This window comes from Taurulus bubalis, assembly GCF_910589615.1.
Source record: "Taurulus bubalis genome assembly, chromosome: 15".
NCBI lineage: Eukaryota > Metazoa > Chordata > Actinopteri > Perciformes > Cottidae > Taurulus > Taurulus bubalis.
Window position 1 is genome coordinate 14502376 of NC_136603.1, and position 119145 is coordinate 14621520.

Genomic DNA, 119145 nt, shown 5'->3' on the forward strand with positions numbered 1-119145 from the left:
ACAAGCTGCATTATATGACAATAGATGTGTGCAATTATGAATAATACAAATAATACTTAATGCTACTGTATAACATTTAGGTTAAGGTCTAATTCTGTGGTTTATATAGGATTTAGGTTTGGCTCTGTTAAGGGTGACAGTTGGCAGGCAGCTAGTGATAGAGTTTGGATTACGATTGAAGCTTAATTTTTAAGCTCTTCATGGATGATAAAAACACATGGCATTTCCAAATGCATCATACAGGGATCAGATTAATATTTCAGATACTGCAATTTGGTTGTGTACTGAAAGGTTGTAAATAATGCCATCAAGATAAAACTCTGATGTTTTTATTTTAGCTGTTGGAAACACATTAAAATATGTTTGAACTCTCCTGTTATGACCACAAATATGAAATATATAAAACACCACAGGTGAATTTCACCCGAACAAAACTCTGTATTTTGAATGTTTTCCACGAGAGCCTTGCTCATTGAGGCAGCCTTAACCAGCACGGCAACCTATTGAAGTCCAGCTGTTCAGCATTGATCCCTCTGTGTTTTCTGATGCACTGGCCCGGAATGTGATGTTATTTCATTACTGAGGCAGAGGCGACAAGCTCGGTCTCCTCCCCCAGGGCATCGGCCACTCACTTGGACAGGGCCACTGTATGTAATCATAACTGAATGACTTAGTCAGACAAGCTCAGTTGCCTATGGAAAGTCCAAATCAAGCAGGGAGAAACTTCCGAGTCAGGAGGGAGGACGGGAACACGCATCAGTAAGAGAGGCTTGAAAGGCCTGGACAGGAAAAACAGAAACAAGTATACTGCATTAAAGACCTGTCATCAGCAATGGACCCAGACGACAATGAACTCGGCATCTTCACTGTCATTCAGTGAGTAGTGTGCTGCGGATTGATTTTCTTTGCTTACTTTATAATTCAGTCAGAGCTGATTATATCTCTCAAGATGAGCGTACTGATGGTACAGTTGTTGCACAAAAAGTTGTGATTGCTATGAGTGTCTATGTATTAGATCATAACAAAGACAGTCAAGTTTTTCACTTTGTTTGCCCTTTTTTAAGAATTGATAATTGACTCAATTAAGGCTATTGAAAAACCACGACTTGATTCTGTGTTTGTTGTTGTGACTGACTGCCGTGGGTCACCCAGAAGAAGGAGAGCGTTCTAGAGGTGCAACAAATAGTTAAGTTACTTCATCGACAGGTTTTCAAGCAGAAATAGCTGGGTAGTTGTTTTCAGCCTCTCGAATATAAACAACATCTTGTTTTTCTCTGTTTAAATCAAATATTGGACTGTTGGTCGACTGTTCGGGGCGACTAGAGCTCAGTGGTAGAGCAGGGTCATCCTTCAATCAGAGGGATCGGCGGTTCGATCCTCGGCTCTGCTAGTTCATGTTGATTTGTCCTTGGGCAAGACACTGAACCCCGAACGTCTCCCGTAGCTGTGCCTCAGGTGTGTGAATGTTCGTTAGTCCTAAAGGGCAGGTGGCACCTTGCATGGGAGCCCTTACCATCAGTATGTGAGTGGGTGACAGGTATTGGTAGAGCGTTTTGAGCGGTCGGAAGACTAGAAAAGCGTGATACAAGTACAGTCCATTTACCATTTTACAAAGTCTATGCATTGTTTATAATAGTCTGACATGGTTGTGTAAGTGATTTACTGATTAAATGACAGATTAATTTATAATTAAAGAAATTGTTCGTTGCAGCCAAATAACAAAAATTTGAAACATATATAGTGCTATGATTGAACTGGCTAATGTCCACGGTGTACACGGCCCTCTACCAAGTGCATGCTGGGAGAGAATTCAGCCCAGTGCAACCCTGAACAGGATAAGTGAATGGTTTAGGATGAATGCAGGATGAATGTACAGTACCAAACGTGACCTGCCAATGACTCCCATAACATTGTTCGATATCCTTGACTCGTGCACCAGGCATACAGCACCTATAGCTGTCGAATATCAGGGCAGTATCCTCATTATGTTGTTTCACTCACTCTCAGAATAGACATAATAGGCTTCTGCCTCCTATAGTATTTATTTGAAATATATCAGCAGGTGTAGGGAACCTGGCAAATCAAATCCAAAATCTTTTCTAGGCATAGCAGAACTCAGCCAGGTAACACTTCACTTCTTCTCCCAATTAGTCACACCACTGAATATTTATGGGAAAAAAACACATTCAGATCTTTAAACTTCCCACTAAAGGCTGTTTAATTCAAAGAATAAATCAACCGCGGCAGAAGCATAATTAGTGTCGCACTAACAGATCGGGAAAGTTCAGGTACTGAGGTGGCTCATCACGTTGACAAACACACACAAACAAATGAAATGCGGAGAGACATTAAGAGTGGTTTCTGAGGGCAGTTTGCTGTTGTGGCTCTGACACAACTCTGATAGAGGTCCAGGGGCCACTAATGCTGGGTTAGGATCAGAGAGCAGTAAAAGCTACAAAGACACATAATCTCTTACTGCACTGACATCTATAATGCAGCCCAATGTTGCAGTGTTACACTTTACATGACAACATGATCTCACAGTCTTATTTCTGTTCACTGTTTTGTTTTCATGGTTTAGTTTGGAGCACTGACTGCATTGTATGCCCTTGCTATCCAGCATGGTTAGCAATTTATGCAAAGTGGTTATGCTCTGCTTATTTTTGCTTTAAAAGGCAAGCAACGTGATCCAAAAGCAGGACTTGCAAAATTTGAGCACTGCTGGGCTTTAAGTGGCCAAGTGTGCCAGAATGACTGAAATCAGCTGTTTTTAAAGGGGACTCGGAGAGAGAGCAGAGTTAGGGATCAGCAGGACAGCTGGGTTTTATCGGTCAAAGCTTCAGCCATAGTCTCCTTAGATCACGCTTCTTTCTGACCCTAATATCCCCTGCCAGCCTCTGGGCCACAAGCCCAAATGGACAAACATAACTGTCCAGAATACGCTGAGTCTCTCTATCCTCCGCCACAGGACACCACGATTGCGTTTCAAGCAAATTGTCAGACATGTTCCTCGCTCATCAGCGCATCATTGATGTCTTGTGTGTACTCCGCAAAAAAGATTGCTTGTTCCTTCAAGAGATGTATCATCAGCTAAACTGATCCGGAATGTGATTAACATAATGATTCGCCCCCTTTCCCTTTTAGCAGGTTCAGAGATTTTAAGTACTATAAACCTGTCAGAGACAATCGTGAGCTTCACCTTTTCACCCATCTAGTTGCATATTTTATATGGCAGAAAACAAATCTGAGCCTGAGTGGAAGTGACAACATTCTTTATTGCATGTATCACTCTCAGCAAAGGCACATTGACTCTACCATGTTGTGATAATGAACAAGAAGAGTACTGTGTGTTTCCACAGTTTATCGACATTTTGAGCTATATTTATTGATGACTGTATATCTGTATTCAACCAGCGTTGTTTCATGTACGCACATCACAGAGCAGGATAACAAGATAAATTGTCTGTATGAAGTTCTTTTTTTATCTAAGCTGTCTGATCCACCTGAAGAAGTAGCAAGCCTCCTTGGATCAGAGACCGCAGGCTAATTGGCTCTTGGTGGATTTTGACAGAGGTGCCTCACATGTGGTGTTTGATTTATGAAGGGTGATTCTTCCTCTTTGAGATAATAGACAGTTGGGGATTCTTCATCTGGAGATGGGTCTGGAATTGGAAGTTACCCTTTGCCGAACTATGTCTGGTTTTAGATTTGCAGGTTCGTCTTGCTCATTTATCAGTTTACCATCAACGCTGACATGAAACGCAAACTCTCAAACACATTGAAATTGCCCTGCATCTTAAACTAGATGGAGAAAGATATGTATTTCGATCTAAAAACGAATATCACCAATTAGATTAGATTGAAGCATCCATTAACATGCAGCCGACTACTTGAAGTCCCAATCGTCTCCCCTCTGGACTTTGATTAATCACACACATCTTATTATCTACTTTGGAATTCCATAATGCATGTAGCGATCTAACAACCCCAATCTTCTTTTGGCACTGTTGCATCAGCTCTGTGTTTGTTTGTGTTGGGCGGATTGCTAAAATGTTTGGAGGCCTCTCACGAGTGCCCTCATTGAGGGAAAGCATTTAGCAGCTGAACTGTTTGGAAAGGTCAAAACAAATGCAGTGTACAGTATGGGCATCCTAATGTGCAGCTGTAAGGCAGAGACCTCCGCTGGGGAGGGGGACACATTAGGTCCTCCTGTCTCTCCTGCTGCTTTCACTGACCCCCTGTTGCTTTCACACTTTATGAGCACATCACGCAGCGTGTCTCGGTCATGTCCTCTCTCTCATCCTGTTCAGCCTTTTTCCCGCTTGCTGCAAACACACCACATGGTTGGGGATTGATGAGGCTAGCCTTTGGGGAATTCTTGGGAGCTGGCTGCCTCCTTTAGTAGTAATCTGTGTGGCCCTTGCTGCCATACACGTACTCGAAACCCTCTCACATTCCTCTTTCCTCTCTCTTCCACTCTCATCTCCCACTACCATCGCCACCCCTGTCCCTCCCTCCCTCTCTCTGCTCCTGGCGCTTTCTGCCTCTCTCCAAAGCTGTTGTTACTGTGCGGCTCCCGCACATCATTCCACCGCGATGGAAATTAAATGAAGGTGGCTTAACGCAGCTAACAGAGGCATGCTTTGAAGGATGTAACCGGGGGAAGCTGCTCTGCCAGATCCTTTTCCATGGGCTGTGGATTTGCGCTGCTGAGGCGAGGACACAGCAATCACTCAGCCATGCAGAAGCCCAGACAACAGGACTAATCTCTCCACCTGACTTGTGGAAGCTCCACTTTTTTTCCTGAATTATTTATTCCTCGCTGCCAAAGACAGTGTTGTACAATGGAGCCGGAGTGAAGTAGATGATAAATGTGTAGCTTGGACTGCAGTCTGCAGCATACATGGATGTGTTCAGCTTTGTGAAGATGCCAAAGCTGTCAGGGTGAGTCCGATGGATGCTGCTATGTATGTATGTGCCCATCTGTGTATGTGCCTGTCCGTTCTCTGGTGGTGTTTTGTGACGTACAATTTAGAGGGTGACACAGGAATCACATGTGGAGCGGGGTGAATAAAATGCTGAGTTATTGATTGCTCAAGGGAGCAAGTTATGCAGTCATGTATGATGTGAAAGGAATGAGCAAGTGAGGGAGATGGCAGTGGGGGTGGATGCAGAAGCGAATGCGGTTCATGCATCTAAACTGTCTCTATCTAAGTTCATGAATTTATTATACTGCAGACAGTAGTCATGGTTTCTTGCTTTATGTGGTGTCATGAAACCACACATGTTCTGAATCACTACAAAGATGAACTGCAGTTGTTTTAGATTTTAAATCACTTCAGGCAAAGGGCCACAGGTAATGATTAACAATTCACAGTAGTGGTGCGAGTCATTTTCCAACATCCTATTTTGGTTGTGTAATGACAAGATATCAAGCTTGGTCATTTAATATAAACGGTCAAGTTCACAATCCTATGGCCAGAACAGGAGGATGAACATTTTTTTTAAATTGCAGTGACAGTTTGACAATGAAATAGAACAAAAAAAACTATACATTGAAGTTGACATTCTTATTCTTATGGCAACTTTGAGTGTAAGAAAGAACTGAAAATGTGATGTGTGTGTTTTTTGTTTCTCTTTACAACAGTGACAAGTATTTGGTATTTGAAGTATACATTCAATTAACAATGAGGAATTAATTTATTGCCTGGGCAGACGCCTCACCTTATGCACCCATGGGTCTGCTAGATTGAGTTGATATGCCCCAGTGGACAGTAATCCTTCGAGAGGATTTGGCTCCATCAGAAACACTCCAGACAACTGGTGGTGGGAACAGCTGAGCATGGGAATGATTAAATAATATACTGTGTGTCACAAGAGAGCACATTCAGTGCATTTCATTTCCATTGTGAGTCATCAACGGACTGCACTGGCATATTCTTCATTAGTTTTTTGTTTTTATTAGATGGAAAGAAAGACCAACAATGACCGCAATTTACTGTAGAATGGCAGATCAGTATTTAGTTTCTTTCTTGCTTCCCTTTTCTAACATTCTTGCAGTAAATCAGGCATGTAACAGGACTGTTGTTTTCCAGTTAGTATCCCTTCACGGCAGCATTTATGATGCGGCTCTCAGTGGACCACCAACGTCACTGACTCTTGTCACTGTTAATAAATGCCCCACAACGCTGTCCCTGATTATGGGTTACCATTGCCACACTGGCTTTTTTATGTTGCTTTCTCCCTCGAAGCTGCCAGCATGAATTCAAGTCATCCTGATGCTGTTTTGCTAAAGCTCCAGAGAAACCCACTATTTAGAGATGTACAAGAAAGGGAACGTTTACCCTCATTGTCTCTTCCTCCTGCCTCCCAGACGTGTCTGCTGTCAGAGACAAAAGCATACTCTTGATTTCATTTTCTTCATTGTTTGTTGTTTTTAACTCTAGCAAAAAAAGATAGAACGATAACAAACTCTCCCCCTCTGTCTTCATGTGTCTAAAAAAACAGGTTTGAATCATTTGACCAAAGTTACAGGGCTCTATTTTGATCTTTACGTGTATAACTTTTAGTTAACTTAGCTGGAAGTGCTGTTACACTTTTAATACTTATGAGCATTTATGAAAGAAGTGTCAATTACCACATAATCATAGTGGTTGTCTGACTCAGTAGGGTTGCTATACTGTCTGTATGTGGAGGTGATTACTTAGCATGGCATAAAGGTTTGGATTATTTGTTATTGTGTGATGATGACCGCATTATGTAAAAGATAGCTGTGTTTATTAAACGTGTTACTGGAAGCGTTTTCTTCTGGATGTCTTTGGCGAGATTTTGTCTCAACATGAATATGGTGAACAGTTCAAGCTAATTTAATTGAACTGCGTGACTTCCTTCCTGGCTGTGTTTTTCTTAAAAAATCTATTATGCACGCCTTTGTTCGACATGTTTTTACTGCAAACTTTTTGCACAGGAAATCACTGGTCTGAACACAAATTGATTAGCCTAAATGTTCATCAGAGTACACAAAGACCAAAAGATCTGACATTCTTAGCCGTTCAAATCAGAAACTCTCAGGGATGAGTAGATCAGAAATGGCTCAGGGTCTGAAATGGGAGCCAGCTGGCTGGTGGACGAGGTCTCAGGCAACCATTTATTTTGTTCTGTCCTTTAGAGCTTTTAGCATAAAAGCAGCGAGTAACACAATGAGGTGAAGGAGAATCTAAGTCTAGTTCAGTGCCCACAGGGTGAATTCATCACTATATTTAGTTGATATTTTACACAGAGTACTGCAGAGCAAAGGAGGCCTGGGGAAAATGCAGAGTACTAATGAAATAATCACAAAAACACTGATGTCTTGCATACGTTTTTATGAGAAATGTAGTGTGTGTGTGTGTGTGTGTGTGTGTGTGTGTGTGTGTGTGTGTGTGTGTGTGTGTGTGTGTGTGTGTGTGTGTGTGTGTGTGCAATCACACACAACTAATTTCTGCACTCAGTGCTGCAGCAGGCTATACGGTGCTTTTTCCGCTTTACAGGTAAACTAGATTCAGGTTGAATGTGAGGTTAACTTACACATGCACGGTAAAGTAGCAGGAGGATCATAGCGGGTGGCCAGCTTCCCAGATGCTGTTTATTCCCACCCCGAGGAGATTAACTAACCAAAACCCTTTCTATATAGAGGCACCAGAGAGCCGCTCAGGATAGTGCAGTTGCCCATGGCAACAATATCAGTGCTTCCAAAGACAAATACAGAAATACAATATTCTGACAAAATAATGGGGAAAATAGACACTCTTATTCTCAAGAGTGTTACTACTAATTATAATCACCCAGGCTGATTTGATAGTTGAAGGGCTTTCCTGCAAATCAGGAAAACACAGTGTTTCCTTCTCTGATGTCAAATGTAAAGTGGACAAAACATTGTGATATGTTAGTCACACAATGGGCAAGAACAGCATGAAATTGAGCAATTTAGTGTTACTACATGGTCAGCAATATTTTCGAAATCACCGACAAAATCATGTGCTATTGTGCCGCCTGGTGACTGAAGCATCCGAGCCAAAGTGGTGGCTGAAGAAGTCAAGCAGAGGGCAGATGTTTTCTAAAACAAAAGGCAATGTTTTGTTTTTTTTCCATCCTCAGGATGGAGGCGGTGTAAAGAGGTGTGGAGGAATAAGGCCTTTAATCAGAGAGGTTCCTCTGTGTCTGAGCACTTCTCTGCTCTGCTCCTCCCTGGAGATGGTCATCTCATCGGGTGTCTATTCTCCACAGCTTTCATATCAAACAGAATCACATTAGCGACCTATCTCTGCATGGACGTGTCTGTTTAACTCAAGAGCACCGTGAGGCATGTATTTAAAGTCACACTGGAAAACCCTTCACTGCCTGTCACACAAGGAGAGTTGAAAAAATATGCTTTATTTGTATTCAACTTGGTGATAAGTTGGGTGTGTGTTCAGTGGTAATAACGTAGACAGTGGAGTGGAGAGCACGCGATTATTACTGATTTCACGTCCACAACATGCAGTGGAATCAAGAAATTCACAACGATTTAAATTATTCTTTCTTTAAAGTTCTGTGTTGTGACAATGTGATTGTATTCAGTGTTTATTTATGTTTGTATTTATGCAGAAGAAACATGAAAATAGCCTGTTAATACATTCAATCATATGAGACTGGGTGTCTCGATCACACACATGATTGATGATGGCATATGTAAAGTAAAAATGTATATTAATATGGCTCTCTGACCCTGTCCGGGATCATGTTTCCCCATCTCTCGCCAAGTGCATTCTGGGAAGAAAATGCTGAGCCTGGTACTCGAGCAATGAGCATGTAGATGTAGGTAAAAATGTTGCAAATGAGAGTCATTGACGCCATCTCTTCTGAAAACCTCTTGAAAAATTACACTTGTTTAATTCTCAATACGCGTAATGGCAGGCATGTGGCACCGGAGTGGGGTTTCATATAGCCAACCCTCATGGAGGTTGTCAATTTAAATTATTCAAACTAGTGTCTGTGTTGGAATGTGCTCTTCGTTGCTGCGGCTTGTCTATAATGCATAGTTACTCCCTGCTTTAACAGGATTTCAGCCTTCATAACACACCAGAATGCTTCTCATGACTACCGTGTATTCAGAGAGATGAAAGCGAAAGTGAACTCCTGTGATAAACCAGGGATCACATTGTTCATGCAATTTTTATGAAGGACTGAGAAGTGATCGTTTCCCCATCTTGCAGATACAATTAGACGTATATCGTACTTATTATTGATGAAGTTGTATGACATAATCTACCACTGCACTGCTCAAAATGAAGCCTTTGAATTAAATTGTGTGTACTCTTCCAAATCAGATGGTCAAACCTTGATGTTAGTTGCTGTGGTAACAAAGGCTTATACTTTACTATGGTTTCACTTTACTTTTTTTTTGTTGGGAGTCATGATGCATTTTGTAGTTTTAGTACGATGTATCCTGAAATAAATTACATTTGATTCCAACTTGTCATTCTAATTGTCCTCCCTCTGACTCTTGGGTAACTGATAATGCATTGTGTAACATGGCTTGCCCACTTGGCGCTCGATTACTTAGTCCGATGCGACTGTGCAGGCATGATTTATTAATGCTAGCTAAGGATCAGTTTCGATGTCCACCAGTGCAAACCTTTTCAGCCACTCTGTACGTTGGAGTGCTGCGACTCAGTGGCATAATGCACCTCCCGGCTGCAGACAAAATAAATCAAAGATCACAGTATTTATGACTGTGCCATTAGGACACATTGTTGCTGAATGACAGAAAATGGATTTTGTGGAAATTTTCAGTTCAGAAAGATATTTCGAAGGCACAGCATCTGGAACTGTAAGTACATATGCATTATTACGTATAGACCTTTGGAGAAATGTCATTGCCAAAGGTGTAATACTGCAGACATACTCTCATTAAATAATAATATGCATATGCTACAATACTTTGACCTTTTTAATACATGCAACTCTTTGACTTTAATGTGTAAATCTGCAACATCCAACACTGCTCATGTTAACATGGCTGTTAGCTTTACCCCAAGGGTTGAAATGGAGGGCACCATAGGACTCATCAATGAGGTGAACTTGGCTCCAAAAATGTCAGACAGTATCCAGCTGTGTCCACACACATCTTTTGAGCTACAGGAAATGTGTTCTAAATATACCCCAGTGAGGCCTGCTCCAAGCTAATGTACTGTAGGTCAGATAAATCCATATCCATGTGGAAACACTAATATCCACCAAACACACCACTGTGTTGGGAGAGAAAGAAAGATTACTTCCTGTGTTCAAAGCCCAACTTCAAATGTAGTTCACAAAAGAAAAACACAATTTTCAGCAACAGCATAATGCTCTTTGAGGAATTTGTTATGATTTAATGCATCCAGTAGCACTTACGTGTGTTTTGTTGAACCCAGAATACACTTCGGCTTAGGTTGCATTATTTTTTAACCAAGTGCCTCACGCTTGCACTGAATAGCTTCAGAATAGTTTGTAACCCTTCTCTCAGCTCATACATTGTGTCGATGAGTTGGCAATATTGTATTAATATTAATACAAATATTTTAATATTATTAATATTTTATGAATACCTTGTGAAATTGGCCCATACAGAGCGATGTGTTCCTGGGTACACCCACGCTAACACAGCCTCATGCAGATACAAGCGCCCTGCACTCAATTTATTATCATCGTACAGTAACTGGGGAAATGTTTAGAGCGAAATAAAGAGGAGCTTTGAATAATGAATGTGAAGAGCCCTGTTACACGGCAGACAAGCCTTTGAAGTGACATAACTTACTGCCACCGCTTTCATAGCATCACCAGTGTGCAGACAGAAAGACCGAGATAAAGGGAAGACGAGAAGGAGGGTGCAGACAAAAAGACACAGAAAACATTTAACCAATTACAATTCCTCTAAATACTAATGATAATAATGCCAACTTGTAGCACAGGGAAAAGGCTACAAAGAATTGTGGTATGTTGGTAGAATCGGAAAATCTTTTTTTATTAATCAAAGCTCGGCCTTTCATACAATAGAGTACAATGATTGTTATAGCTGGTTTATATTCTCTGGTAAACTTCATCAGATTATCTCGGCATTGAGCAAATCAAATGACCAGAACATTCCTTGGGGCTTCTTTTATAAATAATATGCTGACATCTAGAAATAAAACAATTTTCATGCCTCATAAAGCACAAGATTGAGGCATGACAACTCTGCCTGTGTGTAGAGCTTACGTAATTAATTAGATTTGTATTCACTGAGTGAGCTGCAGCTATGGAACATTGATTATCACGCTGGAATCAGACTGTCTGTTATCGCTTGGGTTGAATCACTTCATATCAGCCCACGACTCTTTTATTTCCACTATGATCTAAATAACTTTATGACAAAAATATAATTTGGGGTTTATCTTAGAGTGAGATTAACTAATTCATCATATAAACTCTGGGCTTGATAAGATAGGTGTTATGCATGGTTTGATATAAAGTTGATCAATACTACATTTCTCATCCCTTTCTTCCTCTGCAGCCACAGGACCAAATCCTCAGGCTGGCCGCCCCCTTCAGGGACCTGGAGTGCATCACAGGGACCCCCCAATGGATGGGACATGGGTACCAATAGAGAGGGGCGTGACTGCTACATCAAGTAAGTGCCCTGTGTTTAAAGAAACAGAGGGGGAGCTTTCTCTGTCCCAGATGTTTCAGACGCGTTGCCAACCTGTGATTATTCCAGCCACGTCACTGCCTCCACTGTCTCTATCTGTGCCTTCAGAATACTGATTCTCTGTTCCCTCCGCTGCTGCGCACACTCTGCCCCTGCCTACTCTCCCTCTCTCTCTCTCTCTCACACACCCACAACACTCCTCATGCAGCCTCCCAAATGCAGAAGAGGGCTTTTGAGAGTGTGTGCACGCTGCCGCCGAGGAAGAGATTCACCTGTGCAGGGACTTGTTTTGATCTGAGCGTCTGCACGTCCCCCAGAGGATGCTGGGTTGTAGTGTGTCATCGGCCTAATTGATCCTTTGTAATTGGCACTTCTGGATATCTGTACAGGCAGGTAAAAAGAAGCTCTGCACTGGTTGTCTATATAGTTTTGTGCACATATTCTAATGTGACACGTGAGTGTTTTTGCTAGTTTTGTCTGTTCTGTTGATTCAGCTGGGCTTTCCTCTATTTTTCTTGAGATGTAATATGCATTTATACTAAAACTAAAAATATTGCTGCACTCACGAACCACTGAGCATACTAGATTATGTCTGTTTGCTAAAGGTTTGCTCCTTTCATTTGTAAACATATAATTAATTATAACATGCATTATAATGCAATAACGTGCACGGTATTTTTATGTCATAGATGCATCTCTCTAATCTGTGTAGTTAGAAGGTGAGTACTTGTCACACATGGGTTATAGCATGAGAAGCGTGATGTCAGAGGAGTTACATAAGAAGCAAGGAGCGGTGAAAGTGCTGGATGCAGAGAATGTGTCTGGATGAGGCAGATCACGGAGGCTGTTTTGGCTTCATAGCTTTCTAAATTTGAGGAAGACTCATAAATAATCAAATGCTTCTGTGACTGTCCATGGTCATCTGAGTTTGTCAAGGCTCCAGGGTGCTGATACTAAATTGTTATATTTCTCGTAACACATGTCTAGTCTGCGTGACAGGAGCACATGAATAAAGCAGTAACTATTTAATATTTACACTGACACAAGACATTTAACATAGATGTAGTTTAGTTTAGAGACTTAGAGAGATTGTTCAACAGAGTAGATAAATATTGGGAAAATGACAGATTGAATAGAGACTTCTTCTTTGTTATGACTGAGAATGAGATGGCAGGATGGCAATTTCTTTTCACAGTACACAAAGATGTCAAAGTGAAATGTGCCACCAGTACTTAAAATTGACGACATTAAGCCCACATGTATTAGAAAAAACTACATCTCTATTTGGGAGGTTTAGAAAATTCACAGCAGCCAGTCGCCTGCAAGGAGGAGTGACACAGCAAATAAATATGCCAATACAAACTGACTGTGATTGCGTTATTTTAAATAAAGATTGCGTTCCATGCAGGACAAATATAACCGCCTCAGCACTAACAAGTTGTGAGCTGTGTTAGAGCAGGCTTTCAGAACAAGAGAAGCAGGATATTGCTTTTGGTAATGAGCTTACTCCACTTTGTCCAAAATATGCTTTTAGGAAACAACAGTGAAAACAGTCGTTTTAGTTTATACAGCCATAGTCAAGCCAGCATGTCTTGCTCTTCATTTTTGTTCATCTTGTTAACTACATAGCTCACAGTGCAGCTCGTGATTGCTGTATAGAGTGTTGTGCAGCTACGCTAGTAGCTAATGAGCATGATTAGGGACCATTAGATGCATGGCTGTCTGCACAATGGGAATCCAGCCATGTTTAGCAGGTGGCGTGTAGGGGAGGGGATAGGACTCTTCCTGAATGCGCAGGTCCATATGGTTTTGATTTGTGCACATCTGTCATTTGTCGTTTGTCATTTGAGAGATAAAACTGACACATAAATCCAAACTAAATGTGTCTTCGAAGGACCTTCAGAAATGTAAAGTGATAGCGTTCACTGTGCGCTAATGAGTTGTCGTTTAAATACTGAAGCAAATGCCGTGTTTTAATGTTGGGGGGGACAAAGGTGAAGACAAAATGTCATTTTAAGAAGCATTGCAATTAATTATATAAGTCATTGGGGGTGGAGCTCTCTGTCTCTTTGTGTGGAGGCTTGAGTGTCCACTGAACTCATTTTGGGCTTGAATCTTCAATTATAGAATTAAATAGTTAACTGATACGTTTAGAAAACTATTTGGTACATTCAAATACCTGTTAATGGTGCAATTACAACGCAATTTGTAAAAATTGTCAATTTTGTAAATTGCACCAATTAAAAATCATTTAATTTTCTGGCCGTCTCGCTTCAACTGACAGTAAGTGCCGGTGCCATGCCGGTGTGTTGTTCTGTTTGTGCCACATTGCCAGACTGGGCGTGCAAATATTTAAGTGGGTGTGTTATGAATATTTGGCTACTCCAGTATTATCTAGAAAGCCTCTGGATACCTATAATAGTATGCTGACATGATATGAGAAAGATATCATATTGCATAATCAAAGACAGTAATATGGGAACATTCCTGTGCACAGGGCCTGAAATAATGAAGTTGGTAAGCTTGTGCTTAGCTTTTATATATGTATTGAGTCTGTATGAGTCTGTACAGCATTTCCTACCCTTTGCATTTGTCTGCAGTTGTGTACAAGACAACACATATCCTGCCGCTTTCATGTCAGATAAATATAATTTCAGGACAATTTTTCTTTTTTTATAGGTATTTGTTAATAAAGCTGCCAAATTAAACCAAGCCTATTTTAACTTATTAACACGTTTTCCTATTTTCAGGATGATGAAATGAAAGGGTGCGTTCCAATACCAATATTTCAATACTATTTAGGAAGCCAGAAAAAATATTGTTTGTCTCAATACAAAGTATGCCAAATGTAGTATGCCAAAAATACCAGGATTTGTACTGCATTGGGGTGTATTTGGCAGTATGCAAGACAACATGCTTTTCTGGCTTTTCCGACCCACAATCCTCTGTGCAGAGGAAGATACGTCACATTGACTGAGACACAGAGAAATGACTTATTTCTTTAGTGAATGTCTTTTTTTTATTTTTCCAATTTATCACAAAAGACGAATACAACTTGAACATACAGTTGAGTAGAGTTCCTGTCCATCTCCTCCAACCCCGTCTTCCAAGACATCCACAGACATCCATACACAAATACACCAATATAAATACGTTGATAAAGATATGTTGACAGCACAGCTCGTTGACCGACTGTGATGGATGTATGATCAAGAGGGCTACATTTCATGGCGCTTTATTATGACAAAACAGCATGTCCCAATTGTACATATAATGCATGCAACAGTGCATACTTTTTTAAGGGCAGCTACAGTAAGTACTAAAAGTGAAAAGAAAAATATGCGATTTGAAACGCAGTCAGTGTTTTCTCCTAAATGACCTCAGGGACAACCCACTCAGCTCATTATTTTCAATTAGCTCCACCTTTTTAGTCTTGTTACCGCAGGCTTTGCACATACTGCTTTCAGTCGCTCTGCTCACATTACTTACCACACTGCCGTGAAATTAGAGGCTTCTGTGTTTATTTGACCATTTGTTAAACTCATCTTTTAATGGATGTTCCAAATTATTGTTAAATTAATTTCAATTTAACTCTTTGTTACTCCATTTGACTAATATGCCTCTCTTTCAAAACTGATAGTTATTATAGTCATTATCGTTTAAATTGAATCAGAAGCACATTAATTTTGAGGCATTTGCTTAATGAACAGAATTGCCAGCATCCGTGTGTCATTGGGATTCACACCAAGATGAATTTGTTACTGTAAAAACAGACAAGCTTTCCCATGAAGATTTGTTTTATTACTTTTTAAGTAATGCACAGTATAACTTACCATTTGTCCCACTCATTGGTCCGTCTTTTCACATGACAAGAGCATACGAAGTAAAACAAAGAAATGAGAAGAAAGATACAAAACATTTCCTTTTGACGGGATGCGATCGGATTTATGTCAAATGTCTTCATTATGAGAAATCTTCAATAGGTGGTACAGTAGCCGCTCTTCAAATTAAAGACAATGCCAAGCATCAATATGCATCTTCAATAATGGCCAGTTGTTGTATTACCTTCTATAGATCAGTGTAGCTCCTTTTATATCAGACTACATGTTCAGCTGGAACGAAAAGAGGAAACTATTTGGTTAATTTAGAGCATCTTTGTACAGTTTGACATACATTGTAGAATAAGATTTAGGTGCATCATTTCAAGCCTGTTCCCACTGTAGCGATGTACTGTAGACCTTTTAACCACACGGCAAACAATAAAGGCCCCGTTTTACTAGAACTGGCTAGTAAAGTCAATGTTTACAGACTGTGGTAATATTGATCTATCTCTCTATAAGTCTTAGTACGTTGTAAAAGATGTTTGTGGAACCCTCACAGAGATCAGGTTCACTTTTAGTTCAGCACTGATGTGACCACAAAAAAAGCTTGTCATCAGTCGTTATCTATTCAGCAGCTGCATTTGGTTGTTGGTGATTTTTTTTTTTTTTTTTTGTGTGGTTTATAGCTCTGGGAGAGAATTGTTGAATCCTCCTCCAAAATCTCAGTTGACAATCACTTAGCTTTGACCATCTTGTGGAACATGTTTTATTTTTTTGTAGTATCGAGATTGCGATTGACAGATCACGCTGTGTCTTTGTGCCACAGAAGATTAATTGTTAGTATTTAGTGGTGAATAGTACATGTGTCAAGAACAACTGTGAATTACACACTGTCTGCCCACGGCTTTAATTAACCAACATTGTTGGCACCATATGGAGCTGCTACTGCCTTTGCAGCCAGAGAAAAATGAGAAACGCTGTAAAACTTTGATCACAGAACATGTGAAAGCACACACAGTGTCTGCATCGTCTTTTGAGGTCAAGAAGAGAATAATAACTGGATTGGAAGGGCAGAGGAAAAATGCATTTATCAGGTTAACTGAAATGGTTAAATAAGGTAGAAAGCCTGCTGTCTTGGTTTACAGTCATCAAGATAGCAAATTTGCAAATCTCAACAGCACACTGCACACCATACCTGTCCTGCATCATTAGTGTGGCAATGGCAAAGCAAAAGCCTATTCTGTAACGCATAACAATATGAATACCACAGAAAATTGCAATTGCTCTTTGTAAAGCACACAGTGGATATCTGCAATGTGAGAATACAAACATTGCAGCCTGATTACCAGCGCCCACATGTTCTATTTTTGCAGCATTGCACTTGGTCCTTATTTTAAAACAATATCTTGCATCTTGTCTAAACATTTTTAGGGATTTAGGTAAACAACCATGTTCTGTACAGTTAGTGGTGACCTCTATTGCTGTCACCTTTGTTTACATCTTTAAACATCTGTTTCATTGCTGCGCTGCAGTTGTCATTGGCTCTTTAAGATGATGCTTTTTTCGTGGTTATATTTGATAAGCATTGCTATTTTTAATATTTTAGATCATGACAAGTTCCCAGAGTCTAGGGTTGTGTCTTCAAATGTCGCGATTGTCTGACTGTCAAATGTATTGCTTGGTGGTGTAAGTACCTAATTCATTTTCAAAACAACATTACCAATGCCATTTTTAAAGTATTACAATGTTTAAGTGTATCATAGTGAAATGCAAATTTGACATTTCTGTTTCCTTGATACACCAACAGTGGCAACACAGCACTGCATTAAAAAAAGCATTGCTTTAAATTGAAACAAAAACCACCAGCATGAAGCTGATGAAGGGAAATGTGCTTTTTATTCTTCCCACAGCCACGTCTCCCAGAGCAGCTCTTTGGATGAGGTTCGTCTGGACGGGGACAGGTTTGTGCCACCAGCGCCCCGGAAGGTGGAGATGAGACGAGACCCAGTGCTTGGCTTTGGATTTGTAGCAGGCAGTGAGAAACCTGTGGTGGTCCGCTCAGTCACACCAGGTAAAGTGCCCCAGCTGTACAGTGAGCTCTAATACAACAGTGACTCATCCGATCCATGGCCATTATCAACATATTCCCCCGAAGCAAATGAAATCCTCCTAAAAAGCAGCCAGAAAGGACAGAGGACAACCCTCTCTGGCTGTTATTTGTGGATGATTCATTGATTTGAACAAATATCAATGAGTAAGCATTCATTATAGAATTGAGCCAGGAAACCAAGACAATCAAGAATGATGGCATGACTGTGCACAGCTTGTACCACTTAACTCTTGTTTGGTTTGTGTTGACAGGGGGTCCGTCAGAAGGCCGGCTGATCCCAGGAGACGAGATCATGATGATTAATGATGAGCCAGTCAGTTCAGCACCCAGGGAGAGGGTCATTGACCTTGTCAGGTATGACAACACACGAAGGTGAGATGTCGTTTGCCTGCTGTTGAACCTGTTGTTGATAAGTGTATAGTGCCCATTAAATAACTTGGTTGAGGTTTTCATAATTGACTGTCTTACAACAGTGTAAAAAGTAGATGTAATGTGTTTTTACACTGATCAACAGTAAAAAAAAAATACTTCCTCAACTCCCTACCCAGAATAATTTGTTTTATTGATTAGCTAAAACCAAATATTTCAGCAGGACAGATATGACATTATCGTAGCAACCTGTTTCATTCACCATGACTTAGCTGTATGTTGGTGTTGATGGTTTTTTTTTTTTAGGTGTCTCATTAAAGAAATAACACTAATACAGCTGAGTGGCTGTTTGTGAGTATTTGGCATGACCTGCGCACCATTAGTGTGGCCTCTCCTTCCCAGCTCTTTTGGCCTTGAGTGGGGTTGACCTCTGCAGTAAAAGTCTGCAATACAGAGCTGCCAGGAGCATCACCGGGACACAATGTTCCTCATGCTACCATACACCATGATATCCTAAGAATAACAATAACTAGAAGAAAACTGCTACATTTCCAGATGTCCCTTAACCACATAATCCTTTTTGTTTCTTGTTGTTTTGGCAGGAGTTGCAAGGAATCCATAGTGTTGAGCGTCGTTCAGCCATACCCAGTAAGTTTCTCAATCCACTGTGAGTGAAATAGAGTACAATACAATTGGCCATTTCAGTGTTTGAAACTGATTATTTTGTTGACTCCATGAAAGCAAGTCATTAATCACGCCATATGCTTTTGTTGGCACAGTATTCATAATGCGCTAGCTGAGTGTTACAGTCCCACTAACTCAAAGGGTCCAATTGCTGCAGTCATTTCAAGTCTTCTCATGTGGTAGCGTCAGATCCTCGCAAGACCTCAGCTGAACCTTCCACATCAACATTTACTGGAGTCAAGGAGCACCAGATGGTTGTGAACAAACAGCGCCAGCAGCATAAATCCGACTTTTGTTTACAGTTCACAAAATAAGTCAGTAGAAATGTGAATTCTACTTGTATTCCTTCTAAAGATAGATCAAATCATAAGAGTGTGCTCATAGAAAACAACATAGATTATGAAGTGGTTTGGATAAATCTCTGTTCACCATGACAATAACTTTGGTGTTATACAATGCAACATTTTCATTTCTCAATACCCCATTCATTGTGCATTTAAATAAATCACTTTGTTCAGTATCATAGTGTTTAAAGGCTCATCGTGATGAAACACTTAACATATGGCTTAACTTGGAAAAAAGGATTTAATTTGCAGAAAAACATAGGAGTAGTATTCCCAAGCAGCTCTTTTAATCCAGCCTGTAATTGCTTCCGTTTACCAGGCGTTTCTTTGCCTCAATGACACACTGGCAGTGAGTGCGTCGTCCCTTCATGCCCTTACACAGAGCCTCTAATTGCATCAGCACTGAGTGGAGAAATGGGAGGTTGTCATATTTCAAGAAGGGAACATGTCCTTGAATTGTGTGGAGCTGGAAAAATACATGACTCATCTATAAAAGACCTGATTGTCCTTTGAATCTGCTTTTTCTTCTTTTTTTCCCTCCAAAAGTCACCCAAATCGGCATTCATCAGCGCAGCCAAAAAGGCCAAGTTAAAGACTAATCCTGTTAAAGTCCGCTTCGCTGAAGAGGTTATCATCAATGGCCAGGTCCCCGTAAGTCACACTGTACACATCTAGGTTTGAACAGCGGCATACTTGAACTCTAAAATGTTACGTAGAGCAGAGTAAAAATATCGGATATCCCTAATGGTAAAATAAAGACTAGCATGAGCAAAAAAATCCACATCCTCCACTTATTTCTTTTTATCTCTGGGAAGAAATGGAGCATGTGGCTATGATTGACATAAAAAGGGGGACACTCACAGAGTGTCACACAAAGAAGAGGATTTTTAGAGAGCAACTACTAAGTAAGAAGACTTTTATCCTCTGAGCAAAAAGGACAGCATTGTACAATACCAGAAAGTGATTATTAAAGAAGATTCATCAGTGATGTCAGTTACTTTGTATTACTTACATTACAATTTTAGCGCAATGAAAAATGTGGAAATAGTTTGACATATGCTAATTTGCTTTCTTGCTGAGAGTTGGATGAGAAAATCAATACCACTCACATACATTATCTGATTATATGAGCTTAGCTTAGCATTACAAACTGGAAGCAGGGGGAAACAGTTGGCCTGGATATGTCCAATGGTAACACAACAATTTGCCAAACAGCACATTTGAAAGCTCACATACTGAGATAAATATTATTAAGCTAAGGGGCGCTAAGCTAACCATCTTCTGGTTGTAGTTTCATAGTTACCATACAGATATGAAAGTGTATCAATCCTCTCATTTCAGCAAGAAAGCAAAGTGTAGAACTACTTCTTTCATTTCCCTTTAATCATCAGAGTTACTTCAATATGGAGTTCTTGAATGTGCAATCATTTTCTCCCAAGGGTCTTCTAATTGCAGCATTTTCCTCTCATGCACATTAAAGCTGGTGTAGAGAGTTTGTGTTTGGCGTCATAGGGCAAGAATTCCATTTACAGGCTCACAAGTTTGCAAAGAAAACAGGATGGTTATTCTTATTGAATTACCGCTCTTTAATAGCATCAGGATCACAACCATGATCGTGATAATGTTTGATATGAATGACTAGAACTCGTACAGGTTACTGTGTGGGAGGGGAGAGCTACAGGATGAGGGCTATATTTCCAAATACTCACGTTTTTTTGCCATGGGGTAATACTTGAATCCCAATATGCTGAAAGGTTGTTGTGAAATGTTTGCTAACCTCAGATTTAACGACAGTACACAAACATCTATCAATTTGAAAAAAGTGAGATTAGTTGATCAAATGATTCTTATCCTCAGGAAACGGTGAAGGACAACTCTCTTCTCTTTATGCCAAATGTTCTGAAGGTGTACCTGGAGAACGGGCAGACTAAATCATTTAAATTTGACAGCAGCACATCCATTAAGGTAGGTGTCATGCAGAGATTGCTTCGCTATGAAATTCAGTTGCGTAATCCAAAGTGATATTCGGTTTAAATGTTGAATGTTATTCACAGTTGCACTGCACATTATAAAGTGCAAACTCCTCCCTTCACTACGGCCTTCAGAACCTTACCTGCACAGAAAACATGATTCAACCAAAAAGCATTTTGAACTGAATTGTCTGTGCATCAGGGAGAGCTTGGTCAGCAGTTTACATTGTCTTCCTTTTGAATATTCCAGTTAAAATTCTGATGGTGTGTTCAGTTAATGTTTTTGCACGTGTTCAGCCGTGAAAATTATTCATGGTTTGGGCATTGAGCTGAACACAAACAGGCTTCTGCATCTGCACGGTTCTCATATTGTATTAACTATGATTTTGCATTTGTGAAAGGATGTCATTTTGACCCTGCAAGAAAAGCTATCCATTAAGAGTATCGAGCACTTCTCTCTGATGCTGGAGCAAAGAGCTGAGGGGTCTGCCAGCAAACTCATGCTCCTGCATGAGCAGGAGATGCTAACTCAGGTGAGACAGCTCTCCTCTGTGCCACTAAACAAGAGAGATGCAGTTCAATGAGAGACTTGACAAAACAGATGGAGCATACCACCCTTGTCCCCAGTATAAGTATTTGTGTACTTGTGCTGTCGGACAAAACGGGAAGAACTGCAGGGTCTATGTCAGTGTGACTGCTTTTACATGAAAATGTTAAATAGTTCAACATTGTGGGAAAAATGCTAACTCACTTTCTTGCCGAGTGTTTTTTAAAAGCGATAAAACATGTTAATTCAGATGTGCTGGTAGGTGGATTGCTTCCCCTTTGGACAGAGCAAGGCAAGCTGCTCCCCACTCTTTCCAGTCTTCAAGCGTCTCCTGGGTCCAGCTACATATTAATCGGACAGTTTTGGGAGTGGCATAGATCTTCTCATAAAACTCTTGGGCGGAAAGCGATGAGCTCATTTCCCAAAATGTCAAACTATTCATTGAATCACTGAATTATTATTCCTGATAGACTACGTGATTTTAGTTATGCCTAATATCAAATGTTGCATGTAATGCTCATTGTTTGCACATGCAAAAACTTGACCAATAAGACCCTCCTTATCTTGTGACTTGTGCTCTAGGTGACACAGAGGCCAGGGTCACACAAGATGAAGTGCTTTTTTCGCATCACTTTTGTCCCAAAGGATCCCGTGGACCTGCTGAGGAGAGACGCAGTAGCATTTGAGTACCTCTATGTTCAGGTGAATATTACCAGATTCAGATAGCACTTAAACATACAGTGTGGTTAATGGTGAAAGTTTTAAAAGAATCAGAGTATGTCAATCTAAAAACACCTCAGACCTCAAACCTTATTGAGACGTAAGTCTATGACAACTGCCTTAGCGAACACATGATTGCTGTAGGAGTGTTGTCGTCTTAGGTTGAAGTGTAACCTGCTCCTTTCCTCTCCCTCTCCGACTCCTCCAGAGCTGTAATGATGTGGTACTGGAGAGATTTGGGTCAGAGCTGAAATACGACACGGCCCTCCATCTGGCTGCGCTGCAAATGTATATTCTAACCATCAATACCAAGCAGTCCCAGAAAGTTTCCTTAAAGTATATTGAGTGAGTAGATTGTATTTAACACGGCACCGTGCATATTATGTAACTATAGAGTAATTTGTTGTTTGATTACTTAGTCCAGAATGCTCACATACATTAAAACAATAAGGATCTCACTAGTGTTGGGCAACTGCACTGCCAGAAGATACATCCCTGCTTAGTTAATTATTCTGGTTGTACCCTATCAGTTAATCAATGTACCACCTCAAGGTGAAGTGACTCTGTCAGCAGTCAAGAGTGATGACTTGACTGTTTGTCACACTGACTAAGTGACCCCTCTAATCGTGATGAATTGTGGGTCTGCAGGAAGGAGTGGGGCCTGGCATTGTTCCTGCCTCCAGCGGTGCTGTCCAGCATGAAAGAGAAGAACATCAAAAAAGCTCTCACTCACATCCTCAAAACCAACCAGAACCTAGTGCCGCCTGGTAAAAAGGTAGAGTGTGTTCCATTAATATCTCTGACTCTCTCTGTAGCTGTAAGTTTCCACATATTTCTCCTCCACCACATCTGCAAAAACTCTTTACTACCACCTAGTGGAGTATTCAGTGGTTGGTGGCTTGAACATATAATGTTGCACCTTTTTTATAGAACATTACACTCTGCCTTTAACACCTCATGTAAAATAGTCAGCTTGCATTTCATCCTATGTGTCATGTTTCCTCCCCCATTCCAGCTGACTGCCTTGCAGGCAAAGGTCCATTATCTGAAGTATCTCAGCGATTTGAGGCTGTATGGCGGACGGGTTTTTAAATCCACGTTAATAGTGAGTGAAACCATCTCCTCACGTTATGTGGTGCCAGTGTGTGACACCCAAAAAATGCCAGGTCAGTTATACGTGTGCTGACACTCCCTTTCCTTTCACAGCAAGGCGAGAAGCACACCGAAGTGACGTTGCTGGTGGGGCCCAAGTATGGCATCAGCCATGTGATTAACACCAAAACAAACCTGGTGGCGCTCCTGGCTGATTTTAGTCATGTCAACCGCATTGAGATGTATACAGAAGATGAGAACCGGGTGAGAGTGGAGCTACATGTTCTGGACGTAAAGGTTAGAAAACCTTCTTCTTTCACCCTCACAGCACCAAGTCTGTTTAGAATAACATCATTCTACAGTTCTATGATCCCTTTTATTTTGCGCCTATTGTCATCTGCTTATCTGCCTCTTTCACAGCCCATCACTCTCTTAATGGAGTCTGTTGATGCCATGAATCTGGCCTGTTTGACTGCTGGCTACTACAGATTACTGGTGGACTCTCGGCGCTCCATCTTCAATGTGGCCAAAAACACAGAAACAAGTATGTCTGAAATGATCGCAAGATGACTCATCAGAATTTGCTGTGTTTAAATAGTTAAATGTGTTGGATTCTGTTTGCAGGCCATGCAGCAAGAGTAAAGCAGACCTACCAGGCCATTGAGTGCACATACAGCACACCCCATAAAGGATTTGAAGACCGAAACAACCAGAGATGCAGCCAAGATTATTCTGACCGGGAGTTCGAATACCTTGAGCACGGGAAAGTTGAAGGCCAACCAGTTTACATAACTGAGATCCACCAGGCCCAGCACTCAATTCACATGGCAGAGAGAGCAGAGTGCTGCAGAATCCCTTGCACCCAAACGTACCTCAATGTGCCCAGGCCCAAACCCCAAGACTCTTCCAGGAGTGCAAAGGTCTCCTTCATATTTGGAGATCCTCCCTTTGACAGTGTAAACCCCCAAAATATGGGCTACCAGAGACTGATGGATGAGAGCCCAGAGATTCTAGACAATCACAGCCACATGTATCGACGTCTTGAGGAGGACTATAAGATGATGGATGCCATAGAAGACGGGGACGGTTATCAGTACTCCACCAAAATCTTTGGTCCGACTGAATGCATCGAGGAGCCGCTGCTGCACGATATCTGTTACGCAGAGACAACCGATGAAGCAGAGGACGAGGATGACATCAGCTGTGAGGAGGACATGGTGATGAGTGACATTGACAAGCCTATGTTACTCTCGCTCTCAGGGTCCAGCGATGACATCATTGACTTGACTTCCCTCCCTCCGCCACCGGAGGGTAACGACGAGGAGGACAATGACGTGCTTCTGCACTCTCTTAACCTGGCCATCGCTGCTCCTCCTCCAGGCTTCAGGGACAGCTCTGACGAGGAGGAACAGCAGCAGGGGCCCGGGACTCGGGCACAGGGGGCCTGCAATGACATCCCAGTGTCTCTCATAGATTCAGTGCCCAACCTCGGAGCAGAGGCCGACGGGGAGCCTCTAAACGATGCAGTGGTGTCAACCTTACAGGCACTCGAGGCCCTCGCCGCTTCTGAGGAACAGAGTCCGGCACAGTCAGAGAGTAGCACAGGTTCTCCTTACACTATTGTAACATTCATCCATTGACATCACACATGTTCCAGCCATTCACTTTTGATTTGTTGTTGTTTTTTCAATAAAGCCCATTTTGTTCTATGTTTCCATTTGTGTGAGTATTTCTTCATTCATTTGATCATACAAACAGTTGTGTTCACTCCTTATCGTTCATTTTGGCATGATTTGTTGTTTTGTTGATCATTTTATTTGTTTTATTTGATTGTATTCTCATATAGTAAAATGTAAACAAAACATAATAGCACAAATAGCAATCCATGCAATGATCATTTTTAGTATTGACTGTTCTCTATCAATATTTTGAGATGCTGTAATTTGATTGTAATTTGTTTTGCTTTATATGTATTATTTCTAATATATTTATATTTATCAAAGTAATCATTCACACCTTTTCCCCCCTACATGCTGAATTACATGTCACTACCACTCTGTTTCACTCATTCTTTAATCTGTGATGTTTCTCGTGTGTCATGAACTTGTTAATGAAGTGTTTTGTCTTTCTGTGGTACACAGGTGTAGAAATATCTCGAGCATTTAGTCCCGAGTCCTCAGATTCTGGCAACGAGACAAACTCCTCTGAGATGACAGAGAGCTCCGAGCTGGCCACTGCTCAGAGACACTCAGAAAACCACCTGAGGATGCATGTGGCCATGACAGAAGGATACCACGCCGTGAACGAGGAAAAGACAGAAGCCGCTGCACCTAGCGATGGTGGTGCGGGAGCCATGCAGTACAACGCCCAGGAGCATCAGGATGACGAGGCAAAATCATCTGCAGTCGCCTCCTCCCAGATTTGTCACTCTGATGGCGGTGAAATGGAGCCAGAGACAATGGAAATAAAGTCAGTCAGTGAATACTTCACTAAGATGCACCTTGGCTCAGTAATGAGCAGGCAGAGAGGAAAACAGAGGGAGGCAGATGGCAGAATCCAAGGAGATACCTGCGAATCCTCTGACAGATCTCACGTGACTTCCCACGACTCAGCAAGAGAAGAGCCGCCTCATCTTGTTGGGAAGTATAACGCTTTCACTGTGAGAGATTCCTACTACATGAATCAACTTGATCTTGGGCGAACTCACTTTAAAGAGGGGCATCAAACATGGCAGCAGAGAGCGCCCGGAAACAAAATGGCAGAAAATCTCTCTCCAGAATGTGTGAATGACTCACAGGCTTCCCACGCAGACAGATTGACAGTCAAGGGAGAGAAACGGGACTCGAGTGAAAGAAGTAAACAGTTAAGTGAGCGTCTCCATTCTCCGTCCAAAGGGCCTGTCCTCGCAGGAGGAGAAGCCACTTCACAGGACAATGGGCAGCAGCAAGTTAAGATTCCACCGTCGGAGCACGACATCACACAGTCATACGAGTACCACGTGAGCAAGCGCATGTCATCGCTACAGAGTGAAGGCGTTCATTCTCTCCAGAGCTCACAATGTTCCTCTATAGACGCTGGTTGTAGCACAGGCAGCAGCAGCTGTGTCACTCCCATGGATTCTCCTCTTTGTGCCACAGACAATATGCATGTACTTTCAGAGTCCTCACTCAAGGGGCTGACTTATGTAACGGCTGAGGAGAAAGCTTTTGGGCCCCCAGGTCAGGGGAGGGCTGGCCATTCCATGGACCCCACTCTCCTGAGGAAGATCCATGCAGCGACCAGTGCTGAGCCTGGCTTCGGGAATACACGAGACGGCAGTCACCGGATGCCCAAGATTAAAGAAACCACAGGTAAAACTAAACCGGAGGGCCCTCCCTCGTATCTGTCTCTGTGACACAGACACACACGTACGTGCATGACAGGAACAGAAGGGACATTTAAAGTCAATGCAGGCAGGTGTATATTTTAGATGGTCAGTTTACACAAATAATTCAAACATTTTCTCATCTGCCTCGTTATATTCATCCATTAATAGGTTTCACTAAAGAAGAAGAGTCTACAAACATGCTAGCATCTCTGTGAGGCTGGACTTAAACTCACATGCGTTGGCGTGCTAATTGCTAGCATACTTAAACTAGCAAGAGTAAACTAGACTTTAAATACTGAAAAACCTCGCTCATTGGTGCCAACTCTTCCAATCAAAGTAGCGAGCAGCACTAGGCCAAAAAGTCGCTAAATTCCTTTCACACCTCCCACCAAAGCCACTCCCCCGAAATTATCATTATTAACGTAAACGCATCATAATGAGTGTAAACAACTAACATTGGCTATTGTTAGTACCCACAGTTGTCAAGCTAGCACCCAGTGGAAGACGTCAGTGATGTTGAATGAGTGCACGTGTGCATCAGTGTGCGTGCAGACAGGCAGTTAGGCCAATCACTTCATCTGGACCAAAAGCAGAGACTGGAAGGGTTTAGACAGTTCTGTGACCGCCTTTTTTACTTCTTTTTTCCAGAGCATTTGATGTTTGCATTTGATGGACATTTCAACAAATAATAATAATATTTTTAGAAGATTACCAAACTCTAGCTTTAAGCAGGAATATTTTTTACCATGTTCACCATTTTAGTTTAGCATGTTTAGAACACATTTAAACATGAAATATCTGTTGTTTTATGATTTTTACTTTATTTTATCTTGAAAATATAAAAATACCTTGACTTCTAAATGTCTTTAAAATTAAACTGACAAGGGGGTTGGAAGCCAAAACAATTATAATTGAGCACCACTACTAAATATATCCCTGCCATTATTTGTGGAGCTTGTGGAGAAGTGTCACTTTCCATCTAGTTGTACATTTAGGAATGGAATTAAGATATATTTTTTAACAAGTATGCAAATTCAGGAGAATATGCAAATCATCATCTCTGTCTACAAATTACGTATAAAGTATATTTGTGATTATTTACACGTGTGAGATGCTTAACAGTTCTCTCTGTTCTCCTACTACCCCTAGTGTAGCTTGCACACAGCTGAAGAAGGTTGGGGAAGCGTCATCTTTAGCTCTCTGTAATGAGACCAGTACCACCACCACAGCCACGTCACCATCATTATTAAGAAGTAGCACAGAGCCCAGTGGGCCATCACAGGCCAGCCCAGAGCCTGACCCACACGCCCTGGCCTTCCCCTCAAGCGGATCTTCATGTGACCCTAAAACAAGCAGCCTCAGGAAGCAACGCAGGGATTTGATGCTCAGGCGGAGGTGGAGCACCATAATGCCAAGCTCCGGGAGCTTAGAAGTGCTGTTAGAAAAGACCAGAGCCACTCTTACAAGGAAAAGTGGTGGTCAGAATTTCCAGTCTCAAGATCCCCACGTACAGAGGATATTCTCTGCCAACACCTTGCCTAAGTCCCAAGGTTCAGTCGCCTGTAATTCATCTAGTAAAAGGCCACTCAGAGGAGCCTCCCCGTTGCTGCCAGAGTCAACAGCTCCCAGGCTGGATGCACGCCGGCCTACGTGGAGGCGGCGTGTGCCCTTCAGTCACTGCTTCCTGCGAAGAAAGAAAAACACTGGTTGTGATGATAAAGGCAGAAAGATGCCCTCACATGGTCTGTCGGTTTCTTTCAATCGTAAAGAAAACACAGTCATGAAAGCTGACTGTAAAGCAGAGCAGAGTAACGTGGTCTCAGCTGCGAAGGATATGAGCCTCCAAGCAAGGCTCGCTTGTGTAAATTCAATGAAGGGAAAAACCTACAGCCTTCAGACGGGGTTCGCACTTGCACGTAAGGATGCCTTAGAGATGGGCGGCGTGTTGCGTTCCAGCCTCGGCCGCTCGTCCAGAGGTGAGAAACGCGAGGTCAACGGGGCGGACATGGACACGTTCTCCCAGCTGCTCTTCATGCAGGCCAAAGTACTGAGCAGTGCCTGCAGTCGGATGGCCGTGGAGTACAGCAGCCCAGAGGAGTTACTGCTCACTCTGACGCACAGCTTCCACACACTCTGCTGCCTAACGCAGGCCTGCATGTCACTCATGGAAGGTCTGAGCACCGAGAGCGAGCGGCGTGAGGTGGTCGCCAAGGTGGATGAGGTCGTCATGAACTACGTGTGTCTGCTGAAAGCTGCTGAGGCAGCTTCGGGAAGCTCCCCCAGTGACCAAAGTGTAAATGCATTGACACATCACTCTGCCACCACGTGTGCTATTATAAACGCACTAACTCCCTCACTGAAAACACTGCTCTAAAAATAAACTGTTTTGTCCTAATTATTGATTTTAAAGCCATACATAAGAGACATGGGTGTAACAACCAATGTGAATTGCTGTGAAAAAAAAACTTGCCTTGTATATACAATATTTTATTATGGAAAGTAAAAAATTAAATGATATGAATCATTAAAGTTTTAAATAGATTACATTAAGGCCTCTATGAAGAAACATATGACCCTCCTCTCAAGTATACTATCTTATATTATATAATAGGGATTATTTTCAATTATTTATTGGTTATATTAGGGGCTTAACATGTAGATTATTACAACCTTATTGGTACCTTGTTTATACATTGTATATATGTTGGAGAAATGCATAAACTACAGTATATACAGCTCTAGACAAATCATTGCACAGGACAAGACATGTTCAATTAAGTAATGCATAAGACTTGTTTTTGCTGGATTCACCTTAATTTATTAATTACTTTACACATGAGCACTGAGTCCTTTCCTGTTCTTTTTTGTCAACATCATTAAAAAGATTAAAACTTTAAAGGATTTGTGTCTGTTTGTGTGTGCAAAGAGAGGTTGTGTTAATTACCAACCTCTCACACAGTGCCACATTTTCTATCTAATGTTGCAGTAGTGGATGCAAATTCATGATCATTAATACACTTTTTCAGTTTATCTCTGAAGCGTTACAACTGTTCTAGATTATACAAGTTTGCTCCTAAAATTGCATTATTCATACAGAAAAGTTACTTGACACGTGTTTAGTTTTATAACTATGTTTAATAATTAAGGATTTGACCATATTCTCAAGCCTTAGTGGTGGTAATGCTTTTTGCATTAATGATGATGATGGCCCAATTGCAAGGGGCGGGAGAGAGAGAGTTTGCACACTGTTATGTATGAGAGGAGCACATGTTGGTCGTGCATCTATAAGTCTACACCATGCTAAATACTAGCATGCTCTTGTGTGGCAGGATATGCAGCTAGCCATGCTGAACAAGCCACCTTGTAATCATGCATTTTACTGAAAGAAGTTAATCAGGGGGATGTTTTTTCTAAAACTACAGTATCTATTCCTGCATTGGGTTTTTCAAATAAAGGGCCAAACATTCACACATTCTGTCTGGGCAGATCACGCATTAGAGTAAATGGTATTCAGCCGTAGCCACAAAGTAGCCAAAGGTAAAGGAAAAAGATTCTGCCTGCTTCCAGAATAGCATGTTTACCATGTAAGCTGCTAAACCTAAACCCAAGCTCGGGTTTCACTTTCTCCTGCAGGCGAACCAGAAATGAAACCGCTCTTTCCACAACTGAATAACCCACAACTCATTCAGCTGTGCTGTTATACTGTGCTAAGAGCAAGACACTATCAGGAAACCTCTGCATAGTATTCTTTGTATGAAGCACTTTTATTTAACAAAACGCGATCAGTCGACCGTTATCGAACACACATTGTAAAAGATGGAAGATTTGGATGTGTGTGATTTGTGAAAATAGGGAAGTGACGCTGGCTAATTATGCACACAATGGGCTAGCCCAGCCACCTGTTACTTTCAGCTCATCCCCTTAGAGCTGATCATCAATGTTGAACTTCTTTCAGTACTCCATCAAACTTGACAACTTGACTCGTAGCAGGACCTCTTTTAAATCTCTCGTGAACAATGTTCTTCCATCTTGTGAGTATCATTTATCTTTGTCTATGTACTGTATTGTATTAGTATTATGATTGCATTTTGCATAAGTTGTGAAATGGCAGGTTGACTTTGATCAGAATGGCTGTAAACTTCATGGAAAGGTTGACAATGAGGAACTAGCTTGTACCCGTTGCTATAGGTGTGTTATGAAGTAGCATATTTGTTATCATCTTGTGTTATTAATTAATGTTGATTGTAGCATGCTTTGTATGTGCATTGTGTGTGTTTTCTTAGTTATATAACTGCATTTTTAGCTTACCACCTGCATGTACTTCCCAGTGAACCACCTGTGTTTCTATACAGATGTGTGTGGCACTGCTGGGCCTGTGGTGTGGCCTTTCCATGTCAACAGCTCGCGTTTCTTATCCAAAAACTCTGCCATGTGATGTTGTCGAGGACAAAAACGGCAGCGTGACGGTTGACTGCACTGAGAGAGGCCTCAAAGATATCCCGCGAGGCATCCCAAGTGACACAACCAATCTGACGCTCACCATCAACCATATTCCTCAGTTAAACTCAACCTCCTTTATCGGTCTGGAGAACCTGAAGGAAATTGACATGAGGTGCAACTGTGTGCCCATCAAAATTGGGCCCAAGGACCGCATGTGCACTGAGAGTGTGATAATAAAGGAAAACACCTTTACCAGTTTGAGGAACCTGCGAGCATTGTATCTAGATGGCAATCAGCTCTACACTATACCGAAAGGCCTCCCTCAAAACCTGATCCTGCTGAGTTTGGAAGTGAATCACATTTATAGTATTTCTAAAGTAAACCTCTCTGAGATTAGAAATATTGAGATGCTGTATCTCAGTCAAAACTGTTATTACCGTAACCCATGTAATGCTTCCTATGCTATAGAGGACGGTGCATTTTTACAGCTAAACAATTTAACATTGCTGTGTCTTAAGTCAAATAACTTATCCTTTATTCCACATCAACTACCCACAAGTATGAAGGAGTTGTACCTCTACAACAACAACATTAAAGTAGTCACTGATGAGGATTTCAAAAACTTAACTAACCTTGAGATTCTAGATATTAGCGGAAACTGTCCACGATGCTACAACGCTCCTTTCCCATGCATTCCGTGCCCAAATAATTCCCCACTTAATATCAGCAAGACGGCTTTTAAAATGTTGACCAAACTAAAGACGCTGCGCCTGCACAGTAACTCGCTGACATGTGTGCAGTCTGAGTGGTTTGCCAGCACAACAGAGCTCAGAGAGCTTGACCTCTCGTCAAACTTTTTAGCGAGGGCGATAGCAGTCACGGACTTCCCACAATTCCTGGGGAAACTGGAAGAATTGGACCTTTCATTTAACTATGAGCTTCAGAAGTACCCTCAAACGCTGAAGCTGAGCTGCAGTTTCTCCTCCCTCAAATCCCTTCGAATTCTCAGACTGAAGGGCTTTGTGTTTCAGCAGCTCCAGCCAGAGAGCATTGCTCCTTTAAAACCTCTCACAAACTTGGAGGTTTTAGATCTAGGTACAAACTTTATCAAAATGACAAACCTAAGTATTCTGATGGAACTAAAAAGCTTTAAAATAATCAGTCTGTCTGACAACAAGATATCTTCCCCCTCTGACGGCCAAGATGGAGTCGGTTTTACTGGCGGGGAGCCCTTGAACTGGTCTCCCATGTCGGCTACAGCGCCGTACCAAAGTGAGGAAGTGAGAGAGATTCATTACTTCAGATATGATGAATATGCACGCAGCTGCAAATACAAAGATAAAGAACTTGGAACGATTGCATCCTTTGTCAACAATAATTGTAGTCAGTTTGGCAAAACCCTGGATGTGAGCAGAAACAACATTTTCTTCTTGCATTCAAGATTTCTAAATCTCGGAGAGCTGCGATGCCTCAATCTGTCTGGTAATGCAATGAGCCAAAGTCTGAATGGCTCTGAATTTACATATCTGATTAATTTACAATATCTAGACTTCTCCTCTAATCGCCTGGATCTGCTCTACTCCACTGCGTTTCAAGAGCTGAAAAGTCTGGTCATCTTGGATATAAGTTACAACAACCATTACTTTGAGTCAGAGGGCTTGACTCACATGCTCAATTTTACTAGGAATTTGAAAAATCTCAAGATATTGCTCATGAACCACAACAAGATCTCTACTTCCACTAACACAGAGCTGGAGAGTGAATCCCTAGAGAGGTTAGAGTTCAGAGATAACCGGTTAGATATGTTGTGGAGAGACGGGGACACCAGATACGTCAATTATTTCAAGAACTTACTTAATCTGACCGTCCTCGACATCTCTTCTAATAACCTCAATTTCATTCCCCCAGAAGTGTTCAGCGGTTTGCCAGACAAACTATCTGAGCTCTACATCAAAAACAACAGACTAAAAGATGAATCCTTAAATTGGGAGAAACTACAGCTTCTAAAATCTTTGGAAGTCTTAGATCTCAGTGGAAACAGTCTGACCACTGTTCCACCAATGCTGTCAATCTGTACCAAATCTCTGAAGAAGCTCCTTTTACATAAAAATCAAATCCTAAAACTCACACCAGATTTCCTCAAGGATGCCTACAACTTAAAATACCTGGATCTTAGTTATAATCACATACAGCACATAGAGAAATCCAGCTTTCCAGATGATGTCGTTGAGAAGATGGACATGCTGCTTCTGCACAAAAACAGATTCCTGTGCACTTGCAATGCTACTTGGTTTGTCACATGGCTCAACAGGACCACAGTGACCATCCCCAGACTGGCCACGGATGTTACATGCGCCAGCCCCGGGGCACAGAGAGGTCATCCTGTGATCTCAGTGGACCTGCTGGCCTGCCAGCACAGCTACCTGTCAATCATCCTCTTCACCCTGATGACTTCCCTCGTCCTCAGCTTCCTCACCCTGTCAATCTCCAGTCATCTCTTCCTGTGGGACGTCTGGTACATCTACCACTTCTGCAGGGCAAAGCTCAAAGGTTACAGCCGCCTGTACTCCCAAAGCTCTGCCTATGATGCCTTTGTGATATATGACAAGGAGGACTCGGCGGTGACAGAGTGGGTGATGAAGGAAATGTGCGCTCATCTGGAGGAACACGGAGATCGTCGCCTGACGCTGTGTCTGGAGGAACGGGACTGGATGCCTGGATGCCCCCTGATCGACAACCTCTCCCAGAGCATCCACAACAGCAAGAGGACGGTGTTCATTCTCACCAGCAAATACATCAAGAGTGGCAACTTCAAGACAGCTTTTTACATGGCCCACCAAAGGCTAATGGATGAAAGAAATGACGTTATTGTACTGATCTTCTTGGAGAAAGTACCTTCCAATTCGAGGTACCTGAGATTAAGGAAGAGACTGTATAAGCGGTCTGTGCTGGAGTGGCCAACGAACCCTCAAGCCCAGCTGTACTTCTGGTTCAGCCTGAGAAGTGTTTTAGCAACTGAAAGTCACAAGCAATACAACAATCTATTTAAAGAGACACTGTAAAAAAACAATATACTGTGATACTTAGTTCCTCCTTTAATTTAAGATTGGTCTGAATGTAATTCTGTTGTGAATTTCAATGTTTTAACAACCCTCTTTAACCCTCATCCTACCACGGGTCCCTTTTTTGTCATATCTCACATTCTATCGTTCCAATTTTGTCAATCAATGACTTTATATCATTACTTTGTTTTCCTGTTTAATTTTGTGCTTTTGAAATGACGATGTTAAATACCAATGTACTTTTTTGGAGTCACATCACACAGTAGAGTCTCTTTTCCATCTCCACAGAGAATAATAATTTTCACTTTGAGAGAGCAACAAAACTGCAAACATGAAAAAGGGAACAGGAAATGACTCACTTCTTCAATTCACATGCTACTTTCAGAGAGCCTTGTTGTGAGCACCAGCCACTTTGTTGCTTTTGTTTGACTTCAGCAACAAAGTTTTATATATATATATATATATATATATATATATATATATTTGTAATCCTTTACTGAGTAGGATTTTTTTACTTTTCGGTGACTTCATGACACACAAGACAGGCATAGTTTTTTAACAAATAGTTCATTTTCAATTTTACATGAAAGATTGCAAACTTTTTTCAGGGTTTTTCCAGTTTGTCATAAGGAGTCAAAAGAGTACATGCACAATGGTGAGTTTTATTGATACGTTTCTCTGAACTTTATTTGTACTATTTGCTCGTAGATATATATATATATATATATCTCTACTGAAATACTAAACGTTTTACAGAGACTTCTTCTTCATCAGGGTGTATTATGGATTTCATGGTTGCCTGCCTGTGCTTTTTAATTGGATGTGTAATGTAATCTGTAATGACTTTGTGATTCTGTCATTCACTTTATGACATTAGATTATATTGGAGTAACTGTGTATACTTTGACTCATTGAAAACTGTTCAATGGCATTTTGGATAATGATGTGTTCTACAGTAAATAATACATTAAAGTTTTAAAAACTATATCCTATTATCTTTATTCTATTAGTACAGAATATATACGTGATACTGTCTTTCAGTGTGAAGCACTCTTAACAACCTACAGCAGCTGATGGGGAATAAAAGGAAAACCAGACATTACAGTGACAATATGTAGTTTTTGGAGGAAGACATGACTTCCTTAGTTACATCGTTGGGCTGTAAAGGGGTTAACAGAATTCATAATTCAAACTGCCAAGAGCAGTTATTCCACTGAGGTGATATTTAACCTGCAGAGTGCTGCCACCTGCTGGGTACAAGTGGAACCATTCTGAAAAGTAATTTCCAATACTTTAAGGATAGATTCACAGTGTGTTAAGTCTGTTCTCATTCAGGAGTCGGGTGCCCATATAAACATTGAACAAGATTGTCTCAGCTGTAATCATACCTTCTAACTATTGTTTTAAGGTATTGCAAAACCTATCCTTAATCCTTTCTATTGTTCATCTACAGACCGTCACTCACTGGATGCACTTGCTGCTGTTCTGTCTGAGTTGCCAGTATGAGATCCAGCCTGCTGCATGTAAACCTGTGTGGATGACATCGCAGTTCCCTTGTGATGTCACAGCCTACAATACCTCTAAGGTCCTATTTGACTGTAAAGGGCGTCATCTGCATAAGGTACCTTCTGGGATAACCACTAATGCAACTGAACTCATCTTATCAGAGAACTCCATTAAGAATATTTCGGTTGATTCGTTTTCCAACCTGCAGAATCTGACTCAACTCAGTCTCAACTGGGCAAACAAGAACAAAGCGGTGATCATTGCTGCGAATGCTTTCAAAAATCTGACAAAACTGCAAGAACTGAGACTGACTGGCAACTGTCTGAAAGAAATTCCTGGCAATCTCCCTCTCAGCGTGGAACTCCTCGACCTGAGCAATAACCAGATAATGTTGTTGGACAACAGGAGCCTCGTCGGCTTAACAAACGTGACTCATTTATGGTTATCCAGAAACTGCTACACCTGGAACCCTTGTGGGAGATCTGTAACAATTATGGAAGACAGTTTTGCAGTAATGAGCAAACTGCAGGTTCTGGACTTGTCTTCTAACAACCTAACAGAAGTTCCCAGAGGATTACCCCAATCATTAAGCACGTTAAAGCTGGGTTCTAACGGAATCCAGCACATATCTGAGTATGATTTTCTGCGGCTACCAAATTTAAAAGTCCTAAAAATAGAAGGGAACTGTCCAAGATGTCAAAATGCTCCATTTCCTTGTGTTCCTTGCCAAAACATGTCTCTTAGTATCCATCCTAATGCATTCCAGAATCTAACAAAGCTTAAAATACTGAACCTGGGAGGAAACTCCCTGGACCACCTGAATCCCTCATGGTTTGAGAGTCTAGGCCAGCTTAAAGAACTGTTCCTGTCGTTCAACTTCTTATTAAAAGCAATTACTGTGGAGGCAACATTTCTAAAATATCTCCCAAAGTTAGAAATAATTGATCTCTCTTTCAACTTTGCTCTCAAGTTTTACCCTGCGACATTAAATCTGTCAAACGACTTTTCAAATCTGGTGTCTCTCAGAACTTTGCATTTGGAGGGTTTGGTCTTCCAGAATATTGGACCGGACACGCTCAGACCTCTGTACAACCTTAAAAACATGTCTGCACTCAACTTGGGGACTAACTTCATTATTCACTTGGATTCCAGCATATTCCAACAATTTATCTACCTGAAAATGATATACCTCGCAGAAAACAGGTTGTATCCCATCACAGTGAGTGCCCCAAATCCAAGTAACGGATACAATCAGGGGTCGGACCTCTCTGTTTCACCGCTCAATAAACCCCATCCGAAAGATTTTGATTATGAACTATCACACGGCCTAATCAAACAAGAGTGCTTTGACGCTGGACGCGTGCTAATCCTCAGCTCAAACAATCTATTTTTCATTAGTCCGACGCAATTTGATGGCTATAGACATATTGCATGCCTCAACCTCTCCGGTAATGGATTTTCATCAGCGCTTAATGGAACAGAGTTCTCCTCACTGCCTAATCTGGCATACCTGGACCTGTCATTCAATAGGATTGATCTGGCCTATGACAACGCCTTCAAAGAACTTGAGGAACTACAAGTGCTAGACCTCAGTCACAATGACCACTACTTTAAAGCATATGGTGTAACGCACAATTTAAATTTCACAAAAAATCTGCCTGCTCTGAGGGTGCTGAATATGAGTCATAATTCCATTTCCACATTGACAACGAAAAGAATGCACAGCAAATCATTAACAGAACTTCAGTTTACAAACAATTTTCTCGGGACTCTTTGGAAAGAAAGGGATGGCTCATATAAGATGCTTTTTACTAATCTTACTAATTTGACAATTTTAGATATATCCCACAACAGGATTGTAAAGATTCCCGACAATGTTTATGAAAATTTGCCGCCTAACCTCACCACACTACGCATAAATCACAATCTGCTTACTGATTTTACATGGGACAAACTCAAGTGTTTCCATCAACTTCAAATTTTAGACCTAAGCTTCAATTCTTTAATCAATGTGACAGTTATAAACTCAAACGTCTCTTTGACTTTCCTTGACCTGAGTCATAATCACATCTTCCACCTGGACAATGGGTTTCTGAAGGGTGCCAAAAGCCTCACGACTCTCAGCCTCAACAACAACAAACTGACTATAATCAATCAATCCACCTTCCAACCCAGACCCGAATCTCAGATTCAGACGTTGTTCATGCAGAGAAACCCGTTCCAGTGTACCTGTGATTCATTAGATTTCATCGTGTGGATTGAAAACAGTGATGTAAAGATCCCTAGACTGACCTCCGAGGTGACATGCGACACACCAGCGAACCAGAAGGGCCAAGCTCTGATCTACTTTAAGATCAACCAGTGTGTAAATGACAGTGAGGCGTTCTTGATCTACACTCTCACAAATTCCTTCATTATTATTTTCATGATTGTGGCAACAGTTGCTCACTTGTTTTACTGGGATGCTTCCTACGTGCTTCACTATATGAAAGCTAAGCTGAAAGGATACAGATCTTTGAACTCACCAGACTGTGTTTATGACGTCTTTGTGACGTACGATACCAGAGATCCGTATGTCTCTGAGTGGGTGATGACGAATCTGCGAGTGGAACTAGAGGAGGAAGGCGATAAGCATCTTCCTCTGTGTCTGGAGGAGAGGGACTGGCCCCCTGGAGCCCCACTGGTGGAGAACCTCGCTCAGAGCATCCGGTACAGTCGCAAGACCTTGTTCGTCTTGACCGAGGACTACGTCAGGACCGGGGCTTTCAAGCTGGCAATGTGTCTGGCCCACCAAAGACTGCTGGATGAAAACATGGACGTGATCGTGCTGCTGATGCTGGAACCCGTCCTGCAGCATTCTCACTTTCTGCGCCTGAGGAGGAGAATGTGTGGGAAAAGTGTCTTGGAGTGGCCAAGAACAGCTGCTGCAAAGCCCTGGTTTTGGCAAACCTTGAGGAATGTGGTCAGAGTGGACAACCAGGCGATATGCAACAAGACTTATTCAAAGTACTTTGGCGTCAAGTGAACTGACGACAATTGCCTGGGAGTGATTTAGCCCTAACTTTAAAATATTGACAGTAATATCTGGAGCCTGTTTAAAATGAGTGTGTTATGTCAACTCTGATGTGGTCCTGCATAACTTGGAATTATCTGCTTGGGGCTTAATTGAAGCCAAATAAACACATTTATATTTTGTTTTTGTTTACAGTGATAATGAATGTCTTGTGTGTAAAAGAGTTTATTGAATGAATCAGTTTGTTTAAAATCTGCCTTTTTGAGATGTTATCTGGTCTCACAAGTTTGTTGAAAATGTGCTGCCTTATCCTTTATTTTAAGTAATATGCCTAAATTTAATTTGTCAAGACTCAATATGAGAGTCAAAAGAAAACTTGCGCGACCAAAACGCTTAACAATTTAAGAATTGAAGAGCAATACATTCTGAATGTCCAATCTGCAGTTCTAATGAAATCCCCATCGATCTACACTTCCTGGTGATACCTGTGTTTGTCCACAAGGGGTCGCCCCCTGATACATGTTTAATTGGACGTTTTGTGCAGGTTAAACCCAAACCAGTCAACTCATAATCTCAATCTTAAATCCACCTACAGCCCACATTTGTACTCGCTTTGTGGCACGAATAACGAACGGCTGTGGTGATAAAGACACCTTTATTAATGGCGACTGACGGAGTGATTTCACTCACACATATGAACTGATTAATGTGGCTGCAGTTGTGTTCCCTTCATATAAATTCACTGGCGTGCCTTATTTTAAAATATGGCTACAATATACTCAGTGTCGGATAATTTTAGTAATTTAAAGCAAACTAAATATTTGTACAAAAGCAGGTTTTCAAAACCGTGGACGTGACGTGACGTCAGATGGCTATTTGCATACTGCGCAGTATTTATACCGCGATCGCAGCTCCAGTCATCACTCCGCTCCTAAGCAGCAGCACGTGCATCCCGTCAGATCTACGATAGTACAACCAGGTGAGTGCGAGTCCGTCATGTGCACGTTTAATTTTAAGTGTGCTTATATTGTTTCTTTATTAATCATTGATTCAGTGTAGTGAGTACGTTTCTCGTAGTCTTACAATGTCTGATGATTAGCTATCAGTCAGCTGCTCATGATGCGTTAAAAGCCGCTGGAATTAATCGGAAAATGCCTGCTGGTGCGACCTACTCAAAGAAATGCTACAGGAGGGCAACGCTTGTCTTTGTTTTGTGTATGAAGACAAACAAATGTCGCACGCGTTGTTAGTTTGTCAACTCGTTAAACCGAACATTAATTATGACTACACATGCTCTGCCCTTTTCTTTTTTTATTATTTGTATCTGGTGTATTGTTCCGAGGGGTGGGGGTTTCTACTGAAGGCAGTCTGCACGTCTAGATTGCATTGAAGGGCGGTGTCCCCTCCGCTGCTGCACACGTCCACTAACTGACTCAAGCGTGTCTTAAGTCATGCGCTGATACGCACACGCGGCGTGTTTTACACAGCCCTCGTAGTTTTTCTCGGCATTAGTTGATGGTTTTGACAAAACAGATCGTGTAAATGGCCCTTCAAGCTGTTGTGCTCCCTAACTAGCTGCCCAGGTGTGTTCTGATTGGACTCTTGAACGACCACTAATTTATGTTTCCATGTCTGTTTAGACCCTCTGCAGAAATGGGTGACAAACCTAACATCGAGGAAGTCACACAGTTCGACAAGAGCAAGCTGAAGAAGACTGCAACCGAAGAGAAAAACACCCTGCCAACCAAAGAAAGTATGTGATGTACATGCTGACCTTAATCCAGGAAATGTATTTTCTATGACTACAACCTTTGCTCTAATGTGAACTTTTTTTTTTCTTCCAGCCATCGAGCAGGAGAAGTCTGGATAATGGATCGCCGTGCATTGTACATTTCACAAGCCTTACTACTCTTTCTGTTCAATGTGTATTCCACTTGAGGTACTTTAAAAACATGACTTAAGCCACCACGCCACTAACTCGGCTGATGTCGTTCTGTACAGTAGGAAGTGTAGCTTGTCAGCATGGGTTCCTTGTCTTCTGTTGCTGTGGATGATCTATTGTGTGGTGGTTGGAGACGACGTGTCATGAAACGACTGAGGGCCCTACACTTCCCTATGATTTGCCACTTGTGAATGCTCACATGGCAAGCAGTCTTTTGTAAGAAAATCTGGAATGCACAAGCTTGTTAAATATGCAAAATAAAAAAATGTAAACTGACTTTGGCTCCTTGTGGTTTTACACTGACAGTTTCAAACCATCCACCTGCAGCTTTAATTAAGAACCAGCTTTGGCTGTGACTTTAGCTTTACACTCTACAAACTTCTATGTGAGAACTTTGTAGGCGTTGGCTGTCTTTAGCGCCAGTGAAGTTCAGCTGACTTAAAAGTCACTGCATGCTTTAATAAAAAAGTTAAACTATGCTCCAAAGGTTTTGTAATGGCAAAAATGTGACATTTCTCATACACCTGGAATCTGCTGCTTGTGCACCAAAGAGGAACCACACTTGAAGCCAGTTTCCATGGCCTAGGAAATTGTTTTTAATATAAAAGAGCCACTAAAAGGCAGAATAGTCTGGAATTGCTCCTACAATGAATGGCAGCCTTGTAGTGTTGACCCTAGACAGTTTACATGTAATACCAAACCAGCTTTATTCTAATGTCTTCGGAGACAAAGTGCCCACATGCTCAAAACATTAACCCTGGAGGCACTGATATTTCATTGTCTACAGATGAGAGAATTGGCAATTTGAGAGATGTACAACTAGTAATTACTGATGGAAAGGGAAACTTGGAATCCTTAAACTGACGTTTAAAACTAATTTGCCCACTCAGTGTTACTCCTATTTAGGGTTGGGTACCTACCGGACCGAAAAGCAACGCAGATTTCGGTGCTTTCTTCCGGTGCCTGAGCCGATTTAAATTTTTTTTTTACCCTACTCTGTAATGTTGCTCGGTATATAAATACTAAAAAGATGGCGCGGTACCCGTACGTTAAAAACTATAGGATTTTGATCGATACTATTAAAATAGCGCGGATCAGAGCACAGTCCTCCACTCTCTGTTGTCCGCCTGCATGCAGAGCGGGGCTCGAGGGGGCGGGGCTTCCAGCGCTCACACAACACTCACAACGCGCGCACATAGAGATCGCTGCCGACACGAGCACGAGCTTTTGAACGTCTGTCCTCAAATCTCTCAAGTTGATATTAATGATGACGTGTAGTCCAGTAAAGCAGCAGTTTGTAGAATCCAACAGTGGCTGAGTTCTGTTGCACACGGTCCCATCAGGCCACCTGATGCTTGTGTCTCTTCTTTTTTTAAATATATATTGTTTATAGTTTGAAGTTAAAAGGTTTGAAGCTGTAGTTTGAAGACAAGTTTGTTGCGTGAATTTATTTATTTATTTATTTATATGTAAAGTATACTTTAAACAGTTAATATATTGTTAAATTTTAAGAAAAGGAATTTCCTTGGCAATAAAAAAGTATCGGTTCAGGCACCGTTTAGGCACCGATATCGTTTTAAAAGTATCGGTTTAGCACCGGTATCGGAAAAAACCCAAACGATACCCATCCCTACTGTATGCAATGATAGTCCTGAGTGCTTTGAGTAAATTAAAGCCTTGGCCTTAGTGACCTCATTGAATGTGGAAACTAAAGCACTGACGAGGCTGCAGTTTAGGGTTACCAAGGTAAAAGTAAAAGGAACAATATTTACAGAAAGGGAACCTATCCTACCTCACTCCGCGGCACACAACTATTTAATTTGGGGAGAAGGATTACATAACTGTAATGTCTATAGACAATAACGGCTGTGCTGTAATAACAGGCTCTACTGAGGGATTGGAACAAGTTCACATTTATCCTCTTCATCAGGGTGCATTTGATCTAGGGTCATTCGTAGTGTGGGAAATTGGACATGTTAGCTTATTTTTCCATAACCCTTTCAGGGAGCACCAAAAGGCCATATTTATAATCACATCTGTGATGATCCCCCCGCCCCCTCCCCAGTCTTCTATCATCCTTATGTGTAGTCTTGCCACACAACAGCTCCTCAGTGTCCTATAACAATGTGTGCTTTGGGGAAAGCACTAGCTAATATAACACATTACAAGACACTGACTTCTCCTGTTACACGCTGTCCACACTGCTAAACTGATAAGTGACGTATGTATACAGCCACAGACAGACATCTCCTGACAACCCTACTACATGAATGCAGCATTATGCTCATGGACACTTTGAGACACGAGATGTCGGAACGATCAAAATGTTTACTGTACCATAGTACTGGGTTACCCTGTTTTTGCTGCTGCTGCTCCACATGTGGGTCAGCCCCAGTCAAGACATGATAACTGTCTGTGAAATGGGATGCAAATTACACTAAGGGCTGATTGTGGTGAACTTGGCTTGAGGCCCCAAGAGGCCATCTGCCAGTGTTGTGACGGGCACCCTCTGGAGCGGCTGTGGTGCGGACTGACTGCAGCCCAATACAAAAAACACAGATGTGTCTTAGACTGCCTCTGGATACACGTAATGTACTTTCAGAATGAAACCACACTAGATTTTTAGCATACTGTATCCCAACAACCATACGATAGTGTTACTCTGCCTAAGTGGCTTAGACATGAAGCGCTGGCGTAAATTCAGTCAGGAACTGTATGAAATGTAGTTTATTTATCATACATACATCTGACAGCATGATATTCTGCTTCACTAATGCAAATGAATGAAAATACAATAAACAACATGCATGAAATAATAAACCCCTCTTGATAGTAGCAGCAAATCCCCTGACATGTTTTTTTTTCTTTAAAAGGAAATTCTACAGGGGCAAAAACAATGCTTCTTCCCACAGGTGGTTGTTTTTACATGCAGGCGGACATGACAGGATCTCACAGCTGCTGCAGCAGCAGCACGGTAAAACCCATCTCTGCTGCTTCCTCATGTTCAGACTAAAACCTGAATGCCCTGTGCATATTTCTTGCGCAGTGTTTCCATGGTAGCAGACGGGAGATTTTAGCTTCACGAACATGTTCACATGATCAAAGAGACTGCAGTGTTGTTCAGAGCACTAGATCAATTCAATTAAGCTGGCAATTTGATGAGGATCACTAAATTGGTGCAAGTACAGTAGTAATGATTTCAGAAATTCTCTGTTGACACTGCTGAATAGCTGCTGGGTGAAGTGAAACAAGTGAAACTCCCAGTCAACTATCTTCTGCTGGTTTGGTTCACACTGCAAGTCAACAGAATGCTTGAAACACTTGAAACCACGATGGACATGTTCTACCTGCCCAAACGTTTCTCCTGGTTCGGCACAAGCTTTGCATTTAGGGGTTGAGCAATGTTTACGTTAGCCAACATGTTTGTGCTCTACTGGAACACCTAATGCATTATTGTAAATAAATCACGGCTCCAGCATGCTCATTACAGCTAGCCAGTGTACTGTTGCGTAAACCACCAGTTTAAATGCCCAAAGGACTTTCTGAATTATTCAAGAGATTATTTAAGTAAAAGCTTACATTGAGCAAAAAGGTTCAGAGGACACAGTATAAATGTATAGCCTAAATAGTATAAATCTTTATTTAGGAATCTATTTATCACAAATCCTAATGGTACCAAATGACTGTTATCTGTTTTGTCACTGACATAGAATAACAGAACAGAATAATAAGAGGAACAGAATAATCACAAATATTCATCAGGAAGAGGAACATAATGGAATGTTACCGTCAGTAAACTAATACTGTCACACGTCAGTCATATGACGGATGCAGATTGTTTTAGATGAGAAAGGTTTACTCAATTCAAACTATTAACCGCAGGTGTAATACAAAGCTGAAGCTGGGACAAAAATGTGCATTCATCTGTGAAGGGAGGTTCAGCGTCTTTATGTTCCTGATTCAGAGTGAACCAAGAAAAAGGACAATTCATCTTTGTCTTCATTATCATACCAACGGTGGGAAAAAGCAGTGCTGCTATTGTGTGATAGGTAGACACAAAAGCCGAGGGTGTGAGCCGGCCAATCCAGTGACACACCATAATGGTTGCTATGTGTGACAAAGAAACTTCCAGAAACGTGCTTAAGATCTGTGGCAGATGGGAGGTTATCCATATATCTGGCTAACAAACTGACCACTTAGCAGGGAAATACAACTATTTATCTGTGTGCAGGTTTTGATAGGAATCTAGAAAAAAAGTATCTTACAGCTATTAGAAGCCGGGTTAACAAAGCACATATAAAGAGTGGCCTGACCTGTTTCGTATTCTCTGAGGGCTCTTAACCTTTAGTTAGTGTAATGAGCACCAGGAAGGCACCTGGAATGCACCATTCATCATATTAGCCTGAAGAATTACTGAGCAAAGGTGGCTGCCAAAAAGCCTTGTGGGTTATTTTGTGAAACCGAATGAAAATACTCCCTACTAAAGCAGAAGAAGCGGATTCTTAAAGTAAAGTGATGACTTTAAAAAGAAAAAAGAAGATAGCAAGCACAATAAACAGAAGGCAGACAAAATAATGTAAGTTATCCACGGAGAAACATTTTAACACATAGGTATCCCCATTACAATCACACACAGGCCGATTCTGCCAGATGTGTATTGGTTGCAAAACATTTTAGTCTTAAGACTTCAAAGAAAACATAACGACCTATGCAAAACACAAACAAACTGCACTGAAATAGAGGAACAGGCAGGCATTAAACCTGGATTTTAGAAATACTGAGGTGAGTCCAAATTTCTAAAATAGGAATCCTCATCTACCAAGGACATTTTTTAACTCTTTTTTTTTTTACTATTATTTCCATCTCCCTAAATGTTATCTCAAAGCTTTCATTACTCAAAAACTCCTGAAATAAATGTGAAACATCATGTCTAAATTATCAACACAAATGTCTTATTTCAGAACATTTCAAGACCTAGTTCCTGCGAAAAAAACATAATGGCATGGCATCGAGCTCAACAACCAAACAAGGATGTGAAGACGGTTACAGAAGAAAGACCTCTTTGGCTTGCTCGACTACATTTTGTGCAATGTGACGAGCTAGGCAGATGTGTCCCGAGTGCACTGACGGAGGAGATGCAGTGTAGAGTGATTCAATGTGACATGTGCATGCAACCTTTCAGCTGCGAGAGTCACCCTGGTGAGCTCAGTGGCTCACCAGCTGTGAGCCTGGCATCCTAAATGCCCCCTTAAGCACCAACGTCCTCATGTACTCACAGTATATGTGGACACGCAGGAAGAATTCACAGTGTTACATTCTATGACTTTAGTCCTACAACACCAAGGTGAGGGTCTAAACCAGCATGATGACAGAGATCAGGTCTGACACAGAGACAAGGAAGTGAGAGGAATGAGTGAGAATGGTGATCAGTACTGTGATGAATCTGCATAGTGAATAAGGGAAATTGTATGTGTTTAAAAGTGGAAGTGGCAAAATGCAAACACTGAGCTGCATATGCAGAAATGTTGACATAAGTAAACTAAGGGTTTGTCCTTCTGGCTCAGATGCTGAGTAAGTCGTTCTTTTATTGGCAATCTGGGCCGTTCAGCTTCGTATAAATTAATGAACACAACCTCTACAAGGACACACAGTTATTATGGCAATATAGTGATGATGACTTCAGGGCCCGAACCAGGGTTTTTTCTAATATACTGCTTTTGTCTAGGTGTCCATTCTGTGGTGTCTTTTTTGACCCAGCTTTTGTACACCACATTAGTTTATGTAGTTTATACCATGTCACCGTCAACCATTTTGTCTGAAACGACGAACTAAAAGAAAGACAAAAGAAAAGAAGGAAAGAAAGAAAATGATAAACAAAAGAAAACATCAATCCAGTTTTTGTCAGATATTGTCTTAGTAATCACATCAAGGACTTCTGGCAACATTTCCCATGAATAATAGGACAGGGCATTGACACACATGGGCATTATTGCTGTCACTGGACACAGAGAACCAAAGCTCCACTAATGATGTTGCCCTTGTATGCATCATGCCAGGGCAAAATAATGCTCCTAACAAATCCTCACAATGTGTCAACTTCTCCTCCCACTTATGCAATCACTCTGGTGTATCTCTGTTACAGTATGGCTGTCCTGGCTGCTTATTACAGTGTCTGCACATGAGAGGCATTCCTCTGATAACATATACCACTTTTTAAGCATTTATCATGTGTCTTTTTTTTAAAGCTTGTGTTCGTATTTTTTATTGGTCTTGCAAAAAACTGATTATCTTCACTCTTAGTACACCGTGTTATAAGTATTATTGTGTCCTGGCTGTTAAATCTCTTTCCCACCTCACCATTAACTACTTGTCTGCTGTGTGTTACAGGAGCTTGTTTGTGAATGTGTCTGAAGCGAGCCCCAGAAGGCGTGTAGCAGGATGTGGTGGAAGAGTCACAGTGACATTAACTTTTACATTTCAGAATTTCTAATACTTGTTTGCAAGCAAGTCAGCAAGAGAAGAACCTGTTCATAACTTTACACACAAGTAAACTGATGATTTATGAAGTATCATAATTTTTTTTTTTTTAAACGCTTGTATGTGAGTTTCACATATGCTCGACGGGACTGTGAAGACTCTGATATTCTGTTAACAGAAAACATAGGAAATAAGGAGCTGCAAGTCGAGACTTCAAACCGCTTGCAATTATGCCATCAGAATGTTATTGTATGTGCCAAGATACATACATTTACACTGCTTCGAAGGAACATGTTGTGCAAATTGCACAGACAGCTTGATTTATGATGATGAATGATACCAAGAGCTGCAGAAAATACACTTGTGAGATTTTAAACTTTGGTGCAGCAGTCTGTTTGTATATTTTGAGAATTGATGATGCTTATACATTTAGTTTGATGTAACTTGCATGCAACTATGATTGTGTTTAGTTTTTGTGTGTTGCCTTGTCCAAACATGCGCAGTTCCTGCATGACTTATTTTAATGATTGTTTGCTTTTTAACCTTGCCTACCAGGCACCACGGGCCACACTAAGACCAGCAGCTTGTTGGCAGCTTGTTGAGAACTGTCTGAAGAATGTGCTTTGCTATCAGTTTTCCAATAACTGGTAAGCATGTCCTAACTGGATGTGTAGAATGTTGGCCCAACTCAGGGCCAACAGTTGTGATAGTGCCATAGAAACCCACAAACCATGTTTGCAGCAGTGCGCGGAAGTTGTTGTGAAACAAGGCGCCTAAAGCTACGGCATTCAGATTGGTCTGAGAACGGTTTGATCTCCCTGTAATTAGGCCTAGCATGGATAAGCACTGAGATGCGTGTGTGTGTGTGTGTGTGTGTGTGTGTGTGTGTGTGTGTGTGTGTGTAGGTGTGTGTGTGTGTGTGTGCGTGTGTGTGTGTGTGTGTGTGTGTGTGTGTGTGTGTGTGTGTGTGTGTGTGTGTGTGTGTGCATGTTTGTTTGTACAGCTCGGAGTGGGTCTGTGGAAGCCATCAAGACAAAGCATGGTTAAAAGTTTAAAAACTGTTACTTCCGACTTCTGCTATGTGACTTTCTCTCTCTTCCTTTTGTGGCCGACTGTTTTCACTTGGTGATGTCCACCGCGAGAGAGGAACTTAGATTTAACAAACAAGTCTCATACCGATCTGCACAGGTCTGAATTTGTATCAACGTAATTATTAAGGAATAAGTCATAGTACCTACACACAGTGTGTATGCATATACACACCAACACATTCATACAGTGCAAGCTTATCTTGCACTTTAATAATATATTGAATCCAACCCCAAACCGTTCATTACTGCAGTTTAACAGGTTATGCCTGTAGCGTCCTGTTTGTCTCCCTGTATATTGTGTTCCTGCAGCAACAGATACAAAGCTCATTCTAACTAGAAACAGGAAATGAAACCTGGTTGTTCTCATCATGCTGATACACCACACAAATATGTAATAACAGCACAGTCATTTTTAAATGTACTATCAGGAGCCTATAATCTCTACAATAGTCCAGGCACATTAAAACTCTTGTGCACACACATGGTATGAGTTAAAAGTGATACTGAAGCATGTCTTATCCTGTTAGGCATGCAGTTTATGTGATCGCTGCACTAAGGTGAGATAGGTTCTCTTCTTCGGGTACATAGTTGTATAATTAAACCCAGCATGAACAGCCCCAGTTAAGAAGAATAAAGGACACTTTTAAACTCTGACCTTTGAGGTTCTGCCACTTTAAAGGGTTAAATAGCAGAATGAGGCCCTGCAGACATCAAAGAACATTGCAACTAGTAGCTACAGTAAAGCTCTGTATTACTGTGATAAGAGGTTTCATTATCAGTAACATGTTCCTTGAATTGTAGCTTTGATAATAGCAGCATGGAAAAGTATGTTTTGTTCCCAGAACTAGTTCAGCAAATCATGGCTTTGGCTACAAAACAAGAAAACAGTTAACATAACTGTTAAAGCAGGACAGAGCAGTTCTGACAGAAAGGAAAGAACAGATTAGAACCATGTAAAGTTGGGTCATCTGTTTAGGAATAGTTTAAAGATCAACGTCTTCTCAGAGGAGGTTAATAAAAGAGACTGTGTGAAAGAGACGTGGATTTAGTTATAGTCATCTGACAGGAAGTGCACAGGGGAAGTCCTGCAGAAGCTAACCACAGATTTGAAGAAATGGAAGTAAAAGAATCTACTGCAACAACTGTAGATGTATACAGTATATCATATGATGTTGTTTCAGTGGTGTGTGAAGTCTAGTCAGGATCCTCTGAGAAGAATTAACCTTAAGAAAACATTGTGTTAATTCCTCACTTGGATTAATGCAAAGTCTGCATCAATGAAGCAGACAAAGGCTAGTCTCTTCATCTAATACTTTGCTGTGGTACAACTCCAGCAAAGCAACTGATGCAACGTTACTTCTGTGAGCCTATCTATATGATCAGATCTGCAGCAGAGTGGTCATAGCATACAGTAAGAGCTTTGTTTGGGACTGTGACATTAAATCGGCCACTGTAACGTCTCTGACCAGGCAAGCCCATTAATAAATAATGGTGAGCCATACATCTAGCCTCTTGAGATGTCTGGTGCTTCCCCATCAAGCCACCCTCACAGCATGGTACAGCTGCTGCATTATTAATGAGAGGAGAGCGGGAGGTGTCCAGCTGGGGCCGGAGCCTGCGCTTAGCACACCCACACCCTTTACACCCGTCATGTCGAGGGACTGAAGTGTCTCTGTGATCTCGCACACAGCTTGAATCCCCCAAGGTCTGTCTTTCTGGTTGCACTGGGTTCAACCTCACTTAGCAGCATGCCTGTCATTGTGTAATCTGTGGACAGCAGATGTTCAAATGAGGAGCACCTGGATTTATAAGGCTACTACTTTTGGGGACTTATACAAGGTTTTCTGTTGGGTCACGTAAAGGACAAAAAAAACGTACAACTAGAAGTACAAAAATGAAACTTGAAGTATCTGAGGGTCTTTTGGACACTGAATGTTTCCAGTATAAAGTTTTTTTTTATCTTCGCTTTAGCTACAATGTGGCCCTCAAACACAGGATTTGATGTGTTTCCTTTACACTTGTATACATGGAAGCACCTGCACACAAAGTTACAAACTTTCAAATGTAACGCAAGAGGGATGGGCATGCACAATACTCCAGTCAGAGTTGGACACACCCAGTCACATGAAGACACACATCCCTCCCTGCACTGTTGCAGAGATCTTCATGGAGTAATACACAATTGATCAGGTTTTAGAAAGATCACACTGCAATGTGATAGAAAATGTCTAATTTTGGAGATAAAAGCTTTGCAGGGAGTTGCCTTTTTATGTTCTGATAGTTAACTACATTGAAATAATAACGCTCCAATAATTGTTGCGCAAAGCCATTTGAAATTTGACTATTACACAGTAGTGTTTGAGTCTTTACCTATAAAGGTGTGCCACAATGTCTTTGATGAGCCGTGGCCCATTTTCACAGCAGTCAGTATGTTCTGCAGTGCATTCATTGCTCATTTCATCTCCCACTCAAGGCAGGATGTGGTTGTGTACACACATCACTTTCAAAATAACTTCAACAGCCTACTCACTCCTTTTATAGTAAAAGCCTTGCTCATTGTGCCATGGGTAAGGGACGCTACGTGGATATATGTGTGGTCCCTGCGTAGGGGTCACTAATGTCCTTAAAGAAATAGCGTTCATCTAGCAGGGAGGCATAACTGGCGTTACTGGAGTCTACTAATCCCAGTTTCAGCAGCATTATCAAATTATAACTCTATATCGATTCATGTCTGCAGGCTTGGAGCCGAGTTAAGTGTGTGGAGAGCATTGGCCTGAGTGAATGTCAGGAAGTGGGGAGGCACACTTCCTGAAAATTTGCAATGGCTCAACAAAGTGATGCACCACTTGAAGCCAGTTTTACATCATAAGGATACGACAAGAAAGAAGATCGATTCATGTGCCAAGTCTAGATCGAACACATACCCTCAAAAAAGAAGTATATGTGTTATACGCCCCAGGAAACTAAAGAAATATACCACTGAATATTAAAAGCAAATCTCTTTAATGAGCCTCTCCCTGATAGACAGGCGGGAGACACAGCACACAATAAATCCCCAACACTGGTAAAATTCCACTCACAGTTGAGACTTCTGTTCAGACACGTCCTTTACTTGTTTAATTAAACATATCTGCAATCTAGGTGATAGAATAGTCTAGAATATTGAATTAATGAAGATGAAACCCTGTGTGTGTGTGTGTGTGTGTGTGTGTGTGTGTGTGTGTGTGTGTGTGTGTGTGTGTGTGTGTGTGTGTGTGTGTGTGTGTGTCTGTGTGTGTGTGCCTTGTGTCTTCCTCTTTGCTCTTTATGTACTTTGGCAAGAGCTGAACTATGCCTCCCCCTCCTGGAAGAAAATACAATTGATGAAAAATAAGAAGAAACAAACTCCTCTCCTTGGTCCCTAAGGGAAAATATTCACACCAGGAGCAATGCAGACACTAATGTTTAACTACAAACATAGTTAATGATAAACTGCACATACTTGCAATGTTTAAAATACATGTGTGTAATAGTAGCACTAAGAACACTACTAAATGTGTCAGCCTTTTGTGAAACTCATTTATATCTAACCAACAGGACAGAGTGTTTCCACTGAAAACACATTCACATACTTATATTATACTATTACACTACTAATATTTTGAATGGCACTTGCTAACTTCCATTTGATTCAAGTTGGAGCCCAGGTCTCCATGCCAGGGCTTTCTCCTGAACAGAAGATGGTGCTGTTGTTGTGAACATAATGTTCACCAGAGACCTGCACAGAGAAGCTCACACAGCCGACATAACAGCACCAAGGAATGTGTAGCATGACACACGTGCTTGAGATGTCAGTCGCAGAGTCAGGTTGCAGACTTGAAACAGAAATGTTATCCTGCAGCATTTAGGGAGCTTGGATGTTGATAAGACATCATTCATGAAATTAAACGTGCGCTAATGACTGCAGAAAGCACTATATATATATATATATATATATATATATATATATATATATATATATATATATATATATATATATATATATATATATGCTAGAACACAGAACTGTTGTAATGCACCGTACCAAACAGGTACGTTTTTGTTTAATGCAATAACACATAGAGCCTGAGAATACGTATTCTATCATATTCCATATTTTTTAACAATACAGTGCTACTCTCACATAATTTATTGGAGAAGAACATTTGCGAAAACTTTTCATTTTTGTGATTCTCTTCAAAAATACAATCAAAGTTTGAAAAAGAAAAACTGCTGCCATGTCTAGTGAACGTTATTTTTTTAACTTTTTTTCCCCTTTTTCTCCCGAGAGGCAGAGGTCAATCCGAGGAACAAATATTTGCTCCCCCTATTAACAGATATTACATACTTTCTGCAGACGCCACAACGCAATGCTGCATATTTGCGGCAACCACTGCCTGCTTCCCAGCAACCACACTTCCTTCTGGATTAGCATTTAGGAAATGCTGCATGTGGTGCAGTTCAGGTTCATCTTGCTCTGTAAAGGAGTGTATTGTATGTGAGCCATAACCAACTCAAATGTGTATTTTTGCAAAAAAATAGGTGCAACAATGGGAGTGGCCAGACCAAATGTGTTTTGAGCTCACACTGTCCAAACCAAATGAGATCAAATCAACATTTACAAGCTGAAATATTCATGCTACCTGAGATGGGTACTGTTGTCTGGAGAAATAATCTTATACTTATTTTGTTGCGCTTGACTAAAGTGTTTAACTGCAGACCTCTATCTCATCTGAAATGTTTTCCAGTGGAGTTTTAAAATCTTTAGTTTGAGCCTGTTTGGACAATGTGGCAAAGGGCAGACATGCAGTGTGTAAATTAATTCAGTGCAGAAATCCCCTCTGTCTTATATGTATTTCAACAACAAACGTAAACTAACACAGAACCCTCACCTGCCCATTTTTAAGGGTAGAGAGGATCAGGACCAGATGTTGGAGCGGACCTTGAAAGCGTGAAAACTCATTAAACATTTTTATAGCTGAACTTGGAATTAGCATGTGTGGAGAGCAACACTTCATGTGCTACCTGAGAGTAAGACATCAAAGAGCGCTGCAGCTGCTAATGGCAGGCCCATGCATGTCTGAGTTAAAAAATTAGATGATGCAGCTAATTAGCCCCCAAAAAAGGGCAGACCATCAAACAAAAAAATGCATGTAAAGCTCACGTTCTACTGGTGATCCACAGGAAGATTTTCATGTGGTCCCCTAAACATAATCCCCACCCTCCTTACAAACCCACTCCTACCTCTGAAAGTCACAACCTATCCCTCAGTGCTGTGTCAACCCACCTCTGGAATTTCAAAGAGGAAGGGACATTGGGACAGAGTGTAGCTGCACCACTGAAAAGAGTGAGAAAGAGAGGTTTTTTTTCCCCCTGAAGGTGAACTCTACTTTGAGCTCTGGAAATACATGAAATCTGGCTTGCCTTGTGTAGAGGACCAAAGACTAAGACCTGTTCCTGTCTAAGCCTTTTAATGAGCGTAAGCCCCCAGGAGGAATAATCGGAACTCACAGAAACCAAAATCAGCCCCGTGGGAAGCAGAGCTCTCCGGCTGCTCACAGCCACAGACATGCAGCCGTTCACCTTGGTTAGTGCTCTTCTTTTCACAGTCCACATTTCTTCTGGTGGTGCAGAAGCTCATAGGTAAGTCAATGAACTAGAGCATAAGGACCTTTTATTGTCATATGGTATGTTTTCTACCTTGAGACCTGCATCAGGTGTTAACTTCATATATTTACTCAGTCAAGAATTATAAAGATCTGAAATGTCAGATATATTTCTATGTATCATAAAGTGTGTGTACCACATTGCATTGGCACCAATAATAAACCAAAAGTGCCACCAACAGTATTGACTCATTTGGCCTACTTACTAATTACTAGCATGTTAACTAGCAGTTCCTCTCCATGCTTTTACTTGAAGTGAAGCTTACTGAGTGACGGTTATCCACCTATTTGACACAGAATTGTTCACTTTAAAGTCTTTACAGGGAAAACTGTTGCATTGATGGTATGTACACACTGCTGTCGCTGCCAGCAGAGGACTATGACAGCTATGACAGTGTGTCAGCTAAATGTGGCACAGCAACTGTTAATAACTGAAGAGCACCTGTCACACTTAGGAGCCGCTCTCCTGTGGTCTATTCTGGTTGATTTTGATCAAGTCTCAGATTCCCCCAGTCCAACTGGAGCCGAGGCTGCTTTTAGGATGCTATCCCTGTGACACCTAAACATCTGGGATATTAAAGTTTGGCACTGCACTTAAAAGTAGAAAGAAAGATGCTGAAAGCTGTAAAGTCAGATTTAGATGTGTTATTCTGACGTGAATGTACGTATGTACTAAGTCAGAGTCAAATGGCATCTTAATTTAATTTACGGGTTAAAAATACACACATGCAATATAATCTATACTGTCGGTTATTTTGAATGCAATGCAGACTTGCTGACCGCAACTGAGGATAACTTAACCGTGAATCTCATCTGACTCTTGAGTAAGGGAAAAGATCAAGGTGCAGTGAAAAAAGAGAACATATGGTTGTGCATAAGGTATCAATGTGCAATGCAGGAAGTGTCGGGTTAGTGTGTTTTTCTCCTTCTTTAGCCTACATCCTGTCAGCTGGCTGTTACTCCACGGGGAGCTCCCTTTTATCACTGAGCAAGCCTGTGAGGGGACATTTTATTTAGGCTGTTTGTTTTTCTTCTCACAACTACCATCGGGAACAACATTAGAAGGCAAGGTGGCAGAAATCTACAGTCATGAGAGCTTAATGAGACTGTGGATTTGTTGGGATCATTTGTTCACGTGAATATGTTTTAATTAGTAATACTATGTCTTTAGTGTTTCATTGTTGTTCCTGAAATAAGATTTCTGCTTAAAGGTGTTTACATTAATCTGATGTTTACATTAACCAGGTTGGGCTATACATTTAGCTGAGACAGTTCTGTTCCTCTCTTGCTCTATGAAGGCACTACCAACAAGTCCTCACTGGAAACCAACCAGGTGTATGTCGCTATGGCAGGAGGCTGGAGTGTTGCTACGGCTGGAAGAAAAACAGTCAAGGACAGTGTGAGGGTAAGAGCATATGGATACGAATAACAATTGTTAGGAGACTGCACTTTGTGGCTGTACACTTTGTGGCTGTACACTAGATTATATATATATATATATATATATATATATATATATATATATATATATATATATATATATATATATATAATCTAGTGTACAGCCACAAAGTGCAGTCTCCTAACAATTGTTATTCGTTTCATGAAAGATATTTTCCTAACCAAGAAAATGTGGAGATAATGACACTAGATTGAAAAACCTTGCCTGCATAATAGAAATGTGTGGTTTCACGTTAATCCATCTTTCTCAGACCACTGATATTTCTGGTGGTATTCTCTTCATGTTAAATGTTTTACCAGCTCAGTGTGACCACGGCTGCAAGCACGGAGAGTGTGTTGGCCCCAGCAAATGCAGGTGTTTCCCAGGATACACTGGAAAGACGTGTAACCAAGGTGGGTAGTCTGGAAACATGGGTCAAACTGGGTACAGAATAATCTAATTTACACTTGATACGCTTTAATAATTCTGGTTCATGTTTAACTTGAAGCAAATGATACAATGAAAGCTTTTCAGTTAAAAAGTAAATGTTTTAGGTTTTAGAAAAGGTGTTGCGGGTGGACAAATAAGGGTTACTCTTATTTCTAGATCTGAATGAGTGCGGCCTGAAGCCTCGTCCCTGTGAGCATCGCTGCATGAACACCTATGGAAGTTACAAATGCTACTGCCTCAATGGTTACACCGTAATGTCGGATGGATCGTGTACAAGTGAGTCCCATTGTGTTACTATCCGTGCACACCATGACTGGAAACACATGAAAATCAAAGTTGGCACGTTTGAATATTTATATGAGCGAGCTTTTTGTGTCCATTCATGAAGATTCCAGGACATGCTCTGCTGCTCACTGTCAGTACGGCTGTGAGGAGGTGCAGGGGGAGATTCACTGCGTCTGCCCGTCTGCGGGGCTGCAGCTGGGGCAAGATCGGAGGACTTGTGTAGGTGAGCTACCACACACGCATGCACGCACGCACGCACGCACACACACACACACACACACACACACACACACACACACACACACACACACAATAATGCATTATATAATTATACATATGGTGACATGCAAGTAAAAATGTAAAATATGATATATAAGTAGAGACAAGCAAAATGTAAGAGAGCAAGGAGCAATAGCCCTTGTCTAAATAAAGAATACAGTTAAGAAAGACTTGACTTTGGCTTGTTTCCGTCTCATGAGTTTTTGCATAGGGGAGCAATTCTGTACAGATTCTACTGTGTGGCGTTTGCATGCTTGGCTTGTAAATAAGATGGGTGCAATTAAGTTATATTTCTACCCACAACACAGCTTGAGCTGTGACAGAGCCAGTCTGGCATACTGATCACACAGGGGAAGTCATATAATAGTTCTGGAGCATTAAACTTCAGGATTACCATCAATCCAAGACACTAAAATAAAGCGATACAGCAGAAGTCATGAAGTAAAATGGCATAATGATTTGACTGAATTAATTTATGAAGGTAAATTAATTAAGTAAAGGTTAAATGATTAAATAGGCTGATTATAGAACTATTTGGCACTGTATCACGTTCAAACGCCGTACTAATAGTGATGTTACTATGAGCTAAGAAAAACAATCCTGTACACATTCCCTCCTGTGTTAAGTCATTCATTGCATCCACATCAAAATGTATAGATCACAAACCACACTCAGTGGAAGTGCTTCCAACCTGGCCACAGGCCACTGCAAACACACGTTAGCAGTGATGCTAGTAGGAAGCCAGCGAGGGATCGTGATCACCAGGATGTTATTGTAATGAACTCAATACACCAACGACGGTGAAGTTCCCTGCTGGCAGATTTAAAAGAGCAGCTGAAAGACTTCATGTGAATCAGAGGAAGCACACAGCACACCCAATCCACAATAATAGTCAGCAGCAAATGTCAAGGGTCGCAGAGCAGTGGAAACAAGCCATTACAAAAAAAAAGGCAAACAAATAAATAAATAGTGGACCTTTTTTCTCAATATTGCCCAATGTGACATGCATATAAAATCCAACACTCTTTAATTCGCCCCTCTTCTTTTTCCCTTCAGATATTGATGAATGTGTAACAGGGAAGAACCTCTGCCCATACGACAGACATTGTGTGAACACCTTTGGAAGCTACTTCTGCAAATGCCAGGAAGGCTATGACTTGAAATATGTTGACGGCAAATACGACTGTGTAGGTAAGGTATACGAGTTCATAACAAGGACACATTCAAGATAAATTCTGCTCCTAAAGGTACAAATATGCTTCTTCCTATTCCAGACCTTGATGAGTGTGCAGCCAGCACCCACAAGTGCAGCCACCATGCTGTCTGTGTGAACACTCAAGGATCCTTCAAGTGCAAGTGCAAGTCTGGCTTCAGAGGCAATGGCTTTGAATGCTCTGGTGAGATCCAAGAACAGCAACACTGAATTATGAATTAATTCATTTCATGGATGACTTTAAATATGTAATACAACTTGTCTACCAAGGCTTTTCATAATAGATGTCAACAACTCATGTCTCAGGCCTATCCCAGGTGAGAGTAGTCAGTCAGATTGGTCAGATGTAGTTTTATAGCCACATACTTCATTTAAAGTAGACTCAGCAAACAGGCCACGGCTAGTTTCTTGTTTTTAGACCCCACCTATTTAGAGATGTTAGCAGGAAAGAGCCACAGATTGAATGCACACCTGTCTAAATATTGTACGGTAGCCGGCCATCTGAAGAAGAAGTGTAAAGACAGGTAGTGTTGTACTCTTTAACCCAGGCCCAGATAATAACAGGGGAAGCCTCATGATGCTAAATTACAGAGGCCAGCGGTTTCAGCATGAATGAAAGATGCCTTTATTTTTTGTAGTCAAGCCGTTTTATCAGAGATCGTGGGACGGAGACAAAGGCAGTGCAGATGATTTCCTCAATGGTGAGATTGTGTGAAATCCAAGACCGCTTCCACTATTCACTCCCTGCAACCCCATTTATTGCCTCCTCTTATCTCTACTTTCAAGAACACCTCTCCGAACTCTCCCCCCATGCTCATGGCTGAAAATGCTGTACGTCCTATGCACACACAGCTTGATATGAGACCTGGAATCCTCAGCATGACTCCTAAAATACAGAACTAGTGTGTCAAAATGCTTGTGCACTTAAAACACTAATTGAAGGTATGTGCAATGAATGTTGCTGTCGTGCTTCATCTGCATGGAGTAGGTCAAGAGCAGCAGCTGCAGAATACATGACAACAAATGCATCTGAAGCCTGGCAACAAACTGTCTTTCCCTCTCATGACTGCAGTTCCACATGTCTCATCTAATTCCTCTTCCTGCCTGCAGCCATCCAGGACTCCCAAGTGAAGCCCGGGATTCTGGGAGGTACGCTGGACAACGAGGACATCAAAAATATAATCCCTGAACCAGTCGCAACACCGCCTCCTAAAATCCATCAGCAGCCTTTTGACTATGATGGAGAGGTCTACGTTGGCCCCCGGACTGAGCAAAGACAAGTGGAGGAATTTCCTGAAGAAAAAGGGGAGGAGGAGGAAGAAGAAGAAGACAACCAGCTCAATCCAAGAGGAGATGTTTTCAGTAAGTGCCTTTTCGTTTGCCTCCTTTGCAGTAATTCTGGGTGGTCCACAATGTATTAACCTTTCACAGACTAAACAAACTCAGTTTCTACAGAGACTTTGCTCTCATGTCTACACAGCATCTGAATACAATTATCATTTTTTTTTCAGTAGGCAGCTGCAATAAGTATTAAATTGCAGGTCAGGCCTAAGACCTTGACCAGAAAAGAAAGAGACCTGTTGCTTCATGTCCCTTGTCACCCACAGGCTCCACCAAGACCTGTATGACGCTTCTTGGTGATGTTACTAACAATGGAGCATATGTATTGACTCTCTTTAGTAAACAAGACTTATGGAATCTAATTAGTCAAATATGTCCCAGTTATTTCCACCAAGAACCACAAGCATTGTTGTCATGCTGTCATGTCCTCCAGTATTGTAAAAATAGGGTCACTAACTCTAAGATCCTATCAACTATAAGCTGACATTTATTCAAACTTAAAATGAAAAAATGTCATAGTATCAAACTATTGGCTAAACCAAAATACAAAGCTCTGAATAAGAACCCAGCAATGTAAAATTAATACATATTCAATCAAATTGGTTTTGAGACATGGTGCCTTCTAGCACATGTCATTCCATTCACGCCTGATTTGTATGTATTTATGCTCCTTTTCTGACACTTTCATCAGATAAAAAGAGACAAGTGGGCAGTGTGGTCATGCCATAGTATGCGCCTCAATGAGAAACCCCATACATGAGGTTACCTTTCACAACTAATCTTGATCTTCATGGAAACACCCGAGCCTGTGTAAGACTCAGATAGCAAGAGGAGACAGGCCCCAAGACATCCATCACCTCCAGGGAGGAATTTTACTCTGTCGGCATGAGAGAGCCCAGGGACACAACTCGTCCTGCTTCCTCTCTCCTGGGAGGAGGGTAAGGAAGGGAGGGAGGTTACTAAGCCGCCAAGCCTTTTATTATGTTTTCCCCAAAACAGCTGTTGTGCCAACAGACTTGACTCCTAGTTGGAAAGTCTGTCATCAGCACTCTAGACCTCTTAACGCAAGACCACTCTAGCCGAGCAGGATCAATAACCCCAGCTGTCACTCGTCTGACTCTCTAAGGCTGCTTGCCATGGGGGTGGTTAGCTGCAAGAGCTTTAAAATACTTGGGGGGGCTGTTTCCTAAAGTTGTAGCTTCATCTCAAGACATGAGTGACAGCAGGGCAGGTCTACACCTGTTGGTTAAAAGGTACTTTCTTGCTTTTGTTTCACTGGGGAAATTCTCTTTGCTGCATAATTTTTGAATGTTTTAAGATCACATATTTTAAGAGGAATTCATAGACAAGACGTTCTTTGTCATTTCTGTGAGGCAAAATGTAAGAGGCATATTTTATGAGATTTTCCAAGAGTGTAATTGTGATACAGTTGTGTCTGCTTTTACTTACTGATTATCACATGTAGCTGAAATATTATTCACTCCACTGCCAAGTTATTAGGTGTACCTTGCTGAAAAGAATGCAGTCTTGCAATAAATCCTAACTTCAGTTTTTCGTAAACAGAACTTTATAACCTTCATGACAGTTGGATTCATTGCAGCACTGTTAGAATGCAATAGTTTAAGATAGGTAGGTGTAAGTGTACCTGATAAACTGGAAAGCGGTTGTATATCAAACTGAAATTTCATGAATTCACACAGATTGTTCTCTTTTACCTCTTAACACAGTATCAGAGGACTTTGAATCCGTGTTTGGCCCCGCCACAGAAGTCGAAGAAATCCAAATAACACCTGTTCAGGAAGGTAATCAAATATCTGTTTATGTTCCATTGTTATTTAATGACTGTTTATGAGACTTTTCCTTCATGCGCTCCTTTGGTTTTACCCTCTAGAGTTCATCATGGATTGCAACTTTGATCAGGGAGCGTGTGAGTGGGTCCAAGACAAGGCTGATGACATGGACTGGAGTGTAGCCTACCATAATGGTAACAAAATGATTAATATGTGTATTACAAGTTGTTTAAGTTAAGTTTAGGATGTAAATGCATTCACTTGTGCTCCAAACTCGTTCAGGTGCTGAGTACTACATGGCCATGAGTGGGCTCCTAGGGGAGTCGGAGGATATTGCCAAGCTGAAGTTGCTTCTCAGTGACCGGGCCCAGCACGGCAGCTTCTGCCTCACCTTTGACTTCCGTGTGGTGGGTCAAAATGTGGGAACTCTCAGGGTGCTGCTGGATAATAACGCTTACTCCGTATGGGAGCAGAGCAAAAGCAGAGACCAGGGCTGGCAGACCGAGCTCCTCACTGTGGCCTGGAAAGAGAAAGCGCCAGAATCTGTGAGTAATTTTATGGTTTTATAACACGTATTATCAATAGATGATCGTTGAACCAGGGTTGTAACTGCTAAAAAGAATAAAACGAGGCTATGGGAACATCACAAATATTGTATCAGAGGCCTAAGCAGTACCTTTCTGATGTGGTTCACAGTAGCCTATGTTTGAAAGACAACCCCCATATTGTTGAATCTACAAACTGAAAATGTTGTGGTACCTTTGAATGTCTTTCAGATTGTCTTTGAAGCTCAGCATGGGAACACTGTTGGAGGGGAGATTGGACTGGACAATGTTGTGCTGACCTCAGGGCCCTGTCAAGAGGATGTCAGTCCATTCGTTTAAACATCTCCACCCCAGATTTATAATTTGAAAGATCTGACACATGTCAAAGATTCCTGTTTCCTGTCTGTTTATTGGTCTGGAGTTTCACACTGTCTTACAAGACATCCACATAAAGATACAGATATCGTCTCAAGGGAGGATATGTACTATCAGTGCATGCATGTTTACTTAATCACCATGCTGCTACATCGGTACATTCTCTATCGTGATTTTCACAATGGCCTCCTACGATACAGATTACCCAGATCTCAGGAATAGGTGGAAATGCTTCCCTTGTCTCTCCGTTAGATGTAACAGTATTGCGCTTAATCATTTGTTGTGTATGTGATTGCTGAAGTTACCTGAAAATAATCTATGTGATGTGAATTTTTAGGTGAATTCAATCTGAAATTCAGTCTTTGACGAATAACTTTTTTGAAGGCCGGTTAGTTTAAATGATAAAAGTATCAGTACATAACTGCTGTACATTTTGCTTTCATATTATATTGTACTATTACAATAAATAAGTGTTTTTTCTAACTCTGTCTTCCATTCCTCTTTCTTGATTGTGTCGGTTGTAAGTTTATGCAAACATAAATCTATCATTGCCTAGACTTTTCTGGTAATGGAAGTAAATGTATCATAAACCGGTGCTACAGTGTGGACACAATCCAAGGTAATATGATAAAGAATGGGGTTACTTTTTAGGAAATTCAGTCTACTAACTAAAGAAATGCCACCATAAATTATATGGATGCCAGGACTGGAATTTGATCACAAAAAAACATGTTTGTGGTAGTCCATTTTTTCTCCAAACTTCAATGATAAATGTATAATTTTATAATGACATAGATATATCAAAAAGGGACAAATAAAATAGTTTGCTCTAACAACTGGTGAGAGGATAACAGAGCATTGGCTGGCAACGTCTGTTCTTGGGGTTTATAACGTCAATAATATTGCTGTCTGATAATGTGTGTGTATCCTTCAAGAAGTAACATTGGTGTAGGTACAATCCTGAGGTATTTGTGCTTTAGTTAAAATGAGTGCTACTAAATGTCAGAAGAACATGCTGTAATCTGTGCTCCATAACATTTGTTTCATCCGAATGCTGCAGTCAGTGAGCCCGTTTTCATTTGCAAAAATAATAGAAATCTAACTGAACCATTCTGCATTAAAGCGCACTATAAATTGAGTATTGACCGTTATGTTTACATCCTGGCATTGCCCTTTGAAATTCCCATTCATACCTTCTGAAGACATCTCAGTTAAACATAGTTATAGTGCAACAACTAAATTACATCTAGTGTTTTTTTCCACGAGGGGTCGAGTGGGTTTTAGGGCAGCTGGGATGCTGACAGATAACAGCTTAACTAACAAAGCTAAATCAGAGATGGGGACGTTAGAGTTTCGTTGGATAAACGCACAACGTCTCTGGTTAATTGTCGCCCTCTGGAGGTTGAGTGTGAATATTACAAACACATTACCGATGCAAAACATAGGAAGACAAATAGACACTCAATTAACGCTTTATGTTGATTGCCTTTTTTTAAATTGATCGATATTACGCGCAGCTCTAATAGTAGTATTATTTATATAACGCTATATAATATAATAATAGTGTACGTATACGCTGTCAGCAGTCTGAGAGTTGTCAGGGCCTCTCATTGGTTGTTTCCGTCCGACAAGATCACATGATCCGAGGAACCGTTCGCTTGTTATCGTTAGCTTGTTAGCAGCTAGCTACGTTGGCATCGAGCCTTTGGGGTTCACCAGGAAACAGTGTGACCTGCCGTTATTTCAAAGCCACGCCAGGGCGAGGGACTGTCAAACACAGGCTTTTATAGTATTTCAGTTGTTCCGTGTTCTGTTTCTCGTTGTCTCCGTAGCTGTTTGGCCCGAACTGCAAACTACGATACTAGCAATCTCACCTCCAGGTAAGATAGCGAATGTATATTTGGATGAGCTAACTCCTGCTGTGTTTCCTTGTTTTCAAGTTAGCTTAGCTTAGCTAACACGTAGCCGGCGCATAGACCCGCAGTTCAGACGTTGCTCTTCCTGCGTGCTGGCATGTTTCAGCTATTAGTGTATGGATGTGTGCGTTGTCTTAAAAAGCTAAATGTGTAGCTATAAGTAATAAGAGTGCTCGCAAACGGCGTATTGAACGTTTGGAAGCAGATCATTTTGTATTGGGCCGTCTGTTAATCAGGAAACCTCTGCTTTACAGCTGGTTGAACGTTAACGTGACCTCACGTTACATGGCTGCTCACATCAACATTGCACATATGAGCATGTGACCAAGGAGCAGGGTCAACAGCACATGATCTGGACAAGTGGAGGAGGCCAACATCTATCAGGGGTGAGATAAAAAACAAACAAATGCTCAACAGTTCGATCAAAAAAATGTGTTTGCAGTAAAGTGGTTATTTATATATATATATATATTATAGTATATATATATTATAGTGTCATACAGGTAATACAAATATATATCTTGCATATCTCGCTTCTCTCCATTAGGTAAATTATTTTAAAGTGGTCGCTCGGGATTGAATAGCCATGACGACAAAGACATCCCTGCTTAAAGTCATTCTGTTGGGCGATGGGGGTGTCGGAAAAAGCTCCATCATGAATCGTTATGTTACCAACAAGTTTGATGCACACCTTTTCCACACCATTGGCGTGGAGTTCCTCAATAAGGAACTGGAGGTAGATGGCCACCAGGTGACCCTACAGATCTGGGACACTGCTGGCCAAGAGCGCTTCCGCAGCTTGAGGACTCCTTTCTACCGTGGCTCTGACTGCTGCCTGCTCACCTTCAGTGTCGATGACAACCAGAGTTTTCTCAATTTAGGCAACTGGAAGAAGGAGTTCATCTACTATGCAGATGTCAAGGAACCAGAGACGTTTCCATTCGTGGTCTTGGGCAACAAACTGGATGTGACAGAGAGGCAGGTGTCATCTGAAGAGGCTAAGCAGTGGTGCAAGGAGAATGGGGATTTCCCCTATTATGAGACCAGTGCCAAGGATGCCACCAATGTAGCGGTGGCCTTTGAGGAGGCAGTGCGTAGAGTGTTGGCATTGGATGAAAGAACGGACCACCTCATCCCCACAGACACTGTCAAGCTCCACAGAAAGCCTCGCTCTGCTGCTACTTGCTGTTCATAACATCCAAGAGCTATCACTAACATGAATTTGCTGTTATGCCCGTTATGTGATGAGGCTGTAGGTTTACAATGCTGTAACAACTTATTTAAACAAATTATACCACTGGCTTTATGATTTGTTGTACTGTTGAAGTTTGATCATGCTAATAATTGGACTTATGTTTGAAGAGGAGAGGAAACACTAAATGCATCTCTAATTGCAAATAAACATTAAATCACTGAAGCATTCATGTAACTCTGCCACAATTCAAAGGTCAGGCTTTGAAGGAGTAGCAGAAAACAGAAACTATATTTGAAAAGTTTCACTTTCCTCTTAATTATTTGAAAGTTCCATTCTGTCATGAAGGCAAATTAAAATGTTACTCTTAAAATGTGTACTACCTTGGGAGTGAAATCATCAAAGGGTTTCTGAACGTCACTCCTAAATGAAATAATACACAGATGGCCTATACATGTATAATCAGAAAGTTACTTCATAATTAAATCAGTTATACAGCCCTATAGTCTTATTTCTGAGAATTATAAAGTTGCTAAATCATTACTATGTGTAACTAATCAATTGAGGCACATTGTGATTAATACACCTTCAGGTATGGTTTTTGCACATTCTGCTTAGTGAATATATTTTGGTTGTGGGACAAGATCCCCAACAGAATATAAATATTGAAGCAAAGTTAACATGCATGGCCTATGGTGTAATTAAGTTTCTGGAAACTTTTGTATTTTTTAAACTGTTTTTACCTTAAAATCAATAATGCCTAAGTGTAATGAAAGAGCAGTCATGATTGAGTAAACCGTTTTCTTGATTGTTGGGTTTATTGTTTAAATAATGATTTTGATCTTTTAAGCACAATCAACATTTTTTCCATTTTTAACAGTTTGAAGTCTTTTCCATGGCTTAATATTTAAAATGGTGAACCATTCAGTTACTTTGTTTGTCATTCACATTAAAAGTTGTACTACTGGTATGCCAAATAATAAATAAACCCCTGGAGAATCGTTTCTGAAGGCATGTTTTGTAGGCTTCAAGCTGATTGTTCTCCTAAGATTTGGACTAAACAGGATGTTACCATTCCGCTGTGCTGTGCTTAATCACTGCAATGATATGATACCTAAACCGTTATATAACACAACCTAACTATGTCAAGGATCAAAATATTGTCATTGTTGGTCACGCTCTTAAGGTTCTAATTTTGATGATCAACATACAGTTTCCATACTTACAGCTCATGTAGAAAAAAATAAACAAGACATATTACCTTAGGAACTACATCAGGCAAGAAAATGTTTTATAGAAAGCTGTGTTGAATAAATTTTACATTGGTGAAACAGGAAAAGAAAGATATTACATAAAATATGTGTTAGGTATATACACAACAAATAGACGAGCGAGTGCATTAAATTATTGTGCATGTGAAGTGATTAACTCAGGAGATGTTTCTTCCCAAGAAACTGTACTTTCCTCTCAAAAGCTGTTGAGCGGATTGGTGCATTGATTTCATAGAATGGATTCATCGCAAACTGGAAGACAAAATAAATTGTTATCAAAGACAGAAGGCATAAAACAGACCAAAGGTTACCTCATGCCAAATGTGTGTAATCATATGGGAGACCACTCACCTTAATGTATAAATCATAAACATCATTAAAAAAGTTTTTGATCCCATCTTCTTGTCGCACATCATGCAGCATGATGAATCTTATATGTGGGGCAAATAATTAAAGAAAATAAAGCCCTGACAATGAATTTCTGGAATATGACATTATAAACACAACAATATGACTGACTGTATAATCACATTTTAGTGCAAACTAACATGTTAAATAATGGCAGTGGGGCTTCAGCTAGCAATTACTCTCATTATCAACCAATATGTTGATTCTTTTTTTCTACTAATTGTGTAATCTATATTATGGCAGGGAAAAATGAAAATGCTTCAACAATTTCCTAGCACTTAAATTACATCAACCATCAGTCCAAAACTCAAATATATGCTATTTACAATCATTGCATCATTAAATCATTTTAAATTGTAGGAAATTAATATTCTTGAAAGGAACAAAGAAATGCAACTGCATGTTATGTTTAATAGGCTGGATTTAAAGAATCGTTGGCATTCTTTGATAAATGACTAAACAATTAACCACTTATCGATCAACTAATTGTTTCAGTTTTTTTGCATCATTGTATTCAAACGACAAATGTTTATTAAACATGAGCGTAGCCATGTAGGGCTTTTGTCTGTCTCTTCAGTCAGTAAACTACAATTACCCCTATTTATGAAGAAATATCTAAAGTCTTCTGTGTGGGACCAAAAAGGGAAGAATCAAATGGAACAGAAAGGATATGTCCTGCAGTGACGAAGGCAGAAACGAACCACTCGTTGAACTTGTCCACAGTTTTCAAGTACATATTGTTGGAAAGCCACATGTTTTCATCCACCAAATCCAGGGCAGCGTGTGCAATGAACTGGTTCAAGTGTCGATGGTCATCCTGTGGTCAAAGAAGCAAATCTTATTAAACTAAATAATACATTAACAGACAATCTAAAGGCCTCGTACCACCTACAATAAACACACTGTGGTCACATGCCTCACAGATTGAATAATGCCAGTATGCTGCAGTATATAGCTAGGCTCATGAACAACATGTGTTTACCACTGTCATTGCACTAGTATGTACTGGAATTAATGCTCGTGCTATTAATCAAGTCTTACCTTTGATTCAGACTTCCCAGCTGGCAAGAACTCCATCTCAAACACTGGATTGTCCTGATGACCAACCATGACATAATAAAAACTCCCAGACATCGTTCTTCCCTTCGTCTGAACAGAGTCAAAGTGTCCTGAACACAATTCAAACCAAACGAAATGGGTTACACAATGTAATCATTCCAAATAGCAGTGGCAACATCTTTCAGCTAGCAAGCTAATGTGAGCTGCGGTGCTCCACAGACGCAAGACGACGTTTAACGCTACGTCTTCAAGAGATTCTTGTAAAACTATAATAAAGCAATCACGTCTTGAAACAGTATAAGAACATAACGTACCCACAAGAGGGAAAGCGTATGATTTTTGATACAATCGACTTTTGTTTACCTGTTAATTTTGCTTCCTGGAGAGAAGCGATGACAGACGCAGGATGATGACGACACGGTCGTATTTATCAGTTATCTGATGTAAAATGGTTTGGCGACTGCTATTTTAAGCTTAGCTTCATATAGAAAACGTTTATTATTGCCTTAAATATATAATCAATTATTGAATAATAATAATACTAATAAACACATTGAAGATGTTTTCGTTACGTCATAACTATGAGTCCGAAGCCGAAATTTCCGTTGACGGATTTAAATGCTCAATGCACATCTTCTCCAAAGGGACACCGAAGCGGTTTCTGCTCGTTAGGCAGGTAACTGGAGACAGTATTCTCCTTTCAAGAATGCCAATTGTTGAGAAATCATAGTGATTACAGTCAAGCAATAGGTAAGAATACTTGAAAGTTGTTGAAAGCTATAAGGTTGTTGTTGTATAGCTCGCTGTTGTTTAACGTCAGCGGCACTTGTGTTTTTCTTCTGTTAGGACCGACAAAACAACAATCCATAATTGACGTCATGTCTTCGGCCAAAGAAGACACGTTATCCCCAGATGAGCTGAGGAAAAGACTCTATCAAACTTTTAAAAATAAAGGAGTGCTTGATACTCTCAAAGTAAGTCGTGCTTATATATATATATATATATATATATATATATATATATATATATATATATATATATATATACGTATACGTATGTGTGTATATATATATATACATATACACATACGTATATATATATGTATATATATATATATATATATATATTTATAAATATATATGTATTTATATGTATATATACACATACGTGTATATATATATGCATGTGTGTATATATATATATATATATATATATATATATATATATATATATATGTATGTATGTGTGTGTATATACATACGTATGTATATATATACGTATGTATGTATATATATATATATATGTGTGTATGTATGTATGTATGTATGTATGTATTTCACAGATAGATAGATAGATAGATAGATAGATAGATAGATAGATAGATACTTTATTCATCCCCAGGGGGGATTTGTTTGTGGCAGCAGCAAGCAAGTTACATGGTACACAACAATATTAAGTATAAGACATACTCAATATATAATTTAGCAGAGCAGAACATATTAATTTAAGAAAATTAAATAATAAAGAAAATGCAAGTATATCCAGTGTACATATAGCGAATTAGAAGTATATACTGTGAAAGCGGGGCTAAGGTTATTGATGATTCAACTGCGGGAGGAATTGGCTAGAGGGGGTTTATTATAAAGTCTTATTGCAATTTTCAGGAATGTCCTCCTGCATCGGTCCTTGTGACAGCAGAGCTGAATCAGTCTGTTGGAGAAAGTGCTCCGCTGTCCCTGCAGTAGGTGGTGGAGAGGGTGGTCCGGGTTGTCCAATATGGACATTAATTTATTCAGTCTCCTCCTCTCCACCACCTGTTCCAGATAGACTCTTGTCCTGAGTCACATCTTCATTCCTCTCTTTACTCTTCTGACCTCATTCAGACACAGCTGCGGAATCAGCTCATCCAGGAGTTAAAACACCCGCCTTTGACTGGAGGAGAACCCTTTCCCAGACCAGTACATGTGAAATCTGAACCCCTTCTGGTCTCAGCCTGTAACAGCATAGTGGCTGATCATCTCCGCACCTCAGGCTATGAGTACAGCCTTTCTGTATTCTACCCTGAAAGTGGCCTCTGCAAAGACAAGGTAAGCACGAGCCTGTGTTTAATGTACTGTAGTTTAATGTATAAAGAACATCATAGCAGATCAAGATGTTGGTCTCTTGTCCTTTTTGACAGGTTGTCATGACAGGAGACCTTCTTCAGCTTCTTAAAATGAATCCTGAATCAGCGCTTTACAGATCCTTGGTAATGAATGTTATGATTATCATGTAGAATATTAAAAATCCAAAATAATAATGACATATTGTTCGTAATAATAGTGTTATTATGTTGTATTTTTTACAGTCATCAAACGAAGGCAACAGTGATAAAGGTATGTGCAGCACGCTGTTCCATTTAATACAATGGATCATGCACCCTTAGGCCTGTCCTTGATATATTTTCTCTTTGTCTCGCAGGGTTCCTGATCAACCTCCTAAAACAACTAACACACCATAATACTCGCGGCCTGTGCCATGATGCTGATACTCAGACAACCAGCATCGCAAGTTGTGGAGAGTCTCTTGGTATGATGAGATAAAGTCTTGCATTGTGCTGCACAAACATTCCTTTCATCGCACATTTTTTATGTATTTTTTTTGTCTTCCATCCACAGTTGAGAAGATGAAAATAATCGATAAGGAATATGAGAGCTTCAATTACAGTGGGGACAAATGGTTTTCATACCAATCAAAACTGGCTGCATATAGAAAAGAAATGGAAGTGCAGTTACAAGCAGAAATGAACACAAAGGTTTGTGTATTTTTCTGCATAATTTATCAAAAAACATATGAAAAGGTATAAAGCACAGCTGCTGATGTGGAAAACTTTTTCCACAGTTCAATCTTCACTTTGATGAGACTCAACTTACTTAAATATATGTTTATTACAACACACAATCTGATCAGAGAAGCTTTTAGATTACATTACATTTGCTCAGCCTTATACATTTAGTTCTACAGAATCACATATAGTCACGCCACTGTGGAGTTGGTACAACAATGTTGTGTAGTCCTTGGACCAGACTTTACCATGGTAGTCGGGAAGGTCCTCTTCTTATTCTAACCTCAAGACACCCAGTAAGCCTCCCAACATAAAGCATGCCAAAGGTGAAGGATTCCACTGAGGTCTCTAAGGTTAATTACCATGAAAGCGTAATTATTCTACAACAGCTGCATACTCATATCTGCACAACACAATTGTAAAAGGTTTACTCACTGTACATGTTTATGTGTATATACTTCATAGACTGAAAAGTGATCCGTTTCATTCTGAAAAGTCAGCTTTTTCAAAACCAACATGGCTCAGTTCAAAATTCTGCACATACTTTGCGTTTTTGCACTTTCTCTATTGTTTTTCATTTAATTCCTAAATTAATACTCTCTTTTTCGGTGTACATATTGAGTTTAGGTATATATATTTTTCATCCTTGTTTTTATTTTTGTGTCTGTAAGCTGCTACTGATGACAAACAAATTTCCCCTTGGGGATGAATAAAGTATATATCCATCCATCCAAATACGTAATGGTGTAAATGTATGATATGAAATGCTTTATTTTTTATGAGTGGCTAATATGTAACATGTTGCTTTCCCGCTGGCCTCAACATTGTGCCTTGTTTCTTCAGATGCAACATTTCAAAGATGTTGAAATTGCAATGGTGAAGATGGAAGAAAAAGCTAAATTTCATGAAGAATTTGATAAGCTGAAAAAAGAGCTGGAGATGACTTACGAGATGAAGGCAAAGGCATTGATGGAGCGAGAGAAAAATGCCATTGATCGATTACAAAAACAACAAGAGGTAGAATACTGCTAATTTTATGTTTTGTTTTGTTATTTTCTCTCAAGATAAACCGTAGCAAATCATAATTTCACAGTATTTCCATTTGCTCACATCTAAGACAGTGTAATTGATGCTGCTGTTTGTATTTGTCTCTCCTTTTAGATTGAAGAAAGAAATGTGTATATGCAGAGACAATCAGTCCTGAAAGAAATTGAAACCGTGCGAAACAGAGAGAATGAGCTGAGGATGAGAGTGGAGGCTTTTGAAAAGTAAGGGCTTTTTTTTACAATTCATATAAGTAAGGTGATGCTATGCTCTCTTGTTGTGAGTACTAGTACATAGAGAATGTTAATGTCTTTGTTTGATAATAGGACATGTCAAATTCATGAGGAGAAGATCAAGACCACGGAGGACCTGCTGAGGAGGAGAGAACTGGCAGTGAAAACGATGGAGGACACATACGACCAAAAGCTGAAGAATGAACTTTCCAGGTATTTTTTTTTGGGCTCACGTTGTTACCACCAATTGGACGTATTCAGTTGGTTACGCATGCAATCTAATTTGATATATATACTCTCAATTCTGTACGTTTAGGGTATGTGTCAGGTTTGTATCCTTGTTAGGGGTATTGTCATTTTGTGACCAGAGGATGTCACTGTTTTGTAGGTTTAAAGAAACAACAGTATCCTGTAAAAACATTAAACATCTGCAGTCATCGATTTATTGAATTCTACAGCAAAACTACTTTAGTTCCAACCGTTTAAATGCTGTCAATGAAGTGCATTGTTTTCTTTTTGTATGGATGTCAGTAAATAGGTTTCTATATTTAGACCGCAACGTCTAAAAAGGGAATTTCTGTGTTATTATGCTTTTCATTTGTTATTACATCTCTGGTTGGCCGTCTGTCAGCAGTTATGACTACAGAGTAACATACAATAGATGACCTGTCTACATAATTGGTTTATTAATCTGTGCTAGTCTGTAATAGGAAAGGGCCACATGGATTTCCAAGATTGTTTGTGTTGATTTAATTTACAAAGCACTTTATTATTATTTACATTTCTTTATAATATTAGGTACCAGCTTGAGTTGAAGGATGAATTTATCAAGAGAACAGAAAAACTAACCGATAATGAGAACAGAAACAAAGGTGAGACTTTTGATTATTGCAAGGTTGCTGACTGCTTTTCTTTTGCCCACATTTCTGTTTGATTTTATGTCAACAAAACGTTTTTTTTATTTCTCAGTGGAAACTGTTCGTATCCAAAAGGAGTCGACTGTAATTAATGGACAATTAGAGGAGCACAGCAGAGCATGTTCAGAGCTGAGACGACTACAGGTAACACAACACAACCCCAGTCACTCAGCAGGATGTAACCTCACCTTGGGCACACTACTAAATAATTGCACAAAAAAAATTGGACAAAACTTTCAATCCTTTCGTGTCATGTGATAATAATAATGTACTGTAGTTATTATATTGGACCCAATGTAATATATTAATTAGCTCCAGCTTTATTTTGTCTGCTCTTTTCTCGTCTCCTCTGTTGATTTTCCAGGTTGAGCTAGACACAGCGCAGCAGCAGATTCCTCTGCTGACTCAACAGAAGGAGCTGTTAAGGGAAAGACTAGAGACTACGAGCGACTACCCCAGCTTGAAGAGAGAGAAAGCCGAGCTGCAGGGGCAGCTGCGACTGCTAAAGAAACAGCTGGAGGAAGCCCAAGAGGAGAACCAGCTTCTCCATGCAGGTGAGAATTAGCTCGGATTGGATCACGGTTTTCTTTTAGCAGTAATGCACAACTGATTCCTGTGTGACTCGTAAATTGAATGCCTGAGTTATTGATTTTAAACCTAGAATATCGGTCGCTCAGAATATTTGTCGTCCTTTCATAACTGAGATGAATCCAGTTCCTATGTCCGTTCACAGTGCTTGAGTGTGGGCTCATTGTGAGCTGTGGGAGAAGCAGTGTACTGTGAAGCATTCATGTTGGTCTGTCACACTGCTTCTGGCTCAGCTCTGTCTTTTTTGAATGTGTCTTGCTTGCCAATGTGGGGCCTCTGTGCTGTGTTTGTAGCTCTGCAGACAAAAAGAAGCAGTGAGGGAATAGGGATGCAAAGGGGAGCAGAGACAGAAGGCTCCCTTTGGCCGAGAAGCAAACATGTACCTCTCTCTGAGAGATGCACTATTCTTCCTGTTTGAGGAGGGGGGCAGGGGAGCAGTGGGCCTCTTGCCTCTTGCCTCATCGCTAACAAAAGGTAGAAACATGGTACAAAGCCCCATGTGCTGTACTCTGATGCTGGTCAGATCCATACAGCCAAACCTTTGATCTGCAGCACTTAGACATGACACTCTAAATCAGCTCCTGTGTATCCCAGAGGCTTGTTTTCTTAGATGGCTCTCCCACTGCTGGCAAAGAAAAGGATGCATTTTTAAATTGTTTTAACTCCAATAACCCCTCTCTCAGATTTGGGCAGGCCGTCCAAAGAGCAGCTGGCCTCGCAGATGGAGCTACGGAGGCTGCAGAGCGCTCGCAGTCTGGATGAGGAAGAGTTTCACAACCAGAAACAGGTGCTTCAGGCACAGCTCCAGAGTGAGGTCAGTCACTTCACAGTCTCCCGCTGAGTGTGGGAAACTATGCGGTCAGCTTTTTTCACACGGTTTTATCTCACCTTGGGAAATATCTTGTCTAATCCGGCGACCCACAGACTTTTATACTGTGTGGAAACGATAACTTCTCGTGTGATGTCCTGTTGTCTGCTGTTTCCTGCAGGTGGAGCGGTGTGCTCAGCTCAAGGCTCAGTTGATAGAGTGTGAGGAGAGGACACAGTGGATGACTAACCACATTGAGGAAATTAAGATGCAACTTCGACAAACTCAACAAGGTATCCCATGATTGGGGATTTGTGTCTGCTATGTCTGTATGCGGTCATAACTGTGACGATACATAACACAAGTTAACTTTATTTCTGCTTTTCACAAACTGGCTTCCTTTCTTGGTAATACTTTAAAAATATAAACCTCAAATGTTCTTCCTTTTCAATTACTATTATATGATTTTCAAAAACAACAAAGGAAGCCATTTTATAGTAGTAGCAAAAATGTCCTAGTTGTAAATGCATGGAAAGAGTTCTTTGAAAAACGTTGTAGCAACCCTTTTTTCCTGATTTTATACTCTTTAATGGTGGTTGGTCTTCTGTATTAGTGTTCAACTCTCCTTCTGTTTTCTTTTTCTTTTCTTTCCTCTTCTTTTGTGTAATCCATGCGATGATGGCAGCTCTTGAAAATGAAGTGCTGCGTAACCCCAAGCCATCTCTGGTTGATCGCTCAATACTGGAGCTCGGCACTGGCAAGCTCGTTCCCCCTGACATCTATGTGGACAGAGCTCTGCTGAGGGCCACCATAGGTTATGATGATGTTTGTGAAGCAGGTGGGCCCTTGCGAGGACACAAGTCGCCTTGGAGTGACTCTCCAGACTCCGACATGGAGCTGGTGGCAGAGGCAAAGGCTCGGATCCAAGAGCTGCAGAAGGAGGCTGAGACTTTGGAGGAAGCCTACAGGAACTACCATCAGAGGGCAGTGCGCCCCACCGTCTCACACATGCTACCCCCAGGACCTCGTTCCTATTTTCCTTCGCATCGGCCTGACTCTCCTCTAAGAAAACAAGCCGCTCACAATTCACACACCCACTTGCCAAACAAATCAAAGGTCTCCCAGAGGCCGCTGTCTCCACCTACTACCAGAACCCTCTCCTCAGCACACTATGACACAAGAACTGCACCTCCTGCCCAACCAAGAGTGACCTTCTTGGAAGACCATAACCAACCCCAGTCCACAGTTTTCTCTGACCACAGTTTTCATTCATTGACTGAATCTCTATTTCTGAGAGATGGACAGCCTCAGGATGTAAACGGCTCTCCTTCCAGACGCCTGTCCTCCACACCGCACTCGTCCTCTAGGAAAAAGCCTCAAGGAGAGATTGCAGAAGGTACCTTCCAAAAATGCTTTATCCCCATGAAAATACTTCAGAGGAGAGTAGACGCACCAACCATTTTTAACTGTCAAGAAATAAATAATGTATTGTTTTATATCATCAGCGCCCATATACTGCACATTTAACACTTACTGACATTTTTTAATTAATGTGGCATAATGTTAAAACAGTTTAAACGTTCCAAACAGACAGTCTACACATTTCCATGTCATCTTTTGGCTTCTATTCTGTACCCCGTGAGGATATTGCCTCACATAAAGTCTTTACATTTCATAGAAGCAGGTGGGTCTCCGATTGCGTTTCCGGAGTTGTCGTTTGACAGACAGCTCCCTCTCGCCCCCCCCAACGAGGTGGCGACCACAGGTGACGTTTCCTCTGAGTTCAGTCCACCTCGCAGTCCTCAGCTCAAGAGCACAGCACGAGACCAGTCCAGGTACCATCTGGCATTGTTTTGGCAAGGACATTTTTATGCACTCATGCGTAGAGACGGTGAATACTAATACCCTCATTTTTGTCCCCGTTTCTGTCAGTCCACCAAAGTTGCACCCTGTGTTCTCCAGCTCAGAGTCTTCCCCGCAGCCTGAAATAATATGCCTAGAAGATCTCTCAGGGATTTTGTCAGGTACTCTAAACTAGTATTCATTTGTATTTTTGTTTTAACTGTGCTACTGCATAACTCTGTTTTTGATTTTGTTCATTGTATTAATCCACACCAGCCTTCCTCTGCCGACGTGAGACCCAGTTTAGATCTTTTCCAGTTTGCAAATGCATCATGGGAGTGTTGTTTATACTGATATTTGAAAGGCTGTTTGGTTGTTTAATTGCACTTGAGCTGAATTATTGTAATCCATGGGGTAGGTGTTGGCATGTAAAGTACACTTTTCAGATCTGTTGCTTGGTCTGGAAAACATGGCTCAGAGATGACAAGCCCTCTAGGTTGCCACTTCACAATCCCCTTAATAATCAACACCTGGAGGTTTTTCTGTTGTGCCAAAAGATTTCTGAAACAGCCATACATTATTATTCATTTTTTCATTTCTTGAATATCATTATCAATAATTTAAACAAAATCCCAGAAACAAAATGGAGTATATCCGGTGTGGAGGTTTAGGATTTGGGAATGGCTGCTTTTTAATGAGTGTGTGACTGGCCTCCGAAGTGCCTTTTCAGTGGCCTCGCACAATGGTGAAGATGAAGGGCATCTGATTATGTATTCTGTGCCGGTCCTCTGGCCCTTTTGCATTATGGTGGAGCATAAAAGATCTCTTTGTGCATGTCTCCCTCCAGAGCCCGGCCACATTCCAGAGCTTCTCCTGGACACTGCCATCCCTCTCTGTGAGGAGGCCCCCGACAGCCCCGCTGTCCTCCGCCCACAGGACCTCCCAGAAGACCCAATGAGCTTGCAAGGCCAGGCGGGTGAGTCGTTAGTCTCCCCCCTCATCTCACATTATTAACGCATACTCTTTGTTGACCCCAAATGACAAGAATGGCCACTACTGTCCACCATCAGTCTGACTGTATGAATCTCGCATATATTGTCGCCATTCTGGGGTACATTGCCTCTGTAAGTGATGATGGACAAATTGAGTTGTCTCATGTCAATCCATATGTTTTGTAGATGTCCCACAAGCCTCAGGTGAATGTGATAGGGAAGAAGATGAGGAGGAGGATGAGGACCAGAGGTGGGAAAGGGAGCGAAAGGAAAGACTAGAAAAGAGGCAAAGGGAGCAAGAGGAAGCCAGAGAGCAGGAGCTGCAAGAACTTGAAAGATTGGAGAAGGAGGAGGTAATGATTATGTTACACCAAGTTCTTTTAAAACACCTCTTTCCCAAGAAAGGACGGCCTGACAAAATGAATATTGACTATTTATGTCTAACCAGCTTTTGCAAGAGATGGAGCAACCAGGACTGGAAAAAGAAGAGGAAGAAGAAACTGAAATTAAGAAAAGAGATGAAGAGCAGACGCAAGAGGCAGATAACGACGGGGAGGAGTCTAAAGGTGAAAATCCATTACAGAAGTACATGAAGATGGTTCTGGAGGCCAGAGAGAAGCAGCATACAGAGGTGAGTTTCATAAACTCCTGTAAAACTTTGCGTGTAGCAGCTGCCCTGTGTGTTAAACCAAGTGTGTACGTCCGGGGTTTCAGAGCCCTGGGAGAGAAGAAGCAGCACATACGAGCCCAGAGGCAAAGAGTTCGTCCGAGGAGAAAGATAACAGGTAACTAAAAACAGTTGACGAGACTTATGGCTTTACTTATGAATACATCAACTTAAGTTGTATAACTCAAAAGCCATTCTGTTACTGTAGAGAAGTTTAATAAATATATAAGCCGCCAAAATCCCCTTCCAAAACATTTCATTTATTTCATGGTTTCTCATCTCTTGTTCTTTTCAATGTTATTTGTTCTAGAATTATGTCGTCTTAAGGATACATTAATTGAGAAATACTATTTTGGTTTGGCTTTTTCTGTCCTTCAAGGCTTTCACTAATTAACTTTATTGTGTTTCCAGCGTTGCATCATATTCACACAAGGAGGAAGATGATGATTTCTGGTGAGCTGCTTGTTCCAGAGAGCTGTCATAAACTGATGAATCATACAAGCCTCTGCAGTCTTGTACTGTTTTTAACATGTGTGAAGCATTTATTGTTTATTTTAAAATGTTTTTTTTAAGAATGTATATTTGTCACAATTTACACCAACTCTATAAAGTTCAAATGAATCATATTGGATTGTTTTTTTTGTGTGGATAGACCGTACACCACCAAACAAGATCTTTCTGTCACGCAAAATAATAAAAACATCACAACAGAGGGAAATGTTTTATTGATTTTTTTTTTTATTTTATTTTCATAAAAACAGTCAACGGGCAAAAGTAATGTCATAAAGGGGTTTTCAATCAGACAGGATGTAGGATTGTTGTCCTCCTGGTGATTGATAGGAAGCCTTTATTATTTAATTTCTTTTTGGTTCATTCAACAGGAAACACAGCGTACAAAGATGAGATGAGATGTACATTAGCTTCATGTAGATCTGACATCTTTCTCCGTGGCCACTGTGCCCCTGTGGCTATTAGTCCTGCAAAGATCTATGCCGGTTTTGTCCAGCAACATCTCCCAGATAAACTGGGCAAAGTCACAATGGCATTCATACTTTGGCTAAATTTACCATTTAGATTGCCGTACAATTTTATAAATGACTGGTGTTTCAGCTAATTGTTATTTGAAAGTTGAATTATAAGTTGATCATCAGTAATTCACGAGGAAGCCCTTGACATTCATAGAAAATACAGGAACACTTTGAGGCAACAAAATAATGACTCTTATACCTTTGACTTGACCCCCCGCTCTATAACTAATTATACATCAAATTGATTAATTTGTATGCATTGAGAATAAAAAGGAAACAGGCAAACACTGCCTACTACTGATGTCAGTATACGTGACTGCACATCACGTGTCACTGCAGAAACAGTTGTCTTCATGCAACAAAGAAACATATCCCTGTAACTCAACTAATAGAAATAAAAGATTACATGAGTAATTATGTCAGCATTATGACAATTGCACATCAAAAACAGGTGCAATAATAGAAAATGAAAAACAAACATGAAGTAATTTTGTCTTTTAAAATAAAATACTAAGAATCCCGACAAGTGAACATTGTTCACACCTTAAGTTCTGTAGGTTTTTCAACAATACCAATGCACATGGGACATAGTTACACTTGCTTTATAAGATTTTTCTAAAACAAGTCAATTTGTATCATATATTACATTATATGATGAGATATTACAATAGATAATGAGCTAAAAAGCTGCCTTGATCTTTTTTTCATTTGCATTAATGAATATACGTGGACCAAACTTTAAAGATATTGAATATGCGTTTGTCTGATTATTGGCTACAATTCACATTTAGCAAGCATGGCATTATCTGTCAAGGTTAAATCTAAGATACTGTGATGTCGAGCACGATAGGGATTTCAAACCATAGTTTTACAAGTGTTTGTTCCAGCTAAGTTGTTCCATAGGCTCTGGTGCACACTGAGGTAGTGTTAATGGAGGCCATGAATGTTCGGAGTGACTTTTAATTCGCTGTACAATGGAAATTAGAATATAGAGCCAATTATTAACACATACTATCACTAGGTTTAAGATGCACTTCAATACTTGAACTTTTACAACGGAACTGGGTTGTGAAGCAAAACATCTAGTGACGCAGTCTTTTGGCAGTACATTATAATTTGATGGTTCTTCTGACACGCTATCTAGACGTGACACACCGACTATGAATGTATGGCCTTTCATGTTGTGTATAATTAATCTGCATTTTTGATTAGGAAAAAAAGAGCAAACACGTAAAATGTTACATTCCCTTGTTAAAAACTGCCCACCACAGCTCAGAAGAAAGACGGAGCAAGACGGAAAAACAACATGTCATCGTTATGCATTGAAGAAGAATAGTGCAACGTCTCAAGCTTGGCCAGCAAAAAACTGGAGATAAAAAAAAGGGCTAGAGAAAATCAAACACTCCATGAATATCAGAATTCAAACCTGCTGTTTTTCCTTCAGAAAAAAAAGCATTGATGAAATTGAGTTAGCAGTTCCAAAACACTTCTTGGTGAGTTAGTGCAGAAAGCAACACTGAAGCATTAGTTTGTTAAGAGCCTGGTTAGTACTACCCAGTGTCAGGGCAGTTGGCAGGTTATTTTAGCTTGGTCCAAAGGGGCCACAGTGATTGGCCGCGATGTTTATGTGTCTTTAAATGTGTGTGTGCGTGTGTGCGTGTGCGTGTGTGTGTGTGTGTGTGTTGTATGGATTGTGAGTGTGTATCCTTATGTGTAGGAATTGAGGCATTCCTTTGAGCGTGATGTGATGTCCTGCAGCTCCCGCTCTTCCTTCATTTTGATGTCTTGGTAGGCATGCATTTGACTGGCATCCTTAAGGTAGGCCCAGTTTGCTGAGAGAATCATGAGGAAGTGGATCTGGAAGAGAAGGGTGAGGTGGATGGCCGGTGAGCATGTCAAAGATGCAAAGCAAGCTACAGGAGTCAGAGCTACAGTATGTACATCACAGACATACACAAACATACAGTTAAGTTCTTCAAAAGACTTAACAAACGAGGGTGACAAAAGATATGAGTGAAAATGACTCGTTGTAACATTGCTGTTACAATCATCACTAATACTGGAGTTATGTTGCTATTCACTATGCACAATACTACAGACCTGACACTTTAAAGGCGTGAGGATGAGTAAAGAGAAAGAGAGCCACAGGTTGTGCATGTGAGTTTTATGCAGCCGCAAAAGCTTGAGGTTAGTGCAAAGCAGGAGATTTTGTGATTCGGACACTAAAGCATATGCAGTTCAGTATTACTGCATCTTGCTGTGGGATTTTTAAGAAATAGACCAAGTAGGAATACTTTTTTAAACAAAGGTTGTTTATTTTATATAGAAAGTAAAAGCTACAGTTTTCAAAAACTTAGGAGAAAATTAAATATATGAAATATGGAGTATAAGTAACTCTAATCAAAGAATCTGAAAAATGTAAGCATGCAGGCTCAGTGTTAAGATAAAAACAAACGGCTCTTAAATGGCACTTTGAGAAAGAATAAAAGAAAAACATCAACTTCATAGCTGAGGCTATTCCAGCATCAGCCCTCATAGAAAAATAATAAACACATTTACTCTACTCTAAAATAGGATAATTTCTTATTTATTTATAAAATACATGAAATTAAAGTGAGGCTTAGGGCCTCATGCAGAAGTATACCCTTGGTAATGGCCTAACCCTTCATAGTGTGCTGTGCTATGTATGTGCAGTTACTTTGAAATCTACAATAAACACAACTGATCACCATAATATTCATCAGCAGAATACAGTTGATGAAAGGGTTTTAGTTCAGTTTAGATTCTAATTTATGACAAAAGATATAATACTGAATATTTTCTGTGTAACACTTTCATGGTTTCAGGGGTCAGTGGCAACATTTTAAGGCTAAGGAAAGAAACATAAGGAAAAGGCACTGTAACTGGTCCTTTTACAGATGTAACACTAGAATTCATCCTCACCAAATCTGATAATCTGACATTAAAAAACAAAGCCTGAGAACACCTTGAATATTTGTCATCAGATGTCCCCACGGACTAATTTCCGAGCTGTATTCTGTTCATCTATATGTGCTTGGTGCAGTATTTATGGTCTAATATCCATCTTGGATCATTTCTAAAAGTATGTCTTACAGCTTGTGCAACCATTTTACATAGAGTTACACAAGTGCCGCAGGAGCTCGTGCATAAATTCGCATTTCAGCTCTGACTGGATTTGACTGTTGGCCAGCCATTAATTCTGCAAGCTAAATACTGTAAGGTTTTGTGCAGATCAAAATCAGCTTCAAGCATTACAAATATAAAAAAAACCCTGTGGTGGATTTATAGCTGTGCACATTTCTATAAAATATGATGGTGTCAAATTCCTATAAGTGAGTGCCAAAGAAAGCAGAAAAAAACAGCCAACAAAACACCACCTCAATCTGAAGACAACTTTCATCGGGTGTCCTCAGACAAGCAATATTCCTGGGTACCAAATACTAAAGGAAGCATACAGTGACTATTTACACTTGTGTGATTACTAATGGAGAGATGTTGTTTTTCCTATTTTCAGGTTGTTTTTAGTTACATTTTTGTCAGTGGCACCTGCCTCTATAGAGTACAGCCGCAAATGCTTTACTGTACTCTTAAAACAGTTTAAAACTTAGTGCAGCAGTCTTCTCGACTTTTAAACTTCAAAACAGCAAAGTTATAAGTGGTAGCCATCATGTAGATCAGCTGGTGGAAGAGAACAGAAAAGGTTGTAAGACAACATGCCGGTGACCTCCTCGTCACTACTCAAGTTAGTAAAGTGACCAATATTTTCAAGCAGTAAGAAGTTCAGGGGGAAAATGTAAGTATAATTTTACAAAATCCTATTTGTGATTTAGTAGTTTAAACTCATGATTGTGATGTTTTTGAAATTACAGTCTTTTTAGGCACAAACAGCATGCCCAAACTGTGCTCTCTTCCATCCATCCTATTATAACAACAGGGCCATCTAAGCAGATGGGGAACAGCAAATGGATTTGTAGCTGAGGAAAAGCCTGTGTGTAATCTTCTTTGGTATGGGAATGAGAAGAGGAGCACTTGACACATGATCTGCCGATACAAACCGTGCAAAGATGGACTAAAGGGAGAGGATGGAGAGACCGGAGGAAAGCTTACCAGAGCGATCACAGTGGCTCCAGCCCCGGCGCACGCTACGATGTATAGGTGATAAGACAGGTAGAACTGGAAGAAGATAACAAACAGGGATTATTCTCCCATTTAAATATGATTCCCGTGACATGTACTGCTGCTGCCATTTGCTGATGTATCGATGACATTTGTAGGAATGTTTGGTTAAAAGACGACCTCTTACCTCACTCGTGTTACAGATGTCGCCTAGCGTGGATCCACAGGCCTTGCCAGGTGTGGCGTTCCATGGGATGATTCCTGTAGTCATGAAATTCACAGGTTTTCATATACACTCCTTTCTACTTCCTTTATTCCACCATGTGAATTATGATCAAAATGTCCAATTCTAATTGAGCAAAACACAACATTATTATTGTTTTTTGTCTTGCTAAATGTCTGATAAAAAAAAGAAAAAGGAGGTAGTCGACCAAGTTTACACATGAAGATCATTCTTAATTCTAATGGAAAGCCGGTCAGAGAAGTGTAGGATCCAGTGTGTCAGAACCTGACCTAAGACTAAAAGATAAGACGGCTCTGCCTCTGTCGCTTCGATTTGGAGCATTCTTTATTTTAATCCCTTAAAAGTTCACAAACCTTATAGAAGAGTAATAGTAATACACTGGAAGACATCTTTATGAAAAAGGAAACAGAAAGCAGATGATTTTTTTGCATGGACCACCATTAGATTAGGGGTCGCAGAATCGGTGGGGTTGCAAAGTTATCAAAAAGTTAGGAAAGCAGAAAAAAAGCTAACAAAATAATCTTGGATTCAACTGGATCATTTTAACTTTCTGGGCCTTTAAAACATATTAAAATAAAAAAAGGGGGGGATTATTCTTTGATTTAACTGGTCACAATCAGAAGACATAAAGGTGATAAAAAAAGACATATTCTTGCACAAAGTGCTATTCTCATACCGTACTGACGAACATCCACACAGATGGAGTCAATGCTGGTGAGGTTGGCCATGGGAGACTTCATGGCGGCGCAAGTAGACCACATGTTGTAGAAGAGGAAGACTGGCACAGCTGAGAAGCCGAACACACCGAGCCAGGCCACACCCAGAATGTATGTGAGGAACACAAACTGAGGACACAGACACGGCACAATGTTATGCTCCCCTTCCTCATCCTAGTGCGCTTTTTTTTCTGTCATACTTTTTTTCCGCTAATGAACACCTTTGTATGTTTTATTGTAATCGCATGTCATAAAAGCTTTGTTTAAGCACTGTGTTTAAGAATCTGATCGGACACAGCCGTGTGGTTGTATTAACATACCATTCCACTGATGCAGCGTCCACAGATGGTGGTCTTGAACTCGCTGTGCAGTTCTTTGACTGCGCTGGTTGTGTAGAAGCCCTCAGCAAGCAGGATGATGCCATACAGGAAGAAAAACGAAGCAACGCCGTAGATGACATACTGCATCAGCTGTATTCTGTTAAAAAAAAAAAAATCACACATGAGCTAAGTCATAACTGTTGCAGTTGCAATAGGTTAAAAACAAAGTAAGCAAAAATTGAGCGCTAACATGCTTTTATACTCCAAACTTAAAACCTGGAGAGACCCACTACAACTGTCAGGGAAAGTAATACCATGACATACTACGGAAATAGCTGTGTAACCAGCTATTTAACCTGTTATCATTTATAACTTGCATGCAATCTTTAAAACACAAGTAACCTGGACTGGCTTATTAATCATAAACAGATGTTTACGATTACGATAAGGATCCAGCGTCCCTAAGACGTGAAGAGAGAGACGCTAAGCCCAAATGTGGAGATAACAGGTGATGCATGTCTCTGGAAATCCTCTGCCAGGAGACAGACTGCCTCTGTAGACATCTTAAATTAAACAGTGCACTCCAAATCTACGCCAACATAAAACATATGTGCAGTCCTGTCTCTTGTAGTTCCTCTTTTATTGTCTCGACTAATGATTCCACTTAAAAATAAAATAAAAAAAGAGCCATATTAGGACTGTTCTCCGGGATGAGGTGAACGTGGGAGACGTGTTCATCTAAAAATAGCCTACATAAATTCAACCTCATTAAAGTGAGATCTATCTTTCTTTTAGCCCTCTCTTTGTTGTCAAGGTTTTGTAAGAGCACACTTTCAGAGCGAGCATAATGTGTCATGGAGTCTACTGTGACATTTAAAACACAATATTTTGTAATTATCAGACACAGCACAGGCAAGCATTACAAGCAGCCATGTAGCACATACATGTCACTTACACATCAGTCAGCATGGCATGATCACTGGTGACCTTGGAGAAGTGTGTTTCCAGGATGGTCAAGGTGCCAGTGAGAGCCACATGGCCACATCCACAGAACAGGGCAACGCCAGAGAAGCAGAGGATCGTAGCCACCAGCGACGCATACGGCACCCCGCCTAAACATTTGATGCAGCACTCAAAGCAGCCTGTAGAAAGAAAAACAAACAGACAAACGGAGTCAGCGACAAGTGTCATTTGATATCATGGAACAGTGTTTTATACCAAATTGTCCTACTTTAAAAGGCAATAGTAACTATCAGCCCCCAATTCCATAAAAGGAATTTTGTTAACTTGCAGGAGAGGAAGTGATCTCAGGGGGATGACGTATGAGATGAATATTCACATGCGTCATTCAATTATCCATCAAGCCGATCCCAGCACACCCCGGACAGATTTTGTCTCGCGTCAGGACTCATTAAAGAACAGAAACACAAGCTTTTCACTAATATATCTCAAGAACATAGGAACTGACAGAACAGACAAGTCTGTTTCAAAATAAGTTTCAGAAAATGTATCTGTGGCCGTGCTTCCTTTCAAGACTTTCTACAGTCTACATTGCCTTTCCTGTTTTATCTGACAATTCATGACTACACTTAAAGGGCACTAATGGCCATCCAGCAGGTCAGTGCAAAGAGTGTCAGCCAAGCTGTAATGACAATCAATGGCAACTCACAATGAGAGAATGCAGTGACCCAGATGGATCTGCCTCATCCAATGTGTTCGTATGCCTCGTGAAATGGAGCCGGTCACCACAATGGTGTATTTGTGGATGCATGCAAACAAATCACAGTGTGCTTCCAATCAGATCCACATGTGTCTGACAGGATGTTGTTGAGTCATAGGACATCCAGATCATTGGCTATTTATGATCCCCAAAGCTCTCACATATGTCTGAAGTCACATGGAAACGGAAGTGTTTAAAGCTGCTTTAATCAATATGTGTACGTTAACAATTGATGACTGTATATGTGCCAGAGGTCCCTTGTGGTGAAACAAAGCTAGATGGAGAGGGAGCACTGGACTATACGTCAGGTATACAAACACATCTCCAAATGAATATTAATGGTACTCCGCATTTGGTGGATGTATAAATAAGCAACTGTTTTGCTCCCAAGGGGCCAAAACATCAATTATTTTCATTTACAAACTGCACCAACCTTCACAGAACAGATTATGCAAATGAATCCTTATCCAAACACAGCCTACTGTATAGAAACAAGACAATAATAATGCCATAGAAAACATATAGCGTGGATAAAGAGTAGATAGGGTGAGTAGAGGCTAACAAGTGACTAACTGAACACTTGAATTATCACATTCCCTGTTTTTTCCTATCTCTGCTCTTCCTTGTATGTAGTAGGAAACGGGAAACGGGAGGCTGCTGAGCATAGCTCAACACTTGATGAAAAAAACAAGAATTCTGCTTGCTTGCTTCTTCCGTGAGGCGGGGATCCTGAAAGTTCATCTGTGTTTGTGCTCTTCGCCGTAACAAAAGGAAATTAAAACAGATATACTGCTGCTGGGTCAACACTTCTGCAGTCAGATGCTTTATCCTGACTGTTTGTGTAGTACACGGAGATGAAAACATTTTTGTCCCAATGGTGGGTGAATAGGAGTTGCCATGGCAGCACGTTAACCACAACTCAATGAGTGTGCCCACAGCAGAGTCGCTAACTTCTCCCACAGCCCACATTGCTCTGATGAACATGCCGGGGGAGGGGGAGTGGGCTGCTGGGAGTCAGAGCACAGAGCTCCACAGGATATTGAGCCCAGCTGCAGAGTAAATACAGTTCACTTAAAGGAAGGAGTGCTCTGGTAGTGGATGTCACTGTCAGGTAGTCCTGGTCCAGTGGCAGACTGTATCTCTGCTGTAAATCCACCCGCTCTAACTGCTCACCCTCCTGAAGAAAATACATGTTTCCATATGAAAAGTATTCCTATTACCAAATCTCTCTATTTAATGTGCACAGAGTGACAGAGGCAATCACAAGTTACACTGGTTTACTGTCAATTCATTTGATTCTAATCAATTGTGACATGAAGGAAAAGCAGCATGACCGCCCAACTCATTATGTGTCTGTTTGTCATGATATGCATCACTAGTCCCATTAGATAATTTGTCTCTAAGTGGATAGGGCTGGATGTCACGATATCTGTCAGTTGCCTGATTTGAACTAGATCTGAAAATGAGAAAAAAGTGATCACAGGCTAAGATGTCTTCAGTTATAAGAACCAAAACTGTCTCCAATGACTTTATGAAATGCTTTAAAATGTTATGTTGACCATTGCAGCACCCTCCCATGGAGCCTGTCACCAACAAGGTCAGACTGACATGTTTGCATCTGTCATGCTGGTCTAACTTGGAGCACTTAGGGAGAGAAAACATACTTTACTTTTGAAAGCCACCATTTAAATCGATAAGCCATCTGTCTGATTAGTGTCCATTCCACGAGGGTGGTTTGCTTTTAAAGCATCAAACCACCCAGACTGAGACTATTGACACACTAGACATCGCTCTCTCTCTTAATGGATACACCTTGTGTCACTTACTAGTTGTTATCCTTAATAATGCAATACATCCACGGTGATATTTTCACAGCTGGACTGGACATGTTGGCAGGTAAGTAGAACTCTGTTCTGGTTGACTAAAAAAAAACACTGGCGAGGACAGACCCACTGACGATATTCAACTATCAGCAGCCTCAGGAATAGTACTCTGTTCACAAAGAGCCTCTGTGAAAGCTTTAGTCTTGGTGTTAGACATCAGGGGAGACAGAAACTACATCAAAGCCCAACTACACTTTTAAGCAGTACTATGGGGACGGTAGTCTGCACCAGAGAAAAAATCACTCTCGTTCAGCCAAATTAAATTGGCTCTATGAGGTTCTATGAGATATTACGTTATCCTTGTCATTAATTCTGCTGTCTTTATACATGATTCAGAATCAGCTTGTGACACAAGCTGTGTTGTTTGTCCCTCCTCTTTTGAGGATGGTGAGGCCGGGTTAAAAGCAATACATTGATATTTTGGCAAATTCACATATTCACTTTCTTGTCAGTTGAGAAGATGGCTATCAATCTTCTCCTCTAACTTTTCCCAGAGTGAACTATTGTTTTGATTTACAATTTAAAACAGTACTTTAATCTTGAAATTAAACATCACTAATCAGATGTTCTTTTGTTTGTCCAAGTATTCCATCTATTCAAATTACAAAGTCTATAGTTCAAAGAGGACGATGGATTCTGCAGTCAGGGAAGACTGATGGGGAACACAAAATTCCACAGAGGAAGTTGTAATGTATATTTCAGAGTTATAAAATAGACAGGGAGTATCAGTAAATCTACCACACAGCAAAGTACAGATCAGAGAGTACTGTGTGGGATTGTATCGCGTACAGGATATTGCGGGACAGACTTTAGTTGGAATCCCCCTCCTCCACAGGGGACAGTAACAGTCGGAGCCGGTGACTCTCTCAACAACAAGCTTGTTCTAAATGGACCCTGCTGGCTTGTTCCAAGTGGAGTAAATAGACGTAAATGAAAATCACGTTGAGCCTTTTCCCTCTGATGACTTTCACATGCTCCCAGCCCCTGACTAATACTCCTGGTTAGACTCACCACTTCAAGAGTCTCCATTCTCCACTCTCCATCTCATCGCTACAGTACACAAATAAGTAGAGGACGTATTGAATGAAAAATAGAGTATGAGAGAGAAACACAGACAAGGTAGCGACTGTTTGTGATGACAATCTCAGGCCTTACAGCAGAGGCTACATTTGCCACATCGGGATCACGAGGAGGGAGAGAAAAGAAAAAAGGCGCCTGTGTGAGAAAGAGTGCGTGTGCGCGCATTTATGACATTGTGTGAGTGAGACAGAAAAAAAATAGAGACAGAGTCCAAGGAGCCCTGATACAAAGAACCAGTGTGTGCAACCCTAGACTGTCCATCACACTGGACTCTCAGGGGCCAAACAGAATAGCAGTGAACCACGGCCCCGCTCTTCCGGCCTGCAGGCGCGAGGCCCAGGACAAGCCCACCGCTGAGCTCCATCCTGCGTGCCCCTTCAGCACTGCACACAGATCGGCCTCAACGGGGCCTCAGCATCCACTTCACACTGCAGGAGGATCCTGCTTGTCAAAGCAGCTCATAACAACCAATGCGTGAATGAGATGGCTCATTAAGACTGACCCGAGGATAGACAAACACACACAGCTGGGCAGACCAAGAAAGCAGGGGTGGATAGAAGAAGAGAAAAAGGAGAGAGAAATGGGGAAGGAACAACAACGTTTAGGTAATTTGATAACTTGCAAATGTGTGAGGGAAATTAACATACTTTAAGGACAATATCCACAGGGCCCCATCTTATTACAAAATGCATCTTCATTATTTGAATCTACATTGTGCTCACACGGTTCCTTTTTCATAAAATTACCACATATTAAGGTACAGAAAACCTTGCGGCCAGGTATTACTTCAGCAGTAAAGTTGCATCGATTAGTCGATCAACAGAAAAATAAATATTTTTTATAATCGATGAATTAAAAGGTATTTTTCCATCTTTTTAAATGTCATCTGGTTCTCTTTGACAAGATATCTCGGTGCCTTGGACTGCTGGCCAAACGGAATAAGACCTTTGAAGATGTGTCCTTGGATTTCAAACAATTAATCAACGAGTACAAAAAGCAATTGGTAAATGAATCGCTATGAAAACAATCGTTAGCCTTAATAGGAAGACCAGGAATAGGAAGGAAGGGAGGAAGGAATAGTTGTTATCTAGTTTTGCCTACACATATAAAGAAGCTGACGTAATCTCCTGTGTGCGCTGTACTTGATGGGTACCGGGGGTAACGGGGGCCCCAACAAGATGCTTTCCTCAGTGTCTCCAAACAGGTTAATCCATCCACAGTTTGCCTGAGCCCAGACTCATTACACTAACCCCTGCAGCTGGCTCTGCTTCATCACCTTCATCACCTTTCTCCGTCACCCTACAGACATCACGGGAACACAGTCTGTCAACATCACAAAGCTTGACTCTTCCAACAGCTGGGACGCTCAATGGAAAGTGGAAAAGCGTTCCCGATTGAGAAATACCAACTGTATGTGATCAAGTCAGTAGCAGACCTTTTGAAAAACATTGTTTAATGTGATCTCCATACCAGACACAAACACAGCCACACCTACGCAAACAACACATGGCATAGAAACCCATAGAAGCACCACATAACATACAGTAAGAGTATGTATTTTACATAATTAAATCCCACTCACACAAGTAAACAAACTTGGACACACATCATTTGAGATGAAAACTTTGCAACTCCTCCATCTCATCCATGAGCCCTAAACAGCAAATTGGCTTCCAGCTCCGATAAAAGCACCATCCACTTTTAACTCACATCCAGCCTCATTGCTAACAGATGTGTCTGTTTACAGCTAATGTTAAGTATTGTTGTTTGTTGCTACACTGGGGCGAGCTGCCAAAACACCATTTATGAGAGTCTCATTTTCCACACTCTCCACTTTGAGAGGAGACTTAAAATTGCCATAATGGCTATAATGGCCATTCTCCAGGGACGGGGGAGATCCGACCCTGCCAATGCGTCAAAAAGTGGTCTCAGAGTTCTAACAAGGGAAACTTACACTCAGCTAATAGCCGTTGACTGCAGCTCACCCATGGCTGTGTGTGAGTGGAGGGGAGGGAGATGTAGTCAATGACAATAAAAGGCAATGATGGCCGTAATGGCTCGTAAATTTAGTGTGTGGGTACACTAGAGGAGTACATTTGTGAACATAAACTGTGTGAAATGTTACTGTTACTGGTAGATGTCAAGTCAGGTCAATTCTTTTTATTGGCCAATATCACATACAGTGTCTCAATGGACTTTACCAGCCCACGGGTTCCCGACCCAGCCTAAACTTCACTAACAGCTCTTTTTAAAAAGGACATAGCTCAGAGCACGAACTTGGTGATCACAATGTTTGTTGCATGTAATTTCCTGTCTCTCATCCATCATTTCAGGACTCTCTAATGTCATTTTAAAAGAGAAAATTAAAAGAGAACAAGGGAATACACAGTTATTGTAATTGGTTAATCTTTTATGTAAGTTGTCAAGCAAAACTGCTAAACATTAGCTGGTTCCATCTTCTCAAATGTGAGGATTTGCTGCTTTTCTCATTTTATTTGACTGTAATCAGGTGTATTTACTTATTGGTCGGGCAAAACTAAACTTGGATGTGATGGACATTAACATTGTTAAAGTTGCAATGATTTGTTCGAGGTTCAATTTTGAAACAAAATACTTCTGATATACAAATTTAGAGATGATTAAACAGAGATGTTTCAAATCTACAGCTCTTTATTATTAGTATTGCATTATCACATTAGTAAGCAGCACAACCTTTCTTGGGAAAGGTGCTTGTCTAAATGGAAAATATTTTACCTGAAATAGATGTTTAGAAGAAAGAGCGATAGACAAATCAATGATTCCTACAAGAGGGTGAGCAATGTAATGACTTTCTCTGTCTCCTCAGTGCACACACTCCTCACGGCTGTCTGGTGATGTCTGGTTCATTTATCTTTGTCCTTGCCAGCCCCTCATCCACCTCATTAATCATCCACCCTCCTGAAAGAACAAATCAAACGCACCCTGAGGTTTGATTGATCTGCTGTTGATTCTGCAACAGGCTCATTGTCCTTAAAAGTGACAGTAGCATGATGATGACCAGCGGCATCACAGCATCCCTTCTGCTGCAAGAGGGATGTCTGCTGAAAATACCCCGCTTACTTAAATTAAGTAGACCATAAACGAAGCACAAGCAAACTACTGCAACAAAGAAAAACACACGAGAAGCATGACAGAGGCGATGTGAGGCACAATCAGAAACTGGAATATCATTAATTGTGTGCGATTATGAAACAAGGATGAACAAAGTCCCTGCTGAGCAAAATCTACCCAACTATTGTGCAGAGTGAAACCAAGCAGGCTGGAGTAGGTTAAAGCCCCAGTAAACACAGTAGTGAAAAGAACTGAACTGGCTCTTTGTGAGCGCTCATTGGTACCTCTTTTGTCCAGCCTCTGGTCTTGGTTTTCTTCTGATGGAGTTTCCATGGTTGTTTTTCTCCCATTCAACAAAAATGCTTCCTTTCAGCAAATTCTCTCTTCCTTACTCTCTCCTCTTTCGCTCCCACTCTCTCCTTCCTGCACGTTTCTGCTTTCTCTCTCTCTCTCTCTCTCTCTCTCTCTCTCTCTCTTTCTCTCTCTTTTTCCTCCACGTTCCCTCTTCTCATCTCATCCTGCCACACAAAGGCACCGCTCAACTGTACATCCCAGTTCCTTTCCAAAAAAACAGAGGTCTTGTCAAAAGAGATTTGGTTGAGCCCCAGTCATATGTCTCGTAAATCCTAGTTTCACAGGCACAATGTGCATCTGTTGTGTTTGTTATGACTGTTTTGCGATTCAATTTAAGTCAACTTAATTTGTACTCCTAATGACAAAAAAATCCTCGTCCATGACCTTAACACACTCCTCACTCTCAGGCGTGCCTGTCGGAGAAACTGAAGTACAACCCTGAATAGCAATCCGGTGAGAACGGGCTCGGGTGCAGATGGGTGAGGACGGATCCTGTCTTTAGTAGACCGAGTGGGTAAAAACCCTACTCTGTTGTACAGGCTGGGACTGAACGCATATAGGCACACAATCACCTCTCTCTATCTCACATCTGACCACAGTTCAACACACTGTGTGTGTGTGTGTGTGTGTGTGTGTGTGTGTGTGTGTGTGTGTGTGTGTGTGTGTGTGTGTGTGTGTGTGTGCGTGCTGTGGTTGTGTAGTGTGACTGGGGGGTTAGCCCTTCATCTTTTTTGATAGGCACCATATGCCCTCTGCTCCTGCAGCATACATTAGTAACCTCTGACCGCTGTCTTCCCTCCATCTGCTGCCTTCCAACTCACATAAAAAGGAAACAGGAAAGAAAGGCCAATCTACATTTCCTAAACAAGGAGAGAGCAGATACTCTGGGCTGATACAAACAGAGGAAACAGCATCTGAAAATGAGAAATTCAGAGAATCCTAAAGGTAAAAACATGAAGAATGCGGATGAAAGGAGGGAGAAAATAGAGAGTCCTTAGAGGATGATACAATGAGAAAAAACTTGTTAAAAATAAGCGAGAGATGACTGTCGAAACAGACAGCGATGGAGACAGGGAAGAAGATCTTGGCTGTGTTTGTTTGGCAACAGCAGGGCCAGAAACCCCAGGGGCATGCTAATGAGAGAAAGGCCTTTCAGCGGTGGGGGAGAGCCCTGCTGGAGCGGAGCTGGAGTGGGGTCTTCTCACGGATACCAGACCTCAGAGAGGAGGGGGATCAGCAGGGGAGGGGAGCCTCAGGGGTCAGGGAAGTGAACTTAGCGGGGATCCCACAACAACAAATGGCGCACTAATCTTCTAGCTTTTTCACCATCAGCCCTGTAAAACTCCAGGAGAACTGACATCCTTGTGATGAGGGGAAGGGAGCCTCCAGCCCAGAAGAAGAAGTGACGCTGGTTCTACAGCTGATTTCGAGGTAGCTGTGCTTATGATTTCCCCATTAATTGTACCAAAGAGCTCACATGAAGATTCAAAAGGAAAGCAGTTGATACACAAGATAACAATGGGTCACACACTTAATCACACTGAGGCAGCTTCTTATTACTGAGTACAACAAGCAAGGGATCCATCTGCAGCCTTTTTTTCAAATGTGAATTAACAACAAAATGATTACGTTCATTGCAAACGGAAACTCAAAACATGTGATTAGGCCTGGTCCAATCATATTTTCAGACTGTAATGTATTTGATTAAACATGTGCTTTTGATTGGAAATAAAGACAAATGTACCCTGCTATTAATATTATGTTTTTTTGGCTTGGATCTTAAGCTCGGGAAAACAAAAGTTAACATAGTGTTCTTTAACAGAAGAAAAGTCATAGTCAGAAATAGAATTTCAGCATGTACAGTTTTGTTACAATGTTCATTATCTTCCTTATGAAGGCAAATAATACTGATTATCTTTCAAAATCAGTATTTCATTGCCATCCTCAATCTTGGCTTTAACCCGTGACACTTTTGTCAAGGAAATATAATTATTGCAAATGGTTACTGATTGGTTTTACATTAGTCAGCTAGTAGCCAAGCAACTGATGAATGAGCCAGGGATTATGAACCATGACTGATTTCAGCTAATGCAATTAACCTAATTCTAGGAATCAAATGTACAATATTACGTCTACTTTGTGTTAGAACTAATTTAAAGTTCTGGCTGACAAATATAACATCCACTCTGCTCTGAGCTCTGTTTTGGTCTCCATCAACTCTTAAATATATTGCGCTTTAGTAGGTGTTCTGCCTGGGCAGGTAGCCCATTGTGTATGTATTTGTTCTTTTGCTGGAAACAGCTGCCTGCTGCTGGCAACAGGGTCGATTTTGAGCGGAGAAACGGAACAACACAGTACATGTATTGGCCTTAAATCGAAACAATGAGCTAAAGAAGAAGCTTAAACGTCACAAATGAATGAAGCAAGAACGGTATTGTGAGACACATAAAGAGCAACAGACTGATTGGAGCTTTACCAAAAATACTGTGAGTGGCTGTGGGAATAATCATGTGAACATAGAAGGCCAAGCCTGAGAGCTGCATGCACCGCTCCAGTTTCCGAGACAGCGCCACTCCCCTACTTGAGGACACAATCTGAATGATGATGAAGCTCATACAAATGGAGGAGGCTTCATTGTGGGTCAACCTTTCACGCTGTGAGACTGGGGGCCCTGAATGCTCTTCAGTGTTCAGTCACCCGTGAAGACCTGCACCCTGCTTGAGCTCACAGCGATGACAGAGTTCTCAGGGATGCAGGCAAGTGCCCAGGCCAGAGATCCCCTTACCAACACTGGCAATGGCCTGAGAAAGCAGACTCACCCGACCAGAGGAGGACAGATCAAACCATATGAGGTATGACTGATTGTGAAGGCCAAAGTCTGATGAAAGGCAGAATAAAAGCTTAAACAAGAGAGCAAACTGGTCAAAATACCCCTGAATATGTTGCAGCTCTCATAGAATAATCTGTAACATTTCATCTCTTGTAGTGATTGGTGGTACAGTATATTACCACATTGGAGACAGATTCTTGGAAACACTGTTTTGGCAAATGTGTTGCAGTCAGTGAATTCCATTCCAAAGTACTGTGGTGGTATTACTGCCCTAGATTTAAATGCAGGCCATTTCCATAGGTCAATCTGCTCTGTGTGACTGACGTGCTGAATCTAAGTCATTGATTGGTTCATAAAAGCAGCACACTACCAACCCATTATACAGATCCATTCACTTGTTTTGCTGACCCATTTTCCTTTGCGAGTCTAGAGAATAACAAAAGGCATTACACATTCTGTACACATTTTTCTTTAGGAAATATGATTAGTTATAACAGTCGATACATCAAAATTTCTCAAACTGACCATATAAGAACAGCTGATTGTTCCATGTAAATACAACCTGAGCCTATGGATTATAGTCATATTTTCTAAGCAACGTCTCTGCAATGGAAAGAAATGAATATGCTCACTGTCCTCATCCATTATAGCAAAATATGTGGACTGTGAGAGGGGAAACCACAGGAGTCTGACTTATTATGCTCCTTTGCTTTCCTTTGGCCCTGGTGAGAAGCTATAAACTAAGGAATATCAACAGTGGGTGTCTTGTCTAGCAGGAAAAATAACTTCAATACACTCAGTGTTTGAGTTAAGGAAGGTTAAGGTCATTTGTGGTATTTATCATGGTATCAATCTTAAATAACGGCTTTTCAACCTGTACTTGAATGAGTGCCTTTGATGTGTATCTTTCACTGGACTGTATAAAACAAAAAGTACAAAAGTATATGCAATTCAACACATTCATCTTCTTCCATGTGAAAACCTACATTACCCACAATGCAACTTGACACATTTGGATGTATTATGCTAGAAGTAGCCTATAGATGCTAGCCTCCAGCAGAGATGAGGAGCAGGCTAAAACTTGTAGTCTTCAGCGCCAACCAATGATGACTCAGGTGACATCACATGAGGCAATGTATCAGACTTCTCACTCACTCTCTCTCACACACACACACACACACACACACAAACACACACACACACACACACACACACACACACACACACACACACACACACACACACACACACACACACACACACACACACACACACACATATATCCTTTTGTAGCAACAAAAGACTTCTTACATTTTTTTCCACATATAAAACCTGTAAAGGTGTACGCTGAAAAAGCAAAATCCAGCTTTTCTATTCAATTTCAGCCATTTCTAATAGAGACATTATTATGTCTTGCTGTTTGTTCCACTGTATAATTTCCATTATGCATTTTTCTCTCCAGTGTAATTCCAAGTGTTTGACCAAACAATGCCCACAGTACTGACTCAGTACTCCTCTAATTGCATGTTTGTGATACTATATCGTGTTAGGTCAGGAAATGGAGCAAAGCACTCACTCGAGGATGCCTGGCAGCCATGTTTTTCTTCTAAAAATGACTTCACAACCCTGCCTCTGGCACCTTCAGAGCCACTGTGGTTTTGGCCGAAGTGTGTTGCAGGGAAAGTGAGAGACACAGATGCTTCCTATTATCCAGACTTCCTAGCTTTCAGTACCTTGGACACTGCCACTATGGCTTGGCTGGACGGAAAACCAATGCAATGTCAAAATCTTGAGACTACGAATTTCATAATTTCAGTCTGGAGTCAGAAGAGCAAATCAATGCCAGGAAACAGAAACCTGAAAGACAGTGAAAGAGAGAGATAAGGCGTTTATAGAAGTTGTACCACAACCTCCTGTACCGGCCATGAACGTCTGCCATTTTAGAGAAAAGTAAAGGTTTGCACAATTGTTTGTTTTTTCTTTCAGCATGCAGTACATATTTGAATGTTGGCTCCGGTCTGGAAGAGGCTCTTTGCCGTAGCCAAAAGGTACTGCAAGCAAACACCTCTCCATTATCCATTTAGTATAATAACCTCTTGTCTTTTCAATCTACGTATATTGTGATAATACTTTGCCAAGAGGTGGAGTGAAATGGAAATACCCAGCAACTCCTGAATAGTTGACTCTAAGAAAAAATTTGGTGTTTAAAACACACTTTTATTTCCCAACATGGCCAACTCATTTAATTCAGCAGTTTCTCCCAAACAGATGAGCTTCAGGAGGGATTTGTGAGAAAAAAAAAAGATTATTCGGAAGCTGAGTGGCTAATTCATTAACCAAACAATAGTAGATATATGGTCTCCTTTTGGTCTCCACAAAGAGTTGAGGAAAACATCTGGCTGTTCAGGTGCTACATGCTTGACTCTGGTCAGCAGTTAATAGGGAACTTTGTCCATCTGTCATTTGGTGCTGGGCAACTCACTGAAAACAGCTGCAAACTACGAAAACCAAAGCAATGAGCTGAGATATGCTATAAAGCAAAACTGCAAGGTCAAGCGTTAATGTGCTACGGATTTGTCACTATGAACGACACATCACATTTAGCACTGAATGTATAAAGATGTTTGCAAAGAAAATCTAGCATGTCATGCCAGGAGACCTGGAAATTGTGTGAAAGCAAAAATATTTCTACAGATGTCATTCTTACACTGATGAGGATCTCCACAAATGAATTGTTCTCACACTCCAGTTGCTGAGATGGCAAATAACACAGGGCTGGAGCCCGTCTTTCATTTTCCTACTTGTTGCACAGGGCAAAAGCATGTGAACACACACGCACAATAGAGACATAATGAAGCGCAGAGACATGGGGACATTAGACGAGACTTTCCAGCTAATCCTGGGGTTGCTTCCCATGAACAGCCCCCACCCTCTCTGTCTATCCCAGCTGCTGGGATTTCTTTCTCTGCGTGTCTCTCGCCAATCCTATTGTCCCCCGCCTCATGCTGCCAACCTCTCACCCCTGACCCAAGACTTTACCCTTTTCAAACCCTTCTCTCCTCTGTTCCCCCATTCCTCATAAGAAGGAGTAGAAACCTCCTCCCTTTAGCCCCAGCCATGGAGACAGACTAGCCACTTGGACTCCACCGTGTCAGGATTCACCAGCGCTATGACAACAGAGCAGATGACACGGAGATCGCTTTAATGCCATTGTTCCACGAGGCTCTTCTCTCTTGTCTCTAAGCCCTGCGTCCTGCGGCTGGATCCTGGAAGGACAGGGAGTCGGCCATAACCTGAACCTGACACTTCCACCCCTGCAGGGATGTGTTTGTCCTCATATTTATGATGGAAACAGTTTAGACGTGGACTAAGTGCTTAACAATAAGTGGCTAATACAGCTCATCACAAGGGAAAGATGGGAGCTAATCTCTCGAGTGGTCGGTATATCCCCTGGCTGAACTGTGCGAGAGTGGGTCAATCCATTACTTTATTGTTTTAAGTACTGATAGGCAGTTTTCCAACAGAACATGCTGTATTACCCTTTTGTATTTTTTAAAGCATCTACTGTGCAATGCAAAATCAATTTAGGGCACCATCAGATGTGATACAATCCCTACATCATTAGTAGTGTCATTATTAGTAAACATTTACACTCACTCTCAGTGTACATACTTGATGGAACCACTGGTCTAATAATACATTCAAATCGAGTCGTGTTTCTTAAATCATTTTTATATGCCAATACAAGTGCTTCTATCTGTGTTTACAAAACACTTTGGCACTAGAAACTGATTAAAAAACATTTTCATAACTGTGCCATAACTGTCAATGAGTGCCTCAAATTCAAATTACTTTGAAATCAATAAATACAGAAAAAGATGTTCTTATATTGTCTTGGAAACAACAAAGACAAGGCCATCCAACTCTTAATCCAGACGGTACTGTGCAATGACTTGCAAACAAAAGACGCTATGCACACATCTACAAACTCTAATACACTATTATTCTCTCTCTCTCTCTCTCTCTCTCTCTCTCTCTCTCTCTCTCTCTCTCTCAATTCAATTCAATGAGCTTTATTGGCATGAATGTAAAAAACGACCATATTGCCAAAGCATTACAACAACACGATTACAGTAAATGTGTTAAAAGGCAAGGAAACAGTTGTGTTTCTTGACACAATACAATTATAATCTCTCTCTCTCTCTCTCTCGCTTTACAACATTACTTTCCCATTTCCAGCTGAGGACACTATAGTTACAGTATAGTTGTTCCATATCGTGGAGGTCAAAAGCTAAGATGACTTTTGGGACCTCTCGGTGGTGGAGCTGTAACATTCATACTGCTAACTGATCTCTCCACTGGTCTGCGTGTGGTTTACAGGTTCAAGCTGTTTTTCAGACAGAAACATCTGGGATTTCCTCTCCCCTGAAGCTGCTGTTAGCTGGTAAGTTTCTCATTTCCTCTCAAGTGAACCTACAGTGAGTAGGACTGCACAATTAATTGAAAGAGTCGCAATAAGGCAAGTAATATTTGTTAAAGGCAAAATGTGTGTCAAAATACCAATATATAATTTTCAAAGAACATGAGAATAACTGTAAACTGATCAACCCCTCGCATATCGGCAAATAGCAATTGCAATATCAGTCAAAATAGTCACAATAACATATTTGTATAAAGTTGTTTAGTCCTAACAGTAAGTGATAAAACAGCCTGTGTGTATAAATGGTAAACGCATCAGACATTACTAAATGACTCAGTTGAATACATAATATTTCAACACAACTGTAAAACAGTTTAGTTAAATTGAAATCCCATCTTGTCAAACCCCCAAACAGTCTGTAAAGCAAAACAGTCTCCCCAAACGCTCTCCCTAAGCTATTGGGTTTCCCTGCAGCTGTTGCTTTCTAAAAGCTCAGCGATTGCAGATTTTCTTCTGCATCCTCCTGCATATCAAGACATTCTCTGGAGGATAATAAGCAGACAATAAAAACTCTAACTTAGAAACCCTTTTCTTGTGTAGGAAAATGATTCATGGCTGGCGAGAGAGAGAGAGAGAGAGAAAGAGAGAGAGAGAGAAAGAGAGAGAGAGAGAGAGAGAGAGAGAGAGAGAGAGAGAGAGAGAGAGAGAGTGTCAAGTCTCTAACTCTGGTCTCACTGTGTCACATGCAGCACCACATCATGACAACATGAGTCATGTGCATTTCCTGCCTCAACTTGTATAAGCAACAAGCTGTGAAGAAATAAGTCAAGGTTCGTTGTTATGAAAGTATCATCAAAAAAACATGAATGGGATTTCACAAATAATGCTGAATATAGGGGCAAAGAAAAAGTCACAAGGGGTTACATGGGTATTCATTTAAATTCCTGCTTAATTCCTCCCAAGCATTGCATTTGGTTGCATCCAAATGGTCTCAGGCTGTCTGGCGGCTCTTCATATGGTGAACATTTCTCATTGGTGTGCTGGGGTACCCCAGATGCTTTTGTCTTACGGTTGTTTAGTAGCTGCGTAAAAGCGCAGAGGACAAAGACCTATCTGTAGAGGGTTGAATACACTCAGTGGGCACACAGCCAACAGCTCAATCCTACAGGCTCCCACAGTTGAAAAGCAGACTAATGCATTCTGCTCTCACTCCTCGCAGATGATCTTGCAGGGAAATGAGCTGGAGGCCCTATTCTTTCTTCTCATTTCACCTAACTGCTTTCACATCTGAACTGTGGTCACAGTTCAGACAGGTCACATCATAGTCCCAAATAATCATGGTCATAGAGGTCTTGGAAACTTTGAAACAATACCTGCGTTGATGCACTTTCTCCCAACATAGGAAGAAGTAATACATTGTGTTGAAAGAACCAACCATTTTAGCTGACAGACACTCCTCCTCACCCCGCTTTCTTATGATAAGAAAAAAAAATCAACATCGCATCTTTGACCAATCTAACAAGTGTCTGAAGGGCGATTCTGAAGCCTGGATTTGGGTTCACTACTTGAAAGACCAAAGCCTTGGTGAAGCTGGAGCAACTTACATTTGAAGGACATTAAGAAGGGATCTTTAATGGCTTAAAAACTGTACTTTACAAACCAAAGGGTGACGTCACAGTGACTACATCAACTTCTTATATAGTCTATGGGAGAGGTGATGGATTTCAATAGGTCAAACAAACACAGGACTTTCACCCAGTCAACCTATATCGACGTATATTGTCCCGTTAATTATTAGACACATGATTTACACGAGTCGCTATTGTCATATCACTCAGAAGTAACTTCAGTAGTTAGTCTCAACTCAACATCATTTTAATAGCTATCATGGATCCCAAAAGGTCACAGAGCAAGATTAAATCAGCACAAACTAAATAAATTAAATGAGTAAAAGACTAAACAATACTTGTTTATTACAACAATAAACAATACAATGTTAAAATGAATAAACGTCAATAAAGTAGGCTGAAAACTAGAGGGGGTACGTAGAGCGTCATAGTTTGACGTTTTGGGCGACTGACCAAGTTTCGCTGTTTGACGAGTTGGTAGTGAGAATATGTTGACAGAGCAGATACATTATTAGCATAGCCCTCTCTGCCGCAGGCACCAATCACACTGTTCAGTCACTCTTAACATTGACTACATTATGATCTATTTACTTGTTTACCAAAGATTGGAACAGGAAAATAGGTCATTCTGTGAAACATTATTGACTGTTAAATCAATGTCCCCTGCTGTAGCAAATGTGTCCATACAAAGTTGCTGCAATGTGGAGAAACCTCTGCAGTAGTGCTGAATGCCTGTTGAATGAGTGAGTGAATGTTCATCAGCTGTAGGGGCTCTTTGCTTTCCCCAATCTATTATTTCCCTCGGACCTTCTGGAACAATCATCTGACTGTGAACTAGCTTCACTAGCAAATATCGCCACTGCTCTACTGCATGTACTGTACATGCACTGATGCCAACATAATGTGAAAAATGAAGAAACAACCCAAATTAGACCGTATTATGCATGTATTTGACACTTTAACCTTGAGAATTGTGCGTGTTCTTTCTGACGTCTTGCAGATAAAATAAAGGCCAGATTGTATCTTTGGCATATTGTATACAATATCAGGGTTCAGCTGCCTGCGCATTACTGAAAGCATGTGGTGTTTTGCATATAGGGACTATTTTCAGATATTTAAATGCTATCCTGTTCCTACTATGTGGCAGTTTGACTGTGACATCTCTGAAACAAGGACACACACACACACACACACACACACACACACACACACACACACACACACACACACACACACACACATACACACACAGAGAGTCACCCACGCAACCACTTGCATCCCTTCTGTTCCAGTGTGAATAGGCTTTTAGTAAAAGTGACAGCCAAAGCACATGCTTCAACAAGCATCCCCACTCAGGAACTTCTATTCCTATCATTTCATGTCACAATACTCAATGGCCCTCTTTGTTGTCCGAGGAGTTATTAAGCTCAACAAATTATCAAGACTGCTCTGGCAGACCTGCAGGGCTGGAGAGAAACAAAAAAAAGTATAAAGGTCGAGGAAAGCAGTGATGAGAGAGGAAAGGGAACCCAGTAGAGAGATAGAGCGAGAGAGAGAGAGAGAGAGAGAGAGACAGAGTGAGAGAGAGAGAGAGAGAGAGAGAGGAGGAGATCAAGTGGAGTAGGAAGGAGATCATCAGATGAATGAGGTCTTGATTGAACTAACTGGTTCTCTTTTTTATAAGAGCTGCACGGTTACAAAAAGTACTGTATGGGCCTCATCTGCTGTATAATTACCAAATAGACTCGGTCATAACCTATGCCAAATGGAAAGAAGCCCAGAAATCATGTAACTATGACAGCAACTACCTCATTATAGGGGATATTCAGTTTAATTAATGAACCAAAGTAGAAAAGCAATTTTGGAATTATTGATGGTGACATAAAATTCAGTCGTAAAGAATGGTTTGCGGATACTTTATTTGGACTAAACTCAGAAGAAAGAAGAATTCACAGAGGGCATCTTTTTGAAGTAAACAAGAAAATGCTTTGGATCAAACAAACAAACAAAGTAAAGTTCAATTTTTGACTCATTCTTGCAGACCTGTGTGTTTTTTTCTTCCCCTCTCTGTATCTCTTGGAAACAGAAGCATGTGCATGACCTACGACATGCCTCTGAGGACCATTTCGCCATGAGTCGACTAAAAGCTGGGGGGATTTATCTGACTCTCTGTTATTCCTCTGCCGTCAGATGACAAGTTGTTGATTCTGAGAGCACAAAAACACCTCCGCCGGCTCAGCGTTAGTAGTCATGGGTCTTTCCTCCCCTCAGACTCAGGATGAAGGGTCACAGCACATGTGCCTGTGACAGCGATCACTGCTGATGAGTGGGAGAAATAATCAGACACTTCACAGACATCCTAGTTCAGATGGAGGAGGAATACACGTTAAAGAGCATCAGACAGCCGACACCTTGGAGACACAAATCATTACGCATACACTGTCCAACTCCTGCATTTGTGGATCATTAAAGAACAGAATCAATCAGAAAAAGTATTATAAAAAGAGACTATTACCATTTGACATCAGGTTTAGGCCTCCATTTGTACACCAGCAACCCATGTGTCAGTAACAACTACAGCAAGATGTTTAATTTAAGACACATTCAAAACTGTCAGCTGTGATTTACTCTCTTTTTCTTGAAAAACTCTAAACACTTGGATCTGGTTTGCATCCAACCTTGATGACCTTTTCCACAAGACCACCACGCTAAATACAAAACACTCCGACTAGAAGGTTCATGAGTTTCCATAAGGAAAAACAATCTTTCCTTCTTTTTTTTTGTGATCAGAATCTTGCTCCAAGAAGAACAGACACACTGTTCATAGCCGTGTCCATAATTGTCTGTATTTGATTAGTTGAATCTTCTGTCATAAGACAGCTTTAAATGTCAAGCACATAATCAAATTGTATCTGTAAAAGACATGAAAAAGATGGCAAATCTTCCACACTACATGAGACTGAGAGTTTCTAAACTGTTTTCCATTGTGAAAAATAAAATACAAACTAATGCTTATGTGTGACAGGTTTCTTCTCAAGTTCAGGGGCTACAAGCAAGGACAAACTTGTCAGGCTTTTCTCGGTAAAATTAGTTTGATCGTCACATGCATGTTTGGCTTCAGGCTTTCTCTTCAGATGTTGGGTACGATAAAATATCTACGGAGAACTGAAGCCCCGATTCTTTCCTGTGTGTTTAGTTATCAAGTAACTCTTGGTAACCAAACACTGTTGGGTGATTAATTGTCACAGGACAAACACCAAGAACCCAACAAGATATTTGTGGAAAATGACTTGCTGTCTCCCTCTGAATGGAGCAAAGTGGACCGAGCCCAAGTTATCCTCCCACGTCCCTCACACAGGCGGCAGGCCAATACACTGTTAAATCGTTCGCCGCAAGGACAGAGGAGAATTCCTTTTAAAAACATGTGGCCCCTCTGCGAGGTGAAGGTCAGTGTAAAATCAAATCAGACATAGGTTGTATAACCTCTGAATGACATCTTCACTTCACAGCTCCACACAGAATCGCCTTCAAGACATCCTGTTCATTTGAGGCCGAACGGATCCATGCGCACAGTTAATCCATTTTCTGTCTTCAATGCTATTTCACATGAAACGGTAAATCACAGCATTATGGTATCAGTTTCTCTGACCCAACAAAAGTAAACCTCATCATCAAATAGCAACTCTCCAAATGAACCTTCTCATGCCCACAACAACAGGCGACTTCTCCTGAAAGGGTAATGGTGGAGAATCTTTGAATACAAAAATGGGAGCTTTGGCTAGTCGAGGTGCACAAAGGTCGATTGCAGAGTAATATCCTGTGCGGGACAGTGAAAGAGGGTCTGTCGGGAATTAGTTCACATGGCATCCGCTCTGAAACTTGCAGTACTGTGAACTTCTCTCTCGACATTAAGAGCCACTGAAGTTGCACAAAGGAACAGCTCCAAATTAGAAGGACAAAGACGCCTCTGTGAGCGCTTCAGACCGAATTAATGAGCATTGATACACTTTTGCACACAGCGTTCTTCGCTGGCCTCAGCTGGGCCATGGCAAATAACACAAGCCAATAAATGCTGCCCAAAGAACAACACAAAAATCTAAAAATGCTAAAATTACAATTATTGGATTCATTCCGAGTCATTTTTAAACTGTCTACCCCAGAGCAGAAGGAGTGTTTTGCATGTCAACTATCCCATTCTATTCTGGTCCATAGTGTATCACTCTTTCAAGGGCTTGAAGTTAGTGAGAAGTTAAACATCCATAGAATGAGCGCCTCAATCCTCCCGTGCATCCCTCCCCCCTCCCCATGTTGGGAGCACAGATGGCCAACACTTGGGACTGTTTTTAAAGATGAGACCGTCTCAGCCCCTTCACATAACAATTACAAGTTCTGGCATAACACAAAGCATGCCGGCTTCAGCTATGGAGCATCTGACTAATACAATATGTTGCCAGTTTGTTTTTTTCCAGTAACTTTCAGTCATTCGTTACCAGCAGAACATGCTGTGCAGTTTGGTTTTGGGAATTTAAATGACAAAACACAGCAACATGATCAATCACTGTTCACTAATAATGATCATAAAGTTTTCATCAAATAGCTCATCTCAATAGTTCCGCACTGAGGCATTGAAAGCAAGAGTAAGAGAGACAGGCGAGGCAGCCAGTTGATCTGGATTTAACACCTCCGCAGACTTGTACAGAGTTGACTGCAGGAATCCTGACGGACTTAATCTCTCTATAATCGCTTTCCACGAGTTGCTTCAGCAGGCTGTTCTCATGCCGATTCTCATGAAACCGGGTCAGGTAAACAGCCCACCTATGCGGCAGCAGCAGCAGCAGGAGTTGAGTGAACATTAAAAAAAAAAGTTTGCGCGATAGTAACAAAGTATGCTCTCTCATCATGAAAAAAATAGCGACATTTACATCCGTCTCTGTTGCATTCATAGGTTTAAAAAGAAAAAGAAAAACGTACCCATTGTTGTTAGTTTCCAAAGTGTCCGAAGTGAAGTGATCAGCTGAAAGTTGAGCCCCAGCTACACTGATGTTGCGTCCCGGGATGCACACTGGCCGCCTGGCTGCTCAAACGCTCAACGCCGCGCGTCCGTTTGGAGACAGCGTGGGTGACGTCATCGCGGAGGGGGATTACTGATGGGAGGACGCATCCCACCCCCTCATCTTCTCAGCCCTCATCAGGAAGTTTCACTGGTCACCAACTAACTCATCATTAGCCTCTTCTATTCTTAAACAGTCTTGTGAGTCTAAGTGCATTATAGACTTTAGATAATGCCCGGATTATCATATCGGGAAATGTATCAAATACACTGATTTCAATCAAGATTATTATTGTTGCTATGTATACCATTGTTCTTTAGAAAAAGAAAGCCAATGTTTAGGATTAAGTGTTATCAGGTCAGGTTTGTCAAACTGACATCAGACAGATTAGGGTGTTATGGCAGGTCACAGACCACCAATTAAACTGCAAAGTCAGGAATTAGTCTTACACTGGTTGAGAGTTGAGTGTTTGTTTATCAGAAAAATAGATGACCAAGAATGTTAAACAACTCACTGCTTTTCTGAAGGAATATTTCACAATCCTAAAATATGTTTCTAACCATCTGAATTAAAAATGGCACAGTGTAACATCACCATACACAAATGAGCACAGACATACAACATGTGTTACTTTTTTATTATTATTGTGCAACAGATATAATATAAGTAGTTGTTTTAATTCTGTAAATATATATTTGTGTGTGTAATAATAATAATAATAATAATAATAATGTATCATTTAGATGACCACACTGGCAATAGTTCTGCTGACCTTTTATAAAAACAATAAAAAGTTGGATTTTTAACTTGAATTAACGTGCGACTATATCACATAATAATGTAAATAAAAATTGTTACTGTTATCCCATCTATAAAACATCCCAACATTCTAACTCCCCTTCTATCAATCCCAATTTCCACTGAGATACAGTACATATATGTGTGCAAGCATGCATTACTTAGTACACCCATTGTAATCTACCCTTGCATGCATAGACTACGTGGAAAAACAAAACAGAAGTAACCCTATATACCCCTTTCATATGCCCTTCATGCATACCCACATGCACATAGGAGAATAAGGTGTCTGATTTTTAAGATATGTCTCATCTCTGACAATACGTCTGTGGACTGGGATACATTGCAGTCCTTCACAAAGATGAGGCCTTTACAGAAGCAATGCCAATCTCCATCAATCCAGTGTACTCGTATCCGGTATCCAAGGAGTTCTGAGCACCCCCTAATCCAATTCAGTCTTTTCACTGGTGGCCAAGTGGCAACTCTCAATGGGTTGTTTCATGGCCAAACAGGGCATCTGCCCAACATGGCATTCACAAAAGCCCCCGAAAGGCAAATATTTAACTGGTCAACCCCAGTGTGACAAAGACAATATCACTATTTTCCCCCCAAAATATTTGTTTTATTCTTAATCCAACATGGACATTTATTCATTCTTTTTTTGTTTGCTTTCAATGTTTTTGGTTTGTGATCAAGCATAAGAGTCAGCACGTTTTCTTTGTTTTGTTTTTACATTTTTAAACTTGTGTCTCTTCCATCTGTAAATCTGCTTCCGTGAATGTCCAACATATAGAGATTTGCAATTCCTTACAAAGACCTGAATCTCTGAAATGTCAACATGAAAACCATGACAAATGAAGTATGGTAATTTATATTAAACATATTTCATCTGTAATTGTAATAACTCTTTTGCCAGGACTGCAAGTGTCTCCACACACTGTAGGCCTGTGTACACAAGCTGCATGTCAGTGAGAGAGAATGGAGGACCTGCATGGGAACATTCCAGCACTGTGCTGGCTGTTACAGCAAGCATGGCAGCTGGCAGACAGCAGGCATGCAACTGTTATTAGGGTGGACCATGGCAAAACAAAACATATCTGACAAAGCCTTTTCATCTCACATTACACAGTACATATGACCATGTAACTTATAGACCAATACGCCCAGTGCATGACGTTTTAATCAAGTGGGGATGCTGTAAACTGCAGAAAACCTTCAATGTCGCTAAGGACGTTCATTATTTTGTTAATTGTGATTAAAATTTCGCTATCAAAGAAAAGAGTAAATACAACAACGTCTGTGTAGGTGAGCTATAGTTTTTTTGTTTCTCACAGTTAATACTATATGCCATCTAGTACACAATTACTCTCAGAACCCATCAGCTATCATTCTGATGATGGATAAGCCTCTGGGGGCAAAGGGCTACATTTCTGGACTCCAGCAGATAGCTGCACCGAGATTTGTCTTTCTGTGCTGCTCATTGTTTACAGTCCGATTAACAACTTGAGATGCGAGTTGGAGTTGAGAGACACAAGTACCCAGTTTACAAGCTATTTTCAAACCAATAAAAACGTAAACCATCATCAGATGATAGCCGGTGGGTTTCCAGATTGAATTTTGGCCAAAGCGTTCTGCCTCTTTTGACTGTTTACCTGCATTCAACCACAGCCTGCTAGAGCCTGATGGTCAATATTACACAATCTACTAACGGAAACCAAAAAGCTCATGTGATTGCATCATCTGCAGAGATGAATCAGTAATTAATAAGTGAATATAAAAACACTGCAAATGTCCATTTAGCTTGGCAGGTCGAGCGCTGATTCAGACCTTTGACAAAGCTGTTTGGAGCTGTCAGTCCAATTATTCATTGAGTGTTTGATTAGTGCAAACTACTACCTGAAATAACTCATATGGGCAAAGTATCTGATACAGTAATACTGTAGACAGAGCATTGAAGACCGAGCATATCTTCAAGTAATTTAGTTTTCTCTAACTCATGTTATGTTTCTAATTAAGAATAAGCACAGTCAAACTGAGATGATTGCACACAATGGAGGTAAAATTGAGCTAAACCTGCAGCGTCTAATTGCAAATAAAGAAAAGCTGTTGAAGTGCTGCACCCAACACAACAGCCACCATGGTTACAAGCCACTGAGAAAATGGCAGACACTGTGAATGGGCTCAAAATGAGAGTCGCTTTAAAATGCAGTCAGAGGGAAGTTGACGGCAGATTGAATGTCGCATGACCTGGTTAGACAATTCTGCGCTTGCAAAGCTCATAATTCTGCATTACACTACATGAAGAACAAACATTATCTCATATTAGTGATACTAATACAAAGCATTATCTAATATCTTTTATCCGAAAGATATGCAGAATATGTGCGAAAGATAATACATTTGATTACTTCAGTCCTTCCAGATAGCTATGAAATGCGTCAGTAACCAAACACCCAGTTGCTGCACACGTTTGCCGAAAAGGCTCAATGAGGTTGGTGCAAACTCCTTCCAGCTCAAATGTTTTATGGTTGAATCTGTGTTTTACTGTTTTCCCAGAACATCCTCTCCAACATTGCTGACTTTGATGTTTTACGATGGTTTGAGAAAATTCCCTCAAACTCAAAAATCCTTCTTAAAACCCAGTGATCAGCAATCAAAACAAGTGTTGACACATTGTTCATTTAAACATAAGCACAACAAGGAAGAGTGTAAATAACCACAGCATATATTGTATATGTAAAAGGAAATACAACTCCTCCTGAGACTTTGGCCTTGTGGTGAAGCAAACACCAAATGAGGTTAAGAGTGGATCTAACATCTGGTTTAGTATTTGAAAAGAAGAAGGGAAAATAATGTTGCGTTGCCATTTCAGGGAAAAATGCTGAGGAAATATATAGTTTACCCACAAAAGGCTATCAAAAGAGTTCAATCTCCCCTAAAAAAACAAATCCTGCTCACAAGTTGAAAACATATGCCACTTAGAGACAAAGTATGCTTGAATCTTTTATCCACTGTTTTTCCTGCATTAATCTCAAACCTGACAGGGGATCTCTGATTATGTCAACTTTGATTGTATCTTTAAGTTGGCCTCAAATTAAGTGTGCTCTCGGTCGAGTTTAACAAAATAAATGTCCTGTCTTGGAAGGGTTTTATTGGCATGTCAACCTCTGCTACAGGTTCTGCAAACACAACGCATCACCAGTGCCTATTAGTCAAAACAGACAGTGCTGAAGTGGTGGTGACTGACTCCAGCAGGTCAAAGGGAGTGATGAACATGTATGCAGCGCTGAGCTCATCTAATTTATTGCCCCTGAGGCCCCAGGCGGAGGGCAGTCACAAAACAGCTCCATGCACAGCTGGGGGCTGGACGGGAAGCTCCATACAAACAAGTTATCTCCTCAAGCCCATGTGTAAGAAGAGAGTAAAAAAAAAGCGTTACTGTTAGAACCCTGGGGATAGTCATGCTCAACGTGTGGATTGAGTGAGAAAACAGAGTCCAGCTGTGGTGTAACGACTGTATGGTAACAGCACTACAAATTGTGCTGCATCTGCTGCCCCGGGTTTCTGGCGGTGTTAAGACTGAAACAAGTTGGGAGTGGTCAGATTTTGGAGGACTCGACAGACAGACTTAACTCTGGGAATGGAAAAACAGCAAGGGCAACTATGCACACCCTTGTGACTCTGCCTCCAGATAATTGGGTCACTGCAACTCCGGTATACAGGACACATGCTGACAACACCATCAGCTGTGTGTTGAATGTTCAGATATGAAACATTCCTGTACAACGAGGGGACAACAGAAATATGGGTCCTGGATCAGAGTTAATCTTGACTGCATGCTTTCTCAAGCAAATGTTGTATTTGAAATAGACCCTGAGTACCATTAGTAGATCTACATTGGCTTGATGTGCACTGTTTATGTGGTCTTGTTGACTCAGCTGCAATTAATCTCACCACTGTTACTTTACACTGTCATTTGTCTCCAAATGCTCTTGAATGTTGTTATTTTAATTATGTTCCTATTTTAGTTTGTGTACCTCCCATTATTTATTCATGTTACTTTCTATCTGTATTCATTTTTGTCCTTGGACTGCTGCAACAGTTGCATTTCTCTGCTGGATGCATATCTTAATCTTACATTTTGCTCTAATATTGTTGCAAACTATTCCTCCATCACTCCCATTGTGTGTTGTCTGCAGCAGTGGCCATGGGCAGGGAAACATCAACAAATACGTTATTCCAGTAGATCAAAGTTGTGTTTTAGGTCATATGTTGCATGTTGAAACTAATATCCTCATATAGCACTTTAATACATGTGTTATATGAGGACCTTTTGTTTGAAAACTAATACTTTTACTTTATTATCTAACTGAACTAATGGCAATAGTTTTAACACTACACTATGCTGCCATCCAGTGGATTATTTTATGGTGGCCTCAAGGTGCACAGTACAAAAACACTAAACAAAATACAGTTTCTTAATTATTTAGATGCACTTCTGCCATACAGGTTGGTTTGCAGCATTTTGTTTTAGATACCTAATTGTGTTGAAGAAGAGTTTGAATCTATCTATCTATCTATCTATCTATCTATCTATCTATCTATCTATCTATCTATCTATCTATCTATCTATCTATCTATCTATCTATCTATCTATCTGTCTATCTGTCTATCTGTCTATCTGTCTGGCTGTCTGGCTGTCTGGCTGTCTGGCTGTCTGTTTTGTCCTATGATGTTGTGTTGCATATGAAGGCCAGTGTATTATTTGAATAGTTTTGTGACATTTGTTATAATTGAAACATAATTATTCCCCTTAAGCTGCAGCACACCAGTGGAAAAGTGTAAATATGACCTGTGGAACAAGAACAACAAAGCTTGGTTGACATGTTTTGTTGATGAATTGAATGTCTCTTCACACATAAAACCCTCTTATGTGTTCAGCCCAATCATTCACGGTCTCACTCATTAGTGGACCTTGATAGAAGTAAACGTATATACTGTCCGCTTGTTAGCAGATTAGATATTTCAATTAACAAATGCAATTAATGTGATTTTTCTTCCTATCACAAATGTTGAAAGTCCTGTCAGCCCAAAAAGACTCCTGTTATGTTACTTGAAAGATTAAGAAAGTAGTGCGCCTGAGTTTACCTGAGGGAAATTATCAACTCATTGGTTGACAGGCGACTTGTGTTATTTGAATGGTATCACCTCCAAGCAGCTGCTATCCTGTTGACTCTCCTCAGTCTGAAATTAAAGCATGTAGCCGTGTGTGTGTGTGTTTGTGTGTGTCTCTTAAGATTTACATTTATATATATATATATATATATATATATATATATATATATATATATATATATATATATATATATATATATCCAACGCACAAGGAGTCAATTACTTGATTGTGAAAAGCTGGCTGCATTTGTTTACAATTTGGTATATATATTTTTAGATTTAAAGAATGTTTTGTTGGATCAATATTATCCTAAATTTGTACTGATACATTTTTAGGGATTTCTTAATACCTTTTATCAGATATTTTACTCAAATTCTTTGGAGATTGGTTATATATTTTTCAAATATTCAATATTTATTCTGTCAGATTTTTTGACAAATATGTTTGTATATATTAATGAAATCATTATTACTAAATAGTAAAATATTCAACAAACAGTTGTAAAATATCACCAAAATATTTGTAAAAATACTTTTTTAAAGGTTTGCATGCTGTTAGCATTTAGCTCAAAGCCCCACTGTGCCTTAATACATTATAGTACAGCATATGGCTATGCAACATTTCACAAAAGTATTGTTAAATTAAAATTACAAAATGGTACGTAGTTGACTTAGAACATAGTTTTTTTTTTACAGAATTGTTCATAACAGTAAGCTGCATGAAAAAATAGAAGCATATTGAATCCTATTAATTGTCACTGAAAATGAAATGAAGAAGGTGATAGTTTTGACAAGATTTAGAAATTCAGTGTTATCTGCTGCATTTCATGGAAGCCCACCTGCTGCTGAACTGAACAATGCACTCTCTTACTTTGTCTATCATCATTACATAATATTTGTTGTTTCACACCTGTAAATTAATATGTGAGAATGTTCCTTCCTCATCATTTTCAAAGATGTGTTCTTAAAATGGATGTAGAATACATAATAGTCCCCAAATCAATATATTGAATGGTCTGTACATGGATAATAGTTGTAAACATGTGTTATATTTGCAACTATTACAATTCCCAAAAGGCAAATATGTCAAATTGAATTGTGGTGCAATTCAACTTTTAAAGTATTGCATCATAGCATCCATTTGCTGGCTGATTGCTCCTCACCAGCCTTGCACATAATTCCCCTGCTGCGTCATTCCCAAACAGAATATCAATAGTAATTACAGATAAATGTATCTTCTTATATTTTATTAATTTCCAGGTTTGGTGACCTCCAAATGGTGATGTTTTAATGTGGTTTTTACTTCAACAAACAAGACATGATTTCTCTGAGAAACCATTCGTGTTCTGAGTCACACAATAAAACACCGTGAGCTCCTTGTATTGTTGTTTCAAGAAATTACTAATTTGTCAAATGGATTTCATCTACATGCCCTCCCTGTTCTTGGCTTATAAGGAGCAAATGAGGTGAAAGGCAGGTTTTGCCACATGTAGATAAACCTATTACATTATGAAAGCACTTCTTTTTCCATATGATCACATTATAGCATTTAGCCACGCATCTCTGCAATGTTGCGATAACATGCTGTCTATGTTGATGTCTCTGTTCCTCCTCTGCATCAGGGGAAACTGGGACTTTATATTGTGAACATAATGGTCGAAGACTGTCTTTTGCTGACCTGGTAATAGCAATCATTCATTATCATTTTCAATTATTTTACAAATGGCTCACTGAGTCTTGTGAATGCTGCGCTGATATTGTGTAGCACATTTTGACCCAAATTTCTTTGCTTTAGATATGGTAATTTAGGATGGGGAATATCAAAAGGAGCAAATAATCTAATTTTGCTTCTCATGCTCCCCTCGTTTATTTTGCAGCATACAATGGCTTTTCAGGTATTATTAAATATTGGTTTATTTAATACTCAAAGCACCCACTGTACAAAGAAAAAAGAACATGGCTGGGCTCTAATCACTGACAGAGGCTACAGAGTGCCATTATTATCTGTTTCATTAGAAAAAGACATTCAGTTCATCACTGAGCCTCATTCACATTGATCCACACAGTGCAGTGGCAGAAGGAGAAATTCAAGCTTAAGATGTGTTTTATTAAAGCAGACAAAAGCTCTATATTAAGTAAAAACTGTGGTGACATACAAAATCTGTGCACTAATTTGCTTGATTTCACTACATTAACACTTGGCAGCACATGGTTGTTGGCATGGTGTTTCACTCAATACAATCAACATCCCGTTAATGAAGCTGTACATGTTCTCGGAGGTTTGAGGAGAAAAGACAGTTTTTTAGGTCAGCGTTCTAAAACCTTCTGTGCAGCCCTTTTAGGACCACAAAAGCAGCAGAGGGGAGATGAACAGCCTCTCATGCAAAGTCTCTCTCACGACCCCGGCGGTTGCACTGTGATCAAGTTCTTTGTGTCCTCCCAACAGCTGAGTCTGAGGCCCCAACTCTGGAAGACATGTGACACAGAGTTAATAGGCTACTCGTCTAAACCACTCTCAAACAACATTAAACAAATACTTGGTATGGTAATTTTGTGTTGAATATGTTTAAAAAGTATTAATAAAAATGCAGAAAATACATCTCCTACTTCCTAATTGAAAAAAAAATACCCACCTATAATCATGCAATATTGCTTTCACATGAATCAATCAGCACAACGAAGGTCAAGTGAAGTAACAAAAAGCTACATTTTTTGAGTGCCTGCTAGAACCAAACAAAATATCCTACGCTTCTTTTGTTAGAGTATCTTTAAAGAAAGTGAGCGACAAATGATCTATGATAGGACTTTTATTCAATGCTTGTTTAAAATCGTGTAGCTTAAAATACGTGACTTCTTGGATTATTGTTGAAAAACATGTCTGACCTTTCCATGTCTTCTTTTTCTTCTTCTTGCCATGCTTAAGACTATTGACTGATCCTAAATTAAACTGTGCCTGATTGTTTCTTTCCAGCGTGATGAGAGCAGCTGCACCAGATCAATATATCTATTTGTAAAGTAAAATCTAATTGGAAATTGTTGCCCATTTGTGACCCACGCAGACACACAGGCAGACCTGCCGGCTGGCTGGCAGGCAGAGCCAGAGTGTGCGTTTGGCCAAACCAGATAAGAGTAATTTGTTATCTGCCTCATAATGAGAAATCAAACAGATTCCTCTGCTTATGTGGATCCCTCCATCCCGAATATATTGGCTGTGTTTAATTGTGTTCACCAGCTGAAACCCTCTCAGCTTTTGAGGTTTCATTCGTCATCAGAGAAATACAGCTGCTCCAATCCGCTTATCAATGTGTGTCTCGGTGATGTTTCCATGGAAACTGTGTTTACTGCCCCACAGTGTTCTAAAAATGGTTCCAAAGTGATAACGGTGCCAGACGAGTGAAAGCAGTGCGAAGATGTCACAGACAATGACAATGATTGACATTGTAACAAGTGAACATTTGAATGTACTTAAGCCATCACATATATTCTTTATGGAGTGTTAAAACAAATTAAATGTATAAAGCTGATTATCTAAAGTATGCTGAATTAAAAATATCACTCTTTCCCCCCCTCTTCTCTCTGTATGTCTATGTTTTCATTCCAGCTGCTCTTTATACGTCTTGCTGGTTGCTCTGGAGAGGTGCTGAATATGTTGAATTGATGAGCACAATTTAGATAGAGGCAAATTAGAAATTGAAGTTGACCTTGTGGCAGTCTGTTCTCAGTGGGAAGTCCAAATAGTGGAATTAAAAAGGCTAACTAATGTCATTATTTTTCTTTATTCTTCTAATAGTATGGGTTTTTGTTGGCGCATTACCCAAACCTAAACACCTTGAGATATTTCCTTTCATGCCATGAGATGATATTTTTGTGAGTCTGATTATGTGTCTACAGCATCCTTCTGCTTCTGCCTCCTGATTATTCTCCATCACCGCTTTCACTTGAAAGTGAAGGACATCATTGAAAAGTTCAAGCTAATTTGCTTTTTCAAAGAATGCACACATAAACAAATAATTTGTATCCATGTATCTATTCACATCTGTTGTATTGTATCTCATTCTCAATACTATATCATCAAAATAGTTTTTTTTTTCACTCTGTGAAGGCTTGAAGAAGTCTTTTGAAGAAGACAATTATCAGCTGTCTTAGATGGAGGAGACAGTTACTGCACTGTTCCCATGGCAATCAGCTAAGAGGAAATAACTTTGCATTCATCAAGTTGAAAGTAGGATCACTGGGGGAAAGTTGGGTTTCAGTAAAGCTCTGATATCTTGTTTAATCATTTCAATGTGATTAATAGAAGCAACTTTTTATTTATTTATTGTAGTGAAATTAAAATCAGATTATCTTGATATGTCTTCTGCTTTCTTTTGCATGCTCCTTGATAATTAAATGTATTAGTGAAGTGGGCTAAATTGCAAATCAAAAATCTTCTGAACCTTCCTGAAAGAGGACATTAATGCTCGTGATTCGTTCCAAACTGAACCAAAAGCTGATAACTCCATCCCAACCCGCAGCATCCTTGTGGATGCACGTTCTAGCTTTGGTAATTTAGCAACATCCAATATGTCATATTCTGCAGATTTTTTTAAATGTTTTTAATGGCTTCATTAATTGTTTATAAATTACCTGTAGTTTGCGGATCAGTCGTAAACCAGGAATAGGAAAATGCTTGTGATTTGGGGATTTTAGTAAATGTATTAATAATAAAGCCAATAGCTACAATCTATAAAAACGGCATATTAGAAAGTAGAAGCAAAGCATTTTGTTCCACAATTAATCTGGCATTTTGGTATAAAATGTTTATGGTTTTACACTTGTGAAGATAATTTAGCAATGTTATTTTGACTCTCAAAATGTTGTCTGTTTTGTCGAATTTTGCACATTCTTTCACTGCAATTAGTTAGTAGTTGGCTTTTTTATTATAACTACTGTCTGTATTGTATGGACCCAGTAGAGTTTAAATGCTGCCCCGCACTTGTTTGGTCAGGTTTTACATATTGCACATTTATAGTTTTGGGAGATAACAAAATTGAGAAAGACAATTTCAGAGTAAATATAGTTCTGGTACAGCTGTGAATGTAGTACACCTTCAATTCTATCTGACAGTTAAAAGCAAGACCAACATGATGAGTAGGAAACGAGATGTGACAAGTGTCCATTGAAGAAGACACTGATGCTTGATAATAGAGAACAGTGTGTCTTTGGGCTGCCAGCAATCCTTCTTTACTTCAGGAGAAAGCGGCGGCTCACAAGATAGAAATGTATTGCTTTACCTCCAAGTGGTATTTACAGTTAAATGCACTACTGTGACAGAAAACAACATAGACAGTATAGCACAATTTGCTGCTCACCTCTATAGAAACTGGATTCACTTTGAGTGTGACAGTCTGTCATCTTTAATGTGTTCTTCCATCTGACAGACTGCATGCTAATCACATTTATGAAGCCATGTTTTTGCAAGCATACCATGTCTTGTGTGTACTCCTGCACATGCTCCCCTATATGACATCACTTATAACATTCCCTGTTTCTTCTTCCAGACCTGCTGAGATGTTGCAACCAACCACATTTTACATAATTCTCTGCCAGCCAAAGTTTTAGAATAGTCCCATTGGGGTGGAATACCAACACACATTGCTATTCAACACAAGACTCTGCATTTAAGAGATTAGTTTCCCCATAAATGTCTAAAGGAGCTGCAGCTCTGTGTCCCCCTAATGGATAATTGCTCCCACAACATACATCTAAGCTCCATTGAAAGGAAAAAAAAATGTTGTAAACCAGTTCAGTAATTGAAATTGCATTCTATCTTCAATCTATTCTTGCATCACTTTAACAGCTGCACAGCTCCAGCGAAAAACTCTCAGTGAGACAAGCCTGCAAGCTAGAAATAGATAAATTGTGAGCCAGTGTCAACATGGAGCAGGCATTGGCCAGAGAAAAGTATGTGTATGTGTGCTGTTTAGGGTTTGGGTGACTGCACAGAAACTGGAACTCACAGGGGACAGACACCCTGACATGCAGATTGAGTGAAAACATGGTGGATTTGCCGTCGCTTGAATAATACTTGCTTATCAAAGTAAATGTGGTCCTGAGTGTTCGATACGATGTCTACATGCTGTAAAAGCAATGTGGCATTTTATTCAGCTGTTTGAATGTGAGGAGACGAGCGTGTGCGGGGGTCTTGACTGAGGATCAGCGGGTTTCCAGTGCTCAGTGATGGAGAAAGGTTCTGTGGCTGTCAGGTTGCTCCCACTGATGAACGGAAGCTGTGATTGACAGATGAGTCTTAGTGAGGACCAGCGCCACTCTCTTCACTTGGCCTGAGGGATAGCCCCCTCCCCAGTACACTTTATAGCTGTAATATACCTAGAGAGGAGTATTTTAAACCTTTCCCCATATGTCTGTGGTGCAGCCAATATTTGTGTATAACTTAAAGATGTTCATCATTTGCTTATGTGCCTCAAAATAGCTTCATTTTTCAACGAAATAGACAATGGTAAGTGTATTGGGTGTTGTGGCACTAGAGAATTCACAAATCCTTCTTTCTCTTCAAGAATCCACTCATTAAATCCTTTGCCTTCTTCTTCCGGCATGTTGCGTTGTCTCATCAAAATAGCTCCCACCACCAAGTTGCTTCTCTGTATCCCTGCTAGGCCTGGGATCAGCTCCATGAGTTGAATTATAGAGCGAAAAAGTCATTAAGTAGGATAAAGATACAAGGAATCGATGGAGCAATTGATACTGTGCAGCTCTCAATTGTCTCCAGTCCAATGCACATGAGCATTGGGGTGGTAAAGCCTGCTTTTTGTTTCCAGGTGAGCTCTCCAGCCAGTCCACAACTCTTCAGTTATTGAGGGGGATCAATGGCATCGACATAGCCAGACTAGATGGAGCGCCCAGCTGGTTACTGCTTCAACCTACTTGTCTTAAAAACGATTATGTGTACAAATACAGTGTTTTTACAATTCTATGTGTATTATTTTGGGTTGTAATATTATAACACAAAGAATAGACACAAAAAGCTATAAACTGTGCTGCAAATTCTTTTAGACACAATAAACCAGGTGATGCAAAACCCTTAATTCCCTGCAGAATAACAGGCAGGAGCGACCACTCTTTGGTGTGTGTGGGCAGCTTTAAGACACCGTCTTGAGCCTATAATTTTAATAGCCGTGAGGAGACTGCTGGATAAATGAGACAGACAGACAGTGTAGTTCTGTTTTATTCTCTCCCTTCACGCACACACCCAGCAAGGCGCACTAC

General features: G+C 40.6%; 9 protein-coding genes across 9 annotated transcripts; 7 read left to right on the forward strand and 2 right to left on the reverse strand.

Moving 5' to 3' along the window:
* Window positions 1–4903: 4903 nt before the first annotated feature.
* Window positions 4904–29084, forward strand: LOC306748074 (FERM and PDZ domain-containing protein 4-like; the record flags this gene model as incomplete). The annotated part of the gene is made up of 17 exons (XM_079231197.1): window positions 4904–4944; window positions 11552–11668; window positions 17418–17578; window positions 17869–17989; window positions 18589–18634; window positions 19561–19665; window positions 20872–20979; window positions 21386–21517; window positions 22114–22233; window positions 22460–22596; window positions 22900–23026; window positions 23267–23356; window positions 23458–23640; window positions 23764–23887; window positions 23968–24948; window positions 25485–26693; window positions 27865–29084. 17 exons carry the CDS (start codon window positions 4904–4906, stop codon window positions 29082–29084), a joined length of 5022 nt encoding a protein of 1673 aa, XP_079087323.1.
* Window positions 29085–30584: 1500 nt separating this feature from the next.
* Window positions 30585–34212, forward strand: LOC306747931 (toll-like receptor 7; the record flags this gene model as incomplete). Its single annotated transcript, XM_079231038.1, has 2 exons — window positions 30585–30741; window positions 31063–34212. The coding sequence occupies exons 1-2, from the start codon at window positions 30727–30729 to the stop codon at window positions 34210–34212; spliced, it is 3165 nt and encodes a 1054-aa protein (XP_079087164.1). The 5' UTR covers window positions 30585–30726.
* A 943-nt stretch (window positions 34213–35155) lies between these two features.
* On the forward strand, window positions 35156–38872 carry tlr8a (toll-like receptor 8a; the record flags this gene model as incomplete). The annotated part of the gene is made up of 2 exons (XM_079230905.1): window positions 35156–35167; window positions 35666–38872. The coding sequence occupies 2 exons, from the start codon at window positions 35156–35158 to the stop codon at window positions 38741–38743; spliced, it is 3090 nt and encodes a 1029-aa protein (XP_079087031.1). The 3' UTR covers window positions 38744–38872.
* Window positions 38873–39666: 794 nt separating this feature from the next.
* On the forward strand, window positions 39667–40949 carry tmsb4x (thymosin beta 4 X-linked). Its single transcript, XM_079230610.1, has 3 exons — window positions 39667–39710; window positions 40372–40484; window positions 40576–40949. The coding sequence occupies exons 2-3, from the start codon at window positions 40385–40387 to the stop codon at window positions 40599–40601; spliced, it is 126 nt and encodes a 41-aa protein (XP_079086736.1). The 5' UTR covers window positions 39667–39710; window positions 40372–40384; the 3' UTR covers window positions 40602–40949.
* A 12806-nt stretch (window positions 40950–53755) lies between these two features.
* Window positions 53756–62082, forward strand: egfl6 (EGF-like-domain, multiple 6). Its single transcript, XM_079231312.1, has 13 exons — window positions 53756–53902; window positions 55224–55330; window positions 55687–55779; window positions 55973–56092; window positions 56205–56324; window positions 57437–57571; window positions 57655–57777; window positions 58232–58294; window positions 58704–58955; window positions 60662–60736; window positions 60826–60918; window positions 61007–61269; window positions 61501–62082. The coding sequence occupies exons 1-13, from the start codon at window positions 53829–53831 to the stop codon at window positions 61606–61608; spliced, it is 1626 nt and encodes a 541-aa protein (XP_079087438.1). The 5' UTR covers window positions 53756–53828; the 3' UTR covers window positions 61609–62082.
* A 1284-nt stretch (window positions 62083–63366) lies between these two features.
* rab9a (RAB9A, member RAS oncogene family) lies at window positions 63367–65756 on the forward strand. The gene is made up of 3 exons (XM_079230769.1): window positions 63367–63524; window positions 63815–63946; window positions 64108–65756. The coding sequence occupies exon 3, from the start codon at window positions 64147–64149 to the stop codon at window positions 64753–64755; it is 609 nt and encodes a 202-aa protein (XP_079086895.1). The 5' UTR covers window positions 63367–63524; window positions 63815–63946; window positions 64108–64146; the 3' UTR covers window positions 64756–65756.
* A 151-nt stretch (window positions 65757–65907) lies between these two features.
* trappc2 (trafficking protein particle complex subunit 2) lies at window positions 65908–67881 on the reverse strand. The gene is made up of 5 exons (XM_079230771.1): window positions 67854–67881; window positions 67473–67600; window positions 67093–67248; window positions 66375–66461; window positions 65908–66275 (listed from the first exon to the last, which is right to left on the reverse strand). Exons 2-5 carry the CDS (start codon window positions 67563–67565, stop codon window positions 66177–66179), a joined length of 435 nt encoding a protein of 144 aa, XP_079086897.1. The 5' UTR covers window positions 67566–67600; window positions 67854–67881; the 3' UTR covers window positions 65908–66176.
* Window positions 67882–68148: 267 nt separating this feature from the next.
* ofd1 (OFD1 centriole and centriolar satellite protein) lies at window positions 68149–78064 on the forward strand. The gene is made up of 23 exons (XM_079231446.1): window positions 68149–68240; window positions 68337–68464; window positions 69374–69577; window positions 69670–69738; window positions 69838–69865; window positions 69951–70058; window positions 70148–70284; window positions 71158–71331; window positions 71476–71582; window positions 71685–71804; window positions 72390–72463; window positions 72561–72652; window positions 72873–73062; window positions 73780–73910; window positions 74086–74197; window positions 74590–75300; window positions 75583–75739; window positions 75837–75928; window positions 76594–76722; window positions 76925–77091; window positions 77187–77369; window positions 77453–77523; window positions 77817–78064. Exons 2-23 carry the CDS (start codon window positions 68369–68371, stop codon window positions 77860–77862), a joined length of 3198 nt encoding a protein of 1065 aa, XP_079087572.1. The 5' UTR covers window positions 68149–68240; window positions 68337–68368; the 3' UTR covers window positions 77863–78064.
* Window positions 78065–80140: 2076 nt separating this feature from the next.
* gpm6bb (glycoprotein M6Bb) lies at window positions 80141–91956 on the reverse strand (the record flags this gene model as incomplete). Its single annotated transcript, XM_079230706.1, has 7 exons — window positions 80141–80290; window positions 82562–82627; window positions 82758–82831; window positions 83491–83659; window positions 83851–84007; window positions 84806–84992; window positions 91908–91956. The coding sequence occupies 7 exons, from the start codon at window positions 91954–91956 to the stop codon at window positions 80141–80143; spliced, it is 852 nt and encodes a 283-aa protein (XP_079086832.1).
* Window positions 91957–119145: the final 27189 nt, after the last annotated feature.

Coding starts and splice junctions, on each gene's coding strand:
- tmsb4x (XM_079230610.1), top strand. CDS start 40,385: ATGGGTGACAAACCTAACATCGAGGAAGTCACACAGTTCGACAAGAGC. Junction 40,485..40,575: donor CACCCTGCCAACCAAAGAAA/GTATGTGATGTA, acceptor TTTTTCTTCCAG/CCATCGAGCAGGAGAAGTCT.
- ofd1 (XM_079231446.1), top strand. CDS start 68,369: ATGTCTTCGGCCAAAGAAGACACGTTATCCCCAGATGAGCTGAGGAAA. Junction 76,723..76,924: donor GAGCTTGCAAGGCCAGGCGG/GTGAGTCGTTAG, acceptor TATGTTTTGTAG/ATGTCCCACAAGCCTCAGGT. Junction 77,370..77,452: donor GAGAGAAGCAGCATACAGAG/GTGAGTTTCATA, acceptor CCGGGGTTTCAG/AGCCCTGGGAGAGAAGAAGC.
- egfl6 (XM_079231312.1), top strand. CDS start 53,829: ATGCAGCCGTTCACCTTGGTTAGTGCTCTTCTTTTCACAGTCCACATT. Junction 57,778..58,231: donor CAATGGCTTTGAATGCTCTG/GTGAGATCCAAG, acceptor TATTTTTTGTAG/TCAAGCCGTTTTATCAGAGA. Junction 60,919..61,006: donor GAGTGTAGCCTACCATAATG/GTAACAAAATGA, acceptor AAACTCGTTCAG/GTGCTGAGTACTACATGGCC.
- trappc2 (XM_079230771.1), bottom strand. CDS start 67,565: ATGTCTGGGAGTTTTTATTATGTCATGGTTGGTCATCAGGACAATCCA. Junction 66,462..67,092: donor CTGCAGGACATATCCTTTCT/GTTCCATTTGAT, acceptor TTATTTGCCCCA/CATATAAGATTCATCATGCT. Junction 66,276..66,374: donor TTTATGATTTATACATTAAG/GTGAGTGGTCTC, acceptor TTTGTCTTCCAG/TTTGCGATGAATCCATTCTA.
- rab9a (XM_079230769.1), top strand. CDS start 64,147: ATGACGACAAAGACATCCCTGCTTAAAGTCATTCTGTTGGGCGATGGG.